Raw genomic sequence first — 114,222 nt, 5'->3', positions numbered from 1 at the left:
ATGGACAAACTTGCAATGAATATGGACAACCTTGCAAGTAATGACATGTATCCATCCTGATTTACCCTGAACTTTTACTGCTGACCTCATGAGCAAAACTTAATAAGGACCTTCCCATTTTGGCCCTAATGTGTCTGTCACATTTTTTTACCATCACCCACTGTCCTGGCACTACATCATGTCCCCCCTGGGGAGTTATTCCCCATTAGAGAGTTGTATGCAATAGTTAAACATTGTGTCACTCAAAGTGAACGTTTGCTTTTCTCAAATGTAACGTGCCTGTGTTATCACGTTGTCCATTGTAGTAACTACCCATTAACTACCCATGTCCAGCCTGCCTGTGTAGCCTGCCGTCTGTGTATAAGATAAACTCAGGGTTTTCCAACAAATAACTCTAGAAACCCATCAGAGAGCTGATCCAAAACAACTCATAACAGTCGTGTTCAAGTAATGTGGTATCTGGAGGATACATCAGAGTAGCTCGATTACATGGTGTCTTTTCAACTATATCCATGTCCCATAGATCTTTAATCAATACTTTAGTAGCTTCCTTGCTGATGGGATATTGTTTTGTGCAAGGTGGGGCAACACCTGTCAAGCTCACTGATTCCATATCTAAAGTTCCACACAAATGTTTCTTCATAGTCCAAATAGCATGGTTCTGAACTATAGATTCCTGCATCAAACTTTATTGGACCAATAGAAATTGATAATGGTTTGGTTTGTTTCATATCTGTGTGTAGTCCCCCCCCCCCCCCCCCCCCCACTCCTGTTGCTCTCATCATCTTGCCCGTGTACTGAGGACATATATTTTCTGCACAAGATATGGGAAAATCAGTGACTTCAGCACCCGTATCTACTAAAAAAAATCTACTGCAGAGTTGTTAACCATCATGTTCACATATATTCCACCCGATTTCATATGTACACCAGCTGAGATGGGATGTAAGAGGGAGTCTATTACTTTACCTCCACAGCATCCAGCAAACTCTGCTGCTGAGCCAGAGAGAGCTTCTTACATTTCAGCACCAACATTGTGTAATTTGGGCTGTTGTCTTGATTCCATTTTCCCTTAGACGGACCCTGCTTCTCGTGGCCACTTCTCAGAAAATCCTGTTTAATTTTCTGACATTCTCGTTGCCGGTGACCAGAAATCCCGCAATAATGACATACACCAGGTTTCTTTTTAACTGAATGGATAATGTTGTTGGTTTCACTCGGAACCTGCATAACTCTGATAACCACGTCTCGTGGATGCTTAAAAGTTTTTAAACATTCATCCAACTGTTTTGGAGATGCTGATTTATGTGTGATCACTGTCACTAGAAGTTTGTCTTCACTTCCTTTTACAGCCTGGTTGGCCTAAGACATCGTTCGTCACTGTTGTCAGAGTCTCTTGACTCAAAGCCAAGTAGTGCTGACCAGTTGCTTGAAACCTGATCTGCCTTACACAACTCAATGTGAGAATAGAAGATTGAAGAACAGAGGCCACAGGTGGGGGTCACGTCTGACTTTTTCACCCGTGTCTCCTCCTCTACTTTGAAATGGCTTTTTATATCACTAGGCAGTGAATTTAAAATCTCTTTCATGCTCACATCCGAAGGAGCTGTTCCGCCCTTTTCCAGAGTGGTTTTCTCACTTAGCTTTGACATTACATTAATTTAAAAAGTTGTGTAATATATATCTCTATATTTATATATTTATTTACCCCCAAAATACTGAATATACATACAGCTGAAGTCAGAAGTTTACATAAAAGAAGTTTTAATGACTCCAACATAAGTGTTTCAACCACTCCACAAATTTCTTGTTAACAAACTATAGTTTTGGCAAGTCGGTTAGGACATCTACTTTGTGCATGACACAAGTCATTTTTCCAACAATTGATTACAGACAGATTATTTTGCTTATAATTCACTGTATCACAATCCCAGTGGGTCAAAAGTTTACATACACTAAGTTGACTGTGCCTTTAAACAGCTTGGAAAAATACAGAAAATGATGTCATGACTTTAGAAGCTTCTGCTAATTGACATAATTTGAGTCAATTGGAGGTGTAGCTGTGGATGTTTTTCAAGGCCTACCTTCAAACTCAGTGCCTCTTTGCTTGACATCATGGGAAAATCAAAAGAAATCAGCCAACAAATTATAGACCTCCACAAGTCTGGTTCATCCTTGGGAGCAATTTCCAAACACCTGAAGGTACCACGTTCATCTGTACAAACAATAGTACACAATTATAAACACCATGGGACCACGCAGTCGTCATACCGCTCAGGAAGGAGACGTGTTCTGTCTCCTAGAGATGAATGTACTTTGGTGTAAAAAGTGCAAATCAATCCCAGAACAACAGGAGGACCTTGTGAAGATGCTGGAGGAAACAGGTATCTATATCCACAGTAAAACAAGTCCTATATCGACATAACCTGAAAGGCCGCTCAGCAAGGAAGAAGCTACTGCTCCAAAACCTCCATACAAAAGCCAGACGACAGTTTGCAACTGCACATGGGCTCCCTAAAACACTTCTGCGAGCATGCCTTTCTAATCGACCTGGCCCGGGTATCCTGGAAGGATATTGACCTCATCCCGTCAGTCGAGGATGCCTGGTCATTCTTTAAAAGTAATTTCCTCACCATCTTAGATAAGCATGCCCCGTTCAGTCTTGCTTCCGGGTTGGAGCGAGCCGGTCGCATCCGCGCTTCGGTCTCCTTCGGTCTGCAGGTTGTATAACTTTTTCATTACATTTCATTATAGTACAACGGTCTGATTTGTCTAATCTTAGCAATTTCTTCTTAGCTAGCTACATAGCCGTCGTTGTATCAAAGATAATTGCGTAATTATCGTATTTCGTCGTCCTCCTATCTGCCCAACACGTTCACCGTCTACCGTAGCACTGTAGTAACTATCACACTCAACTGAACGACTTGATTAGTGTAGTGTTAGCTAGCTACATAGTTGTCTTTGCTGTCTTCGTATCCAAGATAATTGTGTAGTTTAGAGCGTGGAGTCTTAGAGTGATAATTGCGTTATTATCGTATTTCGTCGTCCTCCTATCTGCCTAGCAGCTAGCCAGCTAGCATACGTTCACCGGCTACCGTAGCACTGTAGTAACTATCACACTCAACTGAACGACTTGATTAGTGTAGTATTAGCTAGCTACATAGTTGTCTTTGCTGTCTTCGTATCCAAGATAATTGTGTAGTTTAGAGTGTGTAGTCTTAGAGTGATTATCCTAATTTACCGAGGTTAGCTAGCCAGCTATTTTGTCGTCCTTAACGTAGGAGACACTCCTAGCTAGCCAACAGCCAGCCAACGTCTACTGAATAGAACTTTCGCATTCCGGTCGCATTCCGCTTCGCTCCACAGGTAGTATCACATTTTCATTTCATTTCATTACAGTCCCAACGGTGTGATTTGTTTGATCGTAGCTAGCTACATAGCTAGCTACATAGCCGTCTTTGTTTCAAAGATAATTGTGTAGTCTAGAGCGATTTTCTAGGTTAGCTAGCCAGCTATTGTCGTTCTCCTAACGCAACGTAACGTAACCAACACTGCTAGCTAGCCAGCTAGCCCCGAATAGCAGCATTGTAGAAACTTCACACTCAACGGAACGACTTGATTAGGGTAGTGTCAACAACGCAGCTAGCCTACCTCAGCAGTACTGTATCATTTTAATCATTTTAGTCAATTAGATTCTTGCTACGTAAGCTTAACTTTCTGAACATTCGAGACGTGTAGTCCACTTGTCATTCCAATCTCCTCTGCATTAGCGTAGCCTCTTCTCTAGCCTGTCAACTATGTGTCTGTCTATCCCTGTTCTCTCCTCTCTGCACAGACCATACAAACGCTCCACACCGCATGGCCGCGGCCACCCTAATCTGGTGGTCCCAGCGCGCACGACCCACGTGGAGTTCCAGGTCTCCGGTAGCCTCTGGAACTGCCGATCTGCGGCCAACAAGGCAGAGTTCATCTCAGCCTATGCCTCCTCCAGTCCCTCGACTTCTTGGCACTGACGGAAACATGGATCACCACAGACAACACCGCTACTCCTACTGCTCTCTCTTCGTCCGCCCACGTGCTCTCGCACACCCCGAGAGCTTCTGGTCAGCGGGGTGGTGGCACCGGGATCCTCATCTCTCCCAAGTGGTCATTCTCTCTTTCTCCCCTTACCCATCTGTCTATCGCCTCCTTTGAATTCCATGCTGTCACAGTTACCAGCCCTTTCAAGCTTAACATCCTTATCATTTATCGCCCTCCAGGTTCCCTCGGAGAGTTCATCAATGAGCTTGATGCCTTGATAAGCTCCTTTCCTGAGGACGGCTCACCTCTCACAGTTCTGGGCGACTTTAACCTCCTCACGTCTACCTTTGACTCATTCCTCTCTGCCTCCTTCTTTCCACTCCTCTCCTCTTTTGACCTCACCCTCTCACCTTCCCCCTACTCACAAGGCAGGCAATACGCTCGACCTCATCTTTACTAGATGCTGTTCTTCCACTAACCTCATTGCAACTCCCCTCCAAGTCTCCGACCACTACCTTGTATCCTTTTCCCTCTCGCTCTCATCCAACACTTCCCACACTGCCCCTACTCGGATGGTATCGCGCCGTCCCAACCTTCGCTCTCTCTCCCCGCTACTCTCTCCTCTTCCATCCTATCATCTCTTCCCTCTGCTCAAACCTTCTCCAACCTATCTCCTGATTCTGCCTCCTCTCCTCCCTTTCTGCATCCTTTGACTCTCTATGTCCCCTATCCTCCAGGCCGGCTCGGTCCTCCTCCCGCTCCGTGGCTCGACGACTCATTGCGAGCTCACAGAACAGGGCTCCGGGCAGCCGAGCGGAAATGGAGGAAAACTCGCCTCCCTGCGGACCTGGCATCCTTTCACTCCCTCCTCTCTACATTTTCCTCCTCTGTCTCTGCTGCTAAAGCCACTTTCTACCACTCTAAATTCCAAGCATCTGCCTCTAACCCTAGGAAGCTCTTTGCCACCTTCTCCTCCCTCTTGAATCCTCCCCCCTCCTCCCTCTCTGCAGATGACTTCGTCAACCATTTTGAAAAGGTCGACGACATCCGATCCTCGTTTGCTAAGTCAAACGACACCGCTGGTTCTGCTCACACTGCCCTACCCTGTGCTCTGACCTCTTTCTCCCCTCTCTCTCCAGATGACATCTCGCGTCTTGTGACGGCCGGCCGCCCAACAACCTGCCCGCTTGACCCTATCCCCCCTCCTCTCTTCTCCAGACCATCTCCGGTGACCTTCTCCCTTACCTCACCTCGCTCATCAACTCATCCCTGACCGCTGGCTACATCCCTCCCGTCTTCAAGAGAGCGAGAGTTGCACCCCTTCTGAAAAAACCTACACTCGATCCCTCCGATGTCAACATCTACAGACCAGTATCCCTTCTTTCTTTTCTCTCCAAAACTCTTGAACGTGCCGTCCTTGGCCAGCTCTCCCGCTATCTCTCTCAGAATGACCTTCTTGATCCAAATCAGTCAGGTTTCAAGACTAGTCATTCAACTGAGACTGCTCTTCTCTGTATCACGGAGGCGCTCCGCACTGCTAAAGCTAACTCTCTCTCCTCTGCTCTCATCCTTCTAGACCTATCGGCTGCCTTCGATACTGTGAACCATCAGATCCTCCTCTCCACCCTCTCCGAGTTGGGCATCTCCGGCGCGGCCCATGCTTGGATTGCGTCCTACCTGACAGGTCGCTCCTACCAGGTGGCGTGGCGAGAATCTGTCTCCTCACCACGCGCTCTCACCACTGGTGTCCCCCAGGGCTCTGTTCTAGGCCCTCTCCTATTCTCGCTATACACCAAGTCACTTGGCTCTGTCATAACCTCACATGGTCTCTCCTATCATTGCTATGCAGACGACACACAATTAATCTTCTCCTTTCCCCCCTCTGATGACCAGGTGGCGAATCGCATCTCTGCATGTCTGGCAGACATATCAGTGTGGATGACGGATCACCACCTCAAGCTGAACCTCGGCAAGACGGAGCTGCTCTTCCTCCCGGGGAAGGACTGCGCGTTCCATGATCTCGCCATCACGGTTGACAACTCCATCGTGTCCTCCTCCCAGAGCGCTAAGAACCTTGGCGTGATCCTGGACAACACCCTGTCGTTCTCAACTAACATCAAGGCGGTGGCCCTCTACAACATCCGCATTGTACGACCCTGCCTCACACAGGAAGCGGCGCAGGTCCTAATCCAGGCACTTGTCATCTCCCGTCTGGATTACTGCAACTCGCTGTTGGCTGGGCTCCCTGCCTGTGCCATTAAACCCCTACAACTCATCCAGAACGCCGCAGCCCGTCTGGTGTTCAACCTTCCCAAGTTCTCTCACGTCACCCCGCTCCTCCGCTCTCTCCACTGGCTTCCAGTTGAAGCTCGCATCCGCTACAAGACCATGGTGCTTGCCTACGGAGCTGTGAGGGGAACGGCACCTCAGTACCTCCAGGCTCTGATCAGGCCCTACACCCAAACAAGGGCACTGCGTTCATCCACCTCTGGCCTGCTCGCCTCCCTACCACTGAGGAAGTACAGTTCCCGCTCAGCCCAGTCAAAACTGTTTGCTGCTCTGGCCCCCCAATGGTGGAACAAACTCCCTCACGACGCCAGGACAGCGGAGTCAATCACCACCTTCCGGAGACACCTGAAACCCCACCTCTTTAAGGAATACCTAGGATAGGATAAAGTAATCCTTCTCACCCCCCTTAAAAGATTTAGATGCACTATTGTAAAGTGGCTGTTCCACTGGATGTCATAAGGTGAATGCACCAATTTGTAAGTCGCTCTGGATAAGAGCGTCTGCTAAATGACTTAAATGTAAATGTAAATGGAAGCTGAAAATGGCCTAGTTCTTCCAAGGCCTGCATGCTCATCAGACATGTCACCCATTGAGCATGTTTGAGATTCTCTGGATTTACGTGTACGACAGCGTGTTCCAGTTGAACAACATTCCATATGCCACAAACAACAGCCTGATCAACTCATGCGAAGGAGATGTGTCGCACGCCCCTACTTTTTTTTCAACAGATGCATTTCTGTATTCCCAGTCCTTTGAAATCCATAGATTCATTTATTTAAATTGACTGATTGCCATATGCAGTATGAACTGTAAATCAGTCAAATCGTTGAAATTTGTACATGTATATATGTTTTTGTTCAGTATAGAAACCTGTGTGAGTCTAAAGAAACCAAACTGCTACAGATACGAATAGTGGTGTAGGGGTTAGTAACAGTATAACCAACCAGCTCTGAATACTGGTGTAGGGTTTAGTAACAGTATAACCAACCAGCCATGAATACTGGTGTAGGGGTTGGTAACAGTATAAAACCAAGGAGGTACTGAATGGAAAATAAATATGTTTATTTAAACCAACCAGCTATGAATAGTGCTGTAGGAAAGAAACAGTATGAAACCAAGGACCAACCAACTATGAATACGGTGAGACTTGACAGGGAGCTAGCTAGATTAGCCCACTGACAGGAACATTAGCTAGATTGGGCGGGAGAAAACCAGACCGAGTTAAATGGCAACTCACATACCAAAGAGTCTACATAAAGCTGTCCCAACAGCAGTCCCAACATCTTACCACTGCTACACCTGACAATCAGTGGAGCCTTGTCTGGCAGTGAAACAGTTCATTCGGCCTTATTTACTGCCTTTTAAAAAAACATAGCAGATATGGCTGACTTGCTTAAACAAATGTGGTTTCTAATGACAATTGAGATCTACTAACTATGGCATAAGGGGATGACAAACGGATAAGAGGCAATCCGGAATTCTGATTAAGACATTAATGAGTGAGCTATTATGGATGTAGTCAATATAACTATTTGTTTAGCACTTTTGAAATGTACAGCGACAGAATTCTGAATATGGGCCGTTCTTATAGTGTTCTCCCTGTACACCAATTCAGAACCGTAAGATAAATAAAGGGGCATATTAGCAGACAATGAAAGCTCTTACAATATTCAATGATTACCTTTCTCTAAAATAAGCTACATGTGCACCACCAAGTCAGAACAGTAGGCAAAATTAAGAGGGGTAAGTAGACCAAATTATAAGGGTGAGGCACATGGGCTACTAACATCTTACTACACAACATACACTTAGTATTACTTTCTTAGCTACAGTATACATATCTCCCTGGCATATTACATCATTTATGCAGCAGCATACAATACATTTTTGAACTCACCTTTTTGTGCTGTGCTCACTTGAAGAGGAAGGTGGAGCGGCGGTTCTTCGTGGGCAAATTTTGTCATCAAAGTCTGGCATTCTGTGGATTTATGGTTCTTTCAAAACAACTGGGAACTCGGAAAAAAACAAGGTTGAATCATGATGTCATCAGTGATCTTCAGGTTGTAGCTCTAGAAATAGGCTGGATTTAAAATTCCGAGTTGGATGACCGTTCAAAACGTATTTTCCCAGTCGGAGCTCGTTTATTCCCGACTTCCCAGTTGTCTTGAACTCACTGAAGTCAAGTTTTCGCTGTTCCGAGTTTAACAGTTGTTTTGAGCGCGTCACAAATCATGATTCATTGACAGCGTGGCCAATGTTGAATATTTATCATTTTAAACTTGGAAAAGAGCCCCTTAATCCCAGATTTGGGACCACACAAACACTGTCACTGATTCCTTCCAAACCATTCATTGTTGAATTTCCAACTTGTTGTGTAATATTTATGACCAATGGCCGATGAGCACCGATACGTTTTATCTATAATTTCTCTTCATTATTTCTCTTCATATGATACGGATTAAAAAGGATTTGCCAGTAGATTGTCGACTTGATTCATGATGATGACTGGTAGCTAAGATTTTGAAAGTATGATGTTGACATGATCAGTCCAATCAAAGCTATAACGTGATTTGATGTAATTTTATCTGTGGCCAATGACCTTGAGTCTTCTTGGATGGGCACTTCTAACGTAACTCTATGGCAGCACCCAAGGGGCTAGAATTTTTTAGGTCTAGCCTTAGACTTGGCGGTGATGTAATGTCCCCATGAATGACAGAACACATAGCTAATTACGGCACAACGCTCCATATTTTCTGCTGGCTTGCCCCACCACCACAGAAAGCACTGAGCTTGGCTGAAACACCTCCATTTTGGAGCTGCCATATACAAGTAAACAAAAAAGAGACCATTTGTATGTGGCTTTGTTAACTCAATGATATATATTTTTGTTTGCATTGTTTGCAAACTGATATGTGACACGTATTAATGCCAAAATAACATGCTAAATAGGCAAGCCCCCCCCTAAAAATGTGGGGCTCAAAACGGGTCGTCACCGCACACTCCACACGGGCATGGACCAACATTGAACAGTTCTAATTTGGGGTCCGTTCTCCACGGATCAGTCTGGCCTTGACCCTTACTCAGGCTGTTTACCATTGAATTTTTTTCTTCACACTTCCGGTCTGCTTAAGGGTGGTGAGGGGGTGTCGTAAGTACCAATGGGATAGCAGCCCTGTAAATGTAAAGAGGACCCAGTGAATGTAGAGAGAGAGGCCACGGAGAGGAGCAAGTGAGCTATGAACCCAGACATGCGTTTTGGTTTGAACGCACCCTTAACGGCTCGTGTACACTAGCACGCGGTAAATTGCTGCGTACCGCTTAGGCCCCGCCCTGTGTGGCTAGCTTGTGGGCATGCTGGCAGCATATAGCAGCACGTTCGATTGTGGGTCAAGAATTCAGCATACCAAGTTTGTATTAAGGTCTGGTTATTAAATGGGTAAATAGTTTAATCCAATTATCATTTAATGAATTTATTCACAGGTAAATAGTAATATCCTCTAAAATGCTCTGGTGACAAACAAACTTTGCTGCCCTGTTTCCAATCATCCACATGTCTGGGAGAACCTATTCAAGTAAGTTAATACATTTCGAAAATGTAAAAAAAACAATGTATTATTAGCTAACTAGCTACAGTGCAGGCTAACTCAAATGAGCTGCTAACGTAGCTAGCTAGCTAGCCAACTTTACATACTGTATAGATAGCGATCTAAGTGAATTAAATATCACCAGATAGCTAGCTAATATGAAGTTATCTTGATGTATTTATCACTGTAAAAACAAAAACTCTAAATGCATTTGTAGGTAGCTAGGTAACAGCCATGGAGGAGGGTGAAAGGGTAGCAGCCCCAACTGTCAAAGTGAGAGAGTGGGTTATTCAGGATAAGACAGGTACTTTTGTGTAGTTCCAGTCCATAGAAGTGAGGCCGGAGATAATAGTAACATAATATTCAGTGCCGTCTAATTTGAGTATAATGAAGTCTGTTTCTTGTGGGGTTTTCTGTCCTCAGATACAGAGAGCTGTGAAAGCATGCCTGCAGATGAAGAGGACCCAATGAAGAGCAGTGGTTCTCAGTCCTGGTCCTGGGAACTCAAAGGGGTGCACATTTTTGTTTTGCCTTAGCACTACACAGCTGTTTCAAATGATCAAGTCATCATCAAGCTTCAAGTAGTATTTATTTATTCATTTGTGACGCTATCCTTGATATGATCCGTGCTATTGTCACTTGCTACACATGCACATGCATCTATCTATCCAATGTTATCATTATTTTTTATGAGGGATATTATACTTTAGTAGTCCACAATGACCTGGTGATGTAAAAGTCTAATAATGATATTATCTTCCATATTCCTACAGATGCCTTGTAACTGGATATTCCTTCAAAACGATTCCCTAAAGTTACCGTGTAGGGCACTGCAAGGTTGGGTGACCAGGGCCATCCGGGACTGCCTCTTGGGGGAATTCAGGTGTGTGAAGGCTACCTGTGTCCTGCATAACTTCATGAGGATGGACACGAGGACCAGGAGTGGATTTGCAGCTCGCCGCCGTGTGCCAGAGGAGAATCTGCTACTCTGCAGGATGTTTCAAGGATGGGGTCCAACAACGCAGCAAGAGAGGCAATCTGTGTGCGGGAGATCTTCTTCGAAGAGGGTGCTGTTCCCTGGCAACACCATAGACTACACTATGCAGAACCAAAGGCTCTTTTAAGAGCCACCCACATTGCAATAAGAGTGTTCTTCCATCTACTTACATATGAATTTATTTAATAGCAACTGCATTTATTTAATTCACAGTTTCTCTCCCTTTGATTTCTACTTCTCATGTTAGGGTGTTTAGGTTGTGAGGGTGTGATGTCTGTAAAAAAAAAAAAACAGGCTATTTTAATTCACCCATATTGAAAAACATTTAGAACAATTTATGGATTGTGTTGTGCAGTAAGCAGGCTCAGGTGTACAACTGTTGCTCCTTCCACCTTCAAAGAATAGGCAAGAGGGCCAACCATGGAGAATAGTAAGACACTTCATTATTTCTAAAACTACACGTTATTCAGCATAAAGTACTCTGTAGCCACTTAGTGTGGACACCAGTTGAGGCCACACACACAGATTCCTGTTGAACCCTGTCTCTACCTTATTTTCTCAATAACAGTCTCTCTCCTTCACTTCATCCCTCTCTCCCCTTCTCCCTAAATCCTCTAAGTTATATCAGCTGTGTTGGTGAACCCCTCCAGCATCTGAACTGGCTACCAGGGTTGGGGAGTAACGGATTACATGTAAGGGAATCCAAAAAATCCGTTACATTACCAGCAAAAATATTGTTATCAGATTACAGATACTTCTGAAAAACTAGTTGATCTCTTTGACAATTACTTTTAAATTCAGAAACTCCTCTGACACTCCTCTGTTTTCTCAATGACATTCAAATCAGCATTGAAAAAAGGTGAAAGTTTAAGTTTGTTCCAAATTAGCGAGTCTGACCACAAGTCAGAGACCACTATGATGACACACTAAATGGGTTTAATGGATCCAGGGAAAAGAGCAGGAATATGCTTTTGTAGGCTACAGTGCAAGCTATGTCTTCCAATAGTGCGACTGCTGCCGGCATCCAAAGATGATCCAATTTGAATAAACGCTTGGTGGTAAGGATGACAGTAGTAGTGTAGACTATGGTGATACGGATATCACTTATTATTGATATCTACATAGTGCATTGATGTGAATCACACTGCTGCTCTCTCATTTAGCTATTTGTGCCTCACGGATTGTGGTTGTTGTGGATGGCTGTTAACAAATCTAAATGTATATTTCAACCCAATAATGGTTGAATTCAAGAAGTTTAAGCTGCCTCTCAATCATTGTTTTTGAAACCAGTGGACAGCCATTGAAAAATACGCTTTTGCAACAGCTGCATTGTGCGGATCCCAGCCTATGAAATAAAAGTGGGGCTTTTATTGCTCAATCTAATTCATGCTGATAAAAACAATTATACATAGGCCTAACTCGGAACCCAAACCGGCTGCGCGTGCGCACCATCGTGCGCTATAGTGCAGAAATGTATTTTGTCCCCCCACACCAAACGCGATCACGACACGCAGGTTAAAATATCAAAATAAACTCTGAACCAATGACATTAATTTGGGGACAGGTCGAAAAGCATTAAACATGTATGGCAATTTAGCTAGTTAGTGTGAACTTGCTAGCTAATTTGTCCTACTTAGCTAGCTTGCTGTTGCTAGCTAAATTGTCCTGGCATATAAACATTGAGTTATTACTTTACCTGAAATGCACAAGGTCCTCAACTCCGACAATTAATCCACACATAAAACGGCCAACCGAATCATTTCAAGTCATCTCTCCTCCTTCCAGGCTTTTTCATCTTTGAACTTATATGGTGATCGGCATCTAAACTTTCATAGTATTACCATGACGACCGGCAAAACAGTTCGTCTTTCAATCACCCACATGGCTATAACCAATGAGGAGATGGCACGTGGGTACCTGCTTCTATAAACCAATGAGGAGATGGGAGAGGCAGGACTTTCAGCGCGATCTGCGTCAGAAATAGAAAGGAGTTCTATTTTAGCCCTTGGCATCGCAGACTCTCATTGGCTCGCGCAGGCAGTGTGGGTGCAATAATTGAATAACATGGATTTCTACATTTATTTTGTGACGCTCACGCACACGATGTGTCCGGTCTGGTCAGCATGTTATGGACACATGCTCAAACTCGTACACTTTTGATAGACTTAAAAGAGCAATCTGTAGTTGCTGCATCCATTTTATAACTTAGAAGTTATATATACAGTACCGGTCAAAAGTTTGGACACACCTACTCATTCAAGGGTTTTTCTTTATTTGTACTATTTTCTACATTGTAGAATATTAGTGAAGACATCAAAACTATGAAATAACACATATAGAATCATGTAGTAACCAAAAAACTGTTAAACAAATATAAAAATAGATTTTAGATTCTTCAAAGTAGCCACCCTTTGCCTTGATGACAGCTTTGCACATTCTTGGCATTTTCTCAACCAGCTTCATCTGGAATGCTTTTCCAACAGTCTTGAACAAGAGAACTTGTTGACTGCTTTTCCTTCACTCTGCGGTCCAACTCATCCCAAACCATCTCAATTGAGTTGAGGTCGGGTGATTGTGGAGGCCAGGTCATCTGATGCAGCCCTCCATCACTCTCCTTATTGGTCAAATAGCCCTTACACAGCCTTGAGGTGTGTTTTGAGTCATTGTCCTGTTGAAAAATAAATGATAGTCCCACTAAGCACAAATCAGATGGGATGGTGTATCGCTGCTGAATGCTGTGGTAGCCATGCTGGTTAAGTGTGCCTTGAATTCTAAATAAATCACAGACCGTGTCACCAGCAAAGCACCCCCACACCATCACCTCCTCCTCCATGCTTCACGGTGGGAACCACACATGCAGAGATCATCCGTTCACTTAGTCTTCATCTTACAAAGACACAGCAGTTGAAACCAAAAATCTCTAATTTGGACTCATCAGACCAAACAGATTTCCACCGTTCTTATGTCCATTGCTCGTGTTTCTTGGCCCAAGTAAGTCTTTTCTTCTTATTGGTGTCTTTTTCTTTGCAAATCTGCTTAGAAGGCCAGCATCCCGGAGTCGCCTCTTCACTGTTGAAGTTGAGACTGGTGTTTTGCGGGTACTATTTAATGAAGCTGCCAGTTGAGGACTTGTGAGGCATCTGTTTCTCAAACTAGACACTAATGTACTTGTCCTCTTGCTCGGTTGTACACCGAGGCATCCTACTCCTCTTTCTGTTCTGGTTAGCACCAGTTTGCTCTGTTCTGTGAAGGGAGTAGTACACAGCGTTGCACAAGATCTTCAGTTTCTTTGCAATTTCTCACATGGAATAGCCTTCATTTCTCAGAACAAGAATATACTGACGAGTTTCAGAACAAAGTTCTTTGTTTCTGGACATTTTGAGCCTGTAATCGAACCCACAAATGCTGATGCTCCAGATACTCAACTAATCTAAAGAAGGACAGTTTTATTGCTTCTTTAATCAGAACAACAGTTTTCAGCTTTGCTAACATAATTCAAATCAAATTTTATTTGTCACATACACATGGTTAGCAGATGTTAATGCGAGTGTAGCGAAATGCTTGTGCTTCTAGTTCCGACAATGCAGTAATAACCAACAAGTAATCTAGCTAACAATTCCAAAACTACTACCTTATAGACACAAGTGTAAGGGGATAAAGAATATGTACATAAAGATATATGAATGAGTGATGGTACAGAGCGGCATAGGCAAGATACAGTAGATGGTATTGAGTGCAGTATATACATATGAGATGAGTATGTAAACAAATTGGCATAGTTAAAGTGGCTAGTGATACATGTATTACATAAAGATGCAGTAGATTATATAGAGTACAGTATATACGTATACATATGAGATGAATAATGTAGGGTATGTAAACATTATATTAGGTAGCATTGTTTAAAGTGGCTAGTGATATATTTTACATCATTTCCCATTATTAAAGTGGCTGGAGTTGAGTCAGTGTGTTGGCAGCAGCCACTCAATGTTAGTGGTGGCTGTTTAACAGTCTGATGGCCTTGAGATAGAAGCTGTTTTTCAGTCTCTCGGTCCCAGCTTTGATGCACCTGTACTGACCTTGCCTTCTGGATGATAGCGGGGTGAACAGGCAGTGGCTCGGGTGGTTGTTGTCCTTGATGATCTTTATGGCCTTCCTGTGACATCGGGTGGTGTAGGTGTCCTGGAGGGCAGGTAGTTTGCCCCCGGTGATGCGTTGTGCAGACCTCACTACCCTCTGGAGAGCCTTACGGTTGTGGGCGGAGCAGTTGCCGTACCAGGCGGTGATACAGCCCGACAGGATGCTCTCGATTGTGCATCTGTAGAAGTTTGTGAGTGCTTTTGGTGACAAGCCGAATTTCTTCAGCCTCCTGAGGTTGAAGAGGCGCTGCTGCGCCTTCTTCCAGATGCTGTCTGTGTGGGTGGACCAAATCAGTTTGTCTTGCTGGTCATTTATGAACATTTGAACATCTTGGCCACGTTCTGTTATAATCAGCCAGAAGAGGACTGGCCACCCCACATATGCTCTCTCTAATTCTCTCTTTCTTTCTCTCTCTCGGAGGACCTGAGCCCTAGGACCGTGCCCCAGGACTACCTGACATGATGACTCCTTGCTGTCCCCAGTCCACCTGACTGCTGCTGCTCCAGTTTCAACTGTTCTGCCTTATTATTATTCGACCATGCTGGTCATTTATGAACAGTTGAACATCTTGGTCATGTTCTGTTATAATCTCTACCCGGCACAGCCAGAAGAGGACTGGCCACCCCACATAGCCTGGTTCCTCTCTAGGTTTCTTCCTAGGTTTTGGCCTTTCTATGGAGTTTTTCCTAGCCACCGTGCTTTTACACCTGCATTGTTTGCTGTTTGGGGTTTTAGGCTGGGTTTCTGTACAGCACTTTGAGATATCAGCTGATGTACAAAGGGCTATATAAATAAATTTGATTTGATTTGATTTGTGATGTGTACACCGAGGAACTTAAAACTTACTACCCTCTCCACTACTGTTCCATCGATGTGGATAGGGGGGTGTTCCCTCTGCTGTTTCCTGAAGTCCACAATCATCTCCTTAGTTTTGTTGACATTGAGTGTGAGGTTATTTTCCTGACACCACACTCCGAGGGCCCTCACCTCCTCCCTGTAGGCCGTCTCGTCGTTGTTGGTAATCAAGCCTACCACTGTTGTGTCGTCCGCAAACTTGATGATTGAGTTGGAGGCGTGCGTGGCCACGCAGTCGTGGGTGAACAGGGAGTACAGGAGAGGGCTCAGAACGCACCCTTGTGGGGCCCCAGTGTTGAGGATCAGCGGGGTGGAGATGTTGTTGCCTACCCTCACCACCTGGGGGCGGCCCGTCAGGAAGTCCAGTACCCAGTTGCACAGGGCGGGGTCGAGACCCAGGGTCTCGAGCTTGATGACGAGCTTGAAGGGCACTATGGTGTTAAATGCCGAGCTGTAGTCGATGAACAGCATTCTCACATAGGTATTCCTCTTGTCCAGATGGGTTAGGGCAGTGTGGTTGAGATTGCATCGTCTGTGGACCTATTTGGGCGGTAAGCAAATTGGAGTGGGTCTAGGGTGTCAGGTAGGGTGGAGGTGATATGGTATCTCAAAGCACTTCATGATGACGGAAGTGAGTGCTACGGGGCGGTAGTCGTTTAGCTCAGTTACCTTAGCTTTCTTGGGAACAGGAACAATGGTGGCCCTCTTGAAGCATGTGGGAACAACAGACTGGGATAGGGATTGATTGAATATGTCCGTAAACACACCAGCCAGCTGGTCTGCGCATGCTCTGAGGGCGTGGCTGGGGATGCCGTCTGGGCCTGCAGCCTTGCGAGGGTTGACACGTTTAAATGTTTTCCTCACGTCGGCTGCAGTGAAGGGGAGTCCACATGTTTTAGTTGCGGGCCGTGTCAGTGGCACTGTATTGTCCTCAAAGTGGGCAAAAAATATATTTAGTCTGCCTGGGAGCAAGACATCCTGGTTCGTGACGGGGCTGGTTTTCCTTTTGTAATCCGTGATTGACTGTAGACCCTGCCACATACCTCTTGTGTCTGAGCCATTGAATTGAGATTCTACTTTGTCTCTATACTGATGCTTAGCTTGTTTGATTGCCTTGCGGAGGGAATAGTTACACTTTGTATTCGGTCATGTTTCCGGTCACCTTGCCCCAATTAAAAGCAGTGGTTCGTGCTTTCAGTTTCACGCGAATGCTGCCATCAATCCCCGGTTTCTGGTTTGGGAATGTTTTGATCGTTGCTATGGGAACGACATTTTCAAAGCACGTTCTAATGAACTCGCTCACCGAATTAGCGTATTCCTCAATGTTGTTGTCTGACGCAATACGAAACATATCCCAGTCCACGTGATGGAAGCAGTTTTGGAGTGTGGAATCAGATTGGTCGGACCAGCGTTGAACAGACCTCAGCGCGGGAGCTTCTTGTTTTAGTTTCTGTCTGTAGGCAGGGATCAACAAAATGGAGTCGTGGTCAGCTTTTCCGAAAGGAGAGCGGGGCAGGGCCTTATATGCGTCGCGGAAGTTGGAATAGCAAGGATCCAAGGTTTTTCCAGCCCTGGTTGCGCAATCAATATGCTGATAAAATTTAGGGAGTCTTGTTTTCAGATTAGCCTTGTTAAAATCCCCAGCTACAATGAATGCAGCCTCCGGATATATGGATTCCAGTTTGCAAAGAGTCAAATAAAGTTCGTTCAGAGCCATCGATGTGTCTGCTTGGGGGGGAATATATACGGCTGTGATTATAATTGAAGAGAATTCCCTTGGTAGATAATGCGGTCGACATTTTTTAAATTTATTTTTATTTCACCTTTATTTAACCAGGTAGGCTAGTTGAGAACAAGTTCTCATTTGCAACTGCGACCTGGCCAAGATAAAGCATAGCAGTGTGAACAGACAACACAGAGTTACACATGGAGTAAACAATTAACAAGTCAATAACACAGTAGAGAAAAAAAGGGGGGGGAGTCTATATACAATGTGTGCAAAAGGCATGAGGTAGGCGAATAATTACAATTTTGCAGATTAACACTGGAGTGATAAATGATCAGATGGTCATGTACAGGTAGAGATATTGGTGTACAAAAGAGCAGAAGAGTAAATAAATAAAAACAGTATGGGGATGAGGTAGGTGAAAATGGGTGGGCTATTTACCAATAGACTATGTACAGCTGCAGCGATCGGTTAGCTGCTCAGATAGCTGATGTTTGAAGTTGGTGAGGGAGATAAAAGTCTCCAACTTCAGCGATTTTTGCAATTCGTTCCAGTCACAGGCAGCAGAGTACTGGAACGAAACGCGGCCGAATGAGGTGTTTGCTTTAGGGATGATCAGTGAGATACACCTGCTGGAGCGCGTGCTACGGATGGGTGTTGCCATCGTGACCAGTGAACTGAGATAAGGCGGAGCTTTACCTAGCATGGACTTGTAGATGACCTGGAGCCAGTGGGTCTGGCGACGAATATGTAGCGAGGGCCAGCCGACTAGAGCATACAAGTCGCAGTGGTGGGTGGTATAAGGTGCTTTGGTGACAAAACGGATGGCACTGTGATAGACTGCATCCAGTTTGCTGAGTAGAGTGTTGGAAGCCATTTTGTAGATGACATCGCCGAAGTCGAGGATCGGTAGGATAGTCAGTTTTACTAGGGTAAGCTTGGCGGCGTGAGTGAAGGAGGCTTTGTTGCGGAATAGAAAGCCGACTCTTGATTTGATTTTCTTTTCGATTGGAGATGTTTGATATGAGTCTGGAAGGAGAGTTTGCAGTCTAGCCAGACACCTAGGTACTTATAGATGTCCACATATTCAAGGTCGGAACCATCCAGGGTGGTGATGCTAGTCGGGCATGCGGGTGCAGGCAGCGATCGGTTGAAAAGCATGCATTTGGTTTTACTAGCGTTTAAGAGCAGTTGGAGGCCACGGAAGGAGTGTTGTATGGCATTGAAGCTCGTTTGGAGGTTAGATAGCACAGTGTCCAATGACGGGCCGAAAGTATATAGAATGGTGTCGTCTGCGTAGAGGTGGATCAGGGAATCGCCCGCAGCAAGAGCAACATCATTGATATATACAGAGAAAAGAGTCGGCCCGAGAATTGAACCCTGTGGCACCCCCATAGAGACTGCCAGAGGACCAGACAGCATGCCCTCCGATTTGACACACTGAACTCTGTCTGCAAAGTAATTGGTGAACCAGGCAAGGCAGTCATCCGAAAAACCGAGGCTACTGAGTCTGCCGATAAGAATATGGTGATTGACAGAGTCGAAGGCCTTGGCAAGGTCGATGAAGACGGCTGCACAGTACTGTCTTTTATCGATGGTGGTTATGATATCGTTTAGTACCTTGAGTGTGGCTGAGGTGCACCCGTGACCGGCTCGGAAACCAGATTGCACAGCGGAGAAGGTACGGTGGGATTCGAGATGGTCAGTGACCTGTTTGTTGACTTGGCTTTGAAGACCTTAGATAGGCAGGGCAGGATGGATATAGGTCTGTAACAGTTTGGGTCCAGGGTGTCTCCCCTTTGAAGAGGGGGATGACTGCGGCAGCTTTCCAATCCTTGGGGATCTCGGACGATATGAAAGAGAGGTTGAACAGGCTGGTAATAGGGGTTGCGACAATGGCGGCGGATAGTTTCAGAAATAGAGGGTCCAGATTGTCAAGCCCAGCTGATTTGTATGGGTCCAGGTTTTGGAGCTCTTTCAGAACATCTGCTATCTGGATTTGGGTAAAGGAGAACCTGGAGAGGCTTGGGCGAGGAGCTGCGGGGGGGTGGAGCTGTTGGCCGAGGTTGGAGTAGCCAGGCGGAAGGCATGGCCAGCCGTTGAGAAATGCTTATTGAAGTTTTCGATAATCATGGATTTATCGGTGGTGACCGTGTTACCTAGCCTCAGTGCAGTGGGCAGCTGGGAGGAGGTGCTCTTGTTCTCCATGGACTTCACAGTGTCCCAGAACTTTTTGGAGTTGGAGCTACAGGATGCAAACTTCTGCCTGAAGAAGCTGGCCTTAGCTTTCCTGACTGACTGCGTGTATTGGTTCCTGACTTCCCTGAACAGTTGCATATCACGGGGACTATTCGATGCTATTGCAGTCCGCCACAGGATGTTTTTGTGCTGGTCGAGGGCAGTCAGGTCTGGAGTGAACCAAGGGCTGTATCTGTTCTTGGTTCTGCACTTTTTGAACGGAGCATGCTTATCTAAAATGGAGAGGAAGGTACTTTTAAAGAATGACCAGGCATCCTCAACTGACGGGATGAGGTCAATATCCTTCCAGGATACCCGGGCCAGGTCGATTAGGAAGGCCTGCTCAAATCAAATCAAATCAAATTGTATTTGTCACATACACATGGTTAGCAGATGTTAATGCGAGTGTAGCGAAATGCTTGTGCTTCTAGTTCCGACAATGCAGTGATAACCAACAAGTAATCTAACTAACAATTCCAAAACTACTCTCTTATACACAGTGTAAGGGGATAAAGAATATGTACATAAGGATATATGAATGAGTGATGGTACAGAGCAGCATACAGTAGATGGTATCGAGTACAGTATATACATATGAGATGAGTATGTAGACAAAGTAAACAAAGTGGCATAGTTAAAGTGGCTAGTGATACATGTATTACATAAGGATGCAGTCGATGATGTACAGTACAGTATATACGTATGCATATGAGATGAATAATGTAGGGTAAGTAACATTATATAAGGTAGCATTGTTTAAAGTGGCTAGTGATATATTTACATCATTTCCCATCAATTCCCATTATTAAGTGGCTGGAGTTGGGTCAGTGTCAATGACAGTGTGTTGGCAACAGCCACTCAATGTTAGTGGTGGCTGTTTAACAGTCTGATGGCCTTGAGATAGAAGCTGTTTTTCAGTCTCTCGGTCCCAGCTTTGATGCACCTGTACTGACCTCGCCTTCTGGATGATAGCGGGGTGAACAGGCAGTGGTTCGGGTGGTTGATGTCCTTGATGATCTTTATGGCCTTCCTGTAACATCGGGTGGTGTAGGTGTCCTGGAGGGCAGGTAGTTTGCCCCGGTGATGCGTTGTGCAGACCTCACTACCCTCTGGAGAGCCTTACGGTTGAGGGCGGAGCAGTTGCCGTACCAGGCGGTGATACAGCCCGCCAGGATGCTCTCGATTGTGCATCTGTAGAAGTTTGTGAGTGCTTTTGGTGACAAGCCGAATTTCTTCAGCCTCCTGAGGTTGAAGAGGCGCTGCTGCGCCTTCTTCACGACGCTGTCAGTGTGAGTGGACCAATTCAGTTTGTCTGTGATGTGTATGCCGAGGAACTTAAAACTTGCTACCCTCTCCACTACTGTTCCATCGATGTGGATAGGGGGGTGTTCCCTCTGCTGTTTCCTGAAGTCCACAATCATCTCCTTAGTTTTGTTGACGTTGAGTGTGAGGTTATTTTCCTGACACCACACTCCGAGGGCCCTCACCTCCTCCCTGTAGGCCGTCTCGTCGGCCTACAACACTCACAGAAGTGTTTTAGGGAGCGTTTGACAGTGATGAGGGGTGGTCGTTTGACTGCGGCTCCGTAGCGGATACAGGCAATGAGGCAGTGATCGCTGAGATCCTGGTTGAAGACAGCGGAGGTGTATTTGGAGGGCCAGTTGGTCAGGATGACGTCTATGAGGGTGCCCTTGTTTACAGAGTTAGGGTTGTACCTGGTGGGTTCCTTGATGATTTGTGTGAGATTGAGGTCATCTAGCTTAGATTGTAGGACTGCCGGGGTGTTAAGCATATCCCAGTTTAGGTCACCTAACAGAACAAACTCTGAAGCTAGATGGGGGGCGATCAATTCACAAATGGTGTCCAGGGCACAGCTGGGAGCTGAGGGGGGTCGGTAGCAGGCGGCAACAGTGAGAGACTTATTTCTGGAGAGAGTAATTTTCAAAATTAGTAGTTCGAACTGTTTGGGTATGGACCTGGAAAGTATGACATTACTTTGCAGGCTATCTCTGCAGAAGACTGCAACTCCTCCCCCTTTGGCAGTTCTATCTTGACGGAAGATGTTATAGTTGGGTATGGAAATCTGAATTTTTGGTGGACTTCCTGAACCAGGATTCAGACACAGCAAGGACATCAGGGTTAGCAGAGTGTGCTAAAGCAGTGAGTAAAACAAACTTAGGGAGGAGGCTTGTGATGTTGACATGCATGAAACCAAGGCTTTTTTCGATCACAGAAGTCAACAAATGAGGGTGCCTGGGGACATGCAGGGCCTGGATTTACCCCCACATCACCCGCGGAACAGAGAAGGAGTAGTATGAGAGTGCGGCTAAAGGCTATCAAAACTGGTCGCCTAGAGCGTTGGGGACAGAGAATAAGAGGAGCAGGTTTCTGGGCATGGTAGAATATATTCAGGGCATAATGCGCAGACAGGGGTATGGTGGGGTGCGGGTACAGCGGAGGTAAGCCCAGGCCCTGGGGGATGATGAGAGAGGTTGTATCTCTGGACATGCTGGTTGTAATGATTGAGGTCACCACATGTGTGGGAGGTGGGACAAAGGAGTTATCAGGGGTATGAAGAGTGGAACTAGGGGCTCCATTGTGAACTAAAACAATGATAACTAACCTGAACAACAGTATACAAGGCATATTGATATTTGAGAGAGACATACAGCGTGGCATACAGTAATCACAGGTGTTGAATTGGCAAAGCTAGCTAAAACAGTAGGTGAGATAACAACAGCTAATCAGCTAACACGACAACAGCAGGTAAAATGGCGTTGACTAAGCAACGGGGCCAACAGATGAAACAAACAAGCAGAATGGAGTACCGTGATTAATGGACAGTCCAACGTGCATCAGCTATGTGGCCAAGAGATCAGTGTCCAGGGGGCAGCGGTGGATGGGGCAGGGAAGCTGGACTGGCGAGTGTTATCCAGGTTTTTAAAAAACTAACAATGACTAAATAGCTTGTAGCTAGTTAGCTTCTGGAGGTTCTTGAGTGTGTTCTAAATTTTTTTAAATAATAGCGATTCCGTATCACATTGGGTGAGGCAGGTTTCCGGAAGGTATAAACAAATTAAAAATCAAAAAGAGATAGAAAGTAAATATGGGTGTTTGGGACGCGGCAATTCAGACGGTTAGCAGGCCTGTACTAGCAAGCTAACAGTTCGTAGATAGCTAGATAGCTAGTTGTGAAGATCCAGCTGAAAAATGTTCCGTTTGCGGTGGGAATCCGGGGATGAATCCGAGAATGAAAAATAAATAGGTCCGTTATGCTCTGGTTAGAGTCGCGTTGTTCGAACTGGTGAGAGCTTTCCGGGCTGAAGGTTAGCTGATGACCGGTTAGCTGAAGACCGCTAGCATAGCTGGCTAGCTTCAGTTGAGGGGTTCCGGTTCCGAAGTAAATATAAATACTTTAGGAAAAATAGCTACATTGGGTGAGGCGGGTTGCAGGAGAGTATTTGGAAGCTTAGGTTTAGCAAAAAGTTTTTAAAGAGATATGCGAAGGAAAATATGTAAAAAAACGAAAAATATACGATATATACAGGGGACACGATAGGACGACTTACTGCTACGCCATCTTGGATGGGGTATATCAGAATTTGATTGTGAGGAATTCTAAATCAGGTGAACAGAAGGACTTGAGTTCCTGTATGTTGTTGTGGCCACACCACGTCACGTTAACCATGAAGCATACGCCCCCGCCCCTCTTCTTACCAGAAAGATGTTTGTTTCTGTCGGCGTGATGCGTGGAGAAACCAGCTGGCTGCACCGACTCCGATAGCGTCTCTCCAGTGAGCCATGTTTCCGTGAAGCAAAGAACGTTACAGTCTCTGATGTCCCTCTGGAATGCTACCCTTGCTCGGATTTCATCAACCTTGTTGTCAAGAGACTGGACATTGGCGAGGAGAATGCTAGGGAGTGGTGCACGATGTGCCCGTCTCCGGAGTCTGACCAGAAGACCGCTTCGTTTCCCCCTTTTACGAAGTCGTTTTTTTGGGTCGCCGGCTGGGATCCATTCCGTTGTCCTGGGTGAAAGGCAGAACACAGGATCCGCTTCGCGAAAGTCATATTCTTGGTCGTACTGATGGTGAGTTGACACGGCTCTTATGTTCAGTAGTTCTTCTCGACTGTATGTAATGAAACCTAAGATGACCTGGGGTACCAATGTAAGAAATAACACGTAAAAAAACAAAAAACTGCATAGTTTCCTAGGAACGCGAAGCGAGGCAGCCATCTCTGTCGGCGCAAAAGGGTTTTCTAATGATCAATTAGCCTTTTAAAAGTTACAATAGTCATTTACAACATTAAACAATGTCTACACTGTATTTCTGATCAATTTGATGTTATTTTAATGGACAAAAATGTGCTTTTCTTTAAAAAACAAGGATATTTCTAAGTGACCCCAAACTTTTGAACGGTAGTGTACATCCATTGATTCTTGAGGAATATAACTGATAAATGCCTCATGAGCTTAGTTCAACTGTCACACTCCATGAGAACCCAAAATATAAGCTTGTTTTCATCCAATGTTTGTAAACAAATATGTAAACATTGGTTAAAACAATAATTTTGATATCATGGATGGTCAATCCTTGCATCCATATCTCTGTCAATTCATCTGAGAGTGGTTACATTTCTCCAGGCGAATCCCTAAGCTTTTTACCGGGGCGACTGTTTTGTTATTGTTTCATCTGTGGATTTGCCCTTTAAAAAGCTGCATATTATCAAAGTGTCACCAACTAAAAGGTAAACAATAGGCCTACAGCCGAATGCAGCATATGGCATTCATTTTTCACATAAATAGCTCTTTTCAGTAGTGCTCAAAGCATACCATTCCATGAGCGCAGCATTTATTTTTTAACTTGAATCAATGAGCCCAATCAGTCCTCCATGACAACAAAATCATAAACGAGTAGGGCTGGCTAATAAATCTTTCGTTCTGGGATTATGCTCAGGTAAAACAATTTGTCTAATCTATACTCCCATATTTCCAAGTCCTATTCTTGAAGATCAAGGTGTATAACATTTATTGGAATGACTGGAATTCTGATAGACTTTGGATTTTAATGTAAAGATCTAATATAATAATATTATTATATGTTGTAGAAAGCGATGGGTTAGAAGAAGCCTACACAACCAACACATAAAGTAAAATTTAACATCCATATATGGCCAGTTATGTAAACTTTAACATTGATTTATCATGCAATGTTGTTGAATTGGTAACATACATGTTTGTCTTCTTCTAATGCCTCTTACGGGGAAAGTAATCTAAAAGTAACCGAATGTAATCAGATTACGTTACTGAGTTTGGGTAATTCAAAAGTTACATTACTCATTACAGTTTTGGACGGGTAACTAGTAACTGTACCAGATTACATTTAGAAAGTAATCTACCCAACCCTACTGGCTACATAGAGGGCACAGCATGATCAGAAGTGAGAGGTCACTTGTTCGGGTCAACAGGAAGTATTATTAAAGAGATGCTTTACAATGAAATACAGATAGAGATGTAGTAGCCCAAGAGTTTATGATCCAAGGTCAGTTTTGCATTTCACCTGATGATTATGTTGATTGACCGTGTTAAAATAAAAAAAAACACAAGGCTTAAGCATGCTATTGCTCTATCCATCTGTCTCTTGTGTGTATTGTATGTTTTGATGTGAGAGAGGATGCCAACCCCCAGTCCCGTCATCGCCACCTCACCCACTCTTAAGATAACCTTCGGGCCGACTCGGAGCCCAAGGCTGGTTAGGAGACACCACTAGAGACACTATTATGTAATTGTGATGAACTGAGAGAATATTATGGTATATTATGAATCATTAATCATATGCTGTCTTCTCTGCCCCTCTGTTCTTACCTCTTTCCCTTTCTGTCTTTTACTCTCTCATCACCTCTGCTTTCTTCCTCTGTTTTTATAATGCACACCAGATGGGCATTGAAGTACAGATTTAATTTGTATTTATAATATAATATTACAATTATAATATTTATAATGCATGTATTATGTATTTATAACACTTGGACAATAAACTTCTTTCAATAAATTGTTTCACATTCTCTACTGGTTGAAATGAATTCTCTCATTTGATGAAATACTACACCTATCCTGTGTTTATCAGATCAATGCAGATTAAGGAAATTAGATTTTGAGATTAACTGGTTTTAGAGTATTTACATGATGCATAAGAAGTGCAGTGTACTGTTTTTTAAATTATATTTCTTTATATATGAATGACAAATCAGCCTTTAACTAGTCAAATCATGTTTCTAGTCTTTTACATAGTTACAATGTGTAACCATTGATGTCCCTGGACCAGGATTGGTATACACTGTTGAAGTGTATAATTGTAATACATACATAAAGACACTGCATCATTCAAAGACTGTAATTTGATACTCCTGGTATTGGATATGATTGAATCTCAGACATTCATACCTGAACTGCACCTATATTTGCCAAGGTAGAGTACATGATTAGTGAATATATTAAATGTACATGCTACAATGTGGGGATCTCATGCATGGTAATAACTACATGTATATATGACTTGTGTCCTTGGCACAAAGTTATAATATATTCTACTCAATCCATAGGCTTCATTAATGTCATTCAGACTGTTTTGAAGTTGATATAACTGGCTATGATAGCTGAGGTTCTGTAGCTAGGTTCTAAACTAATATGTATACCAAGCGTTTTAGGGTCCATACACAGATCGGCTACATGGCTAGCTACACGTCCATAGGCATAAAAGTATTTTTATTCTCCACTGCGCAATAAGCAAGAAAATAGTTGGCTAGCTACGTTACTTCAGCTGCATTGCATGGCAAATATCAGCAAGGCAAGCCTACAAAATTGTACATTCAATTTGCAGTAAATGCTTTAGCTAGCTAGATTATTTACATCCACTGTTTCACAAGATGTCAGCCTGGTTTGCTGGTTGTTTAAGGAGTCCCTAAAACATTAAACAACCAGAATTACAATTTCATACTGATGTCACAACACCCATAAAGCTAGCCGGATAATGTTAGCTAGTCAGCTAGCTTGCTAAATAGCGATTTTCGTAAATTAACAAATAAACAATAACAAATAAATATGCATAATCATTTGTCTCTACATTAACTAACATATTCCTCTCAACTGTACCATTTTTGCATGATTCGTTATGACATTATAATTACTTATATTTGCTTCCATCCTAGTATTTTTGTCAGCCATCTTTGCTGAAGAAAGTCTCCAGCCTTGGTGTAACCGATGTGAAATGGCTAGCTAGTTAGCGGTGGTGCGCGCTAATAGCGTTTCAATTGGTGACGTCACTGGCTCTGAGACCCTGAAGTACTGCCGTGGCTTTTGTGGAGCGATATGTGTGCAGAGGGTCCCTGGTTCGAAGGGACGGACTAAAGTTATACTGTTACATTGGGTCGCAGAGAGTCAAATTCGTCATGGGAACCACTCCATATGATTGGTCATCGCCCGCTGGTCGCTGCTGGTGATTTGCATAAAGTTGGGGAATTTATAATTTTTTCACCACTTCCTATGCCACGTTCGTGCCGCCCAATGGTCCCTGCTCTCTCCGCTTCTCACCGCTTTCCTTCCATTGAAAATGAATGGGAAGCAGCGTTTCACTGCGCCACATGCTAGTGTACACGGGGCATTATGGTCTGTCGCCTAGCCATTCAACGTCAAACATTTATTGGTCACTGTTAGCCCTGTACATGTATTGAAAGAGAACCCAGTTAATTTAAAGAGAATAGTCACGGAGAGGAGCAAGTGAGCTATGAACCCATACCGTATTTTACTAACTTCTTTAAAAAAAATACAAATAACTCTTAGCATCAACATTTTGTGTGTGTTATTTTGTGGGTTAGAGCAAGAATAATGCTGTGGGACTTTTAAAAATATAAACGAAATGCATTATCCTAAAACTGTCTTGAGGAATCGACTATATAATAACAGCCATGTTAAGTGGAGAAATCATCTAAGGTAATTGCAGATATTGGCCACTAGGTGTCCGCCTAAGTGAATATATTGTTTGTAATGACAAATTGGTTTTGAAACGTTATTCAGGGTTGTATACAATTACTGTGTATGTAAATAACACCTTGGTTTAAATTGTATTGTTTCTTTCAAATACATAGCTGGACTTGATTTACATATGTGAATGTTTTATAGTTCCTGTGTAGGCAACAGTATTTGTTTTAAATGTAGGTGGTCACTGTTAACAGTTTAGTCTAGTCAGTTGGCTGCATGGGAGTGAAAAGAAAGGCTCATCTGAATTATTTTGTTTTCGAGTTGATATAGCCTATGTGCAGTCAGTGATTCTAAATGATAATGTAAAACGCAGACAAACTAAAGCTAAAAGAAAGAGATGATTAAGATGTATGTTTTTTTCCAAATCCATCAACCAATTGCACATTTCTGAAAGACCTGTTCATTCAATTTGGGAGTTTTTTTAAGGATGTTTTAAACAGATTTTTAGTCAGCACTCTTTGAATGAACAATGTCTCAGGTTTAATCAAAGTGCATTGTGACAGTCCTTGTACCTGTGGCCCATGTGAGTTTTTTTTCTTCAGTCAAGGCCACCAAAACGATTTGACTTTAATGTTTGTGAGACCTATGTAGCCTACTCCCCAAAAAGTTTTAAAAGTGCATTCCTCAATTGAAAGTGAGGTAGAATTATTCTCACCCAATCTGAGATTGAATGATGAAGATATTGTCACACCTGCTCCCACTCCCACTCCCCCTCCCCTTCTTCCCCCTGTCCAGATGCTGTTCTTATTTTGTTTTATGTATGTTTATCCAGGAAATCTTTACTCCATGTACTTGCTTCTCGTCTCCCAGTGTCTGTCCTAACAGATACTGTAAAAAAAAAAATCTGTTTGGCATGAGTTAATAATGTATTTTAAAATTGTCAGCAATTAATTTTATTAAGGTTACAAAATTCCTGTTAATGTGGCAATATTCCATGAATTTTCAGAAACCATGGTAGTTCATTTTTGGGTGGCAGGTAGCCTAGTGTTTAGAGCGTTGGCTCAGTAACCAAAATGTTGCTGGATCAAATCCCTGAGCTGACAAGGTAAAAATCTGTTGTTCTGCTCCTGAACGAGGCAGTTAACTCACTGTTCCCGGTAGGCTGTCATTGTAAATAAGAATTTGTTCTTAACTAACTTGCCTAGTTAAATAAAAAAATCTATGAAAACTTTATGAATTTATACAATTTTTTTTAAATAAAAATAGAAAAGTATGTAATTCTTATTCATTATGTCTGTGTTCATGGGGGGGGGGGGTTAGTTGGAGACTTGAATCCAACATATAATTTGTTAACTTGTCGACAAGTTAAAAGGATTTTTAAAATTATTATAATTTTTGTTTGTGAAAGTTTGGACACCTACTCATTCAAGTGTTTTTCTTTATTATTAAGTGTTAAACAAATCAAAATATATTTTATATATGAGATTCTTCAAAGTAGCCACCCTTTGCCTTGATGACAGCTTTGCACACTCTTGGCATTCTCTCAACCAGCTTCATGAGGTAGTCACCTGGAATGCATCGCTTTGTTAAAAGTTAAAAGTTAATTTGTGGAATTTCTTTCCTTCTTATTGCATTTGAGCCAATCAGTTGTGTTGTGACAAGGTAGGGGTGGTATACAGAAGATAGTCCTATTTGGTAAAAGACCAAGTCCTTATTATGGCAAGAACAACTCATATGAGTAAAGAGAAACGACAGTCCATCATTACTTTAAGGCATGAAGGCCAGTCAATTCAGAAAATGTCAAGAACTTTGAAAGTGTCTTCAAGTGCAGTCGTGAAATGAGGACCGCCAAAGGAAAGGAAGACCCAGAGTTACCTCTGCTGCAGAGGACAAGTTCATTAGTTACAAGCCTCGGAAATTTCAGCCCAAATAGAGTTCACAGAGTTCAAGTAACAGACACAGCTCAACATCAACTGTTCAGAGGAGACTGCGTGAATCAGGCCTTCATGGTTGAATTGCTGCAAAGAAACCACTACTAAAGGACATCAATAATAAGAAGAGACATGCTTGGGCCAAGAAACGCAAGCAATGGACATAAGACCGGTGGAAATCTGTCCTTTGGTCTAATGAGTCCAAATTTGAGATTTTTGGTTCCAACCGCCGTGTCTTTGTGAGTAGGTGAACGGATGATCTCTGCATGTGTGGTTCCCACCATGAAGCATGGAGGAGGAGGTGTGATTGTGTGGGGTTGCTTTGCTGGTGACACTGTCTGTGATTTATTTAGAATTCAAGGTACACTTAACCAACATGGCTACCACAGTATTCTGCAGCGATACACCATCCCATCTGGTTGGCGCTTAGTGGGACTATCATTTGTTTTTCAACAGGACAAGGACCCATCACACATTCAGGCTGTAAAGGGCTATTTTACCAAGGAGAGTGATGGAGTGTTGTATTAGATGGCCTGGCCTCCACAATCACCTGACCTCAACCCAGTTCAGAATGTTTGGGATGAGTTGGACTGCAGAGTGAAGGAAAAACAGCCAACAAGTGCTCAGCATATGTGGGAACTCCTTCGAGACTGTTGGAAAAGCATTCCAGCTGAAACTGGTTGAGAGAATGCCAAGAGTGTACAAAGCTGTCATCAAGGCAAAGGGTGGCTCCTTTGAAGAATCTCAAATATAAAATATTTTTTGGTTTGTTTAACAGTTTTTTGGTTACCACATGATTCCATATGTGTCATTTCATAGTTTTGATGTATTCACTACTATGTTACAATGTAGAAAATAGTAAAAAATAAAGAAAAACCCTTGAACTTTTGAATGTTACTGTACATTCATAAGGCTGGATTTTCAGTTAATAAGCTATTTACTGTATCGCAAAAATAACATTGAATTGTGTTCGGTTGTCAATGCAACCAAATTTCAACATTTGAAGGATATGTATCTTGTGTGCCACTGACTTGGTCTGCCTTTAATTCCAGTTAGTCTACAAGTTAATAATTGTTATGTTGGATACACGTCTCCAACAAAGAATCAAAGTTAAAGAATGGTCCTATTCTTTAACTTATATTTTAGGTTGAGATGGAGACGTGAATCCAACATATCAATTATTATTTTCTTGAAACTCTACGCCTATACGTATTGTGTATTTTAAATTTAACCCTGGGTTGAATTGAGACAATAGCTGTTGATGACTTTGCAAATGCTATATAGGCCTAAATAGTATCATTGATGATATGACTTATAAAGTATGGTTACATTTAATTTGCTCTGTTAAACCTACTCTTTGGAATGAGTTTGATAGGAACAGTGAATATATTTAGTTATTAAGAGATCTATAAAAAAATAATTCTCATGATAGCACATTGGTAATATTCAGTGTCAAATTTTAAAGCTAAGCTAAGCAGGGCTTGGTTAAAACCCTGGATGGGATACCAAATTAATAGCTGTAGATCGCATGTGTCAAAGTCATTCCACGGAAGGCCAAGTGTCTGCAGGTTTTTGCTCCTCCCTTGTATTTGATTGATTAATTATGTTAACTAATTAGTAAGGAACTCCCCTCATCTGGTTGTATAGGTCTTAATTGAAAGAAAAAAAGCTACAGACACTAGGGCCTCCGTGAAGTGAGTTTGACACCCCTGCTGTAGATAGATCAACTCTTCAGTAGGAGGTGCTGCCAAGTTCCAAATTCAAGGTTTGTTTATGTTGAAAATGGGTTTCAATGACTACATAATCCTGTGGTTGAAATCCAATGTATTTTCCACATAAATTCCAAGTCACAATACGTTGACAAATTTCCTTGAAACAATGTTGATTCAACCAGTTTGTATCCAGGCTATATTGAAAAGAAGTGGAGGACGCTCAACTAATATGAGTCGAGGTGCAACCAAAAAATGTGATCAGAATTGAAAAGGCCCAACACTGGCTTGCCATTAAAAACTCAATGTTTAATTTAAGCAATGTTAAAATATTATTTTTACCTTGCTTAAATTAAACATTGCATTTCAGGTGAGCGAGAGTTCCTTTTCAACAACAAAGATAATGTCATGTTAAAATAAAACTTTAAAAAATCTAAAAGATATTCAATGTGGAAACCATGGATATTAAAGGAGAATCAGGGGCAATGCCATGAGAAAATGGAAGGATTAGGACAATATGGGGCATGACCATGTTGATTAACTATAGGCCTACATAAAGATTCAAATAAAAAATATAATAAAAAAGTTATTGCAAAAAACAGTGTCCCTGTGTGAAAAGAATGGAAAGCAAAGTGGCAGGGAAATTATAATGGCTGCGAAACTGTCGCCTGCCCATCCATGTTGGCTCAAGTAGGTGACCGAAACAATCAATCAATTGAAGTTTAAGAGCCACAATGGTGGCCCTGCTGTAAACTCAGCAACACCCACATAAATTTGGGAGGCTCCCATAGAGATAGATAGAGAACTCATCTTGGATAGGATGTGTTTTAGCGTGGACATTGCCATTGAGGGATTCCACTAGTTTAAAGTAGTCAACTGGGTGGGGATTCCTAGAAGTCGGGCGCCAATTAGCCATTGAAGAAAAATAAGAAAATGTACTACTTTAAAATGGAGATAGCCTAAAAGGCGCTGCCCATGCTGTCACAGGCATGTCAATGGCACAGATACAAAGAGAAGTCCTCTATCTATCTCTATGAAGGCTCCAATTCTATGGAGGAATGAGACCCGCCATTTTCCTGAAAACCTCCAGTCCATTTAAACCCAGCAGGGGGAGGCGAAGTAGAAAAGAGCATAGACTTCTTCAGTGAGAACGAAACGAGAGGGGGCGTCAGTGCGAACAAAGTAATTTTAGGGAGAGGAATGAGATGACATTCGGAAATTGAACGGAAGTAAAACACTCTGGGTTTGTATCTTCGTGGTTTTCCGACGTAGACGATACACCCAAACTTCAATTACAGCCTCAAATCAAGTCGTGGATGTGGGGTGCATATTTCACCCTGGGATTTAGCTACACGAGAAACGTTCCTGCCATCAAAATTTCTCTCCTCTCTTTATTTTGTGTCAGGTGGCTGAACTGTGGAAGCTACAGAGGACAATATCGATTCCACAGGATTTGAAACATTTGTTCTATACTTTATACAAAAGTACGAATATGTCTGGACAAAGCATTACGGATAGGATAACTGCAGCTCAACACAGTGTAACCGGCTCCGCGGTGTCCAAAACTGTGTGCAAGGCGACCACACATGAAATTATGGGACCAAAAAAGAAACATTTAGATTGTAAGTATTAATATGTCGGCGAGTTGCTACATTGTTGCGTCTGTTCAAGTGTGTGTGTGTGTGTGTGTGTGTGTGTGTGTGTGTGTAGTCTATTCCTTTGGTATTGAACTGTGGCTGAGGCCTACAAACCCACATGAAAAAATACTATACTGCATACTATAGTATATAAATATACTACTATGGTATAAATGTTGTAGTATTACAATATTTATACACTTGTATTCACTGTAGTATTTACTGCACTCTTTTTGCAGACATGACTAGTATACTGTAGTGTTTTTGCTTTATTATCTTTGACATAGAAGTGCGGGCTTTTTCCAGTAGGAAACCTACTGAACAAATACTAAATGTGCACTAACCTGTACGTAGGTAGGACTGGAGTCTGAACGGAGCGTTCAGTTTGCTCTTTTCTGTAACCTGTAGGGAACATAATATAATGGTATATACTTGGCATGAAGGTTTCTCACCCATGGGTGGCACAAATTGGGGAATGGGTGGATTATGCAAATGTAATACTGTGGTATTACTATAATTTAAAAAACGAGTGTTTTTGTGGACAATACTGTAGTATTTACTATAGTATTCGTCACTATACTACAAAATTCTACGAGCACTACATGATCGAGGGGTATACTACAGTGTGGAGGTCAAGGGATACTACAGCTTATTACATAATTCTATAGTAAGTACTATAGTACACTGTAGTATTATTATTATTATTATTACATGTGGGTAGGCTATAATCAGGCAAACATCAGAAAATAACTGCTTATCTCTGAAACAATGCGAGATTTCATAGCATGGTGTAGGGTAATTGTAGTAAAATGCTATCATCTTTACAATGGAAATTAGCGCTGTGCTTGGCATGCAAATAATGTGATTAACTGGATGATTATCAGGTTGTAGCCTAGACTTTGAACTTCAAGAAATGGTCTGACTTCAAATCCAATTTTATTGATCACATACACATATTTAGCAGATGTTATTGCGGGTGTAGCGAAATGCTTGTGTTCCTAGCTCCAACAGTGCAGCAGTATCTATTTTTTTTAAAACTCTTCACAACAATGCACACATCTAAAAGTAAAAGAATGGAATTAAGAAATATATAAATATTAGATTGACTAAAATACAGTAGAATAGAATACAGTATATTGTACCAGTCAAGTTTGGACACACCTACTCATTCCAGGGTTTCTTGATTTGTACTATTTTCTACATTGTATAATAATAGTGAAGACATCAAAACTATGAAATAACACATGGAATCATGTAGTAAACAAAAAAGTGTTTAACAAATCAAAACCTATTTAAGATTCTTCAAAGTAGCCATCCTTTGCCTTGATGACACCTTGTAGTCTGTGATTGTCTGTAGACCCTGCTGCAAACGTCTCTTGTCTGAGCCGTTGAATTGCGACTCCGCTTTGTCTCTGTGTACTGATGTTTTGCCTGTTTGACTGCAATACTAAGAGAATAACTACAACGTTTGTTTTTGGCCATATTCCCAGTCATCTTGCCATGGTTAAATGCGGTGGTTCGTGCTTTCAGTTTTACGAGAATGCTGCCATCTATCCACGGTTTCTGGTTTGGATAGGTTTTAATAGTCAGAGTGGGTACAACATCTCCTATACACTTCCTGATGAACTCAGTCACCGTATCTGTCTATTCGTCAATGTTCTTCTTAGAGGCTACCCAGAACATATCACTGTCGCAGTATATCAGTATATAGTATGTTACAATCCCTGATGTCTCTGGAAGGAGATCCTCGCCCTGAGCTCGTCTACTTTATTATCCTGAGACTGAACATTAGCGAGTAATATACTCTGAAGCGGTGGATGGTGTGCACTCCTCCGGCGGTATTTTGGAGCACCCTCTGGAATAAGTTCAATTGCCCTGGGGGGTGCGAACAAGGATCCAATTTGGGAAAGTCGCATTCCTGGTCATAATGCCGGAGTTACCGCCACTTTGATATCCAAAAGTTATTTCCGGCTGTATGTAATAAAACAAACCATTTTCTGGGCTAATAATGTAAGAAATAACACAAAAAAACAAAATACTGGAAAGTTGCTTAGGTGCTAGAAGCAGAGCTGCCTTATCTGTCGGTGCCATCTTAGACCTATGAATGATAACCATTATTCTACCAAGAATGATGGTTATTAAAGTGCGATTTATGCAATGATTTAATAAAATAAATCGCTTAACTGCTCCGTGATTTGTTTATGCAGTCTTCTATTGAGATGTCTACCTATTTATTGTCTTTCAATAGCGACTGTACATGCCTACAGGCAATTTACCGTCCAGTGAGTGTCCCTACATGATCTTATGCTTAGCATACGTAGATGTTTTTTCCCCTCAGCGCTTTTGGCTGACTCAGTTCTTCACAGGCATTCAATGGGGAACTTCAAGAGAAACAACTTTTAGTGTCATTGTCTGCAAGATGGTTTGACTACGGATGTTAAAGACACCCTCTGCACTTCCTGACATTTTACCATTGTTGATTCACAGTTTTCCTTCTCCATTCCTTCTCTGTGTTGGGTTACTCCCATTCAATGGGTTTTATTTCTGCGCTGACCTCAGTGCCCTAGCATCAGTGCTGATGCAGTTCGACTGCAGGCATCACCACATCAAGCTGTTCACACCCCGCTGCTTACCCCCCCCCCATACAATGTTTTGGTGGGGAGAGATGGTGACACCAATTTCCTGTTGGGCACTATTTGTAGCATTGGTTCCAGAATAAGAAATGCCACGTGTGGTGTTTGTTGGGGGGTCTTGAAGGGCATGTATGAAACTCTGAGTGAGTGGAGAGGCCATACCTCACTGACTCCTGTGCATAGAAGGCTTCTTGATTGGCTTCTCCTTCATGAGAAGGCTGCTAGAGAGGACCTCTTAAGACCTCTTTTGTAGTCTGGGGCTTGCAGGAGCAGAGCAGGAATGTGACAAAGGTTATAGGTATTTCAGGAGGGCTGGTAGCACTTGTGTTGGAGTTTCCTCTCAGACTGAAATAGCAGTGTTGTGTCTAGCTCCCCTCCTGTCTGATTTGTACCCAAGATTTGGCTCCCTCTTAGCTCCTTTGATTTGGGTTGGGTTTCCGGCCAGTGTGCACATTCTTTAGCACAGGCCTGTTAAAGAAACTCCACCAAATAATTTGTTACCAGAGAGAAAGAAAATAGGGAAAGGTCAAACAATTGTCTTTTCCCCGGCTATGAGCCTGCTTTGAACACTGGTCTGCTTTGGTGAGAAATGAGCTCAGAGATGACTGCTCCTGACATTTTAAAAATATAGACAAGCTACCACTTTAGATTCCAGTTTATTGTAATCAGTGTAACTTATCCACTCAATATTGATGTATCTATTTATAGAGAGAGGAAAAAGACTGCACTTTTATTGCATGTTAGACCATAAATTGTTTTTATGTAAACCCATTTGTCAGTCCCAAAGTGCAAGGTTCAATCGCAAGTGTAGTCTATTTGATGCTTTAGGGCCTTTTCAGCCACTGTAAATGGGAAGTTTATTTTATTGTGTCATTTGACTTGACTTGTTTGGCATCCCAAAACAGGATGTGTGATCATAATGAGGTAATGAAACTATGGTTCCCAACTTCCCACATCACCTGACACCTGGTGACATTTTGGTGAACAATAAAGTTAAACAAATATCTGTGTATTTATGCCAAGTTCTTTATCATTTGGCAAACACGATGAAAGTTCAACTTTGTTTATTTCCAGAAGGAATTTACTTTGAGATGCAGTATTCTGAAATATTTATTTCTTATTTGACCTCAAGCATAAAACTTGAGACTATAATCCACACACTCTAAACCAAAATTAACTGGAGGAAGTAGATCCCGCAGCCTGAAGTGATGGTACCTGTGGTCCTAATGATCTGGACACACAGCTATAATCAGTTAACTACTTTTGGGGAGGAAACCTCAACACTGGCTTTCCTATAGTTTCCTTTTATGACAATGCAAATACAGGTCTCAGTTATATTGTTGCGACCGTACTGAAACAAGGTTGTCAGAATACTGGGTGTATTAGTCAGACTGAAACTAGGAAGTGTTAGTTTACCTGATAGTCTTATTTTGAAATGTAGGCCTACAATATCTATATTGTTTTGTACAAGCCTTACTTGTTTTGATTCCTGAACCTATTTTGACAATATGTTAGTTATGAGTGGTTTCAGTTGAATTCAACCACCTCCTACTCAAGGCCCGGAGTGGTTTCAATGCCCCTTTTTTAAAAAAAGCATTATTAAGGGCAGAGAGAACCCTTGGTTTACTAAGGATCTTACAAACATCATAAGGGAGCGAAATGCTATGTAGGCTTAAGCAAGAGGGACTGGTTTGGCAGATGATTGAATGGCTTTTAAACGTCTTCGAAATATGGGTGTGGCTATGATCCGCAAATTGAAAGCGGACCACTACCTGAAATCTACTTCACATAATTTAAAGAATCCATCTACATTTTGGCAAGTAGTGAAGGGTTTGGAGTGCAAAAAAGATACACAGCTTCCCCCCCAAAATTTGGTAGATACACAGATTGTAACTGAGAGAACCTCCATTCTGAAAGCCTTGAATCAGCATCTTTTAGATGCAGGCAGTTTATTTGAAAAGGTCAAAAGTATAATTCAGCCCCCTATGAATTTACCTGACACCCCTGTGCAGTCCTTTACCAAGTTCTCCTTTTCATCCTTCTCTGTTTCAGAAGTGTGTAAAGCCCTGAAAGAAATTGATGGAAAAAAATCCCCTGGCCCTGCTGAACTAGACCACTGTTTCCTACACCTAGCTGCAGACATCATTGCTCCCCCTTAACATGTATTTTTAACCTCACACTTGATGTAAAGGAAATCCCTAAGTTATGGAAATCTGCTTTTGTACTGCCTCTCCTGAAATGGGGAGTTCCTTCGCTACTTGACAACTATCGACCTATATCAAAATTGTCTATACTGTCAAAGGTACTGGAGTCCTTAGTTAGTAGGCGGCTAAAGGCCTACTTCCAAGAAAACAACATCTTAAATGGAATGCAATCAGGTTTTAGGTCTGGCCACAGCAGTTTCAGCAATATTGAAGGTTTTAAATGGCATCCACTGTGCTGTTGATAAGAAGTTACATTGTGTGTCTGTCTATTGATTTGTCAAAGGTTTTTGACACCGTGGACCATGCTGTGTCAGTGCAAAGGTTAAAATGTTGTGGAATTACTGGTCATGCTTTAGATAGGTAATTTATAAACCAATAAAATCATACACAATGTGTAATGGCGGATGGTTGCAAATGAGTCCATAGAGGTGTGCTCAGGTGTTCCGCAAGGTTCTGTTTTGGGCCCACTGTTCATTTTGTATATCAACAACATTGGGGATCTTATTAAAACAGTGGATGTTCATTTTTATGCAGATGATACTGTTCTTAATTCAAGTGGTAGTAGTTTATCTTTCACTTTTGAAAATGCCCGAAGAGCATTTAACATCATACAACAGAATCTGTATGATTTAAAGCTGGTTCTAAATTCAGGTAAAACAAAATGCATGGTATTTTCAAATGCCAGGCATGTTAATAATCATGTCATTGCTACATTGACTGGACATACTATAGAGCAAGTTAAAGTGTACAAATATTTGGGTGTGTGGGTTGATGATAAGCTGAGCTTCACTGTGCATGTAGAGAACTTGAGAAGGAAGCTTAAGCTGAAAATAGGTTTTTATTACCGGCATAAGGTAATATTTTGAGGCCAGGAAGGAGCTTGTACGATGTACATTATTGGCGGTTTTATATTTTAGTGATGTTATATATATATGCAGGCCTCAACCACTAACCTGAGAGCACTTGATTCAGTATACCATGCAGCCCTCAGGATCATTACAAATCAAAAACGTCTAACACATCATTGTGATCTCTACAGCGCTGTTGGCTGGTTGTCATTGACCTCGCGTAGGCTTAAACACTGGTATACACTGATTTATAAGGCCATATTGGGTCAAATGCCATTTTATTTCTGTTCTTTTTTTTGTCAGGTCGGTAAATAAATATCAATTACGGTTCCATTCTCATTTGCTTCTAACAGTACCAAAAATTAGAACAGGTCATGGTAGTAATAGTTTTAGTTACTTAGCTCCGTGGTCCTGGAATTTTCTCCTGAACATTTTAAAATTCGATGATCTAGTTTTGTTTGTGGAGTTTAAACACTTGATCGATGTGTATATATCATAGAAGAGTGTAATTGTTTTTAGGCCAGCTGTTTTTAGTCAACACCTTTGTGCTTTTAATGTAAAATGTTTTAGTTGCACTGTATGTGTGTTTTATAGTTTTGTTTAATGTTGTGTTAGTGTATGTAAGTTTTGTCTGAAACGTTGTTCCCCCTGCTGCTATTGGACCAGGTCTCTCTTGGAAAAGAGATGTTATCTCAATGACAAAAACCTGTATAAATAAAGGTAAAATAAAATAAATAAAAATGTGATTATTAACAAAATAGGCAAAAGGTCATTTTAGTACAATGTTAAGTTGTGAGGACTTCTCCTCTCTGTGCATGTGGTAATACTGAGCAAACATGTTCTATTGGATCCAAGCTTGTTCTGGAAGCTCAACTCATGAGTCAACACTTCAACATGATGCGCCCTACAATCAGCAGAGAGTAAAGGGCATGATCCACGTAGGTTTCAAACCACTGCAGTGTTTGGAGAGGAACCTTCTAAATCTCTTTTAGTTTTCCAGAGCTCTTTTCTTGTTTGCCATCAGGATTTGAAATGGAGACAACCATATTCAATCAAACTGGTGACCATGTTTCTGTGATAATAAAGTGAGAAATAATATTCTCCTTGCTGAGCAGGTTTGAATTATGTGCATTTGAGTTTTATCATTTGCATGTTGAGCACGCCTACATGAAAGCAAAAGGTCATTGATAAAAGTGATCCACAAGGATAATTGTTACAGCTGGGATTGGTTGAATTGGGCCCTCTTTTAGCTGTGGTAATGATAAGTGTAAATGTCCACGTTCATGTGCCATGTAGACGCCATTTCGTTTTTTTCATAGATAGTGTGAATGAATTCAACTCTGAACCACTGAATGTTAAACCTGCTCTTCTTTGCTTGTTTTTTCTCTTTCTTATCATTTGTATATCGCACAATGTGGCACATTAGTGGGCCTTGTTTTTAGATCCCATTAGGTTGCCTAAGCCTACAGCTTGAATGATTTCAGAGTAAAATAATGAAATGATACTGCTGTTTCTTTGAGGCTTATATTCAGTAGGTTGTATGCCAATCTATCAAGGCCTCACACCCAAGGCCTGCAAGCTCATTGACATGTAATGATACACGTGTGAATGTTCTTTCTCATCATCACCTGTGGTTTTGTGTTTAACCTGGTTCCCTCATAAATAGGAACTAGCAAAAAAATGACTTTGGGTTAAAAGCTTTTTCTGGGTGGGAAAGCTTTTTCTGGGTGGGATGGGTTAGTTATGGTAATTTGAATCAATTCTAGTTATAAAATCCACATTTGAGAACAATTTCAGCAGTGTGCACAATCTTCCTTGGTGCAATTTAGCTAATTAGTGACTGAAGTTGATCAATGAAGTAAACAAGGGTGCATGACAAGCTGAGAGTCTCTCCCTGGTGTAGCTAAAATGTAGAGCACATGGGTCCACTGTAACCACTGAGGCAGCAGTATGTTGGTGGGTCATGCGAGTCAGGCCAGAGGACACACTAACACATGTCTGCAGTCTTTGTGCATGAGAGGCTCTGCCCACATGTTCACCCTGACCCCCCATAGAACGCATGTGACCGCAGTGGCATCGAATGACTGTCCATCAAAGAGTGCTGACACACCACTGAACTGAATAGAGCCCACTGTAACTCTCAAAAAGCCTTTCAGAATCAATATCACGATTCAAAGGCTGCAAATCGGGCACTACCATCCAACCATTATTCTCTAGCCTCAAAAAGCTCCAGTGCCACTATTCAGAGCTAGAATTGACCTTTCATAGATAAACATCAGCAGCCACTCGTCTGCAATGAAGTGAAGTGGGCAGTCTGTCTAAAGTTGTGTTCTTTTCACTCTGCCATTTTAGGGTCATTATTGTGGAGTCACTAAAGTGTTGTTGATCCAGCCTCTGTTTTCTCCCATCACAGCCATTGAACTCTGTAGCTGTTTTAAAATCACCAATGGCCTCATGGTGACATCCCTGAGCAGTTTAATTCCTGTCCTGCAGCTCAGTTCAGAAGGACAACTGTATCTTTGTGACTGGGTGGTTTAATACATAATCCACAGCATAATTATTAACTTGACCATGCTTAAAGATATATTCAATGTCTGATTTGTTATTGTTACTCATCTACCAACCATTGCCCTTCTTTATGCAGCTTTAGAGATGTTGTATGGGGGACAGAGGAAGGGTTAGTCATTCAAAAATGTCAACCCCTACTACTTCACACAGGAGGGATTTGTTAAGCCAAATGTTACTCCTGAACTAAACCATGGGGCTGAATACTTATGCGACAATTTTTGTTAAGAATTCTATTTTTTAAATTTCCACTTTGACAGAGTATTTTGTGTAGATTGTTGACAAGAAATGACATTTACAATTGCTTCCTCATCTGTCCACTGCTAGATAAAATAATTAACTAACCTAATTGTATTCACCTGGAACAGTTCCCTTTAGAATTTAAAAAAATGAATTTAAATAAATTCTAAAATGGGAAAAATCCTCTCTGAAAATAAATGAACTGAATTGACTCCAACCGTTACTGGTGTTACTGTTCTGCTTTATCTAGATTTGCTGGAGGAGGCAGAGCCTTCATTCAAAGCTGTACGCTACAGTGCCTTCAAAGTATTCCTACCCCTTGACTTATTCCACATTTTGTTACAGCCTGAATTCAAAATGTATTAAATGTTTTTTTTCTCACCCATCTACACACAATACCCCATAATGACAGTGAAAACATTATTATTATTTTTTTTGCAAATGTATTGATAATGAAATACAGAAAGATCTAATTTACATAAGTATTCACACCCGTGAGTCAATACATGTTAGAATGACCTTTGGCAGCGATTACAGCTGTGTCTTTCTGTGTAAGTCTCGAAGAGCTTTGCACACCTGGATTGTACAATATTTGCCAATTTAAAAAAAATATAATTTATTCTTCAATCTCTGTCAAGTTGGTTGTTGCTAGACAACCATTTAAGTCTTGCCATAGATTTTCAAGCAGATTTAAATCAAAACTGTAACTAGGCCACTCAGGAACATTGAATGTCGTCTTGGTAAGCAACTAAAGTGTATATTTGGCCTAGTGTTTTAGGCTATTGTCCTGCTGAAAGGTGAATTCTTCTCCCAGTGTCTGTTGGAATGTAGACTGAACCAGGATTTCCTCTAGGATCTTGCCTGTGCTTAGCGCCTTTCCATTTCTTTTTATCCTGAAAAATTCCCTTGTCCTTGCCATTGACAAGCATACCCATAACATGCAGCCACCACCATGCTTGAAAATATGAAGAATGGTAATACATGAGTATTCAATATTCCCAGGTAAGAAGTTTTAGGTTGTAGTTATTATAGGAATTATAGGACTATTTCTCTCTAAACCATTTGTATTTCATATACCTTGGACTAGTGGATGTTCTTATAGGCACTTTAGTATTGCCAGTGTAACAGTATAGCTTCCGTCACTCAACTCTCCCCTACCTGGGCTCGAACAAGGAACACATCGACAACAGCCATCCTCGAAGCAGCGTTACCCATGCAGAGCAAGGGGAACAACCACTCCCAAGTCTCAGAGCGAGTGATGTTTGAAACGCTATTAGCGCGCACCCCGCTAACTAGCTAGCCATTTCACATCGGTTACACCAGCCTAATCTCGGGAGTTGATGGGCTTGAAGTCATAAACAGCACAATGCTTGAAGCACAGCAAAGAGCTGCTGGCAAAACGCACGAAAGTGCTGTTTGAATGAATACTTACGAGCCTGCTGCTGCCTACCACCGCTGTCAGAATTCTCTATCAAATCATAGACTTAGTTATAACATAATAACACACAGAAATACGAGCCTTAGGTCATTAATATGGTCGAATCCGGAAACTATCGTCTCGAAAACAAGACGTTTATTCTTTCAGTGAAATATGGAACCGTTCCGTATTTTATCTAACTGGTGGCATCCATAAGTCTAAATATTCCTGTTACATTGCACAACCTTCAATGTCATGTCATAATTACGTAAAATTCTGGCAAATTAGGGGGCCCAAACTGTTGCATATACCCTGACTCTGCGTGCAATGAACGCAAGAGAAGTGGCACAATTTCACCTGGTTAATATTGCCTGCTAGCCTGGATTTCTTTTAACTAAATATTCAGGTTTAAAAATATGTACTTCTGTGTATTGATTTTAAGAAAGGCATTGATGTTTATGGTTAGGTACACATTGGAGCAAGGACAGTACTTTTTCGGGAATACGCACCGCATCGATTATATGCAACGCAGGACACACTAGATAAACTAGTAATATCATCAACCATATGTAGTTTAACTAGTGATTATGATTGATTGATTGTTTTATAAGATAAGTTTAATGCTAGCTAGCAACTTACCTTGGCCTACTGCATTCGCGTAACAGGCAGGCTCCTCGTGGAGTGCAATGAGAGGCAGGTGGTTACAGCGTTGGACTAGTTAACTGTAAGGTTGCAAGATTGATTCCCGAGCTGACAAGGTAAAAATCTGTCGTTCTGTCCCTGAACAAGGCAGTTAACCCACCGTTTCTAGGCCGTCATTGAAAATAAGAATGTGTTTTTAACTGACTTGCCTAGTTAAATATTGTTATGAAAACATGAAATCGGCCCTAATTAATCTGCCATTCCGATTTAATCGGTCGACCTCTATACAGGGCCATACACACTACCCTCTTTAGCGTTTAGCAGTTGGATGCCAAGCAGTTGCCATACCTGGCGGTGATGCAACCAGTTAGGATGCTCTCGATGGTGCAGCTTTAGAACTTTTTGAGGATCTGAGGACCCATGCCAAATCTTTTGAGCCTCCTCCTGAGGGAGAGGTTGTTGTCCTGACACCACACTACCAGGTCTCTGACCTCCCTATAGGCCGTCTCATCATTGTCGGTGATCAGGCCTTCCACTGTTGTGTCATCAGCAAACTTAATGATGGTGTTGGAGTCGTGCTTGCCACGTAGTCGTGGGTGAACAGGAAGTACAGGAGGGGACTGAGCACGCACCCCTGAGGGGCCCCCGTGTTGATGTGTTGTTGCCCACCCTTAGGCTGCCCCATGGTGGTGTCCGGAAGTCCAGGATCCAGTTGCAGAGGGTCTGTGTTTAGTCCCAGGGTCTTTAGCTTAGTGATTAGTTTTGAGGGCACTATGGTGTTGAACGCTGAGCTGTAGTCGTTGAACAGCATTCTCATGCCGGTGTTCTTTTTGGAATTGTTTTGATTAATTAATGCTACCCAATATTTCCAAACTTGAATTCTTATAATCTTTTAAACCGTTTTCTTATGCTGAGCCTATTGGAACTGTTTGCCAAAGCCATCAATGTGTTCCTTGCATGTTTTGGGCCATGAAATCTGGTGTGTTTATTAAGAAGGAACTCTCAAAGGAATGCGAGCTACGGAAATGCTTTGACCATTGCATTCCGATCGTTGCTCCAGAGTTCATGTTTAGTTCATTTGAATGCTTTTAGTTCATGTCAGCTGCACTGGCCATGTCATCACTAGTAGCCTGTAATGGCTATTAAATGCCCTAATGTACGTTAAGGGAACATTAGCATTGGTCCACAAAACACAGGAAAATTAAGTGAATACCACACCACCCAACATTTTTCACATTTACATTTTAGTCATTTAGCAGATGCTCTTATCCAGAATGCCTTGCCCACAACTCTGGTGTTGCAAGTGCAAACTGAGCCACCCAACATGACCTATGTACAAGCCCTTGGCCTTGACCCTTACAATTGGAATAAATGTGCGTAGAGTCGATGACATACGGTTGAGAAAATGATGGTGGGAAAAAAGTTTTCAACAGGAAGTCCAGGTCAACTACTGCATGAGCATTACATAGCACTTAGTGTCATCAAACTCAGTCTGGACTCATGACTTACATGTATTAATGGTAAAGTGTATTATAATTCTTAATAAATTGATAACAAATCAATTCTACACAGTAGCTTATGAATGTGACCTAGCTTTTATTTTATAGGAAGGTTTAGTTTTTTTTCACTTTCTTTCCCATGTGTGATTATGACTTGCCATGTGGTTACAGTTGCTGATGCAAGCTTTTCTTTTGCGGACATCTCCCCAAAATAACTTGGTTGTTCATCACTGGAATCCTTTGTCATGGTTTTCATTTTTTTACTTTCCACACAACCCTCCCAAACCACAAAGTATTCAAAATCCAGCTTTGTCTGATTCCCACCAGTTTGCTCTTAGCACTCACTTCCTTTTCATGCTTTGGATTCGAGTCCTTTACAATTTCAGCTGACATCAGACAGATTGTTTAACCTTGGTTGGGTAACTAAAATAAAGGACAGATGACCAACCATGCTATTTTGGGTAGAGAGACTGCTCTCACAAGGAGACCCTATATCTCTGTTGCATAAGATTTGTGATGTATGTAGGCCTACATGATTGCAGTGCTTACTGTACACATAGACAATCTCTGAATTCAGCGTGACATCTTGTGAGTTTAACATAATCTGACTTGTTACTGGGAATACATGGGTCAGATGAAAGAACATGCAAATTGGGCTTGTTTTTCTTAATAGAGTGAAACTAAGGTAATGTTCTGGACTTGGCTCTGTCTGGCTCTCCTTTCGAGCCAAGATGTCAGGCACTCTGCCTAATTCAATTCCTGTCAAGCTAGTTTTCGTCCACTTCCCCTGCTGCACTTATAGCAACGTTGTATCTAGATGTCAGTAAGCAGAGCAACGAGAGATGACGGTGTGCCATTATTCAATACTCCGTTTCCGTCAGCTGTAGCCGTCTACCACAAGGTGCTAATGCTTAGGTTGACAAATGTCTTATGGATTTTGAAGGCATTCAATACTCCCTGTGAGTAGATCAGTTTTCTCTCTACTACCCTTGGGGATGTGCCAGTCCGATATAGAAGGATTTTCTGAAGGTTTACCCTGGTGAAGTGTTTTTATTGCATTATCTAGGGATAAAGTATTCTTATATGAAGAGGTGTGATATACATTCAACCATGTTCAGTATCCCTTTCATTTTAGATGGCAACTCTAGGTCTAGGTGTTTGAGCACAAACCTCTTCTATGGCGGCATCTATATGACTGCTTTTTGCCTGTATAAGGTGCTTGTGGAGCTGGGATTCATTTCAATTCAGTATCCTCTCAGGAAGTGAAAATCATCCTGCTGCTGAGTCTAACTTTTTTGTTTTTGCTTTCAAACTGAAATTAATTAAACTTTTCACAAGCCACAGCGAGCAGGTAACGTTGTTTAATTCTCAGAAATTTGCTTAGACTTACATATAAATATATAGGTCAACAAACATGGCAGCACTTTAGGTAACAGTGAAATACAGGCTAGTTATTACTCACTACTTTGTGATGAATAAATTCCACATGTAGTTTGATCTGTTGAAAATAATTAGTTTCTACAACAAAGAATTTTACTCAAATATTTATTGCAGTCATTTGCCAAGTAACGATTTGGCAAGTGATTGTTTTAAATATTGTATTGCATGAACAGCTCCCTACAGTTATTTGAAGTCACATTGGTTGCTTGATTACAGTGTATCTATATGAGGGTCTCGAAATGGGTTTTACACATTAAGAAGGATGGTACTTGTATAATAAGTATTTTGCACATTCAATGCACCTAGATAGAGTGTGTGTGAGGGGGACGAGGTCAAATCTTGACATCAGTGATCTTCAGGTTTGAAAGTCGAAGCTCTAGACAGAGGCCCGAGTTCCCGACTTGGAATTCCGAGTTGGATGACCGTTTAAAAAATATTTTTCCCAGTCTGAGCTCTTATTGTTTTTTTCAGTTAGTTGTCTTGAATGCACGGAAGTCTGAGATTTCTGAGTTCCCAGTTTTGAACGCGGTGTGTGTCAATGTCCAACGCCCTGTTAAAGGGAGAAGACTCCAAACAGGTTATAACACCATTTGGTTCTTATGCATCACTTTGATGGGACTTGTTGATGCATGAGTCCCTCCCTGCATCACCACCAGTCATTTCTGTCAGACCTGAAAGGCCTTTTGTTATCACATGGGCATCCTTTTGTGGATGTCAGAATAGCTTCTGCAGTCAGTAAAGGTGCTCTGTAGACCACCCAGGTTGCACTAACAGGCAATGGCAACAGTCAGCGCTTCAGAGGAACAAGTAGAACAGTTGAATCATCATAGGATGGCAATGCTAAAGTGCCTATAAGAATATCCAATAGTCAAAGGTTTATGAAATTCAAATGGTATAGAGAGAAATAGTCGATGCATCATAATAACTACAACCTAAAACTTCTTAACTGGGAATATTGAAGAACTGAGAATATTAAACCACCAGATTTCATATGTTCTGAGCAAGAAACTTAAATGTTAGCTCTTTTACATGGCCCATATTGCACTTTTACTTTCTTCAACACTGTATTATTGCATTATTTAAACCAAATTGAACATGCTTCATTAATTATTTGAGACTAAATATATTTTATTTATGTGTTATTATATTAAGTTAAAATGGTTCATTGTTCATTTCAGTGTTATTGTCATTATTGTTATTATTATTGTCGATACCGGCTTTTATTTGCCCTCCAATAAACCGGTATCGGCGTTGTAAAATCTATTCCTAATATTGAGCACCCCCCCCCCCCCCCCCGAAAGCATTCCACAGGGATGCTGGAACATGCTGACCTCAATGCTTCCCACAGTTGTGTCAAGTTGGCTGGCTGGATGTCCTTTGGGTGGTGGACCATTCTTGATACACTCTGGAAACTGAGTGTGAAAAACCCAGTGTCAAGAACCCTGCAGTTCTTGACACAAGCTTGTGCGCCTGGCACCAACTACCATTCCCTGTTCAAAGGCACTTAAATCATTTGTCTTGCCCATTCACCCTCGGATTGTGTATGTGTGCCATTCATTGTCTCCAGGCTTATCCTTCTTTAACCTGTCTCCTCCCCTTCGTCTACACTGATTGAAATGGATTTAACAAGTGACATGAATAAGGGGGTCATAGCTTTCACCTGGTCAGTTTGTCATGGAAAGAGCAGGTGTTCTTAATGTTTTGTATACTCGTGTATATTAGATTCCGGACTCTGTCATTGTTCGTTAAGATATTTATTTATTTGTACTTTTTGGATTATGTGTGTATTGCTAGGTATTATTACTGCACTATTGGAGCTAGAAACAAGAATTTTGCTGCATCTGCAAATCTGTACACTTTGATTTTGATCTCCTTTTGAGGTGTGTGTGTGTGTGTGTCCGACCTTGTGAGATCTGGCATGAGAGCACATTCTCATGGCACTGATGGAAAGGTGCCAGAAGGCATCGGCTTTCACTACAGGCCAGATGGCATGGGGGCCCTGCCAAAGTCCAAAATAATGCCCAGAATGCATGTGCTATCCTCAGACAGACGTTTGTGACCATAGCTGCAAAATATATACCCTGGGTGCAACCTATCCTATCCTGGGCTGTGCTAAGGGCTTTGTGCTCTCTCGAACCCGGTCGGTCAATATGACGAAAGCCTGTACCAGGAAGTTTTGTCATTTTCTCACATCAATAGCTTGATTCTGTGGAACTGGTTGTTCAAAACATCTGCCTATGCTCACACAGTCACACTTCCTCTTGCTCTAAGGCAGACTGTCTGTCTGTGTCTCAATCACTTAAAATAATATGCCTATAGGACCCTACATTAACCACCATTTCCCCCACTCTCTCCCCCAGACTTGATCCACTGCACCAATGAGATGAACGTGAACATCCCCCAGCTGGCAGACACCTTGTTTGAAAGGACTGCCAGCACCAGCTGGGTGGTGGTCTTCAAGTCTCTCACCGCCACACACCACCTCATGGTCTACGGCAACGAGGTGAGCAAAACCTGTCTGTAACTCCACAGAGTAGGGTGAAGCTGCTTCTAGACGCTGACCTTGGGTCAGTTTTGCATTTTCCCCACTCATGGTGAAGGTTAGTTTTGGGAGAGGAAGCTGATTCTTCTAGATCTGTACATGGGGAAACTTCACCCTGGAGCTCTGCAACTCCACACTCCCAGCTGAGCTACATATTATATAATGAATCTGACTCCCAGGTGATCAGAGAGGCATGTCATCCAAGACACGGACTCCGAACTCCAAATCAACCTCCATCCCTCCCTTCATACTGTAATGGTACCAATGGCAGCCCAATTCTGATCTGTTGGCACTTGTAGTCCCAGTCGTGGGGAAAACCACCTGTGGTTACCTAGGTTTTCCCATTGGCTCACAGCAAAAACTTGACCTTTTTCAAACACGGTTTTCTTGTTGTGTGCTTGTTTTTGTAAATTACAGAATTGCGTGTAAGAAAAGTACATGTCTACAAATGTATTTTTAACATTACCAGTTCCTTCTCACTATTTAGAAAAACATCGTATTGATATGATAGCTTCTTCCTTTGAACAAGAGTGAATGAAAAAATAGCCTGTGTCCACATACATTTTTGATTTTTTTTTAAATCAGACCTGAGCTTAACTTCAAATTATTTTTCAAAGAGATGTAGATGTCTACATTGTCTGAGGAGATGGTAGACTTCTTTGAAGTCACTATGTCCCCTGCCGTGGAGATCACCCTCTCTCTAGGAACTGAAGTGCCAGGCACAGCCAGGTAGCGTCTTGCCATCATGGCAATGTGAGGGTATTTACACTCGTTGCATTTCCACCATGCCAGTGGATCACCATCCACTGGAATGCTGCTTGCTGCCTTGTAGGATGCCACCTCCTCTTTAATGGTGTTGGCAAACGTCTTGCCTGTCCTTGCTCACAAAGGTCTCCCCGAAAAGCTCCTTCTTGGCCAAATTATTTTGTGGAGGAGATGCCTCTGAGTCTGCTCCTGTCGTCTCTGTGGCTTGACTCTGCAGAAAAAATGACTTGATCTATTAAACTAACTAATTATTTATTTTCATATTTCATAGAACTATAATTGTTGCAATAACATTTAATAAAATCCATTCTTATTCCAAATCAAAAATATATTCTAATAGCAATAGCATAGACTAAGATTAGACTGCACTATATTTATTATTTAAGTAATTCATTTTTTAAACCTCTTCAGTGGCCACAGCCTCAGTGGTGACATCACTGTATGTCCTCCGGTGTAGGGCAGGGTCTAGGTTAAGACAGGGACTTGAACCTTGGATCAAGTGCAGGTGCTCTATGAGGGTAGTCCTGTTCATTAGGGGGGTATCTGGGGTTCAGGTCCTCTCTAATGGCAGCCTTGACATCTCTAGTGATGGTGCTGTCTTCCTCACTTGGGGCCATGGATTGTAGAGTTCTTCTTTTCAGAGGTAGGATCATGGACACAGACGGTGCAGATTCAGTGCTCAATAAGGTTGTAACCGTTTTGAGGGGTTTGAGCACCTGGAGAATCTCCTCTGCCAGTTTCACGTCATCATCAGATAAGGTGACGATGTCTTTATATTTTTTCAGGGTCTTGTCTGTCAGTGCAGAGTATACAGCTGCCTGCCGCTCAAGATAGCGCTCCAACATGTCATAAGTGGAGATCCACCTTGTTGTAACATCGTGTATGAGCTTGTGGGTCGGTAGCTGTAACATTTCTTGCTTGGTCTTAAGCACATGAGCGGCTGTTGTGCTTCGGTGGAAAAAGGAAACCACCTTCCTGATCCTCCCAAGGAGGCAGTCTGGTTCACTGAGATTTGGTATTTTTTTATTAGGATCCCCATTAGCTGTTGTAAAAGCAGCAGCTACTCTTTCTGGGGTCCACATGAAACATAATACAGAACATCATTAGACAAGAACAGAACAACATACATTCCCCTTTGGGATGCTAAATTGATCACATGTGCAAAGCAAGCTATCTGTGGCCCCAGTCCAGCTTCTATCACTGCATTTACTTGGTTTTTGGCATTATCTGTGGTGATTGGGATATTGCTATTGGGCCTCTAGCTTCCACTCTGCTACTGCTCCTAGCAGTACCTGCATCCGATTTGTGCCTGTGTGACTCATAGGGGCGTGTCTGTAGCACTGGACTTCGCATCTCCCACTCCTCTGTGGTGTAGTGAGCAGTCAGTCACGTAGCTTTCTGTTACCCTGGAGGTCCACTCCTCTGTGGTGTAGTGAGCAGTCACAGTCACGTAGCTTTCTGTTACCCTGGAGGTCCACTCCTCTGTGGTGTAGTGAGCAGTCACAGTCACGTAGCTTTCTGTTACCCTGGAGGTCCACTCCTCTGTGGTGTAGTGAGCAGTCACAGTCACGTAGCTTTCTGTTACCCTGGAGGTCCACTCCTCTGTGGTGTAGTGAGCAGTCACAGTCACGTAGCTTTCTGTTACCCTAGAGGTCCACTCCTCTGTGGTGTAGTGAACAGTCACATAGCTTTCTGTTACCCTGGAGGTCCACTCCTCTGTGGTGTAGTGCGCAGTCAGTCACGTAGCTTTCTGTTACCCTAGAGGTCCACTCCTCTGTGGTGTAGTGCGCAGTCACAGTCACGTAGCTTTCCGTTGCCCTGGAGGTCCACTCGTCTGGGCAACAGAGGATTCCTTGGATAATTTGTTGACAATTTTGATATTTTCCTGTTCATAAACATCTGGCACGATCTTCATACTGAAGTGGGTGCGCCAGGGGATTTCGTAGCATGGCTCAAGCACTTTCACCATATTTTTAAACCCTTGTTTTCCACAACAGAGTATGCATGGCCTCATGTCTGCAGCGATAAACATCCCAATAGATTTGGTGATGGCTTTAGCCCGGTCTGATTCTGCAGCAAAGGGCTGCTTAAATGTCGCGGTGAGAAGTTGTTGTCTCTTGGCTGAGATGGCTCCTGTCACTGACACACCAGGGTGATGATGCTTTAAATGTGTGGCCATGCTCAATGATCATACGGCTTTCTTGTAGCACATTACCTACACACCGTAATGGTGTTGTCCACCACCCTTCTTCCGCCATTATATTTGACAGGGAAGCCAAAATGCTCCCATACATAAGGCTTTTCCAGTTCTTCAGCTCCTCCGCCAGCCATGGCTGTCACTGCCCTTTTTGTCAACGTGAGCATCCAGGATTGATTTGTTGGGATTCCACATGCCCTGTTCACGTGAACAGTACACAAAGCTGCTTTAAAAAAATAATCAAATCAACCTTCAGGCTTCAGAATAAAACACAGCACACATCTGTCTTGTCTATCTTTTCACTGAGATTTAGGGAATTATTACTTTCAAAAGTAACAGCGCCAGTAAAACTGTATTTCACACTATGATGGTTAAACTTTGCAATTGAAGAATATCAAATATAAGATACATTTTGATTTGTTTAACACTTGTTTGGTTACTACATGATTCTATATGTTTTATTTCATAGTTTTGATGTATTCACTGTGATTCTGCGATGTAGAAAATAGTACAAAAATAAAGAAATGCTGGAATTAAATAGTTGTAGACCTCCAAAAGTCTGGTTCATCCTTGGGAGCAATTTCCAAACGCCTGAAGATACCACGTTCATCTGTACAAACAATAGTATGCAAGTATAAACACCATGGGACCACGCAGCCATCATAACACTCAAGAAGTAGACGCATTCTGTCTCCTAGAGATGAATGTACTTTGGTGCGAAAAGTGCAAATCAATCCCAGAACAACAGCAAAGGACCTTGTGAAGATGCTGGAGGAAACGGGTACAAAAGTACCTATATCCACAGTACAACGAGTCCTATATCGTCTAAACCTGAAACGCCGCTCAGCAAGGAAGAAGCCACTGCTCCAAAACCGCCATAAAGCCAGAATACGGTTTTCAACTGCACATGGGGACAAAGATCGTACTTTTTGGAGAAATGTCCTCTGGTCTGATGAAACAAAAATAGAACTGTTTGGCCATAATGACCATCGTTATGTTTGGAGGAAAAAGGGGGATTCTTGCAAGCCGAAGAACACCATCCCAACCATGAAGCACGGGGGTGGCAGCATCATGTTGTCGGGGTACTTTGCTGCAGGAGGGACTGGTGCACTTCACAAAATAGAAGGCATCAAGAGGAAGGGAAAATTATGTAGATATATTGAAGCAACATCTCAAGATATTAGTCAGGAAGTTAAAGCTTGGTCGCAAATGGGTCTTCCAAATGGACAATGACCCCAAGCATACTTCCAAAGTTGTGGCGAAATGGCTTAAGGACAACAAAGTCAAGGTATTGGAGTGGCCATCACAAAGCCCTGACCTCAATCCCATAGAAAATTTGTGGACAGAACTGAAAAAGCGTGTGCGAGCAAGGATGCCTACAAACCCTACTCAGTTACACCAGCTCTGTCAGGAGGAATGGGCCAAAATTCACCCAACTTATTGTGGGAAGCTTGTGGAAGGCTACCTGTCACGGTTGACCCAAGTAAAACAATTTAAAGGCAATGCTACCAAATACTAATTGAGTGTATGTAAACTTCTGCCCCACTGGGAATGTGATGAAAGAAATAAAAGCTGGAATAAATCACACACTCCTATTATTATGACATTTTACATTCTTAAAATAAAGTGGTGATTTTAACTGACCTAAGACAGGGAATTTTACTAGGATCAAAGGTCAGGAATTGTGAAACTGAGTTTAAATGTATTTGGCTAAGGTGTATGTAAATCTTCCAACTTCAACTGTATGTAACATTGCTATGCATTTTCAATTGCTGTTGGTGAATGCAATTATTGGCAATATAGGAGTTCCTTTTGTATTGCAGGAAGTTTTTACACATGTTTCTGTGTTGCAGAGATTTATACAGTACCTGGCTTCAAGGAATACGCTTTTTAACCTCAGTAACTTTTTGGACAAAAGTGGCCTACAAGGTGAGTGAAGTCAGCTCTGCAGCACTCTGCATCACAGGTTCAGTATCGTCTTCACTGGAGCATTTGAGCTCATACAGTATCTTAAGGTCTATTCTCTCAGGTCAAATCAAATCTAATCAAATCAAATTTATTTATATAGCCCTTCGTACATCAGCTGATATCTCAAAGTGCTGTACAGAAACCCAGCCTAAAACCCCAAACAGCAAACAATGCAGGTGTAAAAGCACGGTGGCTAGGAAAAACTCCCTAGAAAGGCCAAAACCTAGGAAGAAACCTAGAGAGGAACCAGGCTATGTGGGGTGGCCAGTCCTCTTCTGGCTGTGCCGGGTAGAGATTATAACAGAACATGACCAAGATGTTCAAATGTTCATAAATGACCAGCATGGTCGAATAATAATAAGGCAGAACAGTTGAAACTGGAGCAGCAGCACAGTCAGGTGGACTGGGGACAGCAAGGAGTCATCATGTCAGGTAGTCCTGGGGCACGGTCCTAGGGCTCAGGTCCTCCGAGAGAGAGAAAGAAAGAGAGAATTAGAGAGAGCATATGTGGGGTGGCCAGTCCTCTTCTGGCTGTGCCGGGTGGAGATTATAACAGAACGTGGCCAAGATGTTCAAATGTTCATAAATGACCAGCATGGTTGAATAATAGTAAGGCAGAACAGTTGAAACTGGAGCAGCAGCATGGCCAGGTGGACTGGGGACAGCAAGGAGTCATCATGTCAGGTAGTCCTGGGACATGGTCCTAGGGCCCAGGCCAGTTGAAACTGGAGCAGCAGCATGGCCAGGTGGACTGGGGACAGCAAGGAGTCATCATGTCAGGTAGTCCTGGGGCATGGTCCTAGGGCTCAGGTCCTCCGAGAGAGAGAAAGAAAGAGAGAAGGAGAGAATTAGAGAACGCACACTTAGATTCACACAGGACACCGAATAGGACAGGAGAAGTACTCCAGATATAACAAACTGACCCTAGCCCCCCGACACATAAACTAATGCAGCATAAATACTGGAGGCTGAGACAGGAGGGGTCAGGAGACACTGTGGCCCCATCCGAGGACACCCCCGGACAGGGCCAAACAGGAAGGATATAACCCCACCCACTTTGCCAAAGCACAGCCCCCACACCACTAGAGGGATATCTTCAACCACCAACTTACCATCCTGAGACAAGGCCGAGTATAGCCCACAAAGATCTCCGCCACGGCACAACCCAAGGGGGGGGCGCCAACCCAGACAGGCCGCCAACCCAGACAGGCCGACCACAACAGTGAATCAACCCACCCAGGTGACGCACCCCCCCCCAGGGACGGCATGAGAGAGCCCCAGTAAGCCAGTGACTCAGCCCCCATAACAGGGTAGAGGCAGAGAATCCCAGTGGAAAGAGGGGAATCGGCCAGGCAGAGACAGCAAGGGCGGTTCGTTGCTCCAGAGCCTTTCCGTTCACCTTCCCACTCCTGGGCCAGACTACACTCAATCATATGACCCACTGAAGAGATGAGTCTTCAGTAAAGACTTAAAGGTTGAGACCGAGTTTGCGTCTCTGACATGGGTAGGCAGACCGTTCCATAAAAATGGAGCTCTATAGGAGAAAGCCCTGCCTCCAGCTGTTTGCTTAGAAATTCTAGGGACAATTAGGAGGCCTGCGTCTTGTGACCGTAGCGTACGTGTAGGTATGTACGGCAGGACCAAATCAGAGAGATAGGTAGGAGCAAGCCCATGTAATGCTTTGTAGGTTAGCAGTAAAACCTTGAAATCAGCCCTTGCTTTGACAGGAAGCCAGTGTAGAGAGGCTAGCACTGGAGTAATATGATCAAATTTTTTTGGTTCTAGTCAGGATTCTAGCAGCCGTATTTAGCACTAACTGAAGTTTATTTAGTGCTTTATCCGGGTAGCCGGAAAATAGAGCATTGCAGTAGTCTAACCTAGAAGTGACAAAAGCATGGATTAATTTTTCTGCATCATTTTTGGACAGAAAGTTTCTGATTTTTGCAATGTTACGTAGATGGAAAAAAGCTGTCCTCGAAATGGTCTTGATATGTTCTTCAAAAGAGAGATCAGGGTCCAGAGTAACGCCGAGGTCCTTCACAGTTTTATTTGAGACGACTGTACAACCATTAAGATTAATTGTCAGATTCAACAGAAGATCTCTTTGTTTCTTGGGACCTAGAACAAGCATCTCTGTTTTGTCCGAGTTTAATAGTAGAAAGTTTGCAGCCATCCACTTCCTTATGTCTGAAACACATGCTTCTAGCGAGGGCAATTTTGGGGCTTCACCATGTTTCATTGAAATGTACAGCTGTGTGTCATCCGCATAGCAGTGAAAGTTTACATTATGTTTTCGAATAACATCCCCAAGAGGTAAAATATATAGTGAAAACAATAGTGGTCCTAAAACAGAACCTTGAGGAACACCGAAATTTACAGTTGATTTGTCAGAGGAGAAACCATTCACAGAGACAAACTGATATCTTTCCGACAGATAAGATCTAAACCAGGCCAGAACATGTCCGTGTAGACCAATTTGGGTTTCCAATCTCTCCAAAAGAATGTGGTGATCGATGGTATCAAAAGCAGCACTAAGGTCTAGGAGCACGAGGACAGATGCAGAGCCTCGGTCCGTTGCCATTAAAATGTCATTTACCACCTTCACAAGTGCCGTCTCAGTGCTATGATGGGGTCTAAAACCAGACTGAAGCATTTCGTATACATTGTTTGTCTTCAGGAAGGCAGTGAGTTGCTGCGCAACAGCCTTCTCTAAAATGTTTGAGAGGAATGGAAGATTCGATATAGGCCGATAGTTTTTTATATTTTCTGGGTCAAGGTTTGGCTTTTTCAAGAGAGGCTTTATTACTGCCACTTTTAGTGAGTTTGGTACACATCCAGTGGATAGAGAGCCGTTTATTATGTTCAACATAGGAGGGCCAAGCACAGGAAGCAGCTCTTTCAGTAGTTTAGTTGGAATAGGGTCCAGTATGCAGCTTGAAGGTTTAGAGGCCATGATTATTTTCATCATTGTGTCAAGAGATATAGTACTAAAAGACTTGAGCGTCTCTCTTGATCCTAGGTCCTGGCAGAGTTGTGCAGACTCAGGACAACTGAGGTTTGGAGGAATACGCAGGTTTAAAGAGGAGCCCGTAATTTGCTTTCTAATAATCATAATCTTTTCCTCAAAGAAGTTCATGAATTTATCACTGCTAAAGTGAAAGTCATCCTCTCTTGGGGAATGCTGCTTTTTAGTTAGCTTTGCGACAGTATCAAAAAGGAATTTCGGATTGTTCTTATTTTCCTCAATTAAGTTAGAAAAATAGGATGATCGAGCAGCAGTAAGGGCTCTTCGGTACTGCACGGTACCGTCCTTCCAAGCTAGTCGGAAGACTTCCAGTTTGGTGTGGCGCCATTTCCGTTCCAATTTTCTGAAGCTTGCTTCAGAGCTCGGGTATTTTCTGTGTACCAGGGAGCTAGTTTCTTATGAGACATTTTTTTAGTTTTTAGGGGTGCAACTGCATCTAGGTATTGCGCAAGGTTAAATTGAGATACTCAGTTAGGTGGTTAACGGATTTTTGTCCTCTGGCGTCCTTGGGTAGGCAGAGGGAGTCTGGAAGGGCATCAAGGAATCTTTGTGTTGTCTGTGAATTTATAGCACGACTTTTGATGTTCCTTGGTTGGGGTCTGAGCAGATTATTTGTTGCAATTGCAAACGTAATAAAATGGTGGTCCGATAGTCCAGGATTATGAGGAAAAACATTAAGATCCACAACATTTATTCCATGGGACAAAACTAGGTCCAGCGTATGACTGTGACAGTGAGTGGGTCCAGAGACATGTTGGACAAAACCCACTGAGTCGATGATGGCTCCGAAAGCCTTTTTGGAGTGGGTCTGTGGACTTTTCCATGTGAATATTAAAGTCACCAAAGATTAGAATATTATCTGCAATGACTACAAGGTCCGATAGGAATTCAGGGAACTCAGTGAGAAACGCTGTATATGGCCCAGGAGGCCTGTAAACAGTAGCTATAAAAAGTGATTGAGTAGGCTGCATAGATTTCATGACTAGAAGCTCAAAAGACGAAAACGTCATTTTTTTTTTTGTAAATTGAAATTTGCTATATCGTAAATGTTAGCAACACCTCCGCCTTTGCGGGATGCACGGGGGATATGGTCACTAGTGTAGCCAGGAGGTGAGGCCTCATTTAACACAGTAAATTCATCAGGCTTAAGTCTTGTTTCAGTCAGGCCAATCACATCAAGATTATGATCAGTGATTAGTTCATTGACTATAATTGCCTTTGAAGTAAGGGATCTAACATTAAGTAGCCCTATTTTGAGAAGTGAGGTATCATGATCTCTTTCAGTAATGACAGGAATGGAGGTGGTCTTTATCCTAGTGAGATTGCTAAGGCGAACACCGCCATGTTTAGTTTTGCCCAACCTAGGTCGAGGCACAGACACGGTCTCAATGGTGATAGCTGAGCTGACTACACTGACTATGCTAGTGGCAGACTCCACTATGCTGGCAGGCTCAGGTCAATCAACAGGGCTGCGTTCAGCAGGGAACAATGTCACTGAACATTCAGATAGGAATGCTTCTTCTAGAAAATACATTTGAAATAGAATAAGGAATCACGTCAGCTCTATTCTAGAACTGCAACGTTCCGTAACTTTTGCCTACTACACGTGTATGTAATATTGAGACTAGCAAGACTGAGAGGAGAAATGTTCTTTTAGACGGTCCTGCCCATTTCCCCTCCGCTCTATTCCCAATGGAATGGTTAAGGCATCATGGCAGACTCTCCGCTCACATCAAGCGCAGCAGAATTGATTTACTCAAGGTAAATATGCCCCATGGGGCAGCAGGTAGCCTAGTGGTTAGAGTGTAAAAATCTGTCTTTCTGCCCCTGAACAAGGCAGTTAACCCACTGTTCCCCGGTAGGCCGACATTGTAAATAAGAGTTTGTTCTTAACTGACTTGCCTAGTTAAATAAAGTTTAAATAAAAATAAATGTTAACAAGATGCCTGGCAGCCCAGACCAGTGGGAGTATAATGGAAGAGTAAGCATCCCTAATCATAATAACCCACATTCCTAGAAGAAAATACGGGACAGACCATATTTTAAAAAATGCAGTTGCCCATTCCTTTTTGCTACAATGGATGACAATGCCCCCATCCACAGGGCACGAGTAGTCACTGAATGGTTTGATGAGCATGAAAACGATGTAAACCATATGCCATGACCATCTCAGTCACCAGATCTCAACCCAAATGAACATTGATGGGAGATTCTGGAGTGGCGCCTGAGACAGCGTTTTCCAACAACAAAATACCAAATGATGGAATTTCTCGTGGAGAATGGTATTGCATCCCTCCGGTAGAGTTCGACACTTATAGAAACTGTACCAAGGTGCATTGAAGCTGTTCTGGCGGCTCGTGGTGGCCCAACGTCCTATTAAGACACTTTGTTAGTACTTATTTTATTTGATCAGTTACCCGTATATCCACCAATAAACTCTGAAGTCGTCTTCATTTCCAAAATCAATGGAAAGAATTTGCCTCTGCTTATTGTATCGCTTAGTTCCCCAAATAAACAGTTAAGAGTATAGGCTAGTTGTTTGAAAAGGTTATTATGTGGCAGTTCTACAGTGAGATGTGTATCACCATCAAGATGCAGCTGATGCTAAAACATTTATTCCCCTATTGTCTTTTTCAGGCTATGACATGTCGACGTTCATAAGGAGGTATAGTCGCTACCTGAACGAGAAGGCTGTATCGTATCGACAGGTCGCTTTTGACTTCACCAAAGTAAAACGAGGGTAAGGACTTTAATTCTCTGTTCAAATGTTTTCTTATAGCATCCGGCCCAGATATACCTAGTCTGTCCTATATTGTATATACAATGTACAGTCGACTCCTGGGAAGTGTGCTTTGGATATATTTTTGTGTATATTGCTTACTCCTGCATGAAGTGCACATGGTGTAGGGGTTGATTTGGGATTGGGCATCTGAGTAAGTGGAGTGTCGTTCACTAAGCCTAATTCAAATTCATTATTTTAGGTTGCATACTTCATGACATTGATGACAGTCCAACATCAATAGTATTGGGCTCCTAATGATTGGAATATTTTCTTTCCCCAAGGGCGGATGGCGTTATGAGAACCATGAACACAGGGAAGTTACTGAAGACCCTACCCATTATACAAAACCAGATGGATGCACTACTTGATTTCAATGTAAGTTCCTTGTAACTTGTTGTACTGCTATGGGCTGAATAAACGCTCCAGCTCTTGAATATAACAGTATTGCAAAAAAAAAAAACATTGAATGAGTAGCTCTGTCGTGTGGTTAGGAGTTACCGCTGAGTCAGACCAATGAGAATGTTTGATGGGTCGTCTGTCAATTCAATTGGTCTGCTTTGGATCCCCCCCTCCATCTCCAGGTCAATGCCAATGAGCTCACCAACGGAGTGATAAACGCGGCCTTCATGCTTCTGTTCAAAGATGCCATTCGACTGTTTGCGGCCTACAACGAAGGCATTATTAACCTGTTGGGTAAGTACTTCTGCCTTCTGGCTCTCAAGAGGCTCTGGCCTGCCAGTCATTATTGCCATATCATCGTAACCATGGAGCAGCGCTTGATGCAGAGACACCTTTGCACCCTGTCGTTCTGGGTTGATACTGTATCTCTGGCCTCAAATTATTTTACACAACTCACTATCAGCCTGCCCCATGTTATCGGGTTGACTTAACGAGGGCCAATAAACGACAGTGTTCTACTACTGCTCTGCTTTGTTTTAGTGAACTGGGTTTGCAAGATGACATAAGGTCTGTAGGTTGGTTGAATTGCCTTTTGAAATTCAGACAATGTCTGAAACACTTTGGGGAAGAAATCTAGTTTCCAATTCATTCTAAATTAGTTTTCTGAAGAGACTGTGTTCAACTGAAATTGCACCCCAATGCTGGTGGAGAGACTGGTCTTGCACACAGTCTATTTGACTACTCTGCATATCTGTTTGCACATGTAGTTCAGTGCACATGTAGTTCAGTGCACATGTAGTTCAGTGCACATGTAGTTCAGTGCACATGTAGTTCAGTGCACATGTAGTTCAGTGCACATGTGGTTCAGTGCACATGTGGTTCCGTGCACATGTAGTTCCGTGCACATGTAGTTCCGTGCACATGTAGTTCAGTGCACATGTAGTTCAGTGCACATGTAGTTCAGTGCACATGTAGTTCCGTGCACAAGTTGGAAATGAAAATAATGTCAATAACGTTGGAAATAGAAATTCCAGAACACTAACATTCTATTTCTCCACAAAGTTGGACATTAGACTGGAGTTAGAGAATTGCACTTGGTTCCTAGACTATGATAAATTGCTGGTCATTACATACAGGTCAAGGCTGTATTCTCTGCTATGAGGATGGATGCCTCTCTCACTCAGGTGAGAGCCTTGTTCCTTTTGGGGGACTGAGCAGGCCTGTGGGGGGGTGGAGGAGCAAATTGGATATGTGCAAACATCAGTGGAATGTTTACCAGCTAGTGAGACATGTTTAGGATTCATGCACCCCTCTGGAGCGTTTGTATACTTCCCGCAGACATCTACAAGGGACGATTTTCTGATTGGAGAAAAGTGTAATATTAGAGTTATACTATGGAATATTCAACACCTCCCCCATTAATTTGCAAAGGCAGTTTGATTAATTTGATACAGTTTGATAGTTTATCCTTATTTGATGACATTTAAGTTCCAGTGCTTCATTTTCATGTTACTCTTCACTTCACAGAGAAGTACTTTGACATGAAGAAAACTCAATGCAAAGAGGGCCTTGACATCTACAAGAAATTCCTCACTAGAATGACAAGAATCTCTGAATTCCTTAAAGTAGCGGCGGTAAGATCCAACCTTGCCAGCTCCTGTGTGATCAGATTTTTTTACCCCTATATTCACTTTTACCTCCATGTTATCTTGACCCTCCTCCCTCCCTCCTTCCTTGCAGCAAGTAGGGATAGATCGAGGGGACATCCCAGACCTCTCCCAGGTAAGACCTGATGCTATCTATCGCTTTCGTATCTCTGTGGCCCGAAAGTGCAGCGGGTCTGAGATGGAGTCCTGCTGAACCCCTCAGCTTGACTTTATTTCAACGCTCCTCAGTGTGCTGGCTGCCGGCCTCTCTCACCACCCTGCCACCTCCTGCAGTTTCAGACCTTCCAAATAGTTACCTCTGCACAGCCCTAGCTATCATACATTGCTTTCTTGGGCGCACACTGCATTTTTCCTTACTAAAGGAAACACCAGACTCAGGCCCTGCCCAAATACTTTCAAAATGCTTCTTTCCTTCAAGTAATCAAATCACAGATCTGATTTGGTTGGATTGATGAAAGCAGTAGGTTGATAACCTTGCCCTCATCTTTCCAATCACTTCTAGATCTGTGATCGAGGAAGGAAGGGTGCACTTTATTTGCATTCGAATGGGGACTCCCTCTCACCTGACCTTGCACGGCATACAGCACATAAAGGTGTTAACATTGTCAAGGCATATACAGAGTAGGCTAGACCTGAGATGTAAGGAATAAAAGGAAAAATATACTTCCACTTTGTATATATTGAAAATGGCTAATTATAAACACTGTATGCTATTATACTGTTCCATGTCACCTTTCAAGAAGGGCCACATGTTGTATGGGGTTAGCTACATCTCTCGCTTGCGTGTCCAGTCTTAGAATAAAATGGTATTATGTTTTTACTTTTCTTATCACCATGTTCAGATGGTGCTTTAGCAAGACAGACGGTATTTTGCAAGGGCATTCATTTTGTGATTTGTATTTTATTAGGACTGTTTTGGATTTTAAATAATGCCTTTCGATAGTACCTTTCTCCCAAAACTTTATCATCGCTGATCTTTATCATCGCTGATAATTGCCACCTTTGTATTCTGTATTTTTCCTTAACGTTCCATCTTCAGATTACAGTTTGTGTAAGTATCTGTATCCCACTCTTTTTAAGTGTTTGTAAGGGTAGTTTGTTTTCTTTGTGTGCATTGTGAAATAACTAGGCATGCTTACTGTTTGTGTTCCGTCTGCTATTCCACCTTTGTGATTGCATTTTTCCCCCCAACCTTTGAACTCACTATTTATTTCCATTTGAATAGGCCCCCAGTAGCCTCTTGGATGCCTTAGAGCAGCATTTGGCTTCTTTAGAAGGGAAGAAGGTGAAAGATTCCACAGCAGCCAGCAGGTACTGTTATTTTCCCTTCCATTTACTCACTGCCTATTCAATACAGTCCAGTCAGACAAAGCCTGTTTTGCTCAGGTACCAAATTTAGCAAGTGGGTGTGAGCTGGAGCTGAAGTGTTTGTTGGTGGGCAGCAATCTCAAAAATATGTTTTTGTACTGCGGTCCAAAGTATTATTTTCTGTGTGTTTTGCCAGTTGTTTCCGAGAAAATATTGACGAATACCACAGTTGCAGTGTTTTTACCCTCAATTTATGAAAGTCCTATATTGTTAATAAAGACCTACTTGTCTGTGGCTAATGCCAGGCGCATTTGATTTAGTTTCCTTTTTGTGTCTTTCAATGTACTATAATAGTATGCACGTACCATCAGTGCTCATTCAGGTTCTCTGTTTAGTGGGAAAGGTGTGTTATAAACTATCCCTGTCAAGCAGAATCCTTTCTATTTTATTCCAACCTCCTATTACTATTGTAGCCTGTATCTATCAAAGTGCAGTTGTAAAAAGATGTGCCACTTTCTTTCACTGAGCTTGTAGAACACAGCATTTTTGACAATGATCAGTGAACAGTTTTACCATAGCCCCCACTAACTGACCCCTGTCTCTCTCTTCCTATGTCTCTGTCCATCCAGGGCTAGCACTCTCTCCAACGCTGTCTCTTCTCTGGCCAACACGGGCATATCTTTCACCAAAGTGGACGAGAGGGAAAAGCAGGCAGCTCTGGAGGAAGAGCAGGCTCGCCTTAAAGCGCTGAAGGTACATTTTCCTTCCATTGTGCTCCTCTCTCTATCTCTGACTGTCTGATCTCTCTCGCTCTCCCCCTTCAACTATCCTCTCGGCTTATTGCCCTACTGGGTTTAATCTGTGCTGACTGGTCAGCAGCATCTGTAGAACATTCAGGGATAATGAACAAAAATTAAACGATTTTCTGCCTTTGGGGGGGAAAGGCAATGTCGAGGGAGTTTCTTTATTTTGTTTTGGAGTGGATAAGCTGCCGTTAAGTTGGTCTAACATTTTATTGAGCAGTATTCACACTACAGCGATCAAGTCTTCAATGAGGTTTTTGTTCTCGTTTGAATCTAAATGAATGCTATGGTATCCAACCAAGCATCAAGCCCGAGGTCATCCAAAGAAGGGATCTTTTTTAGCTAATAAGTTGCTCTCCTGAGGTCATCAGGCCGCAGAGTCCCCACCACCTTGGTTAAAAATTAAGTCAAAATACATGCTCTCAGAAAATGTTAGCTGGCCAGTGTACTGTAGGTAGGCCCGGGTGCTTGTTTTTGTTGACTATTGCCCGTTCCACCTAGGAGCAGCGTCTGAAGGAACTCCAGAACGGTCATTCTTCCTATGCCACCACGGCTGCCTCCCCTGTGTCCACTGACGGGCGGACCATCAACACAGCACCGGCCATCGACCTTTTCTCCACACCCAGCTCCACAAACGGGTTAGAGCACCCATTCTCTCCTAGGCCTTACCCTTATCACTCCCCCACTGACTTTGCCAAAATGCTAGGTTACATGTATAGTGCCCAGGCACGGTTCATAGCTCCTTGTTATAGCGCACTACCTTGGACCAGAGCCCTATGAACCTTGGTGAAAAGTAGTGCACTAAATGGGGAATAGGGTGCCATTTGAGATGCAAACTATGTTTACATTTGCTTACCCATCCAGTTGTTTCAGATGTTTGAGGGAGTATTAATAATAGCGTAGTGGTTGGGGTTGTTGAAGCCAGACTAGACCGTCAATGCCATGTATCCATAGAGCCAAAGACTCCATTGCTATTAATCAGCCTGCCCATCTATTCTTACCCACTGTTCCCTATGCCTTTGCCCACCTACTGAATTTGATGTCAGTGTACTAAAGCTGGGATGATCAATGGACACCGACCGTACCGATCACATCGCAGGCATTATGCTGATATCGCTCATTACGATAAGTAGCCTATACTAGAGAAATGTGAAGTTTGAAATGAAATAAGTTTGCTAATATGGGTGATTGTTAATGGGACAATTGATGGCTACAACCATAGTAGTAGTTTACAGGATAATAACAAAACAACAACTGGTGCACGTTAATGTTATAGACTTTCTATTTATCATTATCGCATCAATTCAGGACATTTATCGGGTATGGATTTCTCTCCATATCACCCAGCTCTACAATGTCCTTCTAAAAATAATATTGTACATAAATGTGAGCATTACAAAATAAGAAGAATAATTCATAAATCGTAGCGCCAATTTAAAGGTGGATGGCAAGGGTGCATTCCCCCGTTTGAAGGCATGAAGCTCAGGGGTAGCTGTTTACGGAGCCTCCATGGCTGTACAGAGGGTATTGATTGCATGTGACTTTCAGAGACTCCACTGTTTCTCCCTCTTGGCTGCTTAATCAAGCCTGCCAAGTTTGCCTTCAGTGTGCGTGAAGTGTTTTTGACTTTTTTTTTTTTTTGTAGGTGTGGGAGTAAGGAGTAGGTAGAATGTTCCCCCCCTACCCTTTGCTAGGTGAAACTTCTACCTGGAGCGTTATGAAAACCTTTTGAGTAGGCTATGGGAGTGTTGGGGTTTTGCTTTTGGGAGACTTTTTAACTTTCCTTCCTCCTCCCCCCTCAAGCACTTCCAAGGCGGCGAGTGACCTTCTGGACTTGCAGCCTGCATTTCAGCAGCAGGCACTGCTACTCTCCACTGGCCTACCAACAGCCAACACATGGGGAGGTGAGAGCTCCCGTCACACCGCCGGTTGCCTGTTTTACACGCCTGATTCTCTCTCACACACACTCTTTTTCATTCAGATTCCTCTGGGTAAACTGGGATGGGCCTCTCCACAGGTCATAGTGGATACAACCCATAGCATTCTCAAACAGATTATTAACTCGATAAGCTTGCTGGTGGTGGATATACAGTACCTGGTGTATTTGACCTCACTCCTGAAAGCTATCGGTGAGCTTGAATTTGAAATTGGATGTTAAGACTACTGATAAAATCAGGTAAAGTTGATCAACAATCCAATCACAGTTACGTATTCATTAGGATCCCCATTAGCTGCTATACTTCCTGGGATTCAAAAAGGAATATAACAATTACATGATAACCAAACAACAGCCTACATCATAAATAAAACAATACTTCATGTAAGATATAATTACTATATAAAAAAACATCAACATAAAATGTACAGTATTAAAATATTAGTGTGTGTGGGTATACGCGTGTCTCTTCACAGTCTGCGTTGTTCCGTGAGGTGTTTTATCTGTTTTTTTAAATCTGATTTTACTGCTCGCTTGAGTTATTTGATGTGGAAGAGAATTCCATGTAATCATGGCTCTGTATTATTGTGTGTTTCCCAGAGTCTGTTGTAGACAGTGAAGAGACCCCTGGTGGCATGTCTTGTGGGGTATGTTTGGATGTGTTTGTTTGAACAGACAGTTTGGTGCTTTCAACATGTCAATACCTCTCACAAAGACTAGCAGTGATGCTATCAATCTCTCTACTTTGAGCCAGGAGAGATTGACATGCATGTTATTGATATTAGCTCTCTGTTTTCCATTTAAGGGCCAGTCGTACTGCTTAGTTCTGGGCCAACTGTAATTTGCCTATGTCCTTATTTGTGGCACTTGACCATGTGACTAGGCAGTAGTCCAGGTGTGATAAACTAGAGCCTGTAGGACTTGCTTTGTTCATTGTCATGTCAAGAAAGCAGAGCATCGCTTTATTATGGACAGACCTCTCCCCATATTAGCTACCGTTGCATCAATGTGTTTTGACCATGACTGTTTACATTCCCCTGTTTTACACACCAATCACTTTAGTCTTCTCAACTTGCTCAATTTCCACATTATTCATGGCAAGATTTAGTTTAGGTTTAGGGTTTAGTGAATGATTTGTCCCAAATACAATAGTTTTTGATATATTACGGATGCCATTCTAAAACTGACTGCAGCTCTTTAAGTGTTGCAGTTATTACTTCCTGTGGTAGCTGACCTGACATGTGTAATGTTGAGTCATCAGTGTACATAGACACACTGGCTTTACTCAAGACTAATGGTAGGTCATTAGGAAAAATGGAAAAAAGTAAGGGGCCAAGATCTTGAGGTATGCCTAACTCTACCTGGTTTACATTAGAGGATTCCATTAAAGAACAGTCTGTTTTGTTGGATAGGTAACACTCAATCCATGATATGTCAGAGGATGTAAAGCCATAACACAGGGTTTTTTCAGCAGCAGACTATGATCAATAATGTCATAAGCTTGCCTGATGACTCAACTGAATTATTCCACTGAATCATTTGCTTTTAGGGGTCCCGAGTGGCACAGCAGTCTAAGCCACTGTATCTCAGTGCTAGAGGCGTCACTACAGACCCTGGTTTAATTCCAGGCTGTATCACAACCGGCTGTGATTGGGAGTCCCATAGGGCAGTGCACAATTGGCCCAGCGTCGTTAGGGTTTGGCTGGGGTATGCCTTCATTGTAAATAAGAATTTGTTCTTAACTAACTTCCTAGTTACATTCTTTTAAAAAGACATACCTCAGTCTGAGACTGCCATCTTTGAAGTTGGTTGTGGTGATGTCAAAATGAGTGGTGTTGTATAAGACAAAGTAATCAGCGATTGGATCATCTCTAACCAATCAGCGTATCAAAGCCAATGACAAATTTTCAAAACGTTGCATTACCCACGTGTGTGCTGTCTCTGACTCAATCCATCGGTTTCTAGGACCAATCAGATGGTCTAGAACGTATTTCCATTCTAGAAATCGTATGGGAGGTACTCAGATCGAGACTCATTGAGGAGAAGAAACTAACATCAGTGGGTGTGGCGTAGTGTTTGTCTGGCAAGTCAAAAGCTGCACTGAAGTCTAATGAAACAGCTCCTGAAATCTTATTATCAGTTTAGTAGTTTGCCAGTTTGTCAGCAACTCTAAAATAACGGTCTGTATCATGACTGTAACCTTATTTATTCATATCATTAAAGTTAGTAACTGACCTTTTCTGATTTGCTATGACACCTGTTGTTCACCATTCATGGCATTTGTATTTAAACCTCGTGATGCAGGTGCCAAATTAAGAGGCACCTTTATCTGGAGTGCCTTGTAATGTTGTGTGTGCTTTGGAATTCAGGGTCATGTGTCAATGGAAAGTAAATAATGATAAGGTTGAAATTATTAGATAAACCTACTTAACTGTGTTTTCCTTTTCACTTACAAAAATACTGTTCGGGTTCTTGTAGTCACTGTATGAATTGTAGTCACAGTATGAATCCACTGTTACTTTTTGTCAGTCCTGCAAAGTTTCAGGTTAATCAACTTGAAGCTAGAATTATTTATTTTTGTATTCTTGTTATTTATAATTGTACACAACTTTTTTTTTTGACTTGATAAAAGTATACTTTTCAAAAACGTTTTTAAAGCAAATGTGCTGCATTTGTTCCAATTGAATATTTCCAATAAGGACGGTAAAGTGTAGGTTACATGGATTAAGGCTGTCTTGGTTTGTGTCATGTCTAGAAGTGAACATTATCGAATGGTGTCCATGTTTCTTCTTCTTTTCCACTAGCATTGACTTTGCTGATAGCTATTTTATTGAGGACAAATGTACTTATTATGACTGAGATGTGGTTTTCCACCTGGCTATCTTAAGATGAATTCACTAACTAAGTCGCTGTTTTTCTGCTAAATTACTTAAATGTCATGTTAAAATTCAGTATGGCCTTTGGTATAACCACTAGATGCATGTGATGAAATAACCTGCTTTACGTAAAATATTGTTTGTTATAGCTTGGCAAAGATTGTTTTGACTCTAGATGACAACATAAGGCTGTTTGTTTCCAAGTCTGCTTCAATATTCGTTTCCTTGCAATGCTACTTGGAGTATTTGTGATACTATCACAGTTTATGGAGAATTCTGTCTGGGGCATGGGGTTTATGTTCAGCCGCACCCGGTGTTGTGTTTCTGCATGCTTTCCTTTGACTTGACTCGCCGTCCTCTTCTAACTTCTTTTTGTTCTGTCCCCTTTGCCTGCGTAGATCCTTTCACTTATACAGAAGCTGTCGAAGACTCCATTCCAACTTTAACCCTTTCGTTACACATCCTGTTGTCGATGTGGTTCATCTGCCTGTTGTGTCTTTCGATGGTGTTAGTTCTAGGACATCCACTCGTGAAATGTTTGGTGGTAAACAACATTTACATTTTTTTAGTGTTAAGTTTTCTTTGTCTGTTATGGTTTTGTCAGACATGTCTCCCATTGTCATATTCAGCCTGAATGCACCATTCCATAGACATAAAAACCATTAGATGGTGATAGCTCTGACATCAGCCTTGTATTCCTATGGAAAACTCCTGATGGTGCATGAAGCCGGAAACTATTTACATTTGAAGCGCGCCATATTACTGAATGGCACCAAAAAAAAAAAAAAATCATGGTGAAAGTGCCTGTAACTAGCAAAGGATCATGGTCGATGTAGTCGTTTTCATCGTGCCTGAGCGGGTTAACCTTAGTGTCTATGGCATGAGGACGCGAGCCACCTCATAGCCTGCCGGCCTGTGATTGGTCTGTTTCGGCACGTGGTCCTATGTGACAACAAACGCATTGATCAGAATGAATCACTATTTAATTAAATATCTCCATTTGTAGCGAACTTATAAATCATTCACTGTGGGGATTGAACTTAATCATAATAAACCAATTCTATGGCCCAATACGTCCGTCAATTTTTGGGGCTTTCTAGTGCAGACCAGGGCTTTTGGCACTGCTAGTTTGAAGTTGCCAGCAGAACTCGTGAATTAATGCTCCAGACTGGACACTGGGGACTTTTCACCGTTACTTGTCTTTCTCCTAGCCTTTACAACGTGTGTGTGTGTGTGTGTGTGTGTGTGTGTGTGTGTGTGTGTGTGTGTGTGTGTGTGTGTGTGTGTGTGTGTGTGTGTGTGTGTGTGTGTGTGTGTGTGTGTGTGTGTGTGTGTGTGTGAAGTGATACTAAAGCGGAAATCAGCAATTGAAACAATAACGCAAAAGCTTAATCCCCGCCCCTTTTTTCGTAAAAAGCTGAGGGATGTGGCTGGAGAAATTAAACTACTCTCAAATTAATAGACAGAGCTATGGATGCAAGGACTGACCATCCATGATATCAACATTATTGTTTTGAGGCTATACAGTGGTTGTTTACATTTACTTTGTTTACAAACATTGGGGTAAATAAAACACGCTTATTTTGTGTTCTGATGCGGTATGAAATTAAACTAAGCTCATGAGGTATTTCTAAGGTATATTCTTCAAGACTCAGTGGGTACATATCATGACTGAAGGCCAACAATGGATGTAGCACTGCAGATTGCCCCTTGAGTTGATGCAGAGTCAAAAGTGCTTGCTTCAGAACTCTAGTATTCTGAAGGGGAATATAGAATTCAACAGTGAATGTCTGGGGCTGTTCACATTGTGTGTGTGGGTGTGTACAATTTGTGTTTACATACGGTATATGATGTGGTATTTGGATGTACTGATGCTACTAAAGGTTTTTCAGGGATCGGGTGCTTATCTTGGTCGTTGTAGATCCTTGGTATTAAAAAAACAAGGAACGGTGATAGCATCTCCCATTAATGACCACAGCTACAAGGTTTTAAGTTTATGATGCTTTTTTTTTTAAGCTGACGCATTTCAGCTGTGTGGTCCTTGTCAAAGCTTGCTAGCACCATTAACTAAACCTTGCTGTTACTGTATATTTGTTTTTGTTTGACTGTGTGCCGTGGCATGCCGCTGACTGATTAGGTTATTTATAGCATGGGCTATAACATTCGCTATGTTTCCTTACCTATGTGTGTTCATCACATGTCACTTTACAACTTCTGTCTCTTTTTTTTGTTGCTTTTTTTTAAAGTGTTAACAAAAACAATCCACATTGTTGATTTGAATTTTATTTTTATTTTTAATTTTCCAGATCATTACAATCCCTTTATTGTTTCGAGCTCTTCCATTGCATCTGATCATGAGCACACAGTGCGGATAGAGCAGTTTATCTCAGGTACTATGACCGGGAACCTGACTGACCTGTTTTCTGAAAACTCCTGGAAGCATAGGACCCTGAACTTACACCGGGTTCATGTTTGCTCTAGTCTAGTTGCTTCCCTGATTGCTGTTTTCCTTTAGTGCTAACATTTTAGTATTTTGTGTTTTGTTTGAGGTGGCTTTAAAAAAAATGTTAGTTCTCTTCCTTTTTCTCAAACTACTGATATATATTATTTGACTTGATCTTCTTGCTTACTTTTCTGGAGCTAGACTACATTTCATTTGTTGTGTTTTTTGTTATTTCTAATCTTGTTTCTAAAACCCCATCTCTTTGCCTTTCTCCCCTCCTGCTTGCCTCTGGTTGTGTCAGACTCTTTCTGTGGGCCAGCATCATACCCTACCACTCCTCTCTTCCAGTCTGAGCCCTCTGCTGTAGCTGGTCTATTTGGAGGTAGGTACCTGGGGCTTGCCATTCCTACTGCCCCCTGTCTACTCTCTGGCCTGAAAAAAAACTTATTGGGTGTACAGAATATATTTAAATGGACAAGAAGGGTGTCTGCAAAGATGACGGCACCATCATACTTAAGTTAACAAGCGAAATAAAGACTTCCGTTTTGCATCAGAAAGCTTTATAGCTCGATTAATGCCTCAGCTAATATCAACACTCTTGCTTCCTCTTAACTAGGATTCTCAGTGTCTTCCACCACGCAGCCCCAGACCGCCAGAGGCCTTAACGTCAACTTTGACTCTGTGTTTGGCAATAACTCAGCCTCCGCCAACAATGTTGACTCTGCTGGTAAGGATCATACATTCCCCGATCTCTCCCAATTCCCCATCCCTCTCTTCACATGCACAAGCGCCACATAGAAGTTACCCTTCAGCACAGATCTAGGATCAGCAATTAGATCACTTCCACACTGCTGCCCACTGGGCCCAACTCACCTCGTGTCTAGGGGCATCTCACCTCATGGGCCATCGCTGGGCTTGGATGTTTTGGAAAGGAATTCAAAATACTTGCAGTGAGTGCTTGATCAATGATTGAGAAAATGTACCCCCATGAGATATGGTCATGAATGATTTGCTTTGAAATGTTCCAAAAGTAGCATTATGTTTATTTTTGTTGTTGCTATTTTGCATGGGAAAGCGCAGCCTTCCCTCAGGGATTCACATGCACTGATTTCAATTACCTGTCTGTCATTCGACACATGGCGGGTTTCATAACTGGCAAGGTCTGCTCCGGTGCCTCCGAGCTCCTTTAGCCATACATTCTTGATTATTTCACTGCCATGGCCAGGGCCTGGAACATGACAGTTTGTCATGAACAGAACCCAAAGAGTCAGGGTAGTGCTGTCCTCATCTTCTCACTGCAATGTAACACTTCTCCATCACATTGTCCAATCTTGCATGAAATGGAAGAGCTTAGGAAATGAGTATTGGCACCATTTCAACTTCTCTCAACATAGCCTTCTGCCCCTGAGTAGTTATGCCTACGAAGTCATAAGTACATCACAGAAAGGTGCATTTGTCAGCAAAGTGCCTTTTGGTGCTCAATAAAGCGTATAGTGAAGAGTGGAGAATGTACACATACACTAGCGGTGAAAAGTTTTAGAACACCTACTCATTCAAAGGTTTTTCTTTATTTGTACTATTTTCTACATTGTATAATAATAGAGAAGACATCAAAACTATGAAATACAACATATGGAATCATGTAGTAACCAAAAGTGTTAAATAAATCAAAATGTATCTTATATTTGAGATTCTTCAAATAGCCACCATTTCCCTTGATGACAGCTTTGCAAACTCTTGACATTCTCTCAACCAGATTCACCTGGAATGCTTTTCCAACCGTCTTGAAGGAGTTCCCACATGCTGAGCACTTGTTGGCTGCTTTTCCTTCACTCTGCGGTCCAATCATCCCAAACCATCTCAATTGGGTTGAGGTTGGGGGATTGTGGAGGCCAGGTCATCTGATGCAGCACTCCATCACTCTCCTTCTTGGTAAAATAGCCCTTAAACAGCCTGGAGGTGTGTTGGGTCATTGTCCTGCTGAAAAACAAATGACAGGCACACTAAGCCCAAACCAGATGGGATGGCTTATCGCTACAAATTCTAAAATATTATTTAGAATTTGAATTCTAAAATCAGACAGTGTCACCAGCAAAGCACCCCCACACAATAACACCTCCTCCTCCATGCTTTACAGTGGGAAATACACGTGGAGATCATCCGTTCACCCACACTGCATCTCACAAAGACACAGCAGTTGGAACTTTTAGGCCTTTAGTAGTGGTTTCTTTGCAGAAATTTGACCATGAAGGCCTGATTCACACAGTCTCCTCAGAACAGTTTATGTTGAGATGTCTGTTACTTGAACTCTGAAGTATTTATGTGGGCTGCCGTTTCTGAGGCTGGAAACTCTAATGAACTTATCCTCTGCAGCAGAGGTAACTCTGGGTCTTCCATTCCTTTGGCGGTCCTCATGAGAGCCAGTTTCATCATAGCGCTTGATGGTTTTTGAGACTGCACTTGAAGAAGCTTTCAAAGTTCTTAATGTTTCGTATTGACTGACCTTCGTGTCTTTACCTTGTCACAACACAACTGATTGGCTCAAATGCATTATGAAGGAAATAAATTCCACAAATTAACTTTTAACAAGGCACACCTGTTAATTGAAATGCATTCCAGGTGACTACCTCATGAAGCTGGTTGAGAGAATGCCAAGAATTTGCAAAGCTGTCATCAAGTCAAAGAGTGGCTATTTGAAGAATCTAAAATACATTTTAGATGCACTTTTCTTTGGTAACTAAATGATTCCATGTGTGTTATTTCATTGTTTTGATGTCTTCACTATTATTCTACAATGTAGAAAATAGTAAAAAATAAAGGAAAAACGTTGAATGAGTAGGTGTTCTAAAACTTTTGACCGGTGGTGTACATGCATCTAATGTGTGGGTTTTGCGGTGCTTCACTCACAATCTCACCATTGTTTTGTTTCTCTTCCTTGTCCATTGGGTGAACACACACTTTGGGCCTTGGCTGTTTCATGGCACATGACTGGGTGAGTTGATGACACACTCCTCAGCCCTGAACTGCGCCAGCAAACTTATTGTCATTTTCACGTGCGACATCTGCTTCCCACCGCTCACATGAACCACATCATATTTCCTGTTTCGTCTGTGGATTTCTGTCTTTTACCCCCTCCCTCTCCCACCCTTCTTCCTTTTTTATTAATAATGTTTTAGGTGGTGTCCTCAAACCCACAGTGGCCTCCATGCCCAGCCAGGGGCTAATCCCAAACGGGCAGCAGCTTGGGAAACTGGTGTCGGATGACCTGGACTCGTCCTTGGCCAACCTTGTGGGCAGTATGTATCATCAACGTGCTCCTTAGGTCTTACTCCCATCGTACTGTAATGATCACATTTTATTTGTCACCAAATACAACAGGTTACACCTGTTTCACCTTACAGTGAAATACTTAAATAAATAAATGAAATAAAGTAACAAATAATTAAAGAGCAGCAGTGAAATAACAATAGTGAGGCTATATACGGGGATAACGGTACAGAGTCAATGTGCGGGGGCACCAGTCAGTCGAGGTAATTGAGGTAATATATACATGTGGGTAGAATTATTAAAGTGACTTATGCTTAGATAATAACAGAGTAGCAGCAGCGTAAAAGGGGGGCAATGCAAGTAGTCTGGGTAGCCATTTGATTAGATGTTCAGGAGTCTTATATCTTGGGGGTAAAAGCTGTTTAGAAGCCTCTTTCACTTAGACTTGGCTCTCCTGTACCACTTTCCGTGCAGTAGCAGAGAGAACAGTCTTTGACTAGGGTGGCTGGAGTCTTTGACAATTTTTTGGCCTTCCTCTGACACCGCCTGGTGTAGAGGTCCTGGATGGCAGGAAGCCTGGCTCCAGTGATGTACTGGGCTGTACCCACTACACTCTGTAGTGCTGTGCGGTCAGAGGCCAAGCAGTTGCCATACCAGGCAGTGATGCAACCAGATGCTCTCGATGGTACAGCTGTAGAACCTTTTGAGGATCTGAAGACCCTTGCCAAATATAATAGGTTTTGTCGTGCCCTCTTCACGACTGTCTTGGTGTGCTAGAAATAATGGTCTGCTGCATATGTGCTATTGATACTTAACATTTTAGCAGACCAGCTGCCAGATGAAGTGTCACATGCTATCTCTTTTGGTGTATTTTAATGAGAGATGGTCAAGTCAGCGGCACTATGCGCTCAACTAACAATGTATTCTCTCTACTTTTTAGATTTGGGGATTGGCAATGGTGTGGCAAAAAAGTAAGAATGCAATGATAACGGAACTGGAATGACTAATTATAATAATTTTTTACCATACTGATATATTGCAGTTGAATGAAAATAATTACAATTTCCATTTCCTATGTAGTGATATTCATTGGAGTCAGCCTGGTGAGAAGAAGTTGACAGGTGGATACAATTGGCAACCAAAGAGTGCTCCCTCTACCACATGGAACCCTGCCACCATGGTAAGTTTGTTTGGAATAAGTCTTTCTTTACTATAGTATCCAAAGTTCTGATCACAAAATTGTAATGCATTGATCAATATTAATCGTACTGCTACTTGTGTATATGTACTGACATGTACAGTGGGGCAAAAAAGTATTTAGTCAGCCACCAATTGTGCAAGTTCTCCCACTTAAAAAGATGAGAGGCCTGTAATTTTCATCATAGGTACACTTCACTATGACAGACAAAATGAGAAAAAAAAATCCAGAAAATCACATTGTAGGATTTTTAATGAATTTATTTGCAAATAAAATGACCATTTTAGAATATGGCTGTAATGTAACAATGTGGGAAAAGTCAAGGTATTCTGAATACTTTCAGAATAGACTGTATATGTAAATTGTAAAGTATTTTGTCTGTCTTTTTCCTTTTGTCAGACCCCAGGAAGACAAGCTGTCACCATTAGTGTCAGCTAATGGATCCTATAAAATAATATGATTTATGAAAAGAAATGTGCTTTTTCCTCATCTGCTTTGGGAATTGTTTATCCAACACAAACACTGATTGGTTTAAGTTCCTGATGCATTCAGATCATATGGACAGAAAGCACCAATGGTGTGTGTGTGGTTCTCTGTGTTCACTAAACATTGTTGTTACAATATTTTCTAATCTGTGTCTCAAATGTCTTTTGCATTGTATAAATGTTCTCCTGGGGAAAAAACACAGAACGGCATGCATTTCCCACAATACGTAAGTCTCAATGGTTGTACTATTTCCTGCTCTTTGACCAAAGCTGGCATGCCTGGTATTAACCCCACACATTCACCCAGCCACGTGTTCTCTCTGACCGGTGTGGTCTGCACCATGGGCTTCTTCTGACCGGTTGACCTCAATCTAACACAGAACCCACAGCATGACCTGTCCTGGCTTTCCTCTCCTCCTTATTGCAGCCCTTTGTTCTCCAGAGGCTGGTTTATACTAGGTCTGACAACATGTCTGTAGACCATTAGAATGGTACAAGTGTCCATGGACAGTCTTAGACTTACTGTAGAAAAAAAACATCCTTTGTCGTATTTTGTTATTGAACTTCTGGTCACACCTTGCTCAGTGCCTGCGTCACGAGGGTCACATACTGTCTGTATAATAATTACATGACTGTTGTGACATCATGACAGTTATAACATGACATGTGAGCCGTGAGAAAATATTTAGGATATATCTGAATTTCTACAATAAGAACACATTTTTAGCCACTGTGTGCCCTTCTCCTATGTGTTGAGGGCAATGGTGTAACCACTAGACCACCCCAACTCAGTTATTAAACTCAGTTTCCGTAAGCTGATCTCACCTGTTCACGACACTTTCAAACATCATTATTAAGACTTGGTCATCTAAGCCTAATGACTCAAGTGAAGGGTTTCCCCCAAAAAGCATGTTTTGTGAGTGGTTAACATTCAGAACCCCCCCCAAAAAGAACGTTTCAGCTATTATCAAGTGAACACTTATGGAAATATACTGAAAGACCATGGTATATTTGTCTATTGATACGGACAAGTCTGATTTGAAAAGAGAAACTGGGGTATGATCTTAGGTAACTGCATGGTTGATAACTCACACTTTTTTCTTTCTTTTTTAAAACGTTTTCACCAGATATTACTTTGCCGTAAGGCTTTTCCTCATTCTCCCCTCGTGGTTGTTTCTTCTGAACAGGGTGCAAAACAGCATGTTGACTGGAAGCCTTATCTACCACAGTGTCAAAGCTGGCTAGCGAGACATAACCAAATCGGGATAGGGTATCACCCCCTGATTTGTATAAAGTTCTACCTTGCTTAACTCAGATAACATCACCAACAGTCAATGTTCCTCACATCACCTCCTTTTGTTGAAAATGACTGCTTTCCATGTGGTCGTTCTAAATAGTATCTGGTGATCCTCCCATATTTTACTATTCAAGCTAATTTCTGCAATGACTGAAATATTGCCTGCTGAGTATGCTTTTATGCAAAGCATTTGTGATCAAAGTGAGAAGTTGAAAAAGGACTTTTGGGTGTTCGAAACAAGTGCTGACTGTAATTACCCCAACATTTATTCTTTGTACATTCATAATTCTGACCCTTTTCAATGGCTTGATTGCTGATTAAATATTTCCTTCACAAGTGTGCCTTTTTCACGCAACTGAATGCCTGTGACGTTGAAACAAATCAGGGTTTGTTACTTACTACTGTGGGGGCTGTGTGATAGTCTAGCAGTTCCTCTATAAAAGCCCCCCTCTGTCTTTTTCAGCAGAGCAGCTCTGCACCTGCAAGTAACAGCTTCTTGCTTCAGGGCTCTCTCTGTGCTTAAGATTCCCACACAGCTCTTCTAGTTAGCCCTAACATACACTGTAAGGGTAAACTAGGGGAAATAAGGACAAGCATGCAACAAATGGTTCCCAGATGTTCCATTAGTCTTGCCAAAGTGGAAGCAGGCAGGCATTGAGTATGACGTGTTGCATGTGAATTGGACAATTGTTGCTTGTCAGAGAGCTGAACAAAGACAACATTGTTCAGGTGGGTTGTTTCTGGAGAGGACCAAATTTACTAAGTTTGCACCTGTTATTCTGTAAAAGTGATTCATTAACTAAACATGAATATGAAACTATTTATTTACGCTAAGTTACAGTGCCTGTAGAAAGTTGACACTCCGCCTGGATTTCTTCACATTTTGTGTTACAAAGTGGGATTAAAATTGATGTAATTGTTTTTGTCCACGATCTACACAACATACACAACTCTAATATAAAAAGGTGAATGAAAAATAAAAGACTAATATACCTTCATTAGATAGGTGTTAAACACAATTGGTAGTGATTACAGCTGTAAGTCTCCTAGGGTGAGTCTCATAAGAACTTTGCACACCAGTATTGTGCAATATTTGCCCATTATTCTTTTCAAAGATTTTTCAAGCACTCTGTCAAGTTGTTCAGGATCATGGATAGACAGCAATTTTCAAGTCTTGACATAGATTTTCAAGCAGGAACATTCACTGTCTTGGTAAGCAGCTCCAGTGTAAATTTGGCTTTGTGTTGTAGGTTACTGTCCTGCTGAAAGGTGAAATCCTCTCACTGTGATGCAGCCACCACCATGCTTGACAATAAGGAGGCAGTTACACTGATGTTGTGTTGGACTTGTCCCAAACAAAAGGCTTTGCATTTAGGCCAAAAATGTTATTCCTTTGCTTTTGTTTTTTTTTCAGCATTACTTTGGTGCCTTGTTGCATACGTATGCATATTTTGGAATATTTGTATTCTGTATATTTATTTATTTTCACTCTGTCATTTAGGTTGTTAATTGTGGATTCACTAAAGTGTTGTTGATCCAGCCTCTGTTTTCTTCCATCACAGCCATTGAACTCTGTAGCTGTTTTAAAATCACCAATGGCCTCATGGTGACATCCCTGAGCAGTTTCATTCCTGTCCTGCAGCTCAGTTCAGAAGGACAACTGTATCTTTGTGACTGGGTGGTTTAATACATAATCCACAGCATAATTATTAACTTGACCATGCTTAAAGATATATTCAATGTCTGATTTGTTATTGTTACTCATCTACCAACCATTGCCCTTCTTTATGGTTTCAAAAAGGTTTTTGTAATTTATGCTTTCCCTGGTTTTTGTCATATAATCTGTGCTTGAAATTCAATATTTGACTGAGGGCCCATGCATGTGTGTGCACAGTGGCAAGAAAAAGTATGTGAACCCTTTGGAATTACCTGGATTTCAGCATAAATTTGTTAGCAAATTTGATCTGATCTTCATGTAAATCACAACAATAGACGAACATAGTGTGCTTAAACTAATAACACACAAATGATTGTATTTTTCTTGCCCGAATACATAATTTAAACATTCACAGTTTAGGTTGGAAAAAGTATGTGAACCCCTAGGCTAATGACCTCTCCAAAGCTAATTGGAGTCAGGAGTCAGCTAACCTGGAGTCAAAATCAATGTGACGAGATTGACGTTGGTTAGAGCTGCCTTGCCCTATTAAAAAAAACTCACAAAATGTGAGTTTGCTATTCACAAGAAGCATTGCCTGATGTGAACCATGCCTCAAACAAAAGAGATCTCAGAAGATCTAAGATTAAGAATTGTTGACATGCATAAAGCTGGAAAAGGTTACAAAAGTATCTCTAAAAGCCTTGATGTTCACCAGTCCACGGTAAGACAAATTGTCCATAAATGGAGAAAGTTCAGCACTGTTGCTACTCTCCCTAGGAGTGGCCATCCTGCAAAGATGACTGCAAGAGCATAGCACAGAATGCACAATGAGGTTAAGAAGAATCCTAGAATGTCAGCTAAAGACTTACAGAAATCTCTGCAACATGCTAACATCTCTTTTGATGAGTCTATTATACGTAAAACACTAAACAAGAATGGTGTTCATGGGAAGACACCATGGAAGAAGCCACTGCTGTCCAAAAAAAGCATTGCTGCACGTCTGAAGTTTTCAAAGGTACACCTGGATGTTCCACAGCGCTACTGGCAAAATATTATGTGGACAGTTGAAACTACAGTTGAGTTGTTTGAAAGGAACACAACACTATGTGGAGAGAAAAAAAGGCACAGTACACCAACATAAAAACCTCATCCCTACTGTAGAATATAATGGAGGGAGCATCATGGTTTGGGGCTGCTTTGCTGCCTCAGGGCCTGGACTGCTTGCTATCATCAATGGAAAAATGAATTCTCAAGATTATCACAACATTTTGCAGGCGAATGTTAGGCAATCTGTCCGCCAATTGAAGCTCAACGGAAGTTGGGTGATGCAACAGGACAACGACCCAAAACACTGAAGTAAATCAACAACGGAATGGCTTCAACAGATGAAAATACGCCTTCTGGAGTGGCCAAGTCTGTTCTGACCTCAACCCGATTGAGATGCTGTGGCATGACCTCGAGAGCAGTTTACACCAGACATCCCAAGAATATTGTTGAGCTGAAACAGTTTTGTAAAGGGTAATGGTCCAAAATTCCTCCTGACTGTTGTGCAGGTCTGATCCGCAACTACAGAAAATGTTCTGTCTGTCTTAGTCATTCAAAAAGTCATGTCAACACCTATTATTACATACAGAGTGATTCCATATAATTTAACTTAACTTCGTTAAGCCAAATTAGACTTTGGAATTAATTTAGGCTTGCGTAAACCAAGGGGATGAAATCTTGTGCGACAACCATTTTAGTTAATACATTTTTATGGAGGGGGCCTAGACTTTATATAGGCACTGCCACTTAGGAGACGCTTTTATCCAAAGAGACTTAGCATATAACTGACTGCATATAAGATGACTAACTTTCTGTAAAAGTGTCCTGGTTCATTGAGTGATCATCTTTGCTTGTGTCATTTCAGGCACCATCTGTCATGGCCTTCCCTGCAACGACGCCGACGGGAATGATGGCATATGGAATGGTAAGTAGTTTGGGGGGGGTTTATCTTTTCAATCTCATGAAGCCATGCCTCGGAACCCTTTTTTATATATACAGTACCAGTCAAAAGTTTGGACACCTACTCATTCAAGGATTTTTATATTTTTTAAACGTTTGTGTGCATTGTAGAAGAATAGTGACAACATCAACACTATGATATATCACATGGAATCATGCAGTAACCAAAAAAAGTGTTCAACAAATCCAAATGTATTTTATATTTGAGATTCTTCAAAGTAGCCACCCTTTGCCTTGATGACATCTTTGCAAACCTTTGGCATTCTCTCAACCAGCTTCACCTGGAATGCTTTTCCAACAGTCTTGAAGGAGTTCCCACATATGCTGAGAACTTGTTGGCTGCTTTTCCTTCACTCTGCAGTCCAACTCATCCCAAACCATCTCAATTGGGTTGAGGTTAGTTGATTGTGGAGGCCTGGTCATCTGATGCAGCACTCATCACTCTCCTTCTTGGTCAAATAACCCTTACACAGCCTGAAGGTGAAAAACAAATGACAGTCCCACTACGCCATTCCATCTGGTTTGAGGTTATCGCTGCAGAATGCTGTGGTAGCCATACTGGTTAAGTGTGCCTTGAATTCTAAATAAGTCAGACAGTATCACCAGCAAAGCACCATCACACATCCTCATCCATGCTTCATGACGGGAACCACACATGCGGAGATCATCCGTTCACCTACTCTCACAAAGACACAGCGGTTGGAACCAAAAATCTCAAATTTGGACTCATTAGACCAAAGGACAGATTTCCACCGGTCTTATGTCCATTGCTCGTGTTTCTTGGCCCAAGCAAGTCTCTTCTTATTGATGTCCTTTAGTAGTGGTTTCTTTGCAGCAATTCGACCATGAAGGCCTGTGTCACGCAGTCTCCTCTGAACAGTTGATGTTGAGCTGTGTCTGTTACTTGAACTCTGAAGCATATATTTGGGCTGCAATATCTGAGTTACAGTTAACTCTAATGAACTTATCCTCAGCAGCTGTTACGCACACCTCTATGAAGAGGGAACGCAACACCCTGCTACAACTAAACTCTCCGTGAAGTGAAAAAGGTATGGACTGTAGGTGCGAGTAAGAATGACAACAAGCAGAATGTGGTACCGTTTACAAGGACTTTATTCCTTTACACGGTAATATGGGGAAAAGGGGCTGGACGGAACCAAAGCAAAGAAAGTAAATCTCAAAGCCCCCTCTCCTATCTTACCTGCCTAACCAATACTTACCTAATTTAGCACCACCTGGTGCCCTAACCAAAATACAGGGGGTGGTCCGCCCAGGTCTTACCTATTGTGCCTAGACAGTGAATATGCTACGGGTATATGTATGCCCAAGGGCCTCTTGCCTAAGCACTCCCTAGGTGCCTTCCCCTTCTCCCCCTGGGAACAAATGAAACAGAATATTAAACAATTTCACAAACAAACTAAGAAACAAAGGACATCAAATAAGCTCTACCTCAGCAACAAACTCACAGAACATACCACTTCCCAGCAATGAACTCCCAGCAAAATCAACCTCTAGCAAAATCTCTCTGCAATGACCTCCCAGCAAATCTCTCCCTCCTGAACAGAACACTGGCTTTTATATAGCTTCTGAAGGAATGGGTAATTGGAGACAGCTGTGTCTTGACGAGGGGGCGGGGTCAGCTCTCCAATTAGCCATGGAGTCGACCAAATCAGCTGCTTGAGGGATTTCAGGAAGCCATTTCCTGAAATAAACACATGCAAATATACAAACTACACGTAACAGCAGCAAATGTAACTCTGGGTCTTCCTTTCCTGTGGCGGTCCTTATGAGAGGCAGTTTCATCATAGTGTTTGATGGTTTTTGAGACTGCACTTGAAGAAACTTTAAAAGTTCTTGAAATGTTCTGGATTGACTGACCTTCATGTCTTAAAGTAATGATAGACTGCTGTTTCTCTTTGCTTATTTGAGCTGTTCTTGCCATAATATGGACTTGGTGTTTTACCAAATTGGGCTATCTTCTGTATACATAATACCACCCCTAACTGATTGGCTCAAACGCATTAAGAAGGAAAGAAATTCCACAAAGGCACACCTGTTAATTGAAATGCATTCCAGGTGATTACCTTATGAAGCTGGTTAAGAGAATGCCAAGAGTGTGCAAAGCTGTCATCAAGGCAAAAGGTGGCTACTTTGAAGAATCTCTAATATGAAATATATTTTTATTTGTTTAACACTTTTTTTGGTTACTACATGATTCCACAGGTGTTATTTCATAGTTTTGATGTCTTCACTATTATACTACAATGTAGAAAATAGTACAAATAAAGAAAAACCCTGGAATGCGTAGGTGTATCAACTTTTGACTGGTACTGTATATCTAACATTATTTTTTACACGTTCTGAGAATGTTGCACCATACTGTAGCAGGCCTTTTTGGAGCTTTGTGAGTACCACATTCAGTACATTAATTTATGTTGTTTACATCTCTCATCTCTAAGAAATTGTCATTCCCCTTTCTTTGAACCAATGACAATTGTTGTTTGCTAGGTTGACTTCTGCAAAAAAAGAAATCCTTTAACACTGGTTCACTCCAGGTTCCGGGTTCATAAAGCGTATCATAGTAGGATCAGTTTAGCCTTTTTAGATTATAATGATTGGACCGAGGGGGCCTGAACCTGTATCAGCACTCCTTCTTATAGACACTTTATGAATACCGGCCTTTCCAATGCAAAAGTGACCATTCCTGTGCTTTTAAAGAAGCTAAAAGGCCAAGTCCTTACAATAATTAAAATGTACTATTTCACCAGCATAATACTGCAGTAGCACAGATTTGGTTGACTTCCAGTGTAGGGCTGGCACAATTAATGTATAATCGTGTAACCGACGATTATGGATGAAGACCATCATGAAAATAAAACAACTTTCAAAACATTTTGTTTAAAAAACATATATTTTTGTGGACCAAACAACTGACTGAAGACTGGATGGCCAGGCAAAATTCCATGACCATCAGAGCCCTACTCTAGTGATGAGTTGGTGGTGGTGACAGAGCTGGTGTTCTTGTGGTTAAAGAGCTGCTGAGAGCTACAGACCAAAGTGCCACTCCACTGTGTCCGTTATGATTGATGTATTGTAACAGGCCCACAATGTGGTTACTACAGTCTGATTTGGATTTACATTTGGCTGTTTACGCTGCAAAACATTTATAAGTTGTCCCTTTTTCGGGTTTAGAAGAAGTGACTGCTAAATGCTAACTCCTATTCGTATATGCTGGTGGCAAAGCTAGCACTTGGAAATCGGTGGTGGTAGTCAGTCATTTTTAACTGTAATGCAGTTGATTGGTTAAAAGATCACATTAACATATATTGGGGTTGACATCCTTACAAGCATTATACTTTGATTTTTACCTCAACATAGGTTATTGTTTATATGTGTACTTTACACTAACTAGGCAAATTTTGCTTGGGGGGGGGGGCAACGAGGAGATTCGGGATCTTTCCCCCACCGTTTCCATTGCAGTTCCATTGTTTTGGTCGGGTTTGATTGACCTCTTTACCGCATGTATACCATAGAATAAATAGAACAGGCGTCCCCATTCAAGGCAATTATGGAATAACATTTACATTTAAGTCATTTAGCAGACGCTCTTATCCAGAGCGACTTACAAATTGGTGCATTCACCTTATGACATCCAGTGGAGCAGCCACTTTACAATAGTGCATCTAAATCTTTTAAGGGGGGGGGGGTGAGAAGGATTACTTTATCCTATCCTAGGTATTCCTTAAAGAGGTGGGGTTTCAGGTGTCTCCGGAAGGTGGTGATTGACTCCGCTGTCCTGGCGTCCTAACGGCCATAGGTGCAAATCAGGAAGTAAAACAGGAAGTGTACCCATCAATATGTGCTGTGATTTGTTGATTCAACTCAACTGATATTGCAAAAAATATTCCGTTGCATGAGCCACATCATTTGAATGAACATTCCTACATTACCATGGAAATAATTGCATTTCAATACCAGGTAGCCATTGTGAGTGTACCCATGATTTTACCAGTCAAATTGCCAGGGATAGAGGTTCCTGAGCCATTTTTTTCCATTATATTTCTATGGGGAATACCTTTTTATGTTTTTAATCCGTGTTTGTTTGGCTTTTGAAGCATGTAACACCTGGACCAATGTGTGGCAGTGTATTTATTGCACAGTATAGTGTAAACTATGTTCTCGTTCATTTCTACATCCATAGACGAGCCAAAGGGTTTATGACGATTCAAATGGAAAAGTGACAGATGTCTTGTAATGATTGACAATGCCAAGCGCTACTCATGCTCTCAATGCCTCACAAGATGGGCTGATTCAGCTGTAGTGGTTAACTTTTACTGCCCAATGCTTGTCTCATTAAGGAGCTACTGTATATTTGAACTACAGTTAATTAGTCACCAGAGTCAAATCAGCCGAGGAACTTAAACAATGATTTTGTTCTGTTCAAATTCCACTGCACTTGAGACTGAGACATCGTATTACTACATAACCCGTCATGTCTCACTGGAATAACACAAGCAGTTATGTCAGAATGATTGCCATTTCTTCAGCAGGATGTCGTTTTGATTTTCACAATTTTAATTTTGTTTGCTTGTTTCTCTTTCTTCAGCCTCCCCAGATGGGTTCCATGGCCATGATAAACCAACCCACCATGATGTACAGCCAACCGGTTGTGAGGCCGGCCAACCCCTTTGGCCCGGCCCCAGGAGCACAGGTACAGGTGCTCTCCATTCTACTCCCTTCCCCAGGAGCTTTCATCTGAATGGATACCAAGGAGTAGGGTGAAGTTGCCCTCTAGACACTGATCTTAGGTCCGTTTAGAATTTCCCCCACTAATGGCTATGGCTAGGAATGGGTGAGGGGAAGCTGATCATAGATCTGTACATAGGGGAAATTTCACCCTGGAGCAGATCCCAACTCTTCTTGCTTTCTGAGGAGAGGTGCCTGGCTAAATTGTCCACGTCCTTGAACTAGTATCTATCAGAATGGGGTCAATTCCATTTAAATTTGGCAAGTTTATTTAAATTTAATTCCAAAATTGGATTTGATCTCTGCTATCTAAGTCTGATTCTGTGGCCAAATGAACCCCCACTGAGGTGGTCTGCCTGTTGTATGTATGGAAAAATCTGTGGGCAGGAAGCATCCAGCACCACAACCCATTCTCCATAAAAGTGGTATTGGAATACACACAGGTATTCCATATATCACTGTTAAATGATGTAATGTGGCATAAAGAATTCTATTCTGGAGGGCAATTGGAATTCTGTGTTTTGGGACTTCTATTCAGAATGCCCTTCCACATTCACCCTCATGCCATTTCAGTGATGTTGTGAAAATGTATGCATGCACTCACTACTGTAAGTCTCTATGGATATGTACACCCTCATCCCTGTTTCATCTCTTCAGTAGGCTCTAAATCAGAATGGTAGAAACCTTAGGAGAATATATTTTGGGGAAGCAGGGTATCTTTTCTGACACGATACTCTGATCTGCTGTCCTCATGTCAAGAGTTGTAAGGTTTTACCTCCACACTGAACATGTTAGGCAGCTACATTCTGGACCTGACCTTGTTCTCTCCATTCTACTCCCTTCATATCTGTAGCTAGGTTTTCCCCTCCTCCCGTTTCTTTTTCCCTCTTTAGCTGTTCCTCCATTCCCCTGACCCTGTCATTCTCTCTGAACTAGTCCTCGGCAGCTTCTAGTCCCTCCAGTCAGAGTCCTCTCAGAGCGCCAGGAAAGGACCCTTTTGCACAGCTCTCTCTCAAGGATTTCTTGTAGAACATCTTTAGGTACATGTCCTGTGTGCGTCTTGGCGTGTGTGCTGCATGCTCATATCTGCAAACTTTTGCTCCGCTTGCCGTGTACACAGTGAGTTTGTTGATTTATTTGTGCTTCAACAACTAACACTGGCTCAGTCATTCCCTTTATAGTCACTCAACCACCTGTAAGATGCCTTGCATGTCTGCACGGAAGTCTGACCAAGACTGCCAAACAACACTTTTCAAAAAGTACATTGGTCCATGTGACATTTTGACAGTGTAATAAAAGTAGTACTGTTATTAAACCATATCTATCACTTGACTAACCTTTGAGACATTTATTTTAAAACACAGCCCCATTTGGTTTGCATCAAATATCAAATTGACATTTGCATAAATTATGTTGTGGAAGTTGACTGTTAAATGCCACTGTTTAAAACAATTAAAAAATTAAAATGTTTTTTAACACAGTTAAGTCAAATGTAGACTGCTAAATATGTTGATTATTTTCTCCAGAGTGGACTGTATGTTTATCATGCTGCAATTTAAATGTTTTGTTTGCATACATCACATTTGCATCAAATTAAATCTAAATGAGGCAGGAATTCAATGGATTGTTCTGCACTGCAGTTTCAGGTGTGTTGGATTTGGCCAGCAGTATGTCCTGGATGGAGGGCATTTTGGATTAAAGAATAGTCAGTCCTGTTGTATGCCGGGGGACCGCTCAACAGGTCATGACACGGGACTGGGGATTCCTGAATCAGTGTCAATACCCTCCATTATGGACACTGCTGTGCAAATCAAACACACAGCTGAGAACACCTGTTTTTTTTACAATCTGTTTTTTTTTTTTTGTATTCTGGCCTATGTTTGTGAAAGAGTTTGATTTGTTATCAAGGAAAGCAAGGAGTATGAATGTTTGGCATAATCATTTTCTAAAACAAATGCTTTGAATGATAACCCGTCTTAGTGACTGTATTCAGCATGACCTTTCTTTCTCTCTGCAGATGCAGTTCATGTAACCTGAAAGGGAGGCTTTTGTCCTCTGAAGGCAAACCAAGAAGCAGCTAAACTTTCACTTTCAAGTAAAATTCTGTTTTTACTCATCGTTGAGAATATCAGCCCAAATAAGAAAGGACTTGAAGGAATCAAGGGGGGGAAGCCATGTCCAAGACGTGTCAAGTATACGTAGGACAAGGATCCCATTTTGTCATTTGTCTTATGAGAAAAAGTGTGTGACCCCTCTACAGGGATCACTCATCCCATTTGTCTTCTGTAAAAGATAAACATGGGTGTGGAAAGGGAGATCATTTGACTTTGCTGTTATGTATAAAAAATAGTGGGTTATCACACACAGCTTGATGTTCTTGGGGTGAGGACGTGGGTTCAAGTGGGACGAGTGGAAGAATTGCTTGATCTGATCATCAATCGTGCATTATCTAATTTAACCATCACTGATTAGTAACGCTAACCTCTGTTTTATACCATGATTTCAATATTTTTTTCTTTCAAAAAAGTTTTATTACATTTGCAGTAGACATTCCTTGTGTATTGTTAGTATTTATTTATAATTACCCATGGAGGAAATGGGGTGGGTGGGGGGGTAATAATAATGTAATTGAACTCTTCCTTGTGGGAGGTATTCAGGTTTATACATGGTTATGATTGATTGTATGATTGGAGTTTGAGAGTGACAGAGTAAAAAATAGTTAATATAAAGATGAAAAAATGTAACTGACTGTCAACAGACAGTTTAGCTCTAATCACTGAACTGGCATAATGTCAAGCACAGTTCTTTGTGGCTCAAAGTTACAACCCTCCATGTGTAAGGGTGATATGGACGTCAAACAAGGGTATTCATTCAATACAGTCAATTCTGTGAGCTAGGGTCTTTTTTCTTTTTTTGCAAGGGAACATTTTCACGCACTAGCAAAGCACTACATTTGTGATTCGGCGGCATTGCATTGAGATGGATACGCATTTATGCTTTATGCTTGGCATGTCATTTATTTTACAAGGCTGCCTTTCCAACATGAATGCGCAGTGTGTCCTTCAGGCTCGGGCCATCTTTACATAGACCAGCACTGGGATTGGGGGAAAGAGGGAGGTGATCTTCACAGGAGGCAGGGGGAAAAGCTGTGATTGTGTCACAGGAAGGTCAGCTCTGTGTAAGTGGCAGACCTGGGTTCAACTACTATTGGACATATTTTAAATACTTTGTTTGCTTTAGCCTGTCTAGAGTGCCAGATATGCTGTGTTAGCAGTTTTGGGACGATTCAATTGGTCCATTAAGCCAGACGAGCTCAATCAAGCACAGAAAGTGTGAAATTAGTATTTGATCCCATATCTGGTAAGTGGGCAGAAGGGTCCAGTTAAGCAGGGAGAAATGGAACACTGTTGATCGGTGCTTTGTGTGTGTGTATATAGAAGAGAGCCTATCCCATGATGGAAAGGATATGTGCAGGATGGTCAGAACCTGAAGGTTATTCTATTCATCAAATATTTACTGCATTGTCCCTGCAGAGTATATTTTTGTTTATATTAAATATAAATAAATTGATGTATGCAGACTTTTGGTTGATTTTCCAATAAAGTGCAGTTTCCAGTGGGTTTTATTTTAATTTTTTTCTCCACATAGTATTTTGCCCCAGTTTCTTGAGTTTGTGTGGGTGTATGTGAATGGATGATGGATAATAATGAATTGTAATCCACTGTATTACATACAGGTCATGACACGAGTGGCCAAATGAGGTAGATGGGTTTTATATGAGGGAGACTATTAAATTGCTCTAATTCCCCCCAGGTTATAACCAGGGCTGATTTAACCCTGTGAAGCATCATGTGGCATATTTGTTTAAGAAAACATTCCCGGATCCTTGCTTTGTAGTATCATTGCATGTTTAATGGGAATTACATGTCTCTGATGCCAACATGAGGCCAATGCTAGATTTACAAAAGTGTGTGTGTATCCATGCTTTGGCCTGGCTACTTGAACCTCTTGTGGATGATAGGTAGCTGGCAGGTAGCCGGTAGCGGAAGGTAGCCTAGTGGTTAGAGCATTGGGCCAGTAACTGAAAGGTTGCTAGATCGAATCTCTGAACTGACAAGGTCAAATATGTTGTTCTGCCCCTGAACAAGGCAGTTACCCCACTGTTCCTAGGCTGTCATTGTAAATAAGAATTTGTTCTTAACTGACTTGCCTAGTTAAATAAAGGTTAATAAATAAATAAAATGATGTGGGCAGTTGGGGGCTAGTTCTCAGGAGCCTGGAGCATCCCTGGGGCTGAGAAGGAGCTTTCGGAGCCGGGGTCTTGGATGGGGAAAGGCCCACCACACTCAGCTTCTGCTCCAGAGGTCCCAGGTGCATGTATCCCTGCTGGACAGCACCAAGTGGGAAGGGAGAAAGAAGGGGAGAAGTAGTCCCATATAAGAGATGCATCCTGTTTGGCTTGAGATTTCCCATTGCAACAAGGAAAGACATTGTTATTCTCAGATTGCTACTCTTTCCCAATTGTGTCCACTGCCAAATGGAAGTGGCACAGAGGCAATCCCTAAGGCTCTCTCTCCACCCGTCCCTCCCTTCACTCTCCATAGCCTCTGTGCCTTGGACTTTTTATGGGGGGAGGATTCAATAAAGAGCTGAATGTCTGATTCAATACCTTCTGAGTCTAAAATGAATGGCATATTTGTTAAAGGATAGCCAAGTTCTATGTCACATTCATGACTTTGTTTTAGCACCGTACTGAAATCATGTTCTCGTCAATACTGTGGTAAAATGAAATTCCCAAATGAAGTGTTATCACAAGTGATTCAGGAGTGATTTTTAACCTTTATTTAACTAGGCAAGTCAGTTAAGAACAAATTCTTATTTACATTGACGGCCTACCCTGACCAAACCCTCATGAAGCTGGGCCAATTGTGCGCCGCCCTATGGGACTCCCGATCACGGCCGGTTGTGATACAGCTTGGGATCAAACCCAGGTCTGTAGTGATGCCTCGAGCACCGCAATGTAGTGCCTTAGACCGCTGCTTCACTCGGTCCCCCAACCCAATTTAGCAGCACGCATAAGGAACACCCAACCCAAGCAACAAAGTAATATTCAGCTTGTGCTGCCCCTCAGCTGAGGCTGACCTATATATCCATAGACAGATGACACTGGAGGCTGCAAGCACAGCTTTATATTTCTATTGGACTTTGGCTACTAAGAAAATGGAGGAAAAGCAAGTAGAGGAAATCATATGATTATTGAGATACGCCCATAGACGTCTAGACATCAATTATATTTTGACTCCAGTTGATGTGTTGAACACAAGAATGGCCCGAGGAGGACCTAATGGGGTCTTGCCTGCAGGTGGGTCTGGCTGCCGTAGAGTAGCACACTGAGGTCCTCTGTTGGCCTGTGGGCTGCCTCCATGCAGCTGCCGCTCCTTTCATCCCTCTCCAACTCTTTGGCCTGCTTCTGAGCCTGCTATGCTTCCGTTGCTGGGTGGAGGGGAGATACGGGGCTGTTGCTTACCCTGTCTGGTGGGAACCTTGAAAATCATTAGAAATGGGAAGGAGGGAGGGGGTTCAAATTACATTAATTATTGACTGAAAAAAAAGCCCGTACAGTACCCAACACGGAGAAAAAAATGTTTAGGGTTTCGGTGTCGAAAATAATTAGAAGCTCAGTAAATGAAAGCACAATTTTCCAAGAGAGGAATGTACTGGTGGTAGCCATTGTTGGTTTAAGTTTTTATCTTGAGTTTAGCTGAGAGGTCATGCTGTCTCCGAGGGAAATGAGTGTTGCCAAATACTCTTGGGAAGGGTGGTGTGACTCAGTGGCTTCCCGTTCCCACACTGGTGCCCACTTATGGTCAGATTGGTTAGTAAAACAATTGGACAATTGTCGTTGTCATTTTTTATTTTCTATTATCAGGTGTATTTCTGTTTGCCCATCCGCTATGCTTCCCATTTCAAATGTGAAATTGTGCATTGATCATTATCAATATTCATATTATTTTTTCAGACGATTGTGATCATTTAAATTTGTATCATCTGGGCACTACTCCACAGATGAAGTTGCAATATCAGATGATAAAGAAACTTGTAAGTGTATTTCAGAAAGGCTAACATATTTATATTTATGCTATATGCTTGTCAATACAGTGGCAGCAACTGTTGCACAGACAAACTCCAAAAGTCACAAGGAGTCACTACTCTGTCCCTCTTGTGCTCTTCCCTTCTTCGAGTTAAGGAGCAACACTACTGGCATCATTGGACAAATGTCATCACTTTTAGCAACAACAACAAAAATATTGTATAATTTCAATTGGAAAGACATCCTAAATCTTGCCGAGAGGGATCATTGCAGTGCCATCCCAGCATTGGTTCGCCTGCTAAACAGTTAAAGATAGCTTTGTTTTGTATATTAACTGTGTTTTGTTAACTTGTAATAATTCATATTTAATTATTTCATTGTAACTGGTACTTTTAGTTCAGATTTTTGTTGCCATTTGTACAAGGATTTGTCAAATAATAATAAAATATAAAAAAACATTGTCATCCCCTGATGGTGGACCAAGCAGAGCATTCTTCTTCATGATGGTCTTCTGTTCTGTGGAGTCAGAGGGTACCAGTCCTTCCGCTTGAGTCAGGAAGACGTTTCTGTGGACAGGACAGCAGAGAGATGAGTGAGACCACAGGTGGAAAGCAAGGAGAGCGCTGTTTTACCACCGGTGAGTGTATGAATAGTATAGCATTGCATAGAATTGATTGCCTGGTCCCAGATCTGTTTGGGCTGTCTTGCCTAAAAATGGCACGACATTGACCATAGGAGTTGGCTATACAAAACAAACTGATCTGGGACCAGGCTATCCAGTTTCAGTCTAACATGACATGTCATGTCACACAATGTGACAGACCGTGAAAAGATAGAGATAGTAGCCTATCCCTTAATGCTGCCAATATATCAGGACATATGGCCATCTATATGAATGTGGGTGAATAGTTGTGTTGAGATTTGCAGGTCGTCCAGGCAATGCTCAAACAGTTGACTCATTAATCCTAGGGTAGGAGCATTGGGCCAGTAACCGAAAGGTTGCTGGATCGAATCTCCAAGCTGTCTGCCCCTGACAGTTAACCCACTGTCCCCCGGGTGCCGATGACGTCAATGACGATTAAGGCAGCTCCTGCACCTCTCTGATTTCTGCACCACTCTGATAAATGTGGAAGACACATTTCAGTTGTACAACTGACTAGGTATCTTCCATTGCTCTGGACAGCTGACTTCAGCGTGCAGCTCTTTCACACACACAGGGACAAACAATTTACATATTAATTTTGTAACATTCATGTTACATTAATATTGCACATTCATTACATATTATTGGGAAATGTAATAGTCTAGGTTGGGAGTAACGGTGAATGGTCAAAAACAGTTATTGACAGGACGCTTGATGATTGTTATAATATCCTACTGCAGAGCCTAGTAGAGGCTTCCTGCCAGGTCTTTCTCCTGTCTGCAGACCAGCTCCAATTTCTGCTTCAAAGGTTTCTCCATCAGCTCTCTGTTTACCACCTCTCTCTGCTCCGGCTTCCTTTCCTGTTCCTTAGCCTGCTTCCATAATACCTTGATTTAGGGAATGGAAAAAAAATCACACTGCCCTACCCTGTGCTCTGACCTCTTTCTCCCCTCTCTCTCCAGATGAAATCTCGAGTCTTGTGACGGCCGGCCGCCCAACAACCTGCCCGCTTGACCCTATCCCCTCCTCTCTTCTCCAGACCATTTCCGGAGACCTTCTCCCTTACCTCACCTCGCTCATCAACTCATCCCTGACCGCTGGCTACGTCCCTTCTGTCTTCAAGAGAGTGAGAGTTGCACCCCTTCTGAAAAAACCTACACTCGATCCCTCCGATGTCAACAACTACAGACCAGTATCCCTTCTTTCTTTTCTCTCCAAAACTCTTGAACGTGCCGTCCTTGGCCAGCTCTCCCGCTATCTCTCTCAGAATGACCTTCTTGATCCAAATCAGTCAGGTTTCAAGACTAGTCATTCAACTGAGACTGCTCTTCTCTGTATCACGGAGGCCTTCCGCACTGCTAAAGCTAACTCTCTCTCCTCTCATCCTTCTAGACCTATCGGCTGCCTTCGATACTGTGAACCATCAGATCCTCCTCTCCACCCTCTCCGAGTTGGGCATCTCCGGCGCGGCCCACGCTTGGATTGCGTCCTACCTGACAGGTCGCTCCTACCAGGTGGCGTGGCGAGAATCTGTCTCCTCACCACGCGCTCTCACCACTGGCGTCCCCCAGGGCTCTGTTCTAGGCCCTCTCCTATTCTCGCTATACACCAAGTCACTTGGCTCTGTCATAACCTCACATGGTCTCTCCTATCATTGCTATGCAGACGACACACAATTAATCTTCTCCTTTCCCCCTTCTGATGACCAGGTGGCGAATCGCATCTCTGCATGTCTGGCAGACATATCAGTGTGGATGACGGATCACCACCTCAAGCTGAACCTCGGCAAGACGGAGCTGCTCTTCCTCCCGGGAAGGACTGCCCGTTCCATGATCTCGCCATCACGGTTGACAACTCCATTGTGTCCTCCTCCCAAAGCGCTAAGAACCTTGGCGTGATCCTGGACAACACCCTGTCATTCTCAACTAACATCAAGGCGGTGGCCCGTTCTTGTAGGTTCATGCTCTACAACATCCGCAGAGTACGACCCTGCCTCACACAGGAAGCAGCGCAGGTCCTAATCCAGGCACTTGTCATCTCCCGTCTGGATTACTGCAACTCGCTGTTGGCTGGGCTCCCTGCCTGTGCCATTAAACCCCTACAACTCATCCAGAACGCCGCAGCCCGTCTGGTGTTCAACCTTCCCAAGTTCTCTCACGTCACCCCGCTCCTCCGCTCTCTCCACTGGCTTCCAGTTGAAGCTCGCATCCGCTACAAGACCATGGTGCTTGCCTACGGAGCTGTGAGGGGAACGGCACCTCAGTACCTCCAGGCTCTGATCAGGCCCTACACCCAAACAAGGGCACTGCGTTCATCCACCTCTGGCCTGCTCGCCTCCCTACCACTGAGGAAGTACAGTTCCCGCGCAGCCCAGTCAAAACTGTTCGCTGCTCTGGCCCCCCAATGGTGGAACAAACTCCCTCACGACGCCAGGACAGCGGAGTCAATCACCACCTTCCGGAGACACCTGAAACCCCACCTCTTTCAGGAATACCTAGGATAGGATAAAGTAATCCTTCTCACCCCCCTTAAAAGATTTAGATGCACTATTGTAAAGTGGCTGTTCCACTGGATGTCTTAAGGTGAACGCACCAATTTGTAAGTCGCTCTGGATAAGAGCGTCTGCTAAATGACTTAAATGTAAATGTAAAATAAGTACAGACCATGTGAATTCACATTTGCAAATCTTCACTTTTTTTTTTGCCTCGAGTTGACTGACCTAGAACTCTTGTATTTCCTTTCTCTTCACTTGGAGTCTAAATACCATACAAAGTCATAGTCTGGGAATGTGTGGTTGGAGTCGATGTCATTTTCTGGTGCTCAAAACCTCTAGCTCTATGTAGCCAGAGCCTTCATTTATCTGTCTATTTATAAGACAAATACTCTGTATCTAGCTAGCTAGAGTTAACATACCTTGTGCATTTCTGAAGCCTTCTTTTCTAATACAGTTGAAGTCTGAAGTTTACATACACTTAGGTTGGAATCATTAAAACTTGTTTTTCAACCACTCCACAAATTTCTTGTTAACAAACCATAGTTTTGGCAAGTCGGTTAGGACATCTACTTTGTGCATGACACAAGTCATTTTTCCAACAATTGTTTACAGAAAATAATTACAGATTATTTCACTTATAATTCACTGTATCACAATTCCAGTGGGTCAGAAGTTTACATACATTAAGTTGACTGTGCCTTTAAACAGCTTGGAAAATTCCAGAAAATTATGTCATGGCTTTAAAAACTTCTGATAGGCTAATTGACATTATTTGAGTCAATTGGAGGTGTACCCGTGGATGTTTTTCAAGGCCTACCTTCAAACTCAGTGCCTCTTTGCTTGACATCATAGGAAAATCTAAAGAAATCAGCCAAGACCTCAGAAAAAAATTGCAGACCGCCAGTCTGGTTCATCCTTAGGAGCAATTTCCAAATGCCTGTAAGTACCACATTTATCTGTACAAACAATAGTACGCAAGTATAAACACCATGGGACCACGCAGCCGTCATACTGCTCAGGAAGGAGAAGCGTTTTGTCTCGTAGAGATGAACATACTTTGGTGCGATAAGTGCAAATCAATCCCAGAACAACAGCAAAGAACCGTGTGAAGCTGCTGGAGGAAAAAGTATCTATATCCACAGTAAAACGAGTCCTATATCGTCATAACCTGAAAGGCCACTCAGCAAGGAAGAAGCCACTGCTCCAAAACAGCCATAGAAAAGCCAGACTAAGGTTTACAACTGCACATGGGGATAAAGATCGTACTTTTTGGAGAAATGTCCTCTGGTCTGAAGAAACGAAAATAGAACTGTTTGGCCATAATGACCATTGTTATGTTTGGAGGAAAAAGGGGGATTCTTGCAAGCCGAAGAACACCATCCCAACCATGAAGCATGGGGGTGGCAGCATCATGTTGGGGGGTGCTTTGCTGCAGAAGGGACTGGTGCACTTCACAAAATAGAAGGCATCATGAGGAAGGGGGAATTATGTGGATATATTGAAGCAACATCTCAAGACATCAGTCAGGAAGTTAAAGCTTGGTCGCAAATGGGTCTTCCAAATGGACAATAACCCCAAGCATACTTCCAAAGTTGTGGCAAAATGGCTTAAGGACAACAAAGTCAAGGTATTGGAGTGGCCATCACAAAGCCCTGACCTCAATCCTGTAGAAAATGTGTGGGCAGAACTGAAAAAGCGTGTGCGAGCAAGGAGGCCTACAAACCTGACGCAGTTACACCAGCTCTGTCAGGAGGAATGTGTCAAAATTCACCCAATTTATTGTGGGAAGCTTGTGGAAGGCTACCTGACACGTTTGACCCACGTTAAACAATTTAAAGGCAATGCTACCAAATACTAATTGAGTGAATGTAAACTTCTTACCCACTGGGAACATGATGAAAGAAATAAAAGCTGAAATAAATCATTATCTCTACTATTATTCTGACATTTCACATTCTTAAAATAAAGTGGTGATCCTAACTGACCTAAAACAGGGAATTTCTACTAGGATTAAATGTCAGTAATTGTGAAAAACTGAGTTTAAATGTATTTGTATTTGCTCGCCTCCCTACCACTGAGGAAGTACAGTTCCCGCTCAGCCCAGTCAAAACTGTTCGCTGCTCTGGCCCCCCAATGGTGGAACAAACTCCCTCACGACGCCAGGACAGCGGAGTCAATCACCACCTTCCGGAGACACCTGAAACCCCACCTCTTTAAGGAATACCTAGGATAGGATAAAGTAATCCTTCTCACCCCCCCCCCCCCCTTAAAAGATTTAGATGCACTATTGTAAAGTGGCTGTTCCACTGGATGTCATAAGGTGAAAGCACCAATGTGTAAGTCGCTCTGGATAAGAGCGTCTGCTAAATGACTTAAATGTAATGTAAATGTATTTGGCTAAGGTGTATGTAAACTTCCGACTTCAACTGTAGCTAATGGATCATAAAAAATAAGGCTTTACAATAAGGATTTTCAATTCAGATCGCAGCTAGCCAAGGTTGGGGAGTAACGGAGTACATGTAATCCGATACATGTAAGGGGTTGCAAAAAAACCAGTAGCTGTAATCCGTTACGTAACCAGCAAATAAATATAATCGCATTACAGATACTTTTGAAAAATGAGATGATTACTTCGAGTATTAATTTTAAATTCAGAAAGGATGTTTGCAAAAATATATATATATTTGACACTTCTCTGTTTTCTCAATGACATTCAAATCAACTTTGAAAAAGGCGCAAGTTTAAATTGATTCCACCTGAACGAGTCTGACCACAAGTCAGGGACCAATATGATGACACACTAAATGTGTTTGATGGATCGGGGAAAGAGCAGGAATAGGCTTTTGTAGGCTACAGTCCAAGCTATGTCTTCCAATGGTGTGACTGCTGTCGGCATCCAAAGATGATCCAACTTGAATAAACGCTTGGTGGTAAGGATGACAACAGTGGTGTAGTCTACGGTGATACGGATATCACTTATTATTGATATCTACTTAGCGCATTGATGTGAATCACACTGCTGCTCTCTCATTTAGCTATTTGTGCCTCACGGATTGTGGTTGTTGTGGATGGCTGTTCACAAATCTAAGTGAGTATTTGAACCCAATAATAGTTTAATTCAAGAAGTTGAATCTACCTATCAGTCATAGTTTTTCTAACCAGTGGACAGCCAGTGGAAAATGCGCTCTTACAACAGCTGCATAGTGCAAATCCCAACCTATGGAATAAAAGCCCAACTTTTATTGCTCAATCTAATTAATGCTGATTTTTTTTTAAATAGTCCTGATGGACACGTGCTAAAACTCGCAAACTTTTGATAGACTTAAAGGGGCAATCTGTAGTTGCTACATCCATTTTTAGATGTATACATAAATTCTATGTATTAATGTAAAGATATAATTGAATCATATTATTGTACGTAGTAGAAAACGATGGGTTAGATAGAAGCCTACATAACCAACCCATAAAGTAAAATGTAACGTCCATATATTGCCAGCTATGTAATCTTTAACATGGATTTATCCTTCAATAGATGTCATTCAATTGGTAAGATACATTTTTTGTCTTCTTCTAATGCCTCTTAAGGGGAAAGTAATCTAAAAGTAACTGAATGTAATCAGATAATGTTACTGAGTTCGGGTAATCCCAAAATTATGTTACTGATTACAATTTTGGACAGGTAACTAGTAACTGTAACAGATTACATTTAGAAAGTAATCTACCCAACGCTGCAGCTAGCTTGGTAAACGGACATAAGCATAGCCTCGGGAAGTAGGGGTGCTGAAAAATCAGAATAAAAAAATATTGAACAAATATTTTTTTCACTAAAGCAATACACTGGGCCTTTAGTAGTTCTGTATTAGCGGGCGATATAGTGTCTGCATCGCCACCTCCTCCCCTCAGCCAAATGTTAATTAACAGAGTTAGATTTAGCTAGCCCTAAGGCAATCTTTCTCTACAAATATGCTGATAAGGTCGCATCTTTTCTTCTTCAACTAGTGAGGGATGGACTTGAACCAGGGTGGACCCTCCTTTACAGCCACTAACCCCCCATCCCAAAACCTTAGCCTACATTTGACCTGTTCATTTATGCCCCTATCAATTCTAGGTTTCCCATCACACGAGTAAGAATATACCGGTTGAAGTACAATACCTGGTACTGTAGCAGGCGCCAAGCTGTGTTTCCTGGAAAACCTTGTTCAAATCAAATAACATGTCATTAGTCACATGCGCCGAATACAACTTTACAGTCAAATGCTTACTTAGGAGCCCCTAAACAACAATGCCGTTTAAAAAAATAAGAGTGTAACGGCTTTCTACTGGTGAAGGAGAGTCGGACCAAACTGCAGCGTGTAGATTTCGATCCATGTTTAATAAAACAACTTAACACGAATCAACACACAAACTCAAAACAATAAACGAAACGAAACCCAAAACAGCCTATACATGTGTCTACAAACCTCTAACAAGGACATCAAGACACACAGGACAATCACCCACAATACAACCAAAGAATATGGCTGCCTAAATATGGTTCCCAATCAGAGACAACGGTAAACACCTGCCTCTGATTGAGAACCACTTCAGACAGCCATAGACTCTCCCAGAACACCCCACTAAGCTACACACCACATACAAAAACCCATGTCACACCATGGCCTGACCAAAACATAAAGAAAAACACAAAATACTTCGACCAGGGCGTGACAGAACCCCCCCCCCCCCAAGGTGCGGACTCCCGAACGCACCTCAAAACAACAGGGAGGGTCCGGGTGGGCGTCTGTCCATGGTGGCGGCTCCGGTGCGGGACGCGGACCCCACTCAAACACTGTCTTAGTCCCTCTTCCTCGCGTCCCTGGATAGTCCACCCTCGCCGCCGACCATGGCCTAGTAGTCCTCACCCAGAACCCCACTGGACTGAGGGGAAGCTCGGGAGTGAGAGAAAGCTCGAGAGTGAGAGAAAGCTCGAGAGTGAGGGGAAGCTCGAGAGTGAGGGGAAGCTCGAGAGTGAGGGGAAGCTCGAGAGTGAGGGGAAGCTCGAGAGTGAGGGGAAGCTCGAGAGTGAGGGGAAGCTCGAGAGTGAGGGGAAGCTCGAGAGTGAGGGGAAGCTCGAGAGTGAGGGGAAGCTCGAGAGTGAGGGGAAGCTCGAGAGTGAGGGGAAGCTCGAGAGTGAGGGGAAGCTCAGGAGTGAGGGGAAGCTCAGGAGTGAGGGGAAGCTCAGGAGTGAGAGGAAGCTCAGGAGTGAGAGGAAGCTCAGGAGTGAGAGGAAGCTCAGGAGTGAGAGGAAGCTCAGGCAGGTTGATGGATCTACCAGATCCTGGCTGGCTGGTGGTTCCGGCAGATCCTGGCTGACTGGCAGATCCTGGCTGACTGGCGGATCCTGGCTGACTGGCGGATCCTGGCTGATCCTGGCTGACTGGCAGATCTGGCGGATCCTGGCAGACTGGCGGATCCTGGCAGACTGGCAGATCCTGGCACACTGGCGGATCCTGGCACACTGGCACTACTGGCAGATCCTGGCCGACTGGCACTACTGGCAGATCCTGGCCGACTGATGGATCTAACTGATCCTGACAGACTGGCGGCGCTGGGCAGACTGGCGGCGCTGGGCAGACTGGCGGCGCTGGGCAGACTGGCGGCGCTGGGCAGACTGGCGGCGCTGAGCAGACTGGGAGCACTGGCGGCGCTGGGAGCACTGGCGATGCTGGGGATGCTGGGCAGACTGGCGGCTCCTTGCAGACTGACAGCTCCTTGCAGACTGACTACTCCTTGCAGACTGGCAGCTCCTTGCAGACTGGCAGCTCCTTGCAGACTGGCAGCTCCTTGCAGACTGACAGCTCCTTGCAGACTGACAGCTCCTTGCAAACTGACAGCTCTGGCTGCTTCATGTTAACTGACAGCTCTGGCTGCTCCTTGCAGACTGGCTGCTCCATGCAGACTGGCAGCTCCTTGCAGACTGGCAGCTCCTTGCAGACTGGCAGCTCCTTGCAGACTGGCAGCTCCTTGCAGACTGGCAGCTCTGGCTGCTTCATGTTGACTGACAGCTCTGGCTGCTCCTTGCCGACTGGCAGCTCTGGCTGCTCCATGTAGACTGACATCTCTGGCTGCGCTGAACAGGCGGGAGACTCCGGCAGCGCTGTAGAGGAGAAAGGCTCTGGCTGCGCTAAACAGGCGGGAGACTCCAACAGCGCAGGAGAGGAGAAAAGCGCTGGCTGCGCTGAACAGGCGAGGCGCACTGAAGGCCTGGTGCGTGGTGCTGGAACTGGTGGTACTGGATCGAGGACACGCACAGGAAGCCTGGTGCGGGGAGCTGCTACCGGAGGACTGGAGTGTGGAGGTGGCACAGGGCAGACTGGCGGCAGTGGGCAGACTGGCGGTACTGGCGGCGCTGGGCAGACGGGTAGCTCAGACGGCGCTGGGCAGACTGGAGAAAAAGGCTCTGGCAGCGCTGGACTGAGGAGTACTGGTGCCTCTGGAATGAGGGGCTCTGGCGCCTCTGGCATGAGGGGCGGTAGCTCTGACAGCGCCGGACAGGCGGGAAGCTCCGGCAGCGGCGCCGGACAGGCGGGACGCTCCGGCAGCGGCGCCGGACAGGCGGGAGGCTCCGGCAGCGGCGCCGGACAGGCGGGATGCTCCGGCAGCGGCGCCGGACAGGCGGGACGCTCCGGCAGCGGCGCCGGACAGGCGGGACGCACTGTAGGCCTGATGCGTGGTGCTGGCACTGGTATGCCGTGCATACTATGCCACGCCAACAGCTTTCTTTCTACTCTGTCCACTACATCCTCCACACTCTCAGACTCAGCACTCTGCTTCGCCGACAGCTCCAATTCCATCCATGGCTCTGCCCAGGGTCCTTTTCCCTCAAGGATCTCCTCCCAAGTCCATTTATCCAAAGAGTGCAGCCTCTCCCACTGCTGCTGCTGCTTCTGTTGCTTCTCCTGCTGCTGCCTTTGCTGCTGCTGCTCCTGCTGCACCTGTCGCTTCTCCTGTGGCTCCTGCCTGTTGACACGCTGCTTGGTCCTGTGGTGGGTGATTCTGTAACGGCTTTCTACTGGTGAAGGAGAGTCGGACCAAACTGCAGCGTGTAGATTTCGATCCATGTTTAATAAAACAACTTAACACGAATCAACACACAAACTCAACAAAACAATAAACGAAACGAAAACCGAAAACAGCCTATACATGTGTCTACAAACCTCTAACAAGGACATCAAGACACACAGGACAATCACCCACAATACAACCAAAGAATATGGCTGCCTAAATATGGTTCCCAATCAGAGACAACGGTAAACACCTGCCTCTGATTGAGAACCACTTCAGACAGCCATAGACTCTCCCAGAACACCCCACTAAGCTACAATCCCACTAAGCTACACACCACATACAAAAACCCATGTCACACCATGGCCTGACCAAAACATAAAGAAAAACACAAAATACTTCGACCAGGGCGTGACAAAGAGTAATAATAAGAAATAAAAGTAACAAGTCACTTTGTTGGTTACTGCATGATCCCATATGTGTTATTTCATAGTTCTGATGTTTTCACTAGTATTCTACAATGTAGAAAATAAATAAAAACCCTTTAATGAGTAGGTGTGTCCTGACTTTTCACTGGTACTGTACATGATTACATTGCATGTTCAATTAATCAGTAATTATTATTCAACATCGTCACCTGGGATTTTAATTTACAGCCTCTCTGATCACAGTACTCTGATCTACCTGCTTTGCCACCATGTCTGTGTAAGGTATCAGTTAATCTGACTATTATCTCATCATTGATGTGATTGACTTATTTCAACAATTTAAGGGCCTTCTGTATAATGTTTGTAAGGCATATTAACCTGTTTTAATGATTCTCCTGAATCAATATGATCAATAAAATATTTTCTGTCCTTTACTTTTAACAAAGCAGAGATTTACTTGTAAAGTGCATTCACACCCATTGCTTTACACCTATCAAGTTGTTTCAGACCTACACAAGTGTCTAGGGAGAAGGGTTTAGGGTTTCTTCTGGACAGGGCTTAACTATACTGGCCCAATAAGCACATACCCTGGAAATATCCATCATTGGGACAGCAGTTAGGGTGCTTGTAGTTGGTGCTGGTGGCCTGGATTCAAGACCTGGTAGTCACTCTACTGTCACATTCATAGCAATGTACTGTATGTTAATGTCATTATTTGGCAACAGTTATAACACCCTTATCTGATCTAATTCAAATTAATTTCTCATTGAAAGATGGGAATCTGTAGGATTACCCCTTTAGCACGAATTATGACCACATTTCCACTAACTCTGATATGTTATCAGTATTGATTAATTCAATATAGCTGAGCATCTCTCGATTGTCTTCTTGAAATCCACACCACATACCATGTATATTATTAATTTAAAAGTTTTAAAAAATGGGAAGCTGGACACATTGTTACTGCAACGTCCCCTGTAACGTGTCTAGAACATGAATGTCTTATATTCTGAGAACATGGTAACCATGTTCTGTGAATATGTACGCACAACATCCCATAATGATTGAGTGAAAACATGTTTTAGACATTTTAGCAAATGTATTGAAAATCGAATACATAAATATCTCATTTACATAATTTTTCACACCCCTGAGTCAATACTTTGTAGAATCACCTTTGGCAGCAATTACAGCTGTGAGTCTTTCTGGGGAAGTCTCTAAGAGCTTTAAACATCTGGATTGTGCAACGTTTGCCCATAATCTTTTTCAAAATTCTTCAAGCTGTCAAATTTGTTGTTGATAATTGCTACACAACCATTTTCAGGTCTTACCATAGATTTTCAAGCAGATTTAAGTCTAAACAGTAACTCAGCCACTCAGGAACATTCACTGTCTTCTTGGTAAGCAACTCCAGTGTAGATTTGGTCTTGTGTTTTAGGTTATTGTCCTGCTGAAAGGTGAATTCATCTCCCAGTGTCTGTTGGAAAGCAGACTGAAACAGGTTTCCTCTAGGATTTTGCCTGCGCTTAGCTCCATTCCGTTTCTTTTTTATCCTGAAGAACTCCCCAGTCCGTAAAGATTACAAGCATACCCATAACCTAAAATATGGAGAGTGGTACTCAGTAAAGTGTTGCATTGGATTTGCCCCAAACATAACGCTTTGTATTCAGTACAAAAAGTTAATTGATTTGCCACATTTTTTTTGCAGTATTGCAGCCTTGTTGCAAACAAGATGCATGTTTTGGAATATTTGTATTCTGTACAGGTTTCCTTATTTTCACTCTGTCAATTAGGTTAGTATTGTGGAGTAACTACAATATAATTTGTATTTATTTTTTAAATCAAATTTGACATTATGAGGTATTGTATATAGGCCAGTGACAAAAATAAATAAATATATTGAATCAATTTTGAATTCAGGCTGTAACAGAACAAAATGTGGAAAAGGTAAAGGGGTGTGAATGCTTCCTGAATGTTCCACTAACTAACGGAAAACTGGACACTCAAACATTAGGGGAACATTACGGGTAACATTATAAACCCGTTCTCTTTCCCTATGATTGTTAGCTGGTAGAGCAGCACATTACATTTCGGATAAAGTAGAAAGGCAAGGTGTATGTATGTATGTACAGTATGTATGTATGTATTCCGTTATTTCTCCCCCCAAAAAACTATACATTCCCATGCACACACACACACACTAACGCAATCCCCACCCAGACTTAATAAATTAGTTTAAACTAATTTAAACAGTCACAAAACCAATAGAACAACGAAGTCAGCATTCATATTTCTTTATGACATGTTCATCATCAACTATCTTTCATTGAGTAGCGAGGCTCACCAGGAAATGTCAGCATCTAACGAAATCTTTCATGCTGTGAGTTTCGACTCATCGGTTGAGCCTCGTGCTTGGGTTTGGACATAATCCATCTCCTCGGGACCACTCAAGAAGTTGTTCTCGCGGTGCAACGCAGTTGTCTTGTCTTGGGTAAGTGTTATCTGCCTTTTTCTGATTATAAATTAAAACAATGTTTATTTTTCTCTATGTATTGCGTGCGATGATGACAGTCGTGGTTTAATAAGGCTATTTCTGAATACTGTAACTAACGCAATATTTTTGCCATAAAACAATACATTGCGGGAAATGTTACATATTGTAAATCAACTGCCGCACTTGATTTATGTCGTGTAAATTTTGTTTCCTGGATTCAATAAAACTTGCAAACTGATAATTTTGCCATTGTTACGTAAATTCAATTGAAGTTCCAACTCAACTGTATCTCTCCCAGTAGCCTCTGCTCAAATGAATCAGATCAGTGAAAAATAATGTGTATGCCCAAGCTCTAGAAAAAATATCAGATCACAACATTAAAATGATAGGAGGACATACATTTTGGGAAGCATTATTTTTCATGCATGTTCATGCTTTGTTGAAAGGCCAGTTAAAAGTTCATCCAAGGTCTTGTTAAATCCAAGGGCCATGGTGTGTGTGAATTTGACCCTAGACCCTGATCTGGGGTCAGTTTTGAATTCCCTCCACTAATGGTTAGTGTTGGGGGAGGAAAGGTTTATCCTAGATCTGTACCTAGGGGAAACTTCAACTCCAGAGCCCAGGTGGACAGGCCTCCTTTAAAATATCAGCTTCCATTGGTCTCAATTGAAAATACTTTGGATGCTGCATGCTCAAGTCAACCTCTAAATTGGTGAGCTCTCGGAAGTGAGCAAGCACAGGGCAGATGTGCTTATGCAAGCTACACTCATTAGATGTTTCACCTACAACCATAAACCACCGTAAACAAATACCAAAAAATGGTACACTCCATTGACATTTGTGTTATGTTCTCTGCAAACCTGTGGCTTAACATTGATCTCACATATTTTCAGATATTTGCCTTCGACCACACAGTCCCAGATCATTGGTACTATGTTGTAACATGCAAGCATTCCTTTTGGTGCTCTAAGCGTTTCTTTCAAGACTTCTCACCAGTTGTGTAAAGGAGGAGGGGGGGGTAAAATCCCTACAAGCATACATCCTGTTTCTAGCAAACAAGTCATTTGTACAGTACATCGAGTTGCCATATAATGATATGTGGTTGGTGAGATCTAAACGCCAGATTTTTAAATGTGTTCAACAGTGTATAACAAACCTAAACCAAGGGCAGCCTAGAATGTAAATGAAAATAGTTATGCATATTTTTATCTGAGATCTTTCCTTAGCTGCCTATTCATAGACTGATCCGCCCCTACGGGCATTGGGAAAACATGTCAGGTTTAAAGGCCAGTGTAGAGAAAGGGGACACCTAGTCAGTTGCACAACTGAAAAACATTCAACCGAAATGTGTCTTCCGCGTTTAACCCAACCCCTCTGAGTCAAAGAAGAGCAGGGGGCTGCCTTAATCAACATCATCAGGGAGCAGCTGTGGGGTTAACTGCCTTGCTCAAGGGCAGAACGGGTGATTTTTCCACTTCGCCGGCTCAGGGATTACAAACGAGCAACCTCTTGGTTACTGTCCCAACACTCTAACCGCTAGCCTACCTGCCACCCCAAGTGTACTGCCCTCTGATTGTGGAACTTAGTTAGTAGATTTATACATTAGTTGTCTGTTTTTATTTCAGTGTCATGCATTTCATCCGGTGACAAAGAACGAATAGAAGTATTTTACTGTAGCTCCATTAGCCATTTTGTTCTAACCTATTTTACGATACATTCGCTACAACATTGAAAGACACATGGACTACTACAAGCAATGTATGTGCCCATATTGCTTATCACTGGCATAGTTGTCTTGGTTCAAACTTCCATTCTCTGAAGGAAGTGCTATTGCTGCAAATAAGGAAATGCAGTCTAATCTGATTGTGTACATAGCAAAGCAACCAGTCCCCTTGGGGAAAACAGGATTTGTAGCATTCTTTAAAGTTAATGATGTGCTCTGTTTATGGGCGGCAGGGTAGCCTAGTGGTTAGAGCATTGGACTAGCAACCGCAAGGTTGCAAAATCAAATCCTGAGCTGACAAGGTAAAAATCTGTTGTTCTGCCCCTGAACAAGGCAGTTAACCCACTGTTCCTAGGCAGTCATTGATAATAAGAATTTGTTCTTAACTGACTTGCCTAGTTAAATTTTTGTAAAATGGTGAAGATGATTGGTAATCCCCTAGTACCTCAAGCTTTGCAGGTCACATTGATTTGGTTTCCTTTGACCACAGTCATACAGTCCCAGATCATTGGTACTCTGTTGTAACATGCAAGCATTCATTTTGGTGCTCTAATAGTTTCCTTCAAGACAACTCACCAGTTGTGTAAAGGAGATTGATAGTTCATTTCCACCATGTTCAGTATGGAAATTTGCTGATAGCTGCTTTATTGAGGAAAAATGTACTTACTATGACTGTGATATGAGGTTGTCCCACCTATCTATCTTAAGATGAATGCAATAACTCTAAGTCACTCTGGATAAGAGCATCTGCTAAATGATGGAAAATGGAAAAATGTATTTGGTGAAGTTGCCCCTAGGTACAGATCTAGGATCAGCTTCCCCTCCCCCAATTCTAATCTTAACCATTAGGTAAGGAAAATGCTAAACTGACCCAAGATCAGCGTCTAGGGGCAATTTCACCCTACTCCAGGTTGAGCAGATTCTCTCTGTGATGACAATTGATTAAATAATCTTGTGCGCAATAATTTCAGATGATTTCAACTATACTCTACATCTAAATTCATACATAACACAATTATACATTATGCATTGGTTTCCATTACATGGTCTTTAGCAAAAGTATTATCTAAATGTATCTAAATTGCTCAAGAACACCACAGCTATTGGAGGGGTGGCCAATGAGGCTTTATGGGGATGATTTGCTTGGGCCCTAACTTGCATACCATTCCCTATTCAGTGCACTACTTTTGATCAGGGCCTATAGGGCTCTGGTGACATGTAATACACTATACTGTATAGGGTGCCATTTGGGATTGCTGCCCCTCCCTCCCTGTTCCCTATCTGTTCCCTTTTCACCTCACAATGAAGCACCTCTTTATGGCTCACTTATGACTCAACCTCAGAGCCAGCAGAATTCAACAGTTCTGTGATTGAATAGAGAACGATTTCGCTACCAAATATAGTCAAAGGCACCTCTCACTGATGTTGCATAATATCCTGCTTTGTGCAATGGTGAGATTTTATCAGGTGTTTAGATCTCAACCGGGCCAGCCACGTATCATTCTATGGCAAATAAGTGTGCAGTAGTTCCAGTGAAGAGAAATCTTAATGCTACAGCATACAATGTCATTCTAGACTATTCTGTGCTTCTAACTTTGTGGCAACAGTTTGGGGTAGGCCCTTTCCTGTTTCAGCATGACAATGCCCCCGTGCACAAAGCGAGGTCCCTACAGAAGTGGTTTGTAGAGATCGGTGTGGAAGAACTTGACTGGCCTGCACAGAACCCTAACCTCAACTCCATCGAACACTTTTGGTATGAATTGGAACGCCGACTGCGAGCCAGGCCTAATTATCCAACATCAGTGCCCGATCTCACGAATGGTCTTGGAAGCAATACTGAATGGAAGCAAGTCCCCGCAGCAATGTTGCCTCATCTAGTGGAAAGCCTTCCCAGAAGAGTGGAGGCTGTTGTAGCAGCAAAGGGGGAAACCAACTCCATATTAATGCCCATGATTTTGGAATGAGATGTTAGATGAGCAGGTGTCCACATACATTTGATCATGTAGTGTATGACAAATCTACCTTGTGACGAGCCCACTGATTAACATCGAATGGAAATTAACTATCGAGCACTAATCTCCTTCATACACCATAAGCTGTCTTGAAGGAAACTCTTAGAACACCAAAAGGAATTCTTGCATGTTTACAACAGAGGACCAATGATCTGGGGCTGTGTGACTATGTGGTCAAAGGAACCCAATCAAATAAAATGTTATTAGTCACATGCTTCGTAGCCAGCAGGTGTAGACTAACAGTGAAACTTCCCAACAATTGAGAGAGAAAGAAAATAGAAAATAATAGAAAAGTAAAACACGTAATAATAAAAGTAAAAATAAATACACAATGAGTAATGATAACTTGGCTAGATACACGGGGTACCAGTACCGAGTCGATGTGTAGGGGTACGACGTAATTTAGTTATCTATGTACATATAACTAGGAATAAAGTGACTAGGCAACAAGATAGAAAATAAACAGTAGCATCAGCGTATGTGATTAGTTAAAAACAAGTTTGTGCAAAAAGGGTCTGGGCAACTATTAACTAACTATTTAGCAGTTTTATGGCTTGACGGTAGAAGCTGTTCAGGGTCCTGTTCGTTGCAGACTTGGTGCATCGGTACCGCTTGCCGTGTGGTTGCAGAGAGAACAGTCTATGACCTGGATGGATGGAGTCTTTGACAAAACATTTTGGGCCTGCCTCGGACACCGCCAGGTATAGAGGTCCTGGATGGCAGGGAGCACGGCCCTAGTGATGTACTGGGCTGTACGCACTACTCTCTGTAGCGCCTTGCTGTCAAATGCCAAGCAGTTGCCATACCAAGCGGTGATGCAGCCAGTCAAGATGCTTTCAATGGTGTAGCTGTTGAACTTTTTGAGTATCTGAGAGCCCATACCAATATTTTTCAGCCTCCTGAGGGGGGAGAGGCATTGTTGTGCCTTCTTCACGACTGTTTTGGTGTGTGTGGACCATGATAGATCCTTACAGCCCGGTCGATGTGAATGGGGGCGTGCTCGGTCCTATGTTTCCTGTAGTCCACGATCAGCTCTTTTGTCTTGCTGACTTTGATGGAGAGGTTGTTGTCCTGGCGCCACACTGCCAGGAGTCTGACCTCCCTATAGGCTGACTTGTCGTCGTCGGTGATCAAGCCTACCACCTTCGTGTCGTCAACAAACTTAATGATGGTGTTGGAGTCGTACACGGCCACTCAGTCATGGGTGAACGGGGACTGCAGAAGGGGACTAAGCAGACATCCCTGAGGGGCCACCGTGTTGAGGGTCAGCATGACGGATGTGTTGTTGCCTATCCTCACCACCTGGGGCGGCCCATCAGGAAGTCCAGGATCCTGTTGCAGAGGGAGGTGTTCAGTCCCAGGGTCCTTAGCTTAGTGGTGGGCTTGAAAGGCACTATGGTGTTGAACGCTGAGCTGTAGTCAATGAACAGCATTCTCACAGAGGTGGCAGAGGCCAGTGTGGAGTGCAATAGAGATTGCGTCATCTGTGGATCTGTTGGGGCGGTATGTGAATTCTAATGGTCCAGGGTGCCTGGGATGATGGTGTTGATGTGAGCTAAAGTGGGCAGCACCCCCACACCAAAATAGTATATCATCACTGTCAATTGTGAATGATAATTCTTCAAGTTTTACCAGTGAATCTTCAAACTGTGTCTGCATACCAATCACTTGATCTCAATCAGTTTCATGGGAATATACATTTGGATCTTCTGGAGTTACTGTTTAGTGAGCAAATTAGAGCATATGGTGTTAACAAACTATATAGCCTTCCTGTATTTTGTTTTAATCCAAGCACATTCTGGCTAGTGCTTTGTGTGGTTGAGTTTTGGTCGTATTATCATTTTTTGGGGACTATTTCGCTAACCATCCGAACATATAACAAGAAATGAGGTGGTGTTTTTGTTGTAACAGTAACATTATACTATGCTATTATATTTGGTTATGTTGTATAGAATACTAATGAATCATTATGTGATCTTCCAAGACATTCAACTTTGAACTAACTTGACTAAACCAGCAGCATTGTGATAAGTGCCTGAGCAACACTCTGGCAGCACTTACCCCTGCCTGCTCCCGCTGCACCAAAAGACACGCACCTAGTGGGCTATAGCCTACTCTTTTGACTTGTGAAAAATTTGATGATGTAGAAACAAGAGACCACGTGTGGCTGTTTTATGAAAATCTGGGAATATTTGTCAAAGGAATCATTTCTGGTTGGTCTCAGGGAATGTGAAAAAGCTAGTATGGAAGTCTTTTAAAACAGGACTGAGTGAAGTAGCAGCAGAGATGTTGAATGAGCAACTAATGTACATGGAGAGCCTCACAAGTTTGACGAAATGACCTTATATCTTTCAGTCTAATACGGCTATTTACTTACTTGTGTAGCTCTATGTCAAAGCACACTTTTTAAAATTAGTTAGTCCTAAATATCCTCTCCAAGTTTAGCTATAATTTAGCCCGAAAGGATTTGAAAAATGTGATTGGTTGATGATAGGCCTATGGACATTGGCCTATGTTTTTGTCTTGCGCTGCGCAAAATACCAAATCTCAATAAGATTGGAGTTAAACATCACCAGTACCACATACTTATGATATATACCTTGCCTTCGGAAAGTATTCAGACCCCTAGACTTTTTCCACATTTTGTTACATTGCAGCCTTATTCTAAAATGGATTAAATAAAACATTTTCCTCAGCAATTTACACACAATACCTCATAATATCAAAGTGAAAACAGGCTTTTGAAAATGTTTGCTAATGTCACGAATATTACCGAAGGTGGCTCCCCTTCTTGTTCGGGTGGCGCTCAGTGGTTGTCGTCGCCGGTCTACTAGCTGCCACCGATCCTTTGTTCCGTGTTCGTTTGGTTGTCTAATTGGTTTCACCTGTTCATTGTTTGGTTGTTAGGGTGGGGTTATTTAAGTTCGTTTAGCACGCTTCTGTTTGTGCGGGCTTGTTCTTCTGTATTTGTGAGAGGTGTTAGTGTTTTGGGTTTTCTTGCTGTCCTAGTATTTCACATCAGGGTACTATTTTGTTTTATAGTTACACCTGTGTTGGGTATACTATTTTGTTCCTGTGATTTTTTGGACATTAAAGCGTGTCTTTTCCCGCATCCTTTGCTCTCTGCGCCTGACTCCACACCCATTCACTCATTGAGCGTTACAGCTAATTTATAAAAATGTTAAATATCTTATTTACTTAAGTATTCAGACCCTTTGCTATGAGACTCGAAATTGAGCTCAAGTGCATCCTGTTTCCATCCTTGACATTGGTGATATCAGATGTTTCTACAACTTGATTGTAGTCCACCTGTGATAAATTCAATTGATTGGACATGATTTGGAAAGACACACACCTGTCTATATAACGTTCCACAGTTGACAGTGCGTGTCAGAGCAAAAACCAAGGAATCGTCCGTAGAGCTCCAAGACAGGATTGTGTTGAGCCACAGATCTAGGGAAGGGTACCAAACAATGTCTGCAGCATTGAAGGGGGAGAAGGGCCTTGGTCAGGGAGGTGACCAAGAACCTGATGGTCACTCTGACAGAGCTCTAGAGTTCCTCTGTGGAGATTTGAGAACCTCCCAGAAGGACAACCATCTCTGCAGCACTCCACCAATCAGGCCTTTCTGGTAGACTGGCCAGATGGCACACATGACAGCCCGTTTGGAGTTTGTCAAAAGGCACTTAAAGACTCTCAGACCATGAGAAACAAGAATGCCAAGCTTCATGTCTGGAAGAAACCTGGCACCATCCCTACGTTTTTTTCAGCGGCATAGACTCGGAGACTAGTCAGGATCGATGCAAAGATGAATGGAGCAAAGTACAGAGAGATCCTTGATGAAAACCTGCTCCAGAGTCTCAGACTGGGGCGAAGGTTCATCTTCCAACAGGACAACGACCCTAAGCACACAGCCAAGACAACGCAGGAGTGGCTTTGGGACAAGTCTCTGAATGTCCTTGAGTGGCCCAGCCAGAGAGGATCTGCAGAGAGTAATGGGAGAAACTAACCAAATACAGGTGTGCCAAGCTTGTAGCATCATACCCAATAAGACTCGATGCTGTAATCACTGCCAAAGGTGCTTCAACAAAGTACTGAGTAAAGGGTCTGAATACTTGTATTTAAAAAATAAAAATTTAACCTGGAATTAAAATTAATTTTTTGGTGGTTTGTATCATATGATTTACACAACATGCCTACCACTTTGAAGATGCAAAATATTTTTTATTGTGAAACAAACAAGAAATAAGGCAGAAAACTTGAGCGTGCATAACTATTCACCCCCCCAAAGTCAATACTTTGTAGAGACACCTTTTGCAGCAATTACAGCTGCAAGTCTGTTGGCGTATGTCTCTATAAGCTTGGCACATCTAGCCAGTGGGATTTTTGCCCATTCTTCAAGGCAAAACTGCTCCAGCTCCTTCAAGTTCGATGGGTTCCACTGGTGTACAGCAGTCTTTAAGTCATACCACAGATTCTCAATTGGATTGAGGTCTGGGCTTTGACTAGGTCATTCCAAGACATTTAAATGTTTCCCCTTAAACCACTCGCGTGTCGCTTTAGCAGTATGCTTAGGGTCATTGTCCTGCTGGAAGGTGAACCTCTGTCCCAGTCTCAAATCTCTGGAAGACTGAAACAGGTTTCCCTCAAGAATTTCCCTGTATTTAGTGCCATCCATCATTCCTTAAATTCTGACCAGTTTCCCAGTCCCTGCCGATGAAAAACATCCCCACAGCACGATGCTGCTACCACCATGCTTCACTGTGGGGATGATGTTCTTGGAGTGGTGAGAGGTGTTGGATTTGTGCCAGACATAGCGTTTTCCTTGATGTCCAAAAAGCTCAAATTTAGTCTCATCTGACCAGAGTACCTTCTTCCATATGTTTGGGGAGTCTCCCACATTCCTTTTGGCGAACACCAAACATGTTTGCTTATTTTATTCTTTAAGCAATGGCTTTTTTCTGGCCACTCTTCTGTAAAGTCCAGCTCTGTGGAATGTGTGGCTTAAAGTGGTCCTATGGACAGATACTCCAATCTCTGCTGTGGAGTTTTGCAGCTCCTTCAGGGTTATCTTTGGTCTCTTTGTTGCCTCTCTGATTAATTCCCTTGTTGCCCGGTCCGTGAGTTTTGGTGGGTGGCCCGCTCTTGGCAGGTTTGTTGTGGTGCCATGTTCTAACATTTTTTAATAATGGATTTAATGGTGCTCCGTGGGATGTTTAAAGTTTCTGATATTTTTTATAACCTAACCCTGATCTGTACTTCTCCACAACTTTGTCCCTGACCTGTTTGGAGAGCTTCTTGGTCTTCATGGTGCCGCTTGCTTGGTGGTGCCGCTT

At 42.5% G+C, this 114,222-nt stretch overlaps 2 protein-coding genes and 1 long non-coding RNA gene across 14 annotated transcripts in view; all 3 read left to right on the top strand.

Moving 5' to 3' along the window:
- The first annotated feature begins 9,537 nt into the window (after positions 1 to 9,537).
- On the top strand, positions 9,538 to 11,476 carry LOC135573597 (uncharacterized). Its single transcript, XR_010464796.1, has 3 exons — positions 9,538 to 9,881; positions 10,317 to 10,405; positions 10,667 to 11,476. It is a non-coding gene; the product is annotated as an uncharacterized LOC135573597 (long non-coding RNA).
- A 21,100-nt stretch (positions 11,477 to 32,576) lies between these two features.
- Positions 32,577 to 89,577, top strand: LOC115136136 (phosphatidylinositol-binding clathrin assembly protein-like). Of its 10 annotated transcripts, none has more exons than XM_029671615.2 (23): positions 32,578 to 33,089; positions 48,953 to 49,095; positions 53,950 to 54,025; positions 59,727 to 59,829; positions 60,153 to 60,246; positions 60,453 to 60,564; positions 61,798 to 61,904; positions 62,011 to 62,052; positions 63,163 to 63,248; positions 63,875 to 63,998; positions 64,550 to 64,686; positions 65,852 to 65,952; positions 71,167 to 71,250; positions 71,605 to 71,685; positions 71,920 to 72,030; positions 74,501 to 74,599; positions 75,511 to 75,541; positions 75,651 to 75,750; positions 76,457 to 76,480; positions 81,117 to 81,176; positions 85,818 to 85,922; positions 86,894 to 86,997; positions 87,975 to 89,577. In XM_029671615.2, the coding sequence occupies exons 1-22, from the start codon at positions 32,960 to 32,962 to the stop codon at positions 86,984 to 86,986; spliced, it is 2,043 nt and encodes a 680-aa protein (XP_029527475.1). In that variant the 5' UTR covers positions 32,578 to 32,959; the 3' UTR covers positions 86,987 to 86,997; positions 87,975 to 89,577. The 10 variants fall into 10 exon arrangements, with proteins under 10 accessions (XP_064879943.1, XP_029527475.1, XP_064879941.1 ...); XM_065023867.1 differs by having other exon boundaries at positions 32,579 to 33,089; positions 64,556 to 64,686; XM_065023869.1 differs by lacking the exon at positions 86,894 to 86,997.
- Positions 89,578 to 105,031: 15,454 nt separating this feature from the next.
- The window catches only part of sytl2a (synaptotagmin-like 2a), a 42,356-nt gene continuing 33,165 nt past the window's right edge, over positions 105,032 to 114,222 (top strand). For 2 of the 3 annotated variants that reach the window (XM_029671609.2, XM_029671608.2), the window contains exon 1: positions 105,042 to 105,148. The gene's annotated coding sequence lies outside the window, so the exon portion shown is untranslated. Of the gene's footprint in view, positions 105,149 to 114,222 lie in introns of all 3 variants that reach the window. The other variant, XM_065023866.1, reaches the window with a different exon arrangement.

Source organism: Oncorhynchus nerka, linkage group LG10, assembly GCF_034236695.1.
Source record: "Oncorhynchus nerka isolate Pitt River linkage group LG10, Oner_Uvic_2.0, whole genome shotgun sequence".
In the NCBI taxonomy this organism is placed as follows: domain Eukaryota; kingdom Metazoa; phylum Chordata; class Actinopteri; order Salmoniformes; family Salmonidae; genus Oncorhynchus; species Oncorhynchus nerka.
This window is presented reverse-complemented; position numbering and strand designations above follow the sequence as displayed.

What these genes read in the sequence shown, in the direction of transcription:
- LOC115136136 (XM_029671615.2), top strand. Translation starts at nt 32,960, where the DNA reads ATGTCTGGACAAAGCATTACGGATAGGATAACTGCAGCTCAACACAGT. An exon ending in AACAGCCAACACATGGGGAG is followed by an intron (nt 65,953 to 71,166) that starts GTGAGAGCTCCC and finishes TTAATTTTCCAG; the next exon opens with ATCATTACAATCCCTTTATT. An exon ending in GCCCGGCCCCAGGAGCACAG is followed by an intron (nt 85,923 to 86,893) that starts GTACAGGTGCTC and finishes TCTCTGAACTAG; the next exon opens with TCCTCGGCAGCTTCTAGTCC.